The sequence below is a fragment of the Moschus berezovskii genome, chromosome 11 (assembly GCF_049115385.1).
Source record: "Moschus berezovskii isolate FMDL1 chromosome 11, NW_MosBer_1.0, whole genome shotgun sequence".
Taxonomy (NCBI): domain Eukaryota; kingdom Metazoa; phylum Chordata; class Mammalia; order Artiodactyla; family Moschidae; genus Moschus; species Moschus berezovskii.
The window spans coordinates 73,272,634-73,416,812 of NC_142470.1; positions in this window are offsets into that span (position 1 = coordinate 73,272,634).

Here is a 144,179-nt window from a genome sequence, read left to right on the forward strand (position 1 = left end):
AATCAATACAAATATTCTAATGTAAATAAGAGAAAAATAGGCTGAAAAGTAAACAGAAGAGCCACAGTGACACAGAGCAAGTTATTAGGAAGTGTAAACTCTGGGAGTTGGTGATGGACAGGGAGGCCTGGCGTGCTGTGATTCATGGGGTCACAAAGAGTCGGACACGACTAAGTGACTGAACTGAACTGAACTGAACTGAAATGTAATTGGAGTCTCAGAAGAAGAGTACCCAAAGGGGCAGAAAAACAAAAAATACCTGAGAAATTTGGGGTTAAAAATTCTCAAATTTGGTGGAAAACATTTCAACTTAGAAATGCATAAACTTCAATGAACCTCAAGCAGGATGAAAACAAAGGCATACACAGCATGGCTAGAAATATCATCATCAAGTTACTGAAAAGCAAAGATAAGAGAAACTCCTAAAACATCTATCAGAGAAGAAGGGCATGCTATAAAAGAGAGAAACTAAGACAAATTTTGAAAAAAAGCTGACTTTTTTTTCAAAAACAATGGAGGTCAAAATACAAGACAATGGGATTGTTGAAAGACCAAAGAAAAATATGTCAAGCCACAATTTTATTTCTAGAGATGATATCTTCAAGAATGAGGCCAAATGATTTAAAACATTGGGATAAGTGAAAGCTAAAAGATTTCAATGCCAAAAGATATGTACTATAAGAAATACTAAAGGTCTTCAGAGTGAAAGCAGATGTAAAATAAGATCTACTTGAAGGAATGAAGATCAGTGAACATAGAAAACACATGCTTAAATATAAATATATCACTGTATTTTTCTCATTTTGATTTCTTTGAAAAATAACAAAATTTTACTATGCCAGTTTTTAAAGTCCAACAGAACCTTTCTTTGCTGTTGATTGATATCTCTGCACAAAATAAAAGATGAACTACCTCAAGTTTCTGAAAAATAAGAAACAAGGTGAATTGAACAAGAAAGCTAAAACTTGAAGAGGCAGTGAGTACAGAGGTGAGTTATTCATTTAACTTTAGTTTTTTCTAAATATCTAATTGTGGCTTTGAACTGAGTCTAAGCACACTGACAGACCTTTGAAAGAAAAATCAGATAAAACTCCAACAGAAACCCTATTTTTCTGGCTCTTGCAGGAGTGTGTAATTTCCTCAGTTTTGTCTCATCACAACAAAAATTTGAAGCGATGGACATTAAAGCCCTCAGCGTGATACAGCTCTCAGACAGACTGTATCTCAGCTCTCAGACAGATCAGTGTTACAGCTCAGTTTTATTTAAATAAAGGAAAATACATCCTCAAGGCATGAGGGCATGCCCACCCAAAAGACGCAAAGAAACTAGAGTGGAGGGGGGAGAGAGCCCTGGCCCTTTGGCCTCCTCTTTTTATATGTTTTTCCCTCCCCCTGGGCCTGCCCTATGTAAATGGGGCCAGCCAGGAGTGCTGTTTGTTCTACCTGAGGTCCTCACTCCAGTCCTTGGACGTTCCTTTGTTCTATTTTCACAGGCTTTTCCTTTCCTTGTCTTTTAGCCACCACCATTCTGGACTCCTTTTTCCTATTTTAACTACCTAACATGGCCAAAGGAACCTCCTCTGATACAGAAAGTTAATGAGGGAGTATTTCCTCTGTTTATTTGATTTATACATTTTTTTCCCTCTTAGCTTTCACCCAAAGTGAAGCCCAAAGTTTTCAAAAAGATAATCTGAAAGACTTTAAAGACATGGAGTACAGAAAACTAAACTAAAAGAAAGCAGATTTAAGGAAATAATAAAGATGAGCAGAAATCAGTGAAATTGAAGTCATAAAAATAATATAGAAAATCTAGAAAATGAAAAGCTGGTTTTCTAAGTAGATGGTTGGGAAAAATAAGGTAGAAGAGGTAAACTATCAATATAAAGAATGAAGAAGCTCTAGATATTTTGAAAGTATAATAAGGAAATACAACAAAAAATGTATGCCTAGTTTTCTTAATAATAAATAACAAAGAAATCTCATAATAAAGTTTTTACTGTGAATGAGTGATAAATTTAGTAAAAATATGACATTTGGATAACCCAGCAATATTCATTTAAAGGCTAAAAGCAGCAGGGGGAAAATAAACCCAAATTTCATTGAAAGATGTTTTCAACTTTTGGAATAGTTTGTCTAATAGAATTTTCTACCATGGTATATTAACACAATAAACACTCTCCAACATAGTCATGATAGTCTTTGGAACTGCTGCATTTAAGAACTGGAATTTTGAATTTTATATAATTTAAGTGACTTAAATTATGTTTATCTTGCCGACTGAAAAATGTAGTCACACCTTGAAAGCAGAGAGTCTTATTTGGTAGGAATGTTTAGGACTTTGAGCCTGGGAGACAGTCTCTCAGTAGCTCTGAGAAAACTGCTCCAAGGAGGCAGGAGGGGAAGTCAGGCTATATACAAGTTTGCAACAAAGGGAGCAGACAATCTGAACACCAAAGATCAGGTATCAAATTAAGGAATTTAGCATTCTAAGCATGGGAAGATGCAAGCCTCTGCTGCTGCTAAGTCGCTTCACTTGTGTCCAACTCTGTGCGACCCCATAGACGGCAGCCCACCAGGCTCCTCTGTCCACGGGATTCTCTAGGCAAGAATACTGGAGTGGGTTGCCATTTCTTTCTCCATTCCTTGCTTTCACATTCACCTCAGCTATCCATCCAGAGCCAATCCTGTTTCCTTGCTCACCTTGCTGTTTGCATGCCTCCGGCTCCTCAGCAATCACCATGAGGAGAGGCAGCATCCTCTGGATCTCAGTTTTGGGAGCCCTCATTCACATTTGGGGGCCAGATATTTTCATTTCACAATCTTTCCCCATGGTCATAAGTTCAATGGTATTTTGGAGACATTTCATAACTATTTTTTTCTTTTTGGTCCCACAGTACTGGGAGGCTCATCCCATATCAGGTGAACCTCCTCTTTGATAAATCACTCCAGGTGTTAATTTCCATTGATAAATAACAAAAGATTCTCTGGGTCTTCTAACCTAATAGGATCCAGGAGATATTTCCTTTGTTGCCTCTTCCCATACCTAGAACCACACTATTACAATTATCCCACATTATAAATGTGATCTATTTCTTTAAGATGTTTAGCTCTCATTAATTTGGCCAGAGACCTGGTTATACAGCACATATTATAAAAGACAATGATCTTATAAAATAAACAGATTACAAGTAATACAGCTAATAACATGAGGAAATTTACAAACAGACCTGCAAGACCAAGGGGTGGAAAGGAAGTGGCAGTTTTAAATCTAAACTGCTGAGAATGTTCCCTCAGCCAAACTTTATAGATACTACTCCTTAATCATCTGAACAATCAACTTTAAATTATTCCAACCATTTGTTAACTAGTAAGTTTATATCAATATTGTAATACCCAGTTCATATCTAAGCTTTCAGTAAAGCGATGAGATCTCTAGTTTGTTTATGTCTGTGTATTAGATTTCAAAAGGTCATCAGTCTACAAGAACTTGAGAAAGCCCTGAAGATTTTCATGTGTTGGCTTGGCATTAACAATCGCACTGTCAAGTGTGGCCTTTAGAGAAAGTTTGACCTACTGGAAAACAGGCATTTCAGCTGGAGCCTTTGTGGAGGAATTCACTTGATGGGCAGTTTGAAGCAGGAAAAAAAAAATTCTCTGCCTAATTCTCAGAAAGATTCTTTACATGCCAAATTTCCACTTTCATTTAGAAAAAGAACAAAAGGAAAAAAGAAGTGAATATATTCATTCAGCAATTACAGTCATTATGCAAACTCATAAATTTAAAATCTTTAGAGCTTACCTCTTGGTGTAGTCTATTCTATTGTTCATCAATTTGAGGGTATTAAAAAAAATGAAAGCACTGGAATAGGAAAGAAAGACAACTTAAAATCCAAGTTTGCATTCTGAGTACTCCATTCATATTAAAAGTGAGATCAACAGTATTTGAAAACTTTGGCTTTGAAAAAAAATTATCTAAAATAGATGAGTGTTACTAGGAAATTCTTTGTAAAAAGCTGATAGTTTGATATACATTTTTTTCTTGTTTACTTCCATTTTGTTCCAAAAGAAAAATTTCTTTTTCTCTAAATTGAGTTTTATCTTTGTTCCATATTAAAAAGTCACAACCATATAATTTTATATTAAAAATTATTATTTTTTTCTACTTTTTCAGTATTTCTGAGATGGGAAGGAAGGGGGCAGGACAGTACTTTAAAATAGTGACATAGGATATCACAAAAACTAGCTGGAATCTACTAGGCTCAAGATGGTGAAAGATTTGACTTCAAGAAGACTTTGAGTTTCATTATACACTCATTGTAACTCATTAGCATGCAAAATGTCTCACCAACAGGCACCATGACAGTTCTGAGACTGACCATAAAAAGCCAAAAAGTGGGCAGTGGCCTAGTTCCTGAAAATCCCTACCCCTTCCCCAAAATAGTTGAAATAAACCTCCTACTTGTTAACCTATGAAATTATCCAGTCTATAAAAAATAACAACCTCGTATTGCCTCTGCTGTCTATGGAGCGTGTAGCTCCCTGAATAAATCCACTATCACTCTACTTTGGTTCCCTTTTAAATTTTGTCCTGTGCCAAGCCAAAGACCCTCACTTGGCAGCCTGTCCTGGGGACTTTCCAGAGTCCTGGGATGTGACTAATCTCTTGTGCCTCATTCTCTTGCAACATCTTTACTATGCTTATAAAACATAAAAATTTAATATACTGATAGGAGTAGATGCAACAGAGTAAAAGCAAGATGTTAAGATGAAAGTAAAAAATAATTAGCAACTCAAAAAATTATTCTGTAAAGTTGACTAAATAAATGAGAATAGAACTGGAATTGTGGGAACTTGCTATTGTTATTTTTTAATGTTGTGACTTTACGTTGTGTTTGATATTAATGAGAATAATGTAGTAGCAAGGGAAAGAACTACACTAAAGGAGAGATGAGAGGGAACAATGTCCTGGAGAAGAGAAGCAGAGATGAGGTCCAGAGCAAAAGGGAAGAATCTGGTCCTAGATTGTAGCATCAAAGAGCTTATTTACCTTAACAAAAAAGAAGGTAAACTATGTGGATTCAGTGCAGGTTGGCTATTGAGTTATACTGTGTGTGGGTAGGGAGGCTGTCAAAAAATCTTAAGAAAAATGTCATGTAGGGTTGACTAGCATTACAGGGCAGATTTCCAGGCATTTCATAGGATCATTTACTGTTTCCTTTCCATAACAATTAGCCAATTGAATGTGATTTTTCATGCTCATCCTTTTATGTCACTTTAAATAAAATCAAAGTCATTACATATCCTTCTGCCTGCATCACTTTGCTTCAGTTTACTCCATCTACTGCATTCTTTTCTCTAGTGTTCACATGGCCTACTGCCTCTTGGTCACTTCCTTTCTCAAGGACCTCCTTCTCAAAACTCTCTAACTGCCTCATAGGAAATAGCACCCTCCCTCCAAAGATTATTCTTTATCTCATTACCCTTATTTTTTTAATCTAAGCATTTATCACCTTCTGATATATTATTTGAGTATAAATTACTTTTGTAGTTCCTTTTTTTTATTTCCAGTCTTCTAACCTAAAATATAAGTTCTGTGAAGGAAAGGCTTTTATCTTTCATTCATTACTGTATCTTCCAAAGCTTAAACTTTACAGATAATAGACTCTCAATATTCCAGCTGAATTAATGCATTTTCTCTTAATATCCTTAAATTTCTCTATTACATAGCAAATCAATTATTTTGCAAACAAAACAGTTATTTTTATGTATCTGTTTTTATTTATATAAAGTATATTGCTGTATACTATACTGAGTGTTTCACATTCTTTATAAAAATGCATTGTGCAAAACATGCTTAATAGAAGCTTAAAATATCAATTGATGGATTATTGATGATATGCTAATTTTCTTTACCCTTCTTCTTACTAACTATGAAATATTTTTTTTAGAACTACCTTTGGCAAAGACTTTATGAGTCACTAGAATAAATAATGTGTTGTTACTGATTTTTATTTGTTCTTGGAACTTTTTGAAATTTTATTTGAATATCAATTCATGTATGTATGTGTATATATGTTTATTTTTATTTGGAAATAGTATATTCAGAGTTGCTGATAACTGATGATAAATTTTTATCTTTGCATGTAATATTAAGTAGTGTTTACTCTCCATGGGAAAAATAAATATAACACCACACATCAGCTAAAATATCCAGTTTAGTGACAGAATTCAAAAGATGTTTAATATGTACCATGCACTGAGAGGAAAGGGTTCAGTAAATGATCTGTAAATAACTGCTTATTAAATAAAGGGACAAAAGTAGTAGAGGGCTTAGTAGAAAAAAATCATATATAATTTTCTCATTCCAACTGATGTTGGCATACTTAGGTATTGTATTATTTTGTTGTTTAGTCACTGAGACATGTCTGACTGTTTGTGACCCCTGGACAGCAGCACGCCAGGCTTCCTTGTCCATCACCATCTCCCAGAGCTTGCTCAAATTTATGTCCATTGAGTCGGTGATGCCATCCAACCATTTTATCTTCTGTCATCCCCTTCTCCTGCTTTCCATGTTTCCCAGCTTCGGGGTCTTTTCCAGTGAGTCACGTGGCCAAATTATTAGAGCTTCAGCTTCAGCACCAGTCCTTCCAATGAATATTCAGGATTTATTTTCATTAGGATTGATTGGTTTTGATCTCCTTGCAGTCCAAGGGACTTTCAAGAGTCTTCTCCAACACCACAGTTCAAAAGCATTAATTCTCCAGTGCTCAACTTTCTTTATGGTGCTTTATCTATATATGACTACTGGAAAAATCGTAGCTTTGATTAGATGGAACTTTGTCAGCAAAGTAATGTCTCTGCTTTTTAATATGCTGTCTAGGTTGTGCATAGCTTTTCTTCCAAGGAGCAATAAAAAGCTTCTTTTAATTTCATGGCTGCAGTCACCAACTGCAGTGATTTGGGAGACCAAGAAAATAAAGTCTGCCACTATTTCCATTGTTTCCTCATCTATTTGCCATGAAGTGATGGAACTGGATGCCAAGATCTTCATTTTTTGAATGTTGAATTTTAAGCCAGCTTCTTCATTCTCCTCTTTCACTCTCACCAAGAAACTCTTCAGTCCCTCTTCTGTTTCTGCCATAAGTGTGGTATCATCTGCATATCTGAGGCTATTGATATTTCTCCTGGCAATCTTGATTCCAGCTTGTGCTTCATCCAGCTCAGCATTTACCACGCTGTACTCTGCATATAAGTTAAATAAGCAGTGTGACAATATACTGCCTTGACGTACTCCTTTCCCAGTTTGGAACCAGTCTGTTGTTTCATGTCTGGTTCTAACTTTTGCTTCTTGACCTGCATGCAGATTTCTCAGGAGGCAGGTAAGGTGTTCTGGTATTTCCATCTCTTGAAGACTTTTCCAGTTTGTTGTGATCCACACAGTCAAAGGCTTTGGCGTAATCAATGAAGAAGTGGTCAATGTTTTTCTGGAAATCTCTTGCTTTTATGATGATGCAACAGATGTTGGCAATTTGATCTATGGTTCCTCTGCCTTTGCTAAATCCAGGTTGAACATTTAGAAGTTTTTGTTTCATGTATTGTTGAAGCCTCACTTAGAGAATTTTGAGCATTATTTTACTAGCGTGTGGGATGAGTGCAATTATGCGGTAGTCTGAACACTCTTTGGCATTGCCTTTCTTTGTTTTAGGAATGAAAACTGACCTTTTCCCATTCTGTATCCACCACTGAATTTTCCAAATCTGCTGGCATATTGCGGAGAAGGCAATGGCAAGCCACTCCAGTACTATTGCCTAGAAAATCCCATGGATGGAGGAGCCTGGTAGGCTGCAGTCCGTGGGGTCGCTAAGGGTCGGACACGACTGAGCGACTTCACTTTCACTTTTCACTTTCACACATTGGAGAAGGAAATGGCAACCCACTCCAGTGTTCTTGCCTGGATAATCCCAGGGATGGGGGAGCCTGGTGGGCTTCTGTCTGGGGGGTCACACAGAGTCGGACACGACTGAAGTGACTTAGCAGCAGCAGCAGCAGCTGGCATATTGAGTGCAGAACTTTCACAACATCATCTTTTAGGATTTAAAATAGCTCAGGTGGAATTCCATCACCTCCACTAACTTTGTTCCTAGTGATGCTTCCTAAAGCCTATTTGACTTCACACTCCAGGATGTCTGGCTCTATGTGAGTCATCACACCATTGTGGTTATCTGGGTCATCATGATGTCTTTTTGTATAGTTCTTCTGTGTATTCTTGCCACCTCTTCTTAATATCTTCTTCTTCTGTTGGGTCTATACCATTTCTGTCCTTTATTGTACCCATCTTTGCATGAAATATTATTTTGGTAACTCTAGTTTTCTTGAAGATATCTCTATTCTTTCCCATCTATTTTTTCCCTCTATTTCTTTGCACTGATCACTGAGGAAGGCTTTCTCATCTCTCCTTGCTATTCTTTGGAAGTCTGTATTCAAACGGGTATATCTTTTCTTTTCTCCTTTGCCTTTAGCTTCGCTTAAGGGACATATTTTTTTGGTGTTAGTTCTAGAATGTCCTGTAGGTCTTCACAGAACCATTCAAGTTCAGTTTCTTCTGCATTAGTGGTTGGCACATAGACTTGGATTAAATTGGCTTGGGTTACTGTGATACTGAATGGTAAGCCTTGGAAATGATGAGAATTCATTCTGTCATTTTTGAAATTGCATCCAAGTACTGTATTTTGGACTTTTTTGTTGATGAAGAGGGCTACTCCATTTCTTCTACTCCACTTCTACTTTTAATACTCAAGTATTACATTAGAGCTTTCTTTGATTTAAATAGAGTTCACTGAGTTTCTATTTGTTGCTTTTCATGCAAGTAACTCTTTGTTGTTGTTATTTTAATATTATCTATACTTTTCAATTTTAAAGGTGGTTTATTTTTATTTTTAATTGTCTATGGTTAAATTATGTGTCACATTTTTTCCCCTATAATACCAGGTTAGAATGTATCTATACTTAAGCTTTAAGCTGAGGAATATTTTTCCTTTTGCAAGTTTGCAAAACATATCTTACTTATTCTTGTCAAGAACTGTGAGTCATAAGACACTTTATCTACAAGCTAACAAGTCAGGCTTCCCAGGTGGCGTCATGGTAAAGAGTCTGACTGCCAATGCAGGAGGAGTAAGAGTCCCACATTCAATCCCTAGGTCAGGAAGATCCCATGAGGAGGAAATGGCAACTCACTCCAGTGTTCTTGCCTGCAAAATTTCATGGAGAGAGGTGCCTGCTGGTTATATTCCATGGGATCATAAAGAGTTGGACATGACTGAGCACAAGCACACATGCAAAAGTTAGGCTGCAACTGTTTCTGACTCAAGAAACTCCTGAGTCAGAAATGAGGACAGAATATTACCCCCAGCAACTGCATGAGCCAGAAGAGCTCATGAAATTTTATGTTAGTTATCTGAGCCCTGAATCTCACAAGACAACAATAAAAGGGCTAGATGAAATCTGCCCATACAGTAGGCAGTAGGCTGTGTTACAGGAGAGGAAACTCAAGATTAAGAATCTAAAGCTTCTATAATGGCTAGCCATGCCTGCCTTTTGCTCTGAGAAGAGGCAACATCACTACTTTCAAAGACTCTAAGCAAATCTACCCTTTGCTCTGGAGAAATACTTTATTTCTAACTTTCGATATTGTACACTCTTCAACATCTTTGAAAAGGTCACTTGGAAAACTGTATAGTCAGTGCCTTTCTTCCAAAACCTGAAGATACACAAGAGATACACGGAGAATTGTCTCCCAACAGTTATTCTATCATGTTAGTCAATATTAACAAGTGTAGTCTGTGATTCTGCATATACTATGCTGGAATCTGCCTCCTGGACTGCTTTAGGTCAGGGGTGATGTGAAGTTTACAATTTGACCTACAAACTAAAATTCAAAGAAAGTTTAAAAGAAGTTTGTCTTCTGTCCATTGTGGCCACAATATTGTTTGTTTAGTTGTTTTATTTCTTTTTAAAAAAACAACTATATGTCCTTCTGCTGCCACAGGGTGTGAGGGTAGAATTTTCAGATACTTATATTAAAGAGTAAAATTGATGATTAATAAAATTGAACTTGCTTTTTCAAACTTATTTGAATTAAGTGAATGAATTTTTTGAGTCAGAAAGAATGTATTTCAGAATGTATTTATTCTTAAATTTGAATCATGAAACTGCTACTAAAATAACAATAGCTTAAGACAATGCATGCATATTAAAATATCGAATTGTTCATTAACTTTCCACATTTGAAAGGAAAATTCTGTGATCTGAGGCCACCAAGCACTAAATTATAGTACTGGTCTTTTCTTGCTGGTTGACATATTTATTTGTAATTTCCCCTGACAATTATTTATTTATTTTTGGCTGCTCAGCTGTGGAATTTTGATTCCACGACCGGATATTGAACCTGGTCCCTCAGCTGTGAGAGCACAGAATTCAAATCACTGGACCACCAAGGAATTCTCTCCTATGACAATTTGAGAATATAGAAGTAGTTTTGGGGGTCAGTTTGGCTGTTGTTATGTTCATTTGTAAAATTAGGGGTTTGAATAAATGTTTTTCAAGGGCTAATGAACTGTTTTGTGACTCTATTTTAAAAAAACAAATTCAACACAAATTTTGCATACATTTTATAAAATCTGCTACATATATATATGTGTGTGTGTATTACGTAAGATTAAGGTTGCTATGAAGCTCAGAGGAGAGTTCCACTTAGTGTGTAGCTTGATGCTGGATTTAATCATTAAATTAAATGATTATTGTCACCATCACTGAAGTAAAAATGGATAGTAATTCTTTAGCATCTGTTTTGTACCAGGCACATTGTTAATTTTTGGTTTATGTTTTATCTCTTTTATTTCTAACAGTCTCTTTTTAGGCAGGTAGTACATCATTTTTCAGAGAAAAAAAAAAAAAGTATGTAGCATACAGAGGTTAAGAAACTAAAGCATGTGCCTGTGTGCTAAATCACTTTAGTTGTGTCCAACTTTTTGTGATCCTTTGGACTGTAGCCCACCAGGCTCCCCTGTCCAAGGGATTCTCCAGGCATGAATACTGGAGTAGGAGGTTCAAATGTATATATAGTCAAATAACCAGAAAGAAACACAGTCTCTTGAAGGCATTACTTCAAACTCCTTTTTCTTTCCATTCAGGAGCAACAGTTGCATAGTGGTGGCCTCCAGATGGGTGGGAAAACATCCAACTTGACAACCTGACACACTTTTTCATAGCAATGACAGAAATAGTTAACGTTGATTAACAAATTTTTTCTGGCAAAATTGGGTATCTCAATGCCATACGGTAATTTTGTGATAGAATCTGGCAAAAATTTTATTTTCCAATTAATCTATGACAGGAATCCTGATTCACTAAAGTTCACTTGATGTCAATTATATTTTTAAAATACCTTCCAGCAGATTGAACCATGGCTGTGGTTCATTTTAAATAAAACTCACTCTAAATAAAGCCAAACATCGTAAGGCATAAATTAGAAAGTAATAAAATAGTTCATAAAAAAAGATTATTCACAGTATAAACCAATTTATTAAAGGGTAATCCTAAGTGGGTGGCACTAGTGGTAAAGGACCAGCCTGCAGTGCAGAGACATAAGAAATGTAGATTTCATTCCTGGGTTGGGAAGGTCCCCTGAGGTAGGATATGGCAATCCGTTCCAGTATTCTTGCCTGGAGAATCCCATGGACAGAGGAGCCTACAGTCCATAGGTTCGCAGACAGTTGGACATAACTGAAGCAACTTAGCATGCACACTAAATGTGCTTTATAGCAACCTTAATCTTACTTAATACACACACACATATATATATGTAACAGATTTTATAAAATGTATGCATAATTTGTGTTGAATTTGTTTTTTAAAATAGAGTCACAAAACAGTTCATTAGCCCTTGAAAAACATTTATTCAAACCCCTAATTTTACAAATGAACATAACAACAGCCAAACTGACCCCCAAAACTACTTCTATATTTTTATTCACTGTTTATGTCTGATATATCAAAAAATTTTTTTATCCCCTTACACTCCCTAACACCATACACAAAAATAAACTCAAAATGGATTAAAGATCTAAATGTAGGACCAGAAACTATAAAACTCCTAGAGGAGAATATAGCCAAAACACTCTCCGACATAAATCACAGCAGGATCCTCCATGACCCACCTCCCAGAATATTGGAAATAAAAGCAAAATTAAACAAATGGGACCTAATTAAAATTAAAAGCTTCTGCACAGCAAAGGAAACTATAAGCAAGGTGAAAAGACAGCCTTCAGAATGGGAGAAAATAATAGCAAATGAAGCAAATGACAAATAATTAATCTCAAAACTATACAAGCAACTCCTGCAGCTCAATTCCAGACAAATAAACAACCCAATCAAACAATGGGCCAAAGAACTAAACAGACATTTCTCCAAAGAAGACATAAAGATGGCTAACAAACACATGAAAAGATGCTCAGCATCACTCATAATCAGAGAAATGCAAATCAAAACCGCAATGAGGTACGATTTCACGCCAGTCAGAATGGCTGCTATCCAAAAGTCTACAAGCAATAAATGCTGGAGAAGGTGTGGAAAAAGAGAACCCTCTTACACTGTTGGTGGGAATGCAAACTAGTACAACCATTATGGAGAACAGTGTGGAGATTCCTTAAAAAACTGGAAATAGAACTGCCATACGACCCAGCAATCGCACTCCTGGGCATACACACCAAGGAAATCAGAATTGAAAGAGACACATGTACTCCAATGTTCATCGCAGCACTGTTTATAATAGCTAGGACATGGAAGCAACCTAGATGTCCATCTGCAGATGAATGGATAAGAAAGCTTTGGTACATATACACAATGGAGTATTACTCAGCAATTAAAAAGAATGCATTTGAATCAGTTTTAATGAGGTGGATGAAACTGGAGCCCATTATACAGAGTGAAGTAAGTCAGAAAGAAAAACACCAACACAGTATTCTAACGCATATATATGGAATTCAGAAAGATGATAATGATAAACCTGTATACGAGACAGCAAAAGAGACACAGATGTATAGAACAGTCTTTCGGACTCTGTGGGAGAGGGAGAGGGTGAGATGATTTGGGAGAATGGCATTGAAACATGTATATTATCATATGTGAAACGAATTGCCAGTCCAGGTTCAATGCATAATGCAGGATGCTTGGGGCTGATGCAATGGAATGACCCAGAGGGATGATATGGGGAGGGAGGGGGGAGGGGGGTTCAAGATGGGGGAAAAATTTTTTTATCCCCTTCAATGAGCAACTTGTCTAATATTTATATTGTTCTGTCAATTTTGCTGTTAATGTTTCCTATTTGCAACTTTTTGGACCACTATATTTTTATATCTGGTAAAAGCATATTTTTATTATAACAATATTATACCATTGCCATTTTCAGTCTATCAATTAGTATCTTTTAACAGGATGGTTTAGTCTAACTAAAATAATATTGATTTTCTGATTTTTAGAACATCCATTTTCTTGTTTTCATATCAGTTTTTGCACTCCTTTAAAGATATTTTAGATTGAATTTTTGATACCTTTTTTTAAATTAATTTGATATTATTCTTTTACTGATATAAATAAAATTGTTGACTTTCACATAAAATATCAAATTTGATTATTTTTAGAAATACAATTAAAATCTAGCATATCTACTTTATTTTATCTATAAATATGTTGGTTCTTTTGTTATAGCCTTGATTTCTTTGACTCTACATTGAAAATTGCATTATCAAAGTCTTTCTATGTTTTTAAACCAACAAATCTCCTTATGTAGCATTTTGAATCTATTTGGTTATGATTATATTAAAATTTATTTTCTTGCTCTTGCTGACAGTACTTCTTTCTATAGACCATTTAGCCCCCCCAGCATCCCCTAAACAGAGTCAAAGCTGGGAAGACATGTTTTCTTTCCGAATTCTTCTGACATATTATGAATATGAATCACTGACAGTCACTACTACTCAAGAATCTTTGCCTCCAATTTGGCTTCCCATTATCCTGTGCTTACAATCTTATTTTTTTAATGCATTTTTACTATTATATTATTTTTCCATACATATAGTCCATTAAACCTGAAACTTTAGGTGTATACACACAAGAACCCTGCTGTCCTTGTCACATATTTACTGCTCCTTGTTTTTTTCTTTCAAACCATTTCAGTGTTTCTATTACTCTAATGTTGATAAGAAATCATCTAGCATATTTAGAGTAACTCAAGTCCTGCATCCCAGCTCAGATGTTATTCTCTTTAATTATTTAATTAGTTTATAATGCAGCTTGTCAAATGAGGAAGAGCATTTTTTAAATCACTTATTCTAATTCTTTGAAAGAAAAGAGAAATCTCAAACCACTTTTCCTTATTCTTAGGTTGATGTTACTGGTGGATAAGAAAGCATCATTATACTTTTTGAAAGTATACCTCCATTTATTTGGAAATTCATCATGCTCTGCCTTGTGATACTATCTGCACAGTTTTACTAAGCCATAATTAACTTTGTTTATAATTTGGCTTAATAGTTCACCTTTATAGGATTTTCATTCTAACTGATAAATATACTGACAAAAGTGATGAGACTGCTATATCTTCTCATAACCACTAAGATTGTTCATCAAACATTTTGAATATCTAACAAGTACTTGTAATTAATTCACACAGTTTAATTTCATAATTTATACTTGAAGACTATATCATCTATAATTTTCTAAAATAAAATAAACCCAACCTATTCAATCTTCTCCACAGTATTTCTGTATTAATATTTCTGCTACTACTCTTACACTAGTTTTAATTTCTTCAAATATGTAGAGATTATAAGAGGACATCACACTTCAATAATTGTAGCAGCATTACAAATATAATAAAATGGCTGTCTCCTGGCTCTTGGCCATTGAATTTCTTTCATACATTACATAATTTTTTAACAATACAACAGCATGACTGATTGACAAGGTGTTTTACTCAGTAGATTACAATTTAATGATGTTCTTTTGTCAAATGGGTTATTTCCTATAATGGCATTATTTTCTTCTCTCACCATCCACCACACACACACACACACATATATATATACATATGCACACATTCACAAACATCAAATACAAATGTATGGCATACCAGTCTTTTGATGGGCACTCTGTGGTGCCCTATAAGTGGAAACATGTTTATTTTGAAAGAACAGGAAATAATTAAAGGATATATTATTTTGGAACTGAATCTAATACATAAGGAAATTATAACTGAGGAATCAATATATATTCCTGGATTCTAAGATATCTTAGGTCCATTCTAGATCTTCAGAATGAATTATAGTCTACAAGAAACTCGAGCATCTCTTATAATCAATAAAAGGTGTGTATGTACATATATACATAAATATATACAGTCAAAATTTCATTAATTGTCATGCATATGTACATATTATATGTGAAGTTTTAATTTGGCTTAAAATTAAATTGAAAGTTTAATTTAAATTTATTATGGTGAAATTGTCAACGACATTCCTCTTTTGATGTTCAAGAAGTTTTCAGGTAATTGTATGGCACTACCAATTGATTTCATACATCTTATTATTTCAACTAAAATATTATTGCTCTCCTATTATTTTTTATTTTAAATTTGTACAGTTTTTCAACCACCACCTCTATTCTGAGACTGCTGGTTGAGATTAATAAAAGGGACAAAGAATGAAATGTTAAAATAATACAAATGTAAAACAGTTTCCTGTAGAGTAAGAAAGAAATAATTTTGAAAAGTAACAGCAGTGTTTAACACCAGTGTTAAATAATGCAAATACATTAAGTAGTATGAGAAATAAGCACACATCATTTTATTTGGAATTTAGTAACCTTATCTGTAGTCATTTTCTGGGATAATGGACTTCCCTGGTGGCTTGGCTGGCAAAAAATTCCCCCTGCAATGTAGGAGACCTGGGTTTGATCCCTGGGTTAGGAAGATCCCCTGGAAGAAGGGAGAAGCTACCCACTCCAGTATTCTGGCCTGGAGAATTCCATTGAGTCACAGAGTCGGACACAACTGAGCAACTTTCACTCTGGAATAATAAGTAGAAAGTAGAATACCATGAGGTGGAACTAAATGAGAATTGACATAGGGTACTATGTCAGGCTTCCCTGGTAGCTTAGCTGGAAAAGAATCCACATGCAATGCAGGAGACCTTGGTTCGATTCGTGGGTGGGGAAGATCCCCTGGAGGAAGGTACCTCAACCCACTCCAGCATTCTTGCTTGGAGAATTCCCATGGACAGGGGAGTCTGGCTGGCTACAGACCATGGTGTCGCAAAGAGCCCGAATCAGACACGACTGAGCGACTAAGCACAGAGCAGCACAGAGTATTATGTCAGGGTATTTTGGCTAAAGAAAAAAAATTACCCTAGAGACAGCTGCTGCTGCTGCTAAGACACTTCAGTCGTGTCCGACTCTGTGCGACCCCATAGACAGCAGCCCACCAGGCTCCCCCGTCCCTGGGATTCTCCAGGCAAGAACACTGGAGTGGGTCGCCATTTCCTTCTCCAATGTGTGAAAGTGAAAAGTGAAAAGTGAAAGTGAAGTCGCTCAGTCGTGTCCGACCTTTAGCGACCCCACGGACTGCAGCCTACCAGGCTCCTCCATCCATGGGATTCTCCAGGCAAGAGTACTGGAGTGGGGTGCCACTGCCTTCTCCCTAGAGACAGCATAATCTGCTAAACTTTAAAAAAACAAACAAACTGTACTTATACACCTAAGAAAAAAATCCAGAGGGCAGAGGAAAAAAAAATACTGGAAAGAAATATTTAATGACACTCTATAAGCTTGTGAAAGGATTAGATTCCTAGAATATGCAGAGGAATTGTGAAGACAGAGAGCAAAATGTTACCCTCTTTGAAAAGCAGAAAAACTGTGCCATTGTAGACACACTTTTCAGATTGAATTGGAGAAATTTAAGGAAAACTAACCTGAAATCTTTCATAATTTTGTATATTAAAAAGAAATTTTATCACTAATAGTGAAGGGTACACATGTACAAGGTCCTTCCTACTAAAACACCTAGAAAACTGTATAAATAATTCCAAATACTGGACAATATATAGTACTATTTTGTGGTGTTGGGGAAAAAAGGAAACAAAGTGAGTCTTTATTTTAATCTGACCTTTAATGTGAGAAGCACTTTCTAGATATCTGATGAGGAAGGGCATCTCAGAGTAAAGAATGGCCCCATTGAATTTTGGAATGGTGATCAACGTTTAGTGCATCTGAGGAGGCTTGAAGTTGTAGAACAATGTTAGGAGTATACCAAGAACCCTAGAAATGTACAAAAGGGTCCCTTGAGCACTTGCTGAGTACTAAAATGTGCCATGTGAAACTCAATGAGAGTGGATGAAGAGTGACCAGGGAACTCTATGCTTGATTGGTGACCAAATTTCACAGAGTTGGAAGACTTCCCATTTTCCATCAACTAGACTGCAGAGTTGTTTATCACTACGGAAATTCAATTCAGACCAAAGGAAAACACCCTCTGTAGTGGAGCTTAACCCTAGAGTAAAGCCTTCCCTAAAACTGCCTTCACAGAGTTTGCAGACCTTAAAAACACACTAAATTTCATACTGCTTGACTGCCTGCCAGCATAAAGCTCAGCATTCTTAAAAATGAAGTCAGTAAAATCTAGATACATACCAAAATAAAATTCTAGATATCCAGCATCTTCAAAAAATTCACTCATATTTGAGGAAGCAGAAAAACGATCCATAGAAACAAGAAAATTTGTTCAATGAAACCAAGTCTCACAGTGATGATGGGGTTAACAAATATAATAGTAATTATAGCAAAATTCAGCTATTTAAGGCAATATGAACATGAAGAGAGAAATGTAAGACAAGAAAAACTAAAGAAGCATCTAGATAAAATAATATTTTAAATCTTAGGTAGCTAGTTTAAATTAAAAGCAGATTAGACAATTAGACACACTAGAAAAATTAAAAGTGTCAAGCAGCTTGATATCTGTATAAATGGGGGTCTCAAGATGATATGAGGAGTAGAAATATATTTGAAGACAAAATTACCAGGTGTTCTTCAAATTTGTGTGAAAACTATAAACCCAGAGATCCAAGATCTCAATGAGCCTCAATGAACATACATAAAGAAAAGCACAGAAAGACACAATAATGAAATAGATGAACATCATGATAAAAAGAAAATCACAAAAATATTGAATGGAAAATATATATCACATACAAAAATAAAAGAAATTTTGTACACCAGAAGACAATTGAAAAACACCTTTAAAGAAATTCAAGGGAAATAAAGCCAAAATATAATTCTATATGAAGTTAAAATGTGATTGAAAAATGAGGATGAAATAAAGACTTTTCAAAGAAAAACTGAGAAAGTTCATTACTATTAAGCTTATTTTACAAAAAATGTTAAAGAGAGATCTTAAAGTATGACACCAAGGAGAAAGGAGGATCTTCACGAAAGAATGGAGAACAAAAATAAATAAATATGTAGATAATTTTCATTTTAAAATAATTTCAAAAGATAATTGTCATTTAATGCAAAGTTGACTCACTGGAAAAGACTCTGATGCTGGGAAAGGTTGGGGGCGGGAGGAGAAGGGGACGACGGAGAATGAGATGGCTGGATGGCATCACCGACTCTGTGGACATGAGTTTGAGTGTACTCCGGGAGTTGGTGATGGACAGGGAGGCCTGGCGTGCGGTGATTCATGGGGTCGCGGAGAGTCGGACACGACTGAGCGACTGAACTGAACTGAACTGAATGAGTATATACCATGTACCTATCTATTATAAGTTTTCAGTTGCTCAGCTGTGTCCAACTCTTTGTGACACCATGAACCGCAGCATGCCAGGCCTTCCTGTCCATCACCAACTCCCAGAGTTCACCCAAACTCATGTCCATCGAGTCAGTGATGCCATCCAGCCATCTCATTCTCTGTCATCACCTTCTCCTCCTGCCCCCAATCCGTCCCAGCATCAGGGTCTTTTCCAATGAGTCAACTCTATGCATGAGGTGGGTAAAGTATTGGAGTTTCAGCCTCAGCATCAGTCCTTTCAAAGAACACCCAGGACTTATCTCCTTTAGGATAGACTGGTTGGATCTCCTTGCAGTCCAAGAGATGCTCAAGAGTTTTCTCCAACACCACAGTTCAAAAGCATCAATTCTTTGGCGATCAGCTTTCTTCACAGTCCAACTCTCACATCCATACGTGACCACTGGAAAACCCATAGCCTTGACTAGACGGACCTTTGTTGGCAAAGTAATGTCTCTGTTTTTTAATATACTATCTAGGTTGGTCATAACTTTCCTTCCAAGGAGTAAGAGTCTTTTAATAAGGCTGCAGTCAGCATCTGCAGTGATTTTGGAGCCCCACCCCCAAAAAAAAGTCAGCCACTGTTTCCCCATCTATTTGCCATGAAGTGATGGGACCAGATGCCATGGTCTTAGTTTTCTGAACGTTGAGCTTTAAGTCAACTTTTTCACTCTCCTCTTTCACATTCATCAAGAGGCTTTTTAGTTCCTCTTCACTTTCTGCCATAAAGGTCATCTGCATATCTGAGGTTATTGATATTTCTCCCGGTAGTGAACCCGTGAATCATAGCACGCCAGGCCTCCCTGTCCATCATCAACTCCCGGAGTTCACTCAAACTCATGTCCACAGAGTCAGTGATGCCATCCAGCCATCTCACTCTCGGTCGTCCCCTTCTCCTCCCACCCCAACCTTTCCCAGCATCAGAGTCTTTTCCAGTGAGTCAACTCGTCGCATGAGGTGCCAAAGTATTGCAGTTTCAGCTTTAGCATCAGTCCTTCCAATGAACACCCAGGATTGATCTCCCTGAATCTTGATTCTAGCTTGTGCTTCTTCCAGCCCAGCGTTCCTCATGATGTACTCTGCATATAAGTTAAATAAGCAGGGTGACAATATACAGCCTTGACATACTCCTTTCCCTATTTGGAACCAGTCTGTTATAGGTAGAGATACAATATATGATAATTATAGCATAACAGACAGGAAATGGGCAAATGCAGTACACTATAAATTTCTTCTATACATGAAGAAGAGATGTGTCTTAAGCTTCTTATATACATGAAGTTTAATACCATTTGAAAATAGACTGGAGAGGAGTTAAAGATGGAGACAAGGAGAGTGGATAAATATATACTTATGGCTAAGTCCCTTTGCTGTCCACCTGAAACTATCACAATGCTCTTGATTGGCTTTGCTCCACTATAAAATTAAAAGTTAAAACTATATATATATATATATATACACATACACTTTGATATACATACACACACACACACACATATATATATATAAAATAACCTGCTGCTGCTAAGTCACTTCAGTCGTATCCGACTCTGTGTGACACCATAGATGGAAGCCCACCAGGCTCCCCCATCCCTGGGATTCTCCAGGCAAGAACACTGGAGTGGGTTGCCATTTCCTTCTCCAATGTGTGAAAGTGAAAAGTGAAAAATGAAAGTGAAGTCGCTCAGTCGTGTCCGACCCTTAGCGACCCCACGGACTGCAGCCTACCAGGCTCCTCCATCCATGGGATTTTCCAGGCAAGAGTACTGGAGTGGCTTGCCATTGCCTTCTCCGATAAAATAACCTAATAGTTGACAAAAATAAATTCCTTAAATATACTCAATAAATTCAAAGGAATCAAAGAGGATGAACTGAAAAACAGAACAGATGGGAGAAAGAGAAACCAAACAGATTAGTTTTCTAGAGCTGTCATAACAAAGTATCACAACCTGGGTGGCTTAAACAACAGAAATTTACTTTCTCACAATTCTGGAGGCTGGAAGTCCAAGAAGGTGGTGCTGGTAGTACTGTTTTCTCCTGAGGCCTCTCTGGGCTTGGAAATGACTGCCTTTCTTGGTGTGTCCTCACCTGGCCTTTTCTCTATGCTGTGTGCTAAGCTGCTTCAATCGTATTTGACTCTGTGATCCTATAGACTGTAGCCCTCCAGTCTCCTCTGTCCATGGGGCTCCTCCAGGCAAGAATATTGGAATGCATTGCCATATCCTCCTCCAGGGGATATTCCCAACCCAGGGATCAAAACAGCACTCATCTTAAGTATCCTGCATTGACAGGTGGGTTCTTTACCACTAGTGCCACCTGGGAAGACCTTTCTCTATGTGCACACCCAACTAAAAACTGCCCCAAAATCTAAATAGATATTTCTCCAAATAAGGTATATAAACTGTCAAAAGTACTTGAAAAGATGCTCAGCATCATTAGCCTTCAATGAAATCAACACCACAGTTAAGATAACACTTCATACCCGGTAGTATAATTATGACCAGAAATTCAAATAATAACACATATTAGCAAGAATGTTGAGAAATCAGGTATGTCTTACACTGCTGGTAGAACATAATATGGTGTTGCTGCTTTAGAAAAATGTGTGATAATCCTCAAATGGTTAAACATAATGTTACTACACAATCCAGCAATTCCACTCTTACACATTTGTCCAAGATAATTGAGAAGATATGTCTTTACAAAACTTTTACACAGGTTGATAGCAGTTTAAAAAAAAAAAAAACAGCAAAAAGAGAGAACAAAGTAAATGTCCATCCACTGATAAATAAAATGTGGCATATCTTTGCAACTGAATATTATGTAGCAATAAAAAGAAATGAAGTACTGGCACATGCTACAAAATGGATGAATCTTGAAAATATTATGCTAAGTGTGTGACTTTCTTATGCTGCTGTAAAAAATTATTAAGAATTGGCTGGTTTAAAACTGCTGAAAATTTTCCCTTTAGGTCTCAAGGCCAGTAGTCCTAAATCAAGATGTTGTAAAGACTCGTTCTTCCTGGATACTCTGAGTGAGAATTCATACAATACCTATTTCCTACATTCTAGTGGCTGCCAAAGAATAGCAAGAAGAAATAAGAAAGCCTTCGTAAGTGATAAATGCAAATAAATAGAGGAAAGCAATAGAATGGGAAAGACTTTTGGAAAAGAGATGGGAAAGAGATCTCTTCAAGAAAATTAGAGATACCAAGGGAATATTTCATGCAAAGATGGGCATAATAAAGGGCAGAAACAGTGTGGACCTAACAGAAGCAGAAGATATTAAGATATTCTCTTGGTGGCAAGATTACACAGAAGTATACAAAAAAGATCTTGATGACCCAGATGACCAAGATGGTGTGATCACACCTAGAGCCAGACATTCTGGAGTGTGAAGTCAAGTGGGCCTTAGGAAGCATCACTAGGAACAAAGCTAGTGGAGGTGAAGGAATTCCAGTTGAGCTATTTCAAGTCCTAAAAGATGATGCTGTGAAAGTACTACACTCAATATGCCAGCAAATATGGAAAACTCAGCAGTGGCCACAGGACTGGAAAATATCAGCTTTTATTCCAATCCCAAAGAAATGCAACAACAAAGAATGTTCAAACTATCATACAATTGCCCTCATTTCACATGCTAGCAAAGTAATGCTCAAAATTCTCAAAGCTAGGCTTTACAAATATGTAAGCCGAGAACTTGCAGATGTTCAAGCTGGATTTAGAAAAGGCAGAGGTACCAGAGATCAAATTGCCAACATCCACTGGATCATCGAAAAAGCAAGAGAATTCCAGAAAAATGTCTACTTCTGTTTCATTGACCAAAGCCTTTGAATGTGTGGATCACAACAAACTGTGGAAAATTCGTAAAGAGATGGGAATACCAGACCACCTGATCTGCCTCCTGAGAAAGATTGAAGGCAGGAGTAGAAGGGGAAGACAGAGGATGAGATGGTTGGTGGCATCACTGACTCAAGGACATGAGTTTGAGCAGGTGCCAGGAGTTGGTAATGGACAAGGAAGCCTGGCACGCTGCAGTCCATGGAGTCTCAAAGAGTCAGACATGACTGACAGACTGAACTGAACTGAGTGGCTGCCATCAATTCTAGGTGCTTTTTAGCCTGTAGAAGCATCACTTCAATCTCTGCCTCTATGTTTATTTTCCTCTGATCTTTAATAAGGCACTTGTCATTATGGACTTAGGTTCCACCCTAATTGAGGCAATATCATCTTGAAAGCCTAAACATAATTACATATGCAATACATTTTTCCTTAAAATATATTTCCAGGCTCTGAATATACATATCTTTTGGGAAGCCACAATTCAACTTACTATATTAAGTTAAATAATCCAGTCTAAAAGACCAGATATTATATCATCCACATATAAGAAATGTCCAGAATATGCAAATCTATAGTGACAGAAAGTAGCTTAACCATTACCTAGGTCTGGAGGGTGATGGTACTTGGTGGAAGTAGTAAGAACTACCTCTTCTTTTGTGGTAATAAAATGTTATAATATGGATTGTTGTCATGCATGTACAACTCTGTGAATAGAATGAAGTCCACTGACTCCTATAGTTTAAATGGATGAATTGTGTCTTATGTGAGTCATAATAAGCTATTTTAACAAGTAAAGAAGAATAAAGATCCATAATAGATTATCTAAATTTCTATATCAAGAATCCAAAAAATGGAAAAATTAAACCTGAACTAGTAGAAGGAAGGAAATAATAAATATGAATATAGAAGTGAACAAAAAATACTTTTAAATAGAAAAAATCAATGATACTGAAAGCAGATTGCAATAGATGAATAAAATTGACAAAATTTGAATCAGATTAATAAGAATAAACAGAAGACACAATGACAAATATCAGCAATGAAAGAGGAGCTATCACCACAGATGATACAAAAATTACAGTATAATATATATACTATTATATAAATAATATTATGAAGAACTATAAATTGTAAATCTTACAGGGTGTATACAACTTCTTTAAAAAACAGTTACTAAAATCATTTATGAAAGAGTATCTGAATAGTTCTATATCTATTAAAGAAATAAAATCCATGGTTAAAAACACTCTCATAAAGAAAACAGGGGCTGGTGTCTTTCCTAAAAAATGACATCTGTTAAAGAAGAAATAATACCAACTTGTGCAAACTCTTCCAGGGAAGAGGAGGAGCAAGTACTTCCCAGTGCATTTTCTGAAATACTCTGATATTGAATCAGACAAGGATTGCACAAGAAAACAAATCTACAGATAATTATTACTCCTGAACACAGACAAAAAGCCTTCATTAACTCACTAGTGAATAATATATTGAAAGTTAATTAATCACAATGGAGTGGGGTTCCTTTCAGTACTGAATTTCAGTAATTATAAACATTCAAAAAGCAAACAATGCAAATCACTATATTAATTGAATAAAGAAGAAAATTTACAAGATGAGCCAAGTATAGGCAGAAAAAAATTCAATAATGTTAATATCCATTCATGCCACATCTCAGGAGTTTATAAATACCATGGAACATTCGAAATCTGACAGCAGTGGAATATGACTGAGAGAGCCTAGAACTGGGGAAGCTGCAGTGAAGCTCTTTAGTATCTCACTGGTTGCTGTTTTGACCAATATTAGAATCATATGGAGAGCTATTAAAACTTTGAATTAACTTCAGTTCAGTTCAGTTCGGAAGCTCAGTCGTGTCTGACTCTTTGCGACCCCATGGACTGCAGCACACTAGGCTTCCCTGTCCATCACCAACATCCAGAGCTTACTCAAACTCATGTCCATTGAGTTGGTGATGCCATTCAAGCATCTCATTATCTGTTATCTCCTTCTTCCACTTTCAATCTTTCCCATCATCAAGGTCTTTTCAAATGAATCAGCTCTTCGCATCAGGTGGCCAAAGTATTGGAGGCTCAGCTTCAGCATCAGTCCTTCCAAAGAATATTCAGGACTGATTTCCTTGAGGATGGACTCGTTGAATCTCCTTACAATCCAAGGGACTCTCAAGAGTTTTCTCCAACACCACAGTTCAAAAGTATCAATTCTTTGGCGCTCAGCTTTCTTTATAGTCCAACTCTCACATCCATTCATGACTATTGGAAAAAACATAACTTTGACTAGATGGACCTTCGTTGGCAAAGTAATGTCTCTGCTTTTTAATATGCTGTCTAGGTTGGTCATAGCTTTTCTTCCAAGGAGCAAGAGTCTTTTAATTTCATGGCTGCTGTCACCATCTGCAGTGATTTTGGAGCCCCCAAATTTAAAGTTACCATTGTTTCCCCAACTATTTGCCATGAAGTGATGGGCCGGATGTCATGATCTTAGTTTTCTGAATGGAGAGTTATGCTAGATTTTCACTCTCCTCTTTTACTTTCATCAAGAAGCTCTTTGTTTCTTCTTCATTTTCGGCCATAAGTGTGGTGTCATCTTCATATCTGAGGTTATTGATATTTCTCCCAGAAATCTTGATTCCAGCTTGTGCTTCATCCAGTTCAGTATTTCTCATGATGTACTCTGCATATAAGTTAAATAAGCAGGGTGACTGTATACAGGCTTCATGTACTCCTTCCCTGATTTGGAACCAGTTTTTTCCATGTTTAGTTCTAACTACTATTTCTTGACCTGATACAGATTTCTCAGGAGGAGGGTCAGGTGGTCTGGTATTCCTATCTCTTTAAGAATGTGCCACAGTTTGAGTGATCCACACAGTCAAAGGCTTTAGGGTAGTCAATTAAGCAGAAGTAGATGTATTTTCTGCAATTCTCTTGCTTGTTCTATGATCCAATGGTTGTTGGCAATTTGATCTCTGGCTCCTCTGCCTTTCCTAAATCCAGCTTGAACATCTGGAATTTCACAGTTCATGTACTGTTGAAACCTGGCTTGAAGAATTTTGAGCATTACTTTGCTAGCGTGTGAAATGAGTGCAATTTTGCAGTAGTTTGAGCGTTTTTGGCATTGCCTTTCTTTGAATTGACTTAACTCCTAAAATTAAATCTGAAACTTTGGGCTTGGGCAATTACATTATTGAACCTCCTCTATGTAATTCTTACCTGTAGTTATGAAGGATAACCCTAGTACTGATTTCTCTGTATATAATACAGAAGTCAATATCATGTATACACTTAATTATCACAAATGCAATCCACTATAATATGGATGGGCTAAAACTAAAAATTTAACCGAGAGTCAAAGCCAAATTATTCAACATGATTTTTCAGTCACTGAAAAGGTATTTATCAGAGAAGCTCAGTAAGCTGTCTTCAGTAAGCAATGTGCTGTGCTGTGCTTAGTGGCTCAGTTGTTTCTGACTCTTTGAGACCCCATGGATTGTAGCCCACCATGCTTCTATGTCCATAGGGATTCTCCAGGTTAGAACACTGGAGTGGATTGCCATGCCCTGCTCCAGGAGATGTTCCCAACCCAGGAATTGAATTGGGGTCTCCTGCATTGCCGGAGAAGGCAATGGCACCCCACTCCAGTACTCCTGCCTGGAAAATCCCATGGATGGAGGAGCCTGGTAGGCTAGTAGTCCATGGGGTCGCTAAGAGTTGGACATGACTCAGTGTCTTCACTTTCATGCACTGGAGAAGGAAATGGCAAGCCACTCCCGTGTTCTTGCCTGGAGAATCCCAGGGATGGCAGAGCCTGATGGGCTGCTGTCTATGGGGTCACACAGAGTCGACACGACTGAAGCGATTTAGCAGTAGCAGCAGCAGCAGCATTGCAGGTTAAATTCTTTACCAGCTGAGCTACCGGTGAAGTTCCTCAACACACGATTCTTTTAGGTTAACCTGTCTCAGAAAGGGATTACTCAGGTGCAAGACCTCTGACTTTACATGCATTAACTTAGAGAGACAACAGTTAATAAGTGTAGTGAGATGTGAAATTAGTCTCACTAATGTTATTCTCTGCATTTAAATGGGTATGTCTTTCCTTTTCTCCTTTGCTTTTCACTTCTCTTCTTTTCATAGCTATTTGTAAGGCTTCCTCAGACAGCCATTTTGCTTTTTTGTATTTCTTTTTCTGGGGTATGGTCTTGATTCCTGTCTCCTGTACAATGTCTTGAACCTCTGTCCATAGCTCATCAGGCACTCTATCTATCAGATCTAGTCCCTTAAATCTGTTTCTCACTTCCACTGTATAGTCATAAGGGATTTGATTTAGGTCATACCTGAATGGTCAAGTGGTTTTCCCCACTTTCTTCAATTTCAGTCTGAACTTGGCAATAAGGAGTTCATGATCTGAGCCACAGTCAGCTCCTGGTCTTGTTTTTGCTGACTGTATAGAGCTTCTCCATTTTTGTCTGCAAAGAATATAATCAATCTGATTTCAGTGTCGACCATCTGGTGATGTCCATGTGTAGAGTCTTCTCTTGTGTTGTTGGAAGAGGGTGTTTGCTATGACCAGTGCATTCTCTTGGTAAAACTCTATTAGCCTTTGCCCTGCTTCATTCTGTACTCCAAGACCAAATTTGACTGTTACTCCAGGTGTTTCTTAACTTCCTACTTTTGCATTTCAGTCCCCTATAATGAAAAGGACATCTTTTTTGGGTGTTAGTTCTAGGTCTTGTAGGTCTTCACAGAACTGTTCAACATCAGCTTCTTCAGTGTTACTGGTCAGGGCATAGACTTGGATTACTGTGATATTGAATGGTTTGCCTTGGAAATGAACAGAGATCATTCTGTCATTTTTGAGATTGCATCCACATACTGCATTTTGGACTCTTGTTGACCATGATGGCTACTCCATTTCTTCTAAGGGATTCCTGCCCACAGTAGTAGATATAATGGTCATCTGAGTTAAATTCACCCATTCCAGTCCATTTTAGTTCACTGATTCCTAGAATGTTGATGGTCACACTTATCATCTCCTGTTTGACCACTTCCAATTTGTCTTGATTCATGGACCTAACATTCCAGGTTCCTATGCAATATTGCTCTTTCCAGCATTGAACCCTGCTTCCATCACCAGTCCCATTCACAACTGGGTGTTGTTTTTGCTTTGGTTCCATCCCTTCATTCTTTCTGGAGTTATTTCTCCAACAATCTCCAGTAGCATATCGGGCACCTACCTACCTGGGGAGTTCACCTTACAGTGTCCTATCTTTTGCCTTTTCATACTGTTCATGGGGTTCACAAGGCAAGAATACTGAAGTGGTTTGCCATTCCCTTTTCCAGTGGACCACATTCTGTCAGACCTCTCCACAATGACCCGGCCATCTTGGGTGGCCCCACATGGCATGGCTTAGTTTCATTGAGTTAGACAAGGCCGTGGTCTGTGTGATCAGAATGGCTAGTTGTCTGTGATTGTAGTTTCAGTCTATTTGTCCTCTGATCCCCTTTCTCAGTGCCTACATCTTACTTGGATTTCTCTTACCTTGGACGTGGGATATCTCTTCACGGCTGCTCCAGCAAAGCGCAGCCACTGCTCCTTACCTTCGATGCAGGGTAGCTCCCCTTGGCCGCCACCCCCGCCCTCGGGCACAGGGCAGCTCCGCTCGGCATTTAAATGCAGTTTCAAAGAAAAGCAAGGAGAGGTAAGAAAGCATTCCTCGTGATCAATGCAAAGACATAGAGGAAAACATTAGAATGGGAAAGACCAGAGAGCTCTTCAAGAAAATTAGAGATACCAAGGGAACATTTCATGCAAAGATGTGCTCAATAAAGGACAGAAATGGTAGGCACCTAAAAGAAGTAGAAGATATTAAGAAGAGGTGGCAAGAATACACAGAAGAATTGTAAAAAAAAGATCTTTATGACCCAGATAATCACAATGGTGTGATACTCACCTAGAACCAGACATCCTGGAATGTGAAGTCAAGTGGGCCTTAGGAAGCATCACCATGAACAAAACTAGTGGAGGTGATGGAATTCCAGTTGAGCTATTTCAAATTCTGAAAGATGATGCCGTGAAAGCACTGCACTCAATATGCCAGCACATTTGGAAAACTCAGCAATGGCCACAGGACTGGAAATGGTCAGTTTTCATTCCAATCCCAAGGAAAGACAATGCCAAAGAATGCTCAAACTACTGCAGAATTTCACTCATCTCACACGCTAGTAAAGTAATGCTTGAAATTCTCCAAGCCAGGCTTCAGCAATATGTCAACCGTGAACTTCCAGATATTCAAGCTGGTTTTAGAAAAGTCAGAGGAACCAGAGATCAAATTGCCAACATTTGCTAGATTATCAAAAAAGCAAGAGAGTTCCAGAAAAACATCTATTTCTGCTTCATTGACTATGCCAAAGCCTTTGACTGTGTGGATCACTATAAACGGTGGAAAATCCTTCAAGAGATGGGAATACCAGACCACCTGACCTGCCTCCTGAGAAACCTGTACGCAGGTCAGGAAGCAACAGTTAGAACTGGACATGGAACAACAGACTGGTTCCAAATAGGAAAAGGAGTACATCACGGTTTTATATTGTCACCCTGCTTATTTAACTTATATGCAGAGTGCATTATAAGAAACACTGGGCTGGATGAAGCACAAGCTGGAATCAAGATTTCTGGGAGAAATATCAATAACCTCAGATATGCAGATGACACCACCCTTATGGGAGGAAGTGAAGAAGAACTAAATAGCCTCTTGATGAAAGTGAAAGAAGAGAGTGAAAATGTTGACCTAAAGCTCAACATTCAGAAAACTAAGATCATGGCATCTGGTCCCATCACTTCATGGCAAATAGATGGGGAAACACAGACACGGTCACTGACTTTATTTTTCTGGATTCCAAAATCACTGCAGATGGTGACTGCAGCCATGAAATTAAAAGATGCTTGCTCCTTGGAAGGAAAGTTATAACCAACCTAGACAGCATATTAAAAAGCAGAGACATTACTTTGCCAACAAAAGTCCATCTAGTCAAGGCTATAGTTTTTCCAGTGGTCACGTATGGATGTGAGAGTTGGACTACAAATAAGATTGAGTGCCAATGAATTGATGCTTTCAAACTGTGGTGATGGAGAAGATTCTTGAGAGTTCCTTGGACTGCAAGGAGATCCAACCAGTCCATCCTAAAGGGGATCAGTCCTGGGTGTTCACTGGAGGGACTGATGTTGAAGATGAAACTCCAATACTTTGGCCACCTGATGTGAAGAACTGACTCATTTGAAAAGATCCTAATGCTGGAAAAGATTGAGGGCAGGAGAAGAAGGGGATTACAGAGGATGAGATGGTTGGATGGCATCACTGACTCGATGGACCTGAGTTTGGGTGGACTCCAGGGGTTGGTGATGGACAGGGAGGCCCGGCATGCTGCAGTTCATGGGGTCGCAAAGAGTGAGACACAACTGAGTGACTGAACTGAACTGAACTGAATGCTATTCTGGTATTTGGTTCTCCAGATAAGGCCTAAACACTATTACTACTACTATCACATAGTTTCTTTAGTTTCAGTGACATTTTATAGAATCTAAGTTTCTATATTAGTTGCATGTGTGATAAGTCTCTTACTGTGAGAGTGCTAAGTTGCTTCAGTCGTGTCTGAATCTTTATAACCCTATGGACTGTAACCCGCCAGGCTCCTCTCTCCATGGGATTCTCCAGGAAAGAATACTTTAGTGGGTGGCTATTTCCTCCTCCAGAGGACCTTTCCCCCAGGTCTCCTACATCTCCTGCATTAGTAGGTGGGTTGGTTCTTTACCACCAGTGCCACTTGGGAAGCCCCTAAGTTGCTTCAGTTATGTCCAACTTTTGAGACCATTTGGACTGTATGTAGCTTGACAGGTTCCTCTGTCCATGGGATTTTCCAGTCAAGAATACTGGAGTGCGTTTCCCTGACCTCCTCCAGTAAATCTTTCTGGCCCAGGAATCAAACTTGTGTCTCTCAAGTCTCCTCCATTGGCAAGCACATTCTTTACCACCAGTGCTACCTGGGAAGCCCTTCTATATTAGTTAGAATAGATTGATTTGTCCTGTGGCAAAAAATCGCTCTAAAATCTCTATGAACTAATGTTAACAACAGTTTCTTATTCCTAGAAAGCCTGCTGAATATCTACATGATTTTCTAACATAACCATCCTCTATATGTACACAGAATGATATTGAAATCCCTAGGGTGCCATCATCCTATTAATGAACTATTTCATATCCATGGCCTATGAATTTGTTATGGCAGAGAACTGTGCATGGAATTTCTGTTCCCTCAACGCACAAGTGGCCCATATTCATTCTGTTTATTGTCCATTAAGCAGTAGTACACACAAGGCTTCCCTCCATCACAAGGAATAAGAGAAAAAAAGACATTGTCTGATACTAAAAATTTCTTCCTCAGTAAGTATAGATTGTTTATTTCCAGGTTTCTAATTCACCTGTTAGTTAATATTTTCTTTGTAATTGGGGATTTCTCTAATAATCAGTCTGTGCTGAATTTATGTAATTTCATTTATCTGATGTTAAAGCTCTCTGTTTTCCAAATAAAATATCCATTTGATTATTGCTTCAAATAAAATGAATATTCAGTATTAAAACACTGATTCTGAGGTCATATTAATGTATGTTACAAGATGAAATGGAATAATCCACAGAATAAACTAGTTACCATATCCTCCTTCACACACATTCAAGCCCAGATCTATGATAGACTATGATACTGTGAATCACTGGCCAATTATATGATTAATTTCCAGATTCTGGTCACTAGTTCCTTCTTTTTCCTAAGGTATTCAACCCAAATACTCATAAACCTTGTGGAAAGGCTCTGCTGGTTATCAACACTGAAAATTTTAACTTACTTTTTCATGGTGGTAAGTGTGAAATACAGAATTTAAATTATTTCTTTTTTTTTTTTTTCATTTACTAGGTGAATTTATTTACTTATTTTTTACTTTACATTATTGTATTGGTTGTGCCATACTTTGACATCAGTCTGCCCCGGGTGTACATGTGTTCCCCACCTTGAACCCCCCTCCCAACTCCCTCCCCATCCCATCCCTCTGGTTCATCCCAGTACACCAGCCCCAAGCATCCTATATCATGCATTGAACCTGGACTAAAGATTCGTTTTACATATGATAATATACATGTTTCAATGCCATTCTCCCAAATCATCCCACCCTCATACTCTCCCACAGAGTCCAAAAGACTGCTCTATACATCTGTGTCTCTTTTGCTGTCTCATATACAGGGTTATCGTTACCATCTTTCTAAATTCCATATATATGTTTTAGTATACTGTACTGGTGTTTTCTTTCTGGCTTACTTCACTCTGTATAATAGGCTCCAGTTTCATCCACCTCATTAGAACTGATTCAAATGTATTCTTTTTAATGGCTGAGTAATACTCCATTGTGTATATGTACCACAGCTTTCTCATCCATTGGTCTGCAAATGTACATCTAGGTTGCTTCCACGTCCTGGCTATTATAAACAGTGCTGCAATGAACATTGGAGTACATGTGTCTCTTTCAATTCTGGTTTCCTCGGTGTGTATGCCCAGGAGTGCGATTGCTGGGTTGTATGGCAGTTCTATTTCCAGTTTTTTAAGGAATCTTAAAAAAGTTAGATTGTTTTAAAGAAATACTAATCATTTCTAATTTCTGTGGCCTTAGCAAATACCATCATTTAAAGCTTTGTAGTGTTTATATGCAATGTCTATTGTACAATAAAATTTACTTAAGTACCAAAAGATAATACCACTTGACCAAAAATTAAGCTAAAAAATAAACACAAACATACTCATTGATAGTAGTTAGATGACAAAAAAGTAATGTCATAAAAATAGAAACTGAAGATGTAGAAAACAGATTAAAACATAGACAACTGTACCAGAGATTTTGAATTTATATAAAACACAGTCCATGGAATTGAAAAATGCAACTTATGAAATTAAGAAATCATTATATGGATTTAAATAGTATGTTAGACACAGCAAAAGACAGGGTTAGTAAACTGAAAGACATATCAGTGGATAATTCCTAAACTGAAGCAAAATAGGTAAAAGAAAATATATAAAAGACAACTAGGGATAGAGAAATAAACTATTATAGCTATAACTGCAATTTGAGAAAGAAGAAGAAAAGGAAGACATTGTGCATCAACCATATTTGAAGAAATAATACTAGCAAAATAAATACACCGGTTAATGGATTCAGAAAGCTATAGAAACCCTAACCATAAGCAAATGAAAACCCTACAGAAAGGCACAGTGTAGCAAAACTATTGGAAACAAAACAAAGGCATACTCAAAACTTTCTTAAAAAGAAAAAAAAAAATTGCCCTCCAAGAATAATCAAAAGGCTTACAGCCAAAAATTACAGAATTCAGAAAACAGTGGATGAAGACCTCTGTAAAAATGAAATAATTGCCAACTTAGAATTTTATACTGAAACATTAGCCTTGTGAAATGAATAAAAACTTATTCAGATCACAACTAAAACAAACAGAGATTTCCCTGGTGGCTCAGTGGTAAAGAATCTGTCTGCTAATAGAGACACAGGTTTGATCCCTGATCGGGGAAGATCCTGCATGCCTCAGAGCAGCTAAGCCTGTATGCCTCTGCTATTGAGCCTGTGCCCTAGAGCCTGGGAGCCATAACTACTGAGTCCACGCGCCACAACTACTGAAGCCTGCACGCTCTAGAGCTCACGTTCAACAACAAGAGGAACCACCACAATGAGCAACACTTGTACTGCAACTACAGTAGCCCCACTTGCTGCAACTATAGAAAAGCCCACATAGCAACAAAATCCAGTACAGCCAAAAGTGGATAAGTAAAAATTAAAAAAACAAAACTAAACAAATAAACAAATAAAATCCTGAGAGGATGCATCAGCAGCAGACCTTCACTAATAGATATACAGAGAGAGTTTACTCAGACAAAAGGAATATAAACACAGAAATGGAGGAAAGAATGAAACCAATGGATAGAACAAATATGAGTTAACATAAGGAAAGACTATCATAAACATGATAATTATAATGCTTATGGATAAAATCAGTTCAGTTCAGTCGCTCAGTCTTGTCCGACTCTCCGCGACCCCATGAATCACTGCATGTCCATCAAGTCTGTGATGCCATCCAGCCATCTCATTCTCTGTCATCCCCTTCTTCTCCTGTCCCCAATCCTTCCCAGCATCAGACTCTTTTCCAGTGAGTCAACTCGTCACATGAGGTGGCCAAAGTATTGGAGTTTCAGCTTTAGCATCAGTCCTTCCAATGAACACCCAGGATTGATCTCCTTTAGAATGGAGTGGTTGGATCTCCTTGCAGTCCAAGGGACTCTCAAGAGTCTTCTCCAGCACCACAGTTCAAAAGCATCAATTCTTCGGCAATCAGCTTTCTTCACAGTCCAACTCTCACATCCATACATGACCACTGGAAAAACCATAGCCTTGACTAGACAGACCTTTGTTGGCAAAGTATGTTAACTATGCAAACTGTGGTAAAAAGTAACTGGAATAGTGTTCCAAGTTTTTAGTATTTTCAGAGACATTTTAAAACTATTAAATTGTATATGATTTTAGTCTCTAAAATATTAAAAGATTTAACTGCTTAATGAATATTGATGTAAAATTGTAAAAGAAAAATGGGATAACAATATTGCTGTCATTGTTTGGTCGCTAAGTCGTGTCTGACTATTTGTGACCCCATGGACTGTAGCCCACCAGGCTCCTCTGTCCATGGGATTTCTCAGGCAAGAACACTGGAATGGGTTGCTTTTCTTCTTCAGGGAATCTTTCCAACTCAGGGATTGAACCCACAATCCTGCATCTCCTGCACTGACAGTTGCGTTCTTTACCACTGAGCCATCAGATAACCCTTAACAATGTATACTTAATTAATCCATAAAAAAGCATAGAGGATAAACACTGTAGGTATAAATTAAAATGCATATGAAAGTGAAAGTACTCAGTCTTGTCCAACTCTTTGCGACCCAGGGGTCAAACCCAAGTCTTCCGCATTGTAGGTGGATTCTTTACCAGCTGAAACACCACACAGAAGCCCAAGAATACTCATGGTTAGCCTATCCCTTCTCCAACAGATCTTCCTGACCCAGGAATTGAACGGGTGGGTCTCCCACATTGCAGGCAGATTCTTTATTGGCTGAGCTACCAGGGAAGCCCAAATACATATATTTTTACATATATTATTTTTGTGAACTGGATTTTAAAAAAAGTGCATGCTGTTTCTCAAATTCATTTTAAATATGAGTATGCCAAATGTAAATGTTTGAAAATGAAGTTTTTGTAAAATTTACTATGAAAACATGGAAGCAACCTAGATGTCCATCTGCAGACAAATGGATAAGAAAGTTGTGGTACATATACACAATGGAGTATTACTCAGCAATTAAAAAGAATACATTTGAATCAGTTCTAATGAGGTGGATGAAACTGGAACCTATTATACAGAGAGAAGTAAGCCAGAAAGAAAAACACCAATACAGTATACTAAAACATATATATGGAATTTAGAAAGATGATAACGATAACCCTGTATGCTGCTGCTGCTGCTGCTAAGTCGCTTCAGTCGTGTCCGACTCTGTGCAACCCCATAGATGGCAGCCCACCAGGCTCCCCGTCCCTGGCATTCTCCAGGCAAGAACACTGGAGTGGGTTGCCATTTCCCTCTCCAATGTGTGAAAGTGAAAGTGAAGTTGCTCAGTCCTGTGTGACTTAGCGACCCCATGGACTGCAGCCTACCAGGCTCCTCTGTCCATGGGATTTTCTAGGCAAGAGTACTGGAGTGGCTTGCCATTGCCTTCTCTGACGAGACAGCAAAAGAGACACAGATGTATACAACAGTCTTTTGGACTCTGTGGGAGAGGGCGAGGGTGGGATGATTTGGGAGGATAGCATTGAAACATGTATATTATCATATGTGAAATGAATCACCAGTCCAGGTTCAATGAATGATACAGGATGCTTGGGGCTGGTGTATTGGCATGAACCAGAGGGATGGGATGGGGAGGCAGGTGGGAGGGGGGTTCAAGATGGGGAACACATGTACACCCGGAGCAGATTCATGTCAATGTATGGCAAAACCAATACAATAATGTAAAGTAATTAGCCTCCAATTAAAATAAATACATTAAAAAAAAAAAAAGAAAACAGTGATCAAAGAAAATTGGTACAACAATACTAACATCAGATAACATAGATATTAATGTCAGAACTACTAGAGATATACATGGATATTTCATAATAATAAGAGGTCAAGCATTCAGGTAAATATGGTGATGATTATAAACATGTGTCTCAGCTAGTATAATAGAGATAATCAATATTTGACATAAATAAATGAAATTTAAAAAGTAGTCACATCTATGATCATTGTGAGAAGTATTAAATCACATATCCTACAAACCTTATACAAGCAAGCAAAAAAGAAATAAGGGTAGAGAAAATATAAAGAGCATAATTAAAACTATGTATTAACAGCCATGTAAAAAAATCTATCAAAGAGAGACAGAAGTATGTTTATTTCATAAGTAAATACATATTTTATATATGTTTTGGATCATAAAGTATATCTAAACAAAATCAATGGTTGAGATTGCAAAGTATATTTAAACAGAATTTAGAATATTTTCTGACTGTAGAAAAAAAGTAACAAAAATGATAATTAGAAAGTCTCCAATTGTTGGAAATTAAGCAACATACTTTCAAACAACTCATGGGTCAAAGAAAAAATTACAATAGAAAATAGAATAATTTTAAACAGAAAGAAAATGAAGACACAGCACATAAACCTTTGTGGAAAATAGTGAAAACAAAGCCTACAGGGGAATTTATAGCCTTAAGTACATATATTAGAAGAGAATAAAAACTGAAAAACAATGATCTCACATCTATTCCAAGATACTTGGAAATGTAGAGCAAAGCATTCAAAGTAAATAAAAGAAAATAAGAAAAGAGAACTTAATGAAAGATAAAAATATATAGAATACATTAACACAAGAGGTGGTTCTTTGAAAACGTGGATGATTTTAATAAAATGCTAGCAAGACCTACCAAGGAAAAAAGGAAAAATTTACAAGTTACCAAATTGAGATAAAAAGTCATATCACTTTGGACCCTCAGTTCAGTTCAGTTCAGTTCAGCCGCTCAGTCATGTCCGACTCTTTGCGACCCCATGAATCACAGCACGCCAGGCCTCCCTGTCCATCACCAACTCCCGGAGTTCACTCAAACTCATGTCCATCGAGTCGGTGATGCCATCCAGCCATCTCACTCTCTGTCGTCCCCGTTTCCTCCCGCCCCCAATCCCTCCCAGCATCAGAGTCTTTTCCAGTGAGTCAACTCATCGCATGAGGTGGCTACAGTATTGGAGTTTCAGCTTTAGCATCAGTCCTTCCAATGAAAACGCAGGATTGATCTCCTCCTTGCAGTCCAAGGGACTCTCAAGAGTCTTCTCCAGCACCACAGTTCAAAAGCATCAATTCTTCAATGATCAGCTCTCAGTCTAATGATTTTAAAGTTCTCAATTTAGAATTTAATGGACTCATCAGGACTGCTTCTCAGGACCATCCAGATTCTATTTCACACTTTGGCAAAGTCGTCTCTGCTTTTCAGAATATTCCAGCTAAAAACCGGTGCCTTCCATTTCACACAGACTTAGAATCTATTGTCTTGAGAGAGAAATTGACACTATGTTTGAATCCCTTCATGTTTCAAATGTTGCATCTTTAGCCCAGGGGTCAGTGAACTGTATAGTCCAAGAACCTAGTCTGTCATACTGATTTTTTTACAGTTTATGAGCTAAGAATGGTACTTACATTTTAAATGATTGGAAAAATACAAAGAAGAACAATATTTCATGAAATGTGAAATCATACAAAATCAAAATTTCAATGCCCATAGTGTATTGTAACAAAGACACATCAATTCATATGTATTATCTACTGTTACTTTGTCTTCAATGGAAGAATTGAGTATTTGACATAGAGAAAATATTTACCCTCTAGCCTTTGACAGAAAAAAAAATGACCTACTACTTTATAAAATCTGCAAAAGTCCTAAAATTTCTGTGTTCTCGAGTGATGGCCCTCTATTCAGGCAAAGCTCAGATTGTCATTGAAAGGCTACAGGAAAAAAATTCAGCTTCAGATTATAAATGTATAAATATTTCTCTCAATCGAAAATCTTTATCTCTAAAGTGCTTTTCGCTTCAAACATGCTCTGATTTCTTTATGTTTTTACACACATATATAAATACATATATACATTTTTTTTTCTTTTATATACCTTTTGATTTTTATCTGGTGTTTCTTGACAAAGTAATCATATATACCAAACTCCTCTGTTCCATTTGCAGATGGAAAACAAGCATTAATTTTTAAGTGCTGGGTTACTGACATTTCATTCTGCTAATTATAAGAGATATTCAGGAGAAAATAAAGATAAAAGTTGAAAATATGTGGGTCATTGGAGAGTTTTTGTTATGAAATGAGCCAGCAAATCTCCCAATTCCTTATTTTGCCGATTAATAAATTATGGCTTAGAGAGAAGTGTGAGCAGTTTGTCAGGATCTACTTTTAGATTACCTCTGGATTTTGGAAACTTTACTCTGTTGCTTCTCTGTACTCTGTGTGACTTTCACTGTACATGCACATATGTGCATCTAAGTTTAGTTAAAGTGGTAGGCTGAGTCTGAGTGTGTGTTTGTGTTTATATGTGTATACACGCACCTTTCAAGACCTGTGTATATTTGTGTTGCTGTCACAATTAATAATGCCCTGACATTTAAAGTTATTGTAACTTATCTTTCAACTCTTTGTCCTGTGTTCTTCCCAAGAGGGTTAAAGAGAAAAATGCTAACAGATTCCTAATGCCAGTGTCATTGCACACTAATTCTTTATTCAAGGCACCAGTTAAGTAAAAATTTACATTTTATTCATCACAAAGAAGTATCAGTTCAGGTGAGTCTCTCAGTCATGTCCGACTCTTTGCAACCCCATGAACCACAGCACGCCAGGCCTCCCTGTCCATCACCAACTCCCGGAGTTTACCCAAACTCATGTCCATCGAGTCAGTGATGCCATCCAACCTATCTCATCCTCTGTCGTCCCCGTCTCCTCCTGCCCTCAATCTTTCCCAGGATCAGGGTCTTTTCCAATGAGTCAGCTCTTCGCATGAGGTGGCCAAAGTATTGGAGTTTCAGCTTCAACATCAGTCCTTCCAATGAACACCCAGGACTGATCTCCTTTAGGATGGACTGGTTGGATTTTCCTTGCTGTCCAAGGGATTCTCAGGAGTTTTCTCTAGCTCCACAGTTTGAAAGCATCAATTCTTTGTTGCGCAGCCTTCTTTATGGTTCACCTCTCTCATCTGTACATGACTACAGGAAAAATCATAGCTTTGACTAGATGGACTTTTGCTGGCCAAGTGAGGCCTCTGCTTTTTAATGTGCTGTCTATGTTTGTCATAGCTTTTCTTCCAAGGAGCAAGCATCTTTTAATTTCGTGGCTGCAGTCACCATTGGCAGTGATTTTGGAGCCCAAGAAAATAAAATCTGTCACTGTTCCCCATCTATTTGCCGTGAAGTGATGGGACTGGATACCATTCTTTTAGTTTTTTTGAAGGCTGAATTTTAAGCCAGCTTTTTTACTGTCCTCTTTCAACCCCATCAAGAGGCTGCTTAGTTCCTCTTTGCTTTCTGCACAGAGTGGAATCATCTGCATATTTGAGGTTGTTGATGTTTCTCCAGGCTAGAAATTAGCATAATAGTTACCCTTGTGGTTATGCTTGGAGAGAGAACAACTGATGATTCTCTATAATTTGCCACTTCCATTTATTGACTTATACTGTTATTGACACATTGATATTTGATATTGATATCTGGATTAAAAAAACAAATTATATGTCAGGTAGTTAAAAAGGAAAAAGGAGTCTAAAATGGCGGTGGCTAAAAGACAAAGGTGGGAAAAGCCCGAGAAAATAAAAAAGGAAGGTCTGCAGACTAGAGTAAGGACCTTAGGTAAAACAAATAGCTCTCCTGGCTAGCCCAATTTACACAGGGCAGGCTTGGGGGGAGGAGACAAATGTATAAAAGGAGGAAGCCTAGAAGGATTGGGGCATCTCTTCTATTCGTTCTTTTGGGTCCTCCAGCCGTCAGGTCTCAAGGATGTATTTTCCTTTGCTTGCCAATAAAATGGAGCTATAACACTGGTTTGTCTGTCACTTCAAGTTTTTGCTGCTGGCAAGACAGAACCGAGGAAATTATGCACTCCCCCTACACTGTATAACAGAAAGTTTTGAGTTGATTAAAATAACTTATTTCTTTAATTTCTATATACATTTGGGGAGTCTTGATGTGTCCAGTATTAGGAGAAAAAGTATCAAACATCCTTGTTATTACTGGTTTTCCTGGAACTGGAAGAGACAGGAGAAATGAGGCAGGATGCAAATCTGATTCAAGAAAGTCCTCAAAATTAATATATAATACACATACAAGACAGATATAAATTTGGAACAAAAGTGAATTCTTTAATTTGTTTGAAATGTAGCTAATTATTGCCCACAGTCATGCTTTAAATATTAATCAAATTTTCTGTTACTATGCTTTTTTGGTAAATGACATAATAGCCAGTTGATCAGGCACACAAAAAAACAGTCATTGAAAGACTGATTGAATCAATGAATAGATTCAAAATTATGAAAGAAAAGATAAATATAAATTACTGAAAGGCAAATGAAGGAATAGCAGGCAGCAAAGAAACACTTTCTGGTTTTGAATCTTGTGAACATATTTTAAATGGCTGAGTGGACTTCCCTGCTGGTTCAGTGGTAAGGAATCTGCCTGCCAAAGCAAGAGACATGGGTTCAATTCCTGGTTCAGGAGGGTTGCTAAACCCGTGCACCACAACTATTGAGACTATCTTCTAGAGCCTGGGAACCACAACAATTGACCCCATGCACCACAACTACTAAAGCCCTTGCAGCCTAGAGCCCATGCTCTGCAAGAGAAGCCACCACAATGAGAAACCCCTGCATTGCAACAAAGAGTAGCCCCTGTTGGCTGAAACTAGAGAAAGCCTACACAGAAGACCCAGCACAGCCAAAAATAAATAAAATTATAAATGACTGAGTGATGAATGTATCATTCAGAAGAGGCTAGATATGTTGCAATCAAGAATGATTATCAAATTTTAGTAGCATAAAACAATAGAGCTTTAGACCTAACTTATGCTCTCTACCCAACATGTGCCTGCTGAGAATTTACTATTTCAGATGGATGAAGGTGTTCCTTTTGCACGGTTCCATGATCACCATGAAACAGGAACAACAAAGCTGCAGGATGCAGTACTTGCTGTTAAATGCTTCAGTCCAAAATTTTGTCCAAATCTATAATAGCTTGTCTAAGACTAGTCACATGGTCCCACTTAACTATAAGGGGCAGAAATGTACAACTATCTGTATGTCAGGGAAAGAGGGGAACTGTATAACAGAGAGACTGGTAATGTCTGCCATGTTGGGGAATTTTCTAAATCAGGAAAGATATGGTACAACCAAAGGCTAAGAACTAGTTATTCAAAGTAGACAACAAACAAGCATAAAAAAACTGCCTGACATATATCCAGGCAAGATCACATGGGCTATGATAGTTTGAGAAGCTGCCACTTACTACTTAGGAGGCTAATGGATTTGAATTTGACATAATGAGTCAAAGTTGTAACAGAAAACGGAGTAACAGAAAATGGATCATTAAAAACAGTGAAACAAGAGGATAAAAGCAGCAACCATTGCTATATATTTATTAGACGCTTGATAATTCTGGCATTTTTGCTTTGGGTAACTGAAGACAACAGACTTAGAGTAAAAAGAGCCAACATTTGGTCTTGGGCTTATAATTTTGTTGAGTAAATGGAAAAAAATAACAATACTACACAGGAGAAAACCTAGTCCTTTTCATGCAGGAAGATATCCAGAACTTGATGACTCATTTGATTTTTACAGGAAAAGGACAGAATCAGAAACACAGTTCAAGGTTATATATTTCAGGGATTTAGAGAAAGAGTATTCACATGTTTATACTTGAGTATAAATGAGACAACACATACAATTAATTTTTTAAACAAATCAAAGCAATTGAACACTTTCACCATCAGTGAAAATCATATCAAAGTAGAAATAAGACAAAGAGAACTTCTCTATCTGCCTTTGAATAGCAATGTGAAATTAAGAGTGAGATAATTTACTATTCATGGAAGCTATTCTGCTTTGAAATTTACTCATACACTCAGATATGTTGGAAAGGTAAAGCACTTTGTAATATGGTCTTTAAAATGCACAGTGTGACTAGCATAGTTTAAACATAACGTTTAGTTGCAATATCACCCCAAATTATCCTAGCAGGGAGAATCAAGGCAAACCACCAATTTTGACTCCACATGTTTCCCAGATACAGAAAAAATGGATAAATTGGCGTCTTTTGTGCTCTCCTTGCTGCATGGAATTTATGAGCAGTGAAATTATGTGGATGAAGATTTCAGCTCACAGAGAGGCTTCTAGAGGAAAGCAGCAGGAGTTAGCAACTCACAGGGCAACCTGGACTGCAAATGGAACCTAGCAGTCATCATGCTGAAGAGGGTGGGTAGAGATTAGAAGGTAGGAGGTAGTTATTTTAAGCAGCAAACTCCAAGTGTCTGAACTCCCCTGAGGGAAAGAGAAAGCCTATCAATAGTGGGCATTGTAGGAAAGATTAATTTGGCTTTTCAAACAGTTGTTTCTCAAAAGGTTATGAAAAGATTTCAAAGACTTAATAAGGAGTTATTTTACAGTTTTCTACCATTGTAATTGTATGATCTTCAACAAATCACTTAATCTCTCTATGACTCAGATTCTTTCTCTACAAAATGGAGATAATGTCTAAGGATCAGAAAATAAGTCAGCAGATCACAGGAGGTCTCTCCTCACTTTAGGAGGTATAGTCCTATGATTCACAAGGGCTTTATCTAGCAGTGTACAAAGGTCAATAACTGTAATGAGTCTTCTTTATAATTCTGTAACCTTTAAAATAGTTGCCACCTAACTTCTACTTGTATGTTTAATACTATTTCTGATTTTCAGCTAGACCTGCTCTGTCTTGTGGATAATTGAAGACATTCTTGATCAGTAATGGCTAGGAATTAAGTACCTATCTCTTACAGTGTTATGAGAAATGAATGGATTAATGGATTAAACTTCTTAACCTACTGCTTGACATATAGTAACTATTCAGTATTAGTGTTGGTGGGTGTACTGATGGTCACCATTGAAACGGTCATTATGTTAATGTTGTCAACCTTTTTGCTGATCCACTCCAACATAATACACTAATTCTCTGATGCCAGTAATAGGTGCCACTAATTTCTTAATACCAAGCTCTTACTGTGCATTATTTTTCTATATCCTGCTTCTCTTTCTTTTCCTTGGTCTCATTTCTTGTGCTTGATCTAAATTTGACTCACCAGTTCTTCCAGGAACAAAAAACCCATGCAAGAGTTCTAGGGAGTGTGGTATGTTTGGAATCTTGATGTTTGCTTTGGACTTCTTAATGCTTGTGATCACATGAACTTCCACTGGCTTGAGTTTATAACCCCATGTTCTACTGTACCCTCTGTTGCCTCCAGGGAACCATCAATCTCACTACACCTGAAGCTGCTAATACATCATACTTTATCCCTAATTTTTGAAAAATAGAAAAGTCAGAATACCACTTTTTACATGACTGATGTTGGAGGGTATGGGTTTTAGTAATGTTAGGGGAAGCACACTGAAACTGCCCACCCTGGCCAGGCACCATAGTAACTATTTGCATGAGTTGTTTTATGACAGGAGGTCCAGGTAAGGAACACAGAACTAATAAGCCACCCCCAACTGGGAGAGTTCTGGAAAGGTCAAAAGGTGACACTATGTGTCCAACCACCTCCCAGAATCCTTCTTGCTGGCATCCATCTTGGCTGAACAAGGCATGTACCACCAGGAAGTACTCTGAGTCAGAACAATTGGCTACAGACCACCCAGAAATGAATCCCATCACCATAAAACCTGAGACTGCAAGTCACAAAGCAGAGCAGTTCTCCTGGGTTCCCTTACCCTACTGCTCTCCACTTGGGTGCCGTTTCCCAATAAAATCTCTTGCTTTGCCAGCATATATGTCTCCTCGGACAATTCATTTCCGTGTATTAGACAAGAACCCACTTTCGGGACCTGGAAGGGGTCCCCTTTCCTGCAACAGTAAGAGATAAATGAACTTACTAACACAGGATCTCAGAATTAGGCAAGACCAGACGGGGACAGCTGCCTCTGGAGGAAATTAGATTGAAGAGGAAAACTGTGGGGCTGAGCCCTGGGCGTCCCAAAAGTGTCAGTAGAGAAAAATTAGAAGTGATCTTATGGGGAAATGTCCTTCCTTGAGGAAACTAGAAGTGGCTCTCTCATGACTGCCTTGTTCTTTTCTCTGTGAAGGGTGATCTCTAAATCTTGGACACATTTGGATTATGGGATAGCAGTAAGAGAGTAATGTAATCCCTCTATAAAACCTATACTTTTTTTTATGGAGTTCTATACAGGGTAAATGGAATACAAGTTTGTGTTCATAATATAAACTTAGCAAACATAATATTTGATGTTAATTAAAAATAGACTCTGGAGAGAGATACTGAAAGAGCAACATTCTTCCTTAAAACAAAATAAAAATATATTAAAAAAAATAAGCTTATATGAGTTTGTATGTAAATACAGGAGATAAAGAAAATAATTTTTTGAGTAATGGGCGTTAATTTACCAGTTGTCATATTTCTTTATGTTATGATCCTCTCCTTTAAAATATGTGACCCAGGGTATCATTTCTGTTGCTTATTTGTCACAATGTCATATCCTCTAAGAACTTCTCTTTTTCATTGTATAAGATAGTGCTCCTGGTCATCATCAAGTACTTTCAGGATATGAATTCATTAAAATATTTTAATAAGGATGAAAAATATTCTATTTTGAAGTGTGTCCTAAGGGTTCCACAGGGACTGGTAGCAAACAATAAATTAACAGAAAAAAGGAACTTAACATAATACTAAGCAGTAAAACAATGCAAATAAGTTACATTGGTTTCATCTCTGATAATATGAGTTAGAAAAATAAAATAAGTAATCTGACAGGTCTTGCTTTTTCTTTCTTCTGTTAAAATATTGTGGTGGTGGTGTGCGTGTCTCATTTGGAGAAGGTGAAGGTGAACTCTGTTCCTGCAACTATATTCTTTTGTGCACATTTACTATCATTACCAATGTTTCAGAGAGGTTTCAGAGGCATACAGGACTCTTGCTGACTTTTAGCAATAATAATATGTATCCTTCACTGGGCACTTGCCTTGAGAAAAAAATGTGTTAAGCAGCTTGCATTTAATCTTTCAGCTCTACTATTACTTAAGTACTATTATTATCCTCCCTTTATCAAAAATAACTTAAAAATAAGCTTAAAAAATTTATGTAACTTTTCAAGCACGACACCATTAGAGTCAAAGACAGTATTTTAAACTCTTGTTTGTTTGGCTCCTTAGCCATCCCATATGACAGTGGATTCCAAATTATTCACTAGGGCATAAGCAAATAGATACACTAAGGAATGGATAGAAAATGTTGAGAAACACACTTTTAAATTTCTCTCATCCTTTAAGTTTTCTATTTTTGAATACGTTTTAGAAAACAAATGACATATTAGTAAAGTAATATATATATAGACATTTATACATAATTTAGCATGTTAGTTCAATTTTTGCTATATTTTTATTTTATTGATATGGATACATGATCAATGATACTTGGAGAGTGGCTCTAACTAACCAGTTGTATTTGCAGAAGTAACAAAATAAGTGTTTGAGGTTTACCGTACCTCTTTCTGGTTATTCACTTTCTGACATCCTCACTTCCTTAATCTCTAGGCAGCCAGTATCCTCGTGCTATGTGCCAGACATCAAGCATCTGTTAATGACTTTGGTCTCCCATAATAGACTCCTTTCAAGTTTAGGTTTTCCCCTCTTGCACTATTTCCTCCAACTCAGTCATCAAGCTTGCCCTTCCCTCAATGCTGCTGCTTGAATCTCAGTGGAAAACAAATGATTCATCAATGTGATGACACAGATTGCTGACCAGTAGTGACTTGACTTCTTTAGGATATCTATATTTAAAGTGAGGTCTTTTGCATCAAATAAAACTCTTAGAATGAAGAGCAGAGGGAAAACTCATTCTTTATACTTATTTTGTTACTTAAAGATACAGATCATCAACTGCTTAGAATATGTAAAGGACTTTAGAAATGTGTGTTTTTGAGAGGTGTTTTCACTTTGTAACACTGGCGAAATTATATAAAACACACATTTTTAACACATGACATTAAATTTATTTTTTCTTTAAACTAGGGGTAATCCTGGATGCTGTTCTCCTTCATATTCATCTTTTCCTGAATGACTACTTTTTGTATTTTGCATGTGAAATTTCATAATTTCTGTGTGAAAATACAGTAGCATATTTAATATTAAAAAATTCAAACTTGTCAAAGACTCAATGAAGAACATTCTTAGCCATATATTTTTCATGACAGTAATTAGCATCCAATCTTTAAGGGTCTTAGAAAAAAGACCTACAATCTCTTTGAAATAGCAGTACTACATCAGTTTATATTAGTTGTGAAAATAATCCTTGGGCTGAAAAAAATAAAAACTAGATATTTGATATATTTTGGCTCCTGTGAATCCTCTTTACTTATAAACTCACCTCTCTGGAGGGATACTGAATATAATACACAGGTGAAGGCAGAATTTTTCTACCTTGTCTACGGAGAAAGAGACCAGAAGAAAACAATGGACACTATAAAAAAGGGGTTATTAAGAATGTGAGTGAATCTAGTTTGACTTGGTAGGAATACTAAATCACTTGCAAATTTTGATTTCAATGTAATTTTATTTATTTTGTTTATGAAAAATGAACATATTCACTGCCATGCTTTCAGATGGTATCAGTGTTATTGCACTGATTCATCTCAGCAAGCACTTTATCCTAGCACTCCAGATTAAACACAGCAGGCTCAAAGAATTGACAAAACATTCCCACATGAGGCTTTCCTCAATTCCAAATCTATGGTATGTCAGAAAGTTAGACTACAGTGTCAAGCACAGAAATTAACACTTAGTCTTGCGATGAAACAACACAGATGTTGAGATGCTGAATACTGTGCATTAAGTAAACATAATGAATATGTGGTAAATTACACTAGAAACCTATTTCAAAATTCAATTGCTGTATCAGGGTATCTTTGTATCAAATTATGAACTACATTAATTTTGTAGGTACATTCAACCTACTTACTCTTTTCTCTGCTTCTTCAAAAAGATCAAACAACTTAAAAGCATAGAAAAGTTTCTTCTGACATATCCATAACTTCAGTACTTTGAAACTTAAAACATTGACATTTGTCAATTAATTTCATGCCTTAGAAGAGGTAGACGGATTTTAACTAACTGCAGTTCTTTACAGAATAATTCTGCCTTTTTGATATAGCATCATTTATCATTAAAATAACAGTTTGCATGTGTGAATCTGTATATATTATATACTTTGGTCTACTCTTTGATAAATCGGAATTGAAAATAAATCAATCTGTAGCCAGTCTCCCTAGCAAAAATGGAGTTTTGTGCATTTATTTATTGAATGAGAGGTTAATTATCTCCACTTTTATGTGCTTGCAATTTATTAAATTCTATGTTGAGCACATTTGTCATCACATTCAGTTCAGTTCAGTTCAGTCGCTCAGTCGTGTCCGACTCTCCGCGACCCCATGAATCACAGCACGCCAGGCCTCCCTGTCCATCACCAACTCCCGGAGTTCACTCAAACTCATGTCCACAGAGTCGGTGATGGCATCCAGCCATCTCATTCTCCGTCGTCCCCTTCTCCTCCCGCCCCCAACCTTTCCCAGCATCAGAGTCTTTTCCAGTGAGTCAACTCGTCGCATGAGGTGGCCAATGTATTGCAGTTTCAGCTTTAGCATCAGTCCCTCCAATGAACATCCAGGATTGATCTCCTTTAGAATGGACTGGTTGGATCTCCTTGCAGAATAAGGGACTCTCAAGAGTCTTCTCCAACACCACAGTTCAAAAGCATTGATTCTTCGGTGATCAGCTTTCTTCACAGTCCAACTCTCACATCCATACATGACCACGGGAAAAACCATTGCCTTGACTAGACGGACCTTGGTTGGCAAAGTAATGTCTCTGCTTTTTAATATACTATCAAGGTTGGTCATAACTTTCCTTCCAAGGAAAAAGTTTGCAGCAAACAAGATAATAGTATAAAGTAATGTGTCATCACTATTATCTTGTTTGCTGCAAACTTTTTCCTGCCTCTAAAAAATATTACATACACAAAAAACAAAAGAAACAAATAAAAAATATTACATGCAAAAAAAGAGTGATTTATTGATGCGTTGGTGCAGGTTACATCAATAAAAAACAAATTTGAAAATACAAAAATGTATTAGAATTATAGCAAAGAATCAACGATAATGGAAATCATCAGTAATTGTTAAAATGAACATGACTTTTTACATATATATTGTTTATTTATTCAATTTACATGTGAAGTTTTATAAAACTAGAAATTATATAAGGGGATAAAGAAAGTACAAGCAAAACTATAAATTCAAAACATCAGTTATTCTATAATTTTGATTTTGAAATAAACCCATGAATCCATTTCATACAGACTCATATTTAAATGTTATGACAGAGTGGTTAAGAAGTTTTTCACAAATGAAAATCAAATCATTAAAATGTATTTTCTCAAAGTAAGAAACAGTTTGATTTACAGTAGACATTTTAGGATGAGTTTTCTTTTTGTGGTCTTCTGCCTTTGGGAAAAAAATGGAATACCTGTGACTGATTCATGCTGGTTAATGTAAGGCAAAAACCATCACAATATTGTAAAGCAATTATCCTCCAATTAAAATAAATTGATTAATTACAAATAATCTAAAAAACCTTTCTTCAGTCCCTTATAAAAATCAGTGTCTATCAATAAGGCAAGCCTGGCACATTATCTCCATGGGAGGTAATAATATATTTACTTTTATAAACCTCGTCAAAGGTAAGGTGTAGCGGCTGCCCTCTGCTGGAGCAACCGTGAAGAGATACCCCACGTCCAAGGAAAGAGAAACCCAAATAAAAGGGTAGGTATTGCGAGGGGGCATCAGAGGGCAGAAACATTGAAATCATAATCACAGAAAACTAGTCGATCTGATCACACGGACCACAGCCCTGTGTAACTCAATGAAACTAAGCCATGCCGTGTGGGGCCACCCAAGACGGGCGGGTCACAGTGGAGAGGTCTGACAGAATGTGGTCCGTGGGAGAAGGGAATGGCAAACCACTTCAGTATACTTGCCTTGAGAACCCCATGAACAGTATCAAAGGGCAAAATGATAGGATACTGAATGAAGAATTCCCCAGGTCGCTAGGTTCCCAGTATGCTGCTGGAGATCAGTGAAGAAATAACTCCAGAAAGAATGAAGGGATGGAGCCAAAGCAAAACCAATACCCAGTTGTGGATGTGACTGGTGATAGAAGCAAGGTCCGATGCTGTAAAGAGCAATATTGCATAGGAACCTGGAATGTTAGGTCCATGAATCAAGGCAAATTGTAAGTGGTCAAACAGGAGATGGCAAGAGTGACCATCAACATTCCAGGAATCAGCAAACTAAGATGGACTGGAATGGGTGAATTTAACTCAGATGACCATTATATCTACTACTGTGGGCAGGAATCCCTTAGAAGAAATGAAGTAGCCATCATGGTCAACAAAAGAGTCTGAAATGCAGTACTTGGATGCAATCTTAAAAATGACAGAATGATTTCTGTCTGTTTCCAAGGCAAACCATTCAGTATTACAGTAACCCAAGCCTATGCCCCAACTAGTAACGCTGAAGAAGCCAAAGTTGAACAGTTCTATGAAGACCTACAAGACCTTTTAGAACTAACACCCAAAAAAGATGTCCTTTTCATTATAGGGGACTTGAATGCAAAAGTAGGAAGTCAAGAAACACCTGGAGTAACAGGCAAATTTGGCCTTGAAGCATGGAGGAAGGGGACAAGGGCTAATAGAGTTTTGCCGAGAGAATGCACTGGTCATAGCAAACACCGTCTTCCAACAACACAAGAGAAGACTCTACACATGGACATCACCAGATGGTCAACACCGAAATCAGATTGATTATATTCTTTGCAGCCAAAGATGGAGAAGCTCTATACAGTTAGCAAAAACAAGACCAGGAGCTGACTGTGGCTCAGATCATGAACTCCTTATTGCCAAATTCTGACTGAAATTGAAGAAAGTAGGGAAAACCACTAGACCATTCAGATATGACCTCAATCAAATCCCTTATGATTACACAGTGGAAGTAAGAAATAGATTTAAGGGACTAGATCTGATAGATAGAGTGCCTTATGAACTCTGGACGGAGGTTCAAGACATTGTACAGGAGACAGGGACCAAGACCTTCCCCATGGAAAAGAAATGCAAAAAAGCAAAATGGCTGTCTGAGGATGCTTTACAAATAGCCATGAATAGAAGAGAAGCAAAAAGCAAACGAGAAAAGGAAAGATATAAGCATCTGAATGCAGAGTTCCAAAGAATAGCAAGGAGAGATAAGAAAGCCTTCCTCAGTGATTAATGCAAAGAAATAGAGGAAAACAACAGACTAGGAAAAACAAGAGATCACTTCAAGAAAATAAGAGATACCAAGGGAACATTTCATGCAAAGACGGGTTTGATAAAGGACGGAAATGGTGTGGACCTTACAGAAGCAGAAGATATTAAGAAGAGGTGGAAAGAATACACAGAAGAACTGTACAAAGAAGATCTTCATGACCACGATAATCATGATGGCGTGATCACTCACCTAGAGCCAGACATCTTGGAATGTGAAGTCAAGTGGGCCTTAGAAAGCATCACTATGAACAAAGCTAGTGGAGGTGATGGAATTACAGTTGAGCTATTTCAAATCCTGAAAGATGATGCTGTGAAAGTGCTGCACTCAATATGCCAGCAAATTTGGAAAACTCAACAGTGGCCACAGGACTGGAAAAGGTCAGTCTTCATTCCAATCCCGAAGAAAGGCAATGACAAAGAATGCTCAAACTACTGCGCAATTGCACCCATCTCTCACGCAAGTAAAGTCATGCTCAAAATTCTCTAAGCCAGGCTTCAGCAATATGTGAACCGTTAAATTCCAGATGTTCAAGCAGGTTTTAGAAAAGGCAGAGGCACCAGAGATCAAATTGCCAACATCTGCTGGATCATGGAGAAAGCAAGAGAGTTCCAGAAAAACATTTATTTCTGCTTCATTGACTATGCCAAGCCTTTGACTGTGTGGATCACAATAAACTGTGGAAAATGCTGAAAGAGATGGGAATCCCAGACCACCTGACCTGCCTCTTGAGAAACCTGTATGCAGGTCAGGAAGCAACAGTTAGAACTGGACATGGAACAACAGACTGGTTCCAAATAGGAAAAGGTGTACGTCAAGGTTGTATATTGTCACCGTGCTTATTTAACTTCTATGCAGAGTACATCATGAGGAACGCTGGGCTGGAAGAAGCACAAGCTGGAATCAAGATTGCTGGGAGAAATATCAATAACCTCAGATGTGCAGATGACACCACCCTTATGGCAGAAAGTGAAGAGGAACTTAAAAGCCTCTTGATGAATGTGAAAGAAGAGAGTGAAAAGGCTGGCTTGAAGCTCAACATTCAGAAAACAAAGATCATGGCATCTGGTCCCATCACTTCATGGGAAATAGATGGGGAAACAGTGGAAACCGTGTCAGACTTTATTTTTTGGGCTCCAAAATCACTGTGGATGCTGATTGCAGCCATGAAATTAAAAGACGCTTACTCCTTGGAAGGAAAGTTATGACCAACCTAGATAGCATATTAAAAAGCAGAGACATTACTTTGCCAACCAAGGTCCATCTAGTCAAGGCTATGGTTTTTCCAGTAGTTATGTATGGATGTGAGAGTTGGACTGTGAAGAAAGCTGATCGCCGAAGAATTGATGCTTTTGAACTGTGGTGTTGGAGAAAACTCTTGAGAGTCCCTTGGACTGAAAGGAGATCCAACCAGTCCATTCTAAAGGAGATCGATTCTGGTTGTTCATTGGAAGGACTGATGCTAAAGCTGAAACTCCAATACTTTGGCCACCTCATGCGACGAGTTGACTCACTGGAAAAGAGTCTGATTCTGGGAAGGATTGGGGGCGGGAAGAGAAGTTGACGACAGAGAATGAGATGGCTGGATGGCATCACCGACTCTGTGGACATGGGTTTGAGTGAACTCCGGGAGTTGGTGATGGACAGGGAGGCCTGGCGTGCTGTGATTTCTGGGGTTGAAAAGAGTCATGACTGAGCAACTGAACTGAACTGAAAGAACACACTGATCTTTTGTGAATTTAAATCAGTTTACTTAAAAATGATAGTTTCTTTATAATTAGTGAATGAATATTGATACATTATCATTAAATAAATCCATGCTTGATTCAGGTTTCCTTCAGTTTTACTTAATGCTCTTTTTCTGACATTTATGTTTAGCTGTCATGTTTCTTTAGACTCCTCAAGGCTTTCACAGTTTCTCACTTTTGTTTTTGATCACCTTGACTGTTTTGAGAAGTACTGGTCAGACATTCTATATAATGACCCTCTATTTGAATTTGTCTGATGTTTTCCCCATAAACAGACTGAGGTTACCAGTTTCTGAGAGGAAGGTCAAAATGACAAAGTGCCAGGGTCATATTAAGATGATATACTGAGTGGGCTTCCCAGGTGTCACTCATGATATAGAACCCACCTGTCAATACAGGTAGACATAAAAAACACAGTTTCATCCCTCGGTCTGGAATATTCCCTGGAGGAAGGCGAGGCAAGTCACTCCAGTATTTTTGCCTAGAGCAGGCTACAGTGCACAGGGTCACAACGAGTTGGACATGACTGCAGCAACTTAGGATGCGTGCAAGTGTGCATAAATGATTTTCACTGCTAATGTTGACCGTGACCATCTTATGAAGCAATGCTACTCGTATGTCTCCATCATATGGTTACTCTCTTTTTATTCCCCTTCCCATGTATGCATGTGTTCTATACTATATTCTTCAGAAGGAGGTTGCAATGACTAGAACATCTTTAAGGACTGGGAAGTCATACTCTTCTTCCTTTAAGTTACAGTAGTTTCAGAAATTATTTGGAATATGGTATATTTGTCTCTTCTCTCAGATTTATTTATTTATTCAATTAATGGTTTATATCAATATGGAATCATGGATATTTGTTTTATGCCTTGTCATACAATCCAAATACTCCAGTACTATTTTATTTATTGTTCTTTCAAGTTTTTCTGGTTTTGTCCATTGAAAATTCTTTCAGATAGCTCCAGTGTCCTTTTGACTTTCACTCATTGATGTGTTTTATTATTACTTTTGAGCATTTTCTTACTTTCTAACACTGCAATATCTTTGACACTTATACATTAGTATCTCTATCTTAGAATCAATTATTTCTCCAAGAAATTGATTTCTTTAATTGGAGAATGGTTGTAAAAATCAAACACTGGATGCTAGATGTCTTTGCTTTTGCTGGGATTTCACTGCTGTCAGTCCATTTTCACAGACAAAGTAAGGAAATACATGTGTGTGTACTAGCCCCTGAATATACATATATATTCATAAGGATTTTTATATGCAACTACCTGTATATAAGAAGCCTTTTGATAAAGGTGAAAAAGGAGAGTGAAAAAGCTGGTTAAAACTCAACATTCAAAAAACAAAGATCATGGTATATGGTCCAACTATTTCATGGGAAACAGTTTGGGAATAAGTGGAAACAGTGACAGATTTTATTTTCTTGGGCTCCAAAATCACTGTGAACAGTTAACAATGACTGCATCCACAAAATTAAAAGACACTTACTCCTTAGAAGAAAAGTTATGACCAACCTAGACAGCATATTAAAAAGCAGAGACATCACTTTGCCAACAAAGGTCTGTATAGTCAAGGCTACGGTTTTTCCAGTGGTCACGTATGGATGTGAGATAGGACTGTAAAGAAAGCAGAGTGCTGAAGAATCGATGTTTTCAAATTGTGGTTCTGGAGAAGACTCTTGAGAGTCCCTTGGATTACAAGGAGATCAACACAATCAATCCTAAAGGAAATCAACCCCGAATATGCATGGAAAGGGCTGATGCTGAAGCTCTAATACCCTGGCTACCTGATGTGAAGAGCTGACTCATTGGAAAAGACCCTGATGCTAGAAAAGACTGAGGCCAAGAGGAGAAGGGATGACAGAGGATGAGATGGTTGGATGGCATTATCAACTCAGTGGACACAAGATCGAGCAAGTTCTGGGAGATAGTATAGGACAGGGAAGCCTGAGAGCTGCAGGCCATGGGTCAACAAAGAGTCAGACACGACTGAGCAACTGAACAACAATAAATAGGAATTTCTACTAATGTATAAAGTAATCCATTCATATATGATCATTCTTCCCTCTTCCCTTTATTTATTTGTAAGTTCTCATTTGGACAATTAGTAAACTGGCTCCCAGCCATCCGCCATCTATTGATAGTTACTTGTTTGAACTCCAGTATGCATATACAGCAGGATAAAAATTGCTAACCCATTTCCCATTGAAAAAACTTCATCAACTAAAGAACAGTATTTGTGTGCAATTCCTTTCACATTTAGTTTCACAGATCCCACTCATCTGCAGTCATTTAGGTCAGTACCTTCTCTCCGCATTCCCTTCAATAAAGTTGTTTCATATATTTGTTATACAGTTACATTGCTTTGTCACACTCTGAGTTTTTTCTGGGATTTATCCAACCTCCTCAATATTTTTTACTGCATTTATTAAAAGCTTACTTTGTAAAGTTCTTTGAATTTTGACAAATGGACAATGTCATATAATACCATTGTAATGCCATACAGAATGGTTTCATCATACTGAAACTTTTTTATATATTATAAATATTTTACCACACTGAAAAATTCATTCTGTCTTCCATATTCACATTTCATGACCTTGATTTGAATGCTCAACATCACTGATCCTTTTTATTCTATAGTTTTGGCTTTTCTAGAATGTCATATAATTGAAAACATATGTACCATTTGCAGACTGACTTCTGTCACCTAGCAATATGCATTTCAGATTCATTCATGTCATTTTGAGGCTTGATAGCTCAATTTCTTTGCTGATGAAAAGAACTGTCCATTGTATGGCTATACCACAGTTTTTTGGGTTTTTTTGTTTGTTTTTTAATTCATTCACCTGCTAAAGGACATTTGGCTCCTTCTAGGTTTGGCTACTGTGAATGAGGCAGCTGTAAGTATAAGTTACAGGGTTTAGGTGTACATAAGTTTTAAGTTCAGTTCAGGGGCTCAGACGTGTCCGACTCTTTGCAACGCCATGAATCACAGCACGCCAGGCCTCCCTGTCCATCACCAACTCCCGGAGTTCACTCAAACTCACCTCCATCGAGTCGGTGATGCCATCCAGCCATCTCATTCTCTGTCATCCCCTTATCCTCCCGCCCTCAATCCTGCCCAGCATCAGAGTCTTTTCCAGTGAGTCAACTCTTCTCATGAGTTGGCCAAAATATTGGAGTTTCAACTTCAGCATCATTCCTTCCAATGAACACCCAGGACTGATCTCCTTTAGAATGGACTGGTTGCATCTCCTTGCAGTCCAAGGGACTCTCAAGAGTCTTCTCCAGCACCACAGTTCAAAAGCATCAATTCTTCAGCGATCAGCTTTCTTCACAGTCCAACTCTCACATCCATACATGACCACTGGAAAAACCACAGCTTTGACTAGATGGACCTTTGTTGGCAAAGTAATGTCTCTGCTTTTTAATATGCTATCTAGGTTCATCATAACTTTCCTTCCAAGGAGTAACCGTCTTTTAATTTCATGGCTGCATTCAGCATCCACAGTGATTTTGGAGCCCCCCAAAAATAAAGTCTGACACTGTTTCCACTGTTTCCCCATATAATTCCCATGAAGTGATGGGATCAGATGCCATGATCTTAGTTTTCTGAATGATAAGCTTCAAGCCAACATTTTCACTCTCCTCTTTCACTTTCATCAAGAGACTTTTGAGTTCCTCTTCACTTTCTGCCATAAGGGTGGTGCCATCTGCATATATGAGGTGATTGATATTTCTCCCGGCAATCTTGATTCCAGCTCGTGTTTCTTCCAGCCCAGCATTCCTCATGATGTACTCTGCATATAAGTTAAATAAGCAGGGTGACAATATACAACCTTGACGTACTCCTTTTCCTATTTGGAACCAGTCTGTTGTTCCATGTCCAATTCTAACTGTTGCTTCCTGACTAGCATACAGGTTTCTCAAGAGGCAGGTCAGGTGGTCTGGGATTCCCATCTCTTTCAGCATTTTCCACAGTTTATTGTGATCCATACAGTCAAAGGCTTTGGCATAGTCAATGAAGCAGAAATAGATGTTTTTCTGGAACTCTCTTGCTTTCTCCATGATCCAGTGGATGTTGGCAATTTGTTCTCTGGTTTCTCTGCCTTTTCTAAAACCTGCTTGAACATCTGGAAGTTCACAGTTCACGTATTGCTGAAGCGTGGCTTGGAGAATTTTGAGCATGACTTTACTAGTGTGTGAGATGAGTGCAATTGTGTGGTAGTTTAAGCATTCTTTGGTATTGCCTTTCTTTGGGATTGGGATGAAGACTGACCTTTACCAGTCCTGTGGCCATTGCTGAGTTTTCCAAATTTGCTGGCATATTGAGTGCAGCACTTTCACAGCATCATCTTTCAGGATTTGAAATAGCTCAGTCGGAGTTCCATCACCTCCACTAGCTTTTTTTGTAGTGATGCTCTCTAAGGCCCACTTGACTTCACATTCCAAGATGTCTGGCTCCAGGTGAGTGATCTCCCCATCGTGATTATCTTTTCAGTTCAGTTCAGTTCAGTTCAGTCACTCAGTTGTGTCTGACTCTTTGCGACCCCATGAATCACAGCACGCCAGGCTTCCCTGTCCATCACCAACTCCCGGAGTTCACTCAAACGCATGTCCATTGAGTCGGTGATGCCATCCAGCCATCTCATTCTCTGTCGTCCCCTTCTCCTCCCACCCCCAATCCTTCCTAGCATCAGACTCTTTTCCAGTGAGTCAACTCTTCACATGAGGTGGCCAAAGTATTGGAATTTCAGCTTCAGCATCAGTCCTTCCAATGAACACCCAGAATTGATCTCCGTTAGAATGAACTGGTTGGATTATCTTTAGAACCGTTCAAATACCCAGTACTGTGATTGCTGCATCACGTAGTAAGATTATGTTTGTAAGAAACTTTCAAACCCTCTTCCAGAGTGGCCATATATTTTGTATTCCAATCAAGATTGAAGAAGAATTTTTCTTGTTTCACAACCTCACCATCAACTTCTACCATCAGTTTTTTTGTATTTTAACCATTCTAATAGGTATGTAATGGGATCTTGTTTTAACTTGATACTTTCTAATTATAAACAATGTTGAGCTTCATTTGTCATATGGTTATTTATCATTCTTCATATCTTGTTTGATGAGGTGTCTGTTCAGATATTTTCCATTAAAAAAACAGATTGTCTATTTTTTTACTGTTGCTTTTACATTTCTTTGGTTAGTTTGGATAACAGTCCACAATCTGATCTGTGTTTGGCAAAGTTGTTTTTCCAGTCTCTTAACAGTGTCTTTTGAAGAGGATTTTATTTTAGTGAAGCTCAACAGTTTTTTTTTTTTTTTCTTCATAGATTATGCTTTTGTCTTTCACCTACAACTTACTGAGATACCATTCCATACATGCACTATGGAGCCATGATAATAATATTAGAAAAAAATTAAAAAATGATAAATGAAAAATGGTGTTGCCACTTTGAAAATAGTTTGCCCATCCCTTGAAAAATTATACATGGAATTTCATATGACCTGGCAATTTTACTTCTAAGTATAAATTCAAAAGAACTGCAAATAGGTATTGAAGCAAATTCTTGTACATGAATGCTTATAGTAGCGCTGTTCACAATATCCATTAACAGATGAACTAATAAAAAAAGTGTCATATTTATAGAATAAAATATTATTCAGTAAAAATAGAATGAAGTTCAAATATATGCTTCAACATAGATGATTGTTGAAAACATGCTAAGTGAAAGAAGCCAACTATGAAAGATCACATATTGCATAATTCCATTCATATGAAATATCCCAAATAGGTAAATCAATAGAAAGCTAAAGCAAATGAGTGGTTGTGGGTGAATGGGGAGTGACAGCTTAACCAGTACAGGGTTTCCTTTTGATAGAGATGATAATTGTACAACATTGTGAATGTACTAAATGCTTCTAAACTGTACACTTTAAAGTGGTTAATTTTATGTCATGCAAATTTTGTCTCAAAAGAAAAAAAAAAAACCTGACAGGAAGAAGAAAAAATCTCATTGCCAAATCCAAGGTCACTTAGTTATGCTCTTATGTTCTCTTCTAGAAATTTTATAGCTTTATCTATTTTTGTTTAGTGTTTTAAACAAAAACATATTTTAAAACAACAATAAATGTTCAAATCTAAATATATTTTAGAGCATATTTTCTTGGTTACCTAATAACTGACTAGTTTTGTACATTCTTTTTTAAACAACTTAACGCAATTAGAATTTAGCAAAATATATTTTTATATATTAATTTTACTTTTCTAGATTCTTCATTTATTGTAATATATCCATGTTTGTTTGTATAATAAATTATTTCTAAAGTTTTTAAATAAAAGGTAAGTTTGCAGGGCAATGTATGGAATAAAACAGGAAACATTATTTTATGGTGTCTATTATAAATTAAAATGTATAGAAATAAAAGTTTTTTAATTGCCGTAATGAAAGGTAAGCTTAACTAGTGTGTTAATTAAAAATATTTACATCTCCTTATATCTCCCTAATCATTGAGTTTGTATTATAAACGTACAAAATTAAAATTATAATAAATTACAAATAAAATTTTATTATTGAACCAATTCAAAATGATATTTTTTCCAGTTTTACTGTCCTCTTTGAAATAGAAAGAACATTATAAAAGTGCAAAGCATGTTCAGAGAGATGAAACCAGAATTTACATTTTATTTTTCATTAGGAACCTGAAAACTAATATTAGGAGGCTGGAGATACCCTCAGCTGTGGTATTAGTAAAGTCATTGTGACTTAATTTTTATATTTATTTTCCTTCAGTCCCATTTTCACCTGTAAAATAAATCTCTGAATCATCTAAAGTGTTATATTTTGTTTGTATTGCACAACTAAGTTCATTAAATTTAGAAAAGGAAATTACTAAGTAAAAGTTATTCTAAGCAAAGAGCATGAAAGCATTAGTAATATCATCAGAGTGATCTTCTTTTTTGCACTCTAGCTAGAACTGGCAGCCCTTCCTTAGAAGGAGCTAACTAGGTAATTAGATAACTTATATTTTCCATTGAATATTTTATATGATATTGGGATATTTGGGGTATTCGTATATTTGATTTAATATCTGCCATTTTTTTTTTCAGAAGCCATGAAGATATTAACTTAGTTAATTGTAAGAATATGTTTTGAGTAATATAAGAAAGATACGTGGTTCTAAAGAGGGCTGTTTCATCATTTACAGGGGACAAAATATTTGGAAGAAAAGAAGATGAATTTACTAAGAATGCATATGAATGGCCACAGTAGCTTCAACAACAGGAGTAAGTATATCCAGCATATCTGAAATCCTTAGAAATAAAGATTTCAGAATACCTTAGATTTTTCAGACATTTTCTATACAGAGTTGTGAATACCTTTCTGGTATGTTGGGCTTAATGATCTCACATAGCTCTTTGGCACATACTATTCTCGAAACAAATCATATACCATGACCTATGGTTAACCTCAGCTTTGCCTGCTTCTTGCCCCAATCTCCCTCTTTCTATCTTTTGTTTAATCTATGATCACTTTCTCACTTGGGTACTACATCGTTCTGAAAATACTAAAGCTGTTTTCTTGCTAAGATCTGAATAGGGAATACACAATCTTTTAGAAGGTAGTCACTCTGATCTGACAAAAAGAGTAAGTTGTTCTCCTGTGTTATCCCCTATACTGTTTCCTGGCAGAGTTACCACATATCTATCAGAAGCTCATGAGAGGACTTAATTAAAATGTGATCAAATCCATAATGTTCAAATCTTATTTTGAACAACATTCATTTCTGTTCCTAATACATGCCCAATTCTTGATCCAAATTCTTAACAAATGTTGAGATCTGAGAAAGCCAATAGATATCACTCTTCTTCTGCTTCCTGATAATAGAGAGATGAAGTCACAGAAAAAGATCATTTTCCTGATGAAAAGTTTCCACCCCCACCATCACATATGGTGAGATTGGCTTGACTTGGTTGGATCTAGTGTGATGGCTTCAGTTTGGGCACTTGGGCATTTCTTAGGCTATAAGACCTCATGACAATGCAATAATACAGACTGATTTCTCACAAGGCAGCATAAGGCAAAATGTTCAGAAGTAGCAATGACTATAAGTAAACTTAAAGTAATCCAGATACCTAAAGTTAGGAGTGGTTACTAGCTTCACATTTGAGTTGATTACCCACCTACCCAGCTCAAATTTACTGAATAAGTAGAATGGAGAAAAAGAAAGATTGTATACCACACAACCCTAACATCAAATTTAAAGTGAGTCACCTCCCTTGTTGAATAAATTAAGTACATGATCGTGACTCTGGATCTCACCCTTTGACATGTATAAGCAATAATGAACTAAGTGTTGCATGCGTCTAATAGACGAAAGAGGTACAGATTTTTACAAGCCAGGCATCTGTAGCAGGTTTGTCAGTGGAATCCACTTCCTTTTTCTAATACAACTGCACATGTTTCTGGCAGGCAGCTTGAATTTGTGCCACTCAACCTCAGTGATTTCATTTGCTTGGCTCTAGATTCTGGCATGTCTGTGCATAAATTGTTAACTTTATTAGAGCTATAAAAAGCCTGAGTGTTAACATCAAGCATGCAGATGCAGTTATCCCTTAGCCAAGCACACTTCCTGGACCACCACAATAGTGCAGCTGCAACCATTGTGAGCCATTAGCAGTGACATTCTGTAAATCTTAATCTGTTAACCAGTGGCACTGTCCTAAGCTGATACAAGGTAAACATTTGCAATTTCAATTAGCTAGTGGGTAGATCTCTATACTCTATTTTTTCCATTAGAGGCTAAGAGATGTATTTGAAGTCAAAGTATATACAAAAATTGGTAACATGTAATTGCTAATTTAGTATTAAATTGGTGACTTTTTTAATAGCTTGTGTGTTTTGATTTCTCAAAGTGTTTTACTTGAAAAATGGAGAATTATTTTGAAGTCAGAACTTTTTACTGATTTATTTTTATTTATTATTATTATTTTTAATAAATAGTAAAAATAATAAAAACTATTTATTTTTTATTTTTACTAATTATAACGATAGGAAAGTTTGTTATCCTTGAAGGGAAAATCTGTGGATTCTATCTTTTTGGTTCCTGAAAAGTCATTCACATTTCTTCAGATCATTCTGTGGAACAGTGCCATGAAGAATAGAACCAGTAAAGATATGGTAAATTAATATCAACTATAAATACTATAAGGTATCAGTGTCAGACTTTGATAAGTAAAGGAGCAATAAGCCAAAAATGATCATGATCCTAATTTATTTCAAATGTTTACTAGAACACTGGTGTTGACTGAAAAAGATCTTGGTTTGAGGCAATACACCTTCACAAATGTTGAAGACATTAACACAGAGACATTTAATATATTAATTGAATATCATAAAGATTAGGGCATCCTTCCTCAAACTATTTATTACTTTTTAACCTGGTATGTGTTATTTATGTACTATGCCCAAGGATTACAATGGTAGACAAAATATATGGTATCTGACCTCCCTCATGGAACTTGTATTCAGTCTTATTGTTTACCATGGTTACTAAAAAAACTTTGTAATTTACAGAATGCCATTTTTCTAAATATGATTATAATCATAACTCTCTAAATCAGTAAGGTTTATTTATTTTTAAGTTTTCTACTACTGCTAAGGGTTTCCCCAGTGGCTCAACTGGTACAGATTTGCTGCTGTAATAAATTACACAAATTTGTGACACTTAAGAGCACACACTAATCTTATAGTTCTGTAGGTCTGAAGACCTAAAATCAAATTTTCTACAAGCTATGCTCCTTTTTTGTTTCCCAAATTATAATTTTATTTACAAGTTAATTCAATTGGATTTTTTTAAATTAATTATTTATTTTTTTATTGGAGGCTAATTATTTTACAATATTATATTGGTTGGTTTTGCCATACATTGACATGAATCCGCTCCGGGTGTACATGAGTTCCCCCTCCTGAACCCCCCTCCCACCTCCCTCCTCCCATTATCCTCCCTCTCCTTTTTCACCCTCAGTGGAAGAATACATTTCCTTTCCTTTTCCAGTTTCTAGATAAATCCTACATTCCTTATTCCTTGGCTTGTTAATTTCCTCCATTTTCAAAGTCTGGATTCAGTTCAGTTCAGTTCAGTCACTCAGTCGTGTCTAACTCTTCGTGATCCCATGGACTGCAGCACACGGGGCTTCCCTGTCCAACACCAACTCCCAGAGCCTACTCAAACTCATGTCCATCACGTTGGTGATGCCATCCAACCATCTGTCTTCCCCTTCTCTTCCCACATTCAATCTTTCCCAGCATCAGGTTTTTTTCCATTGAGTCAGTTCTTCACATCAGGTGGCCAATGTATTGGAGTTTCAGCTTCATCATCAGTCCCTCCAATGAATTTTCAGGACTGATCTCTTTTAGGATGGACTGGTTGGATCTCCTTGCAGTCCAAGGGACTCTCAAAAGTCTTCTCCAACACCACAGTTCAAAAGCATCAATTATCTCTTTCTCACCGCTCTCTTTCTTTCTCACCTCAGCTTCTATTGCCACATCTTTTCTAACTTTGTTCCTCTTGTGTTCATGTATAAGACCTTTGTGATTACACTGGTTTATTGACTAGAAGACGAGTCTGCTGATCTCAAAATCCTTAACTTAGTCATAACTGGGGTGGCTCAGAGGTAAACAATCCACCTGCAGGAGACCCGGGTTCAATCCCTGGGCCGGGAAGATTCCTTGGAGGAGAAAATGGCAATCCACTCCAGTATTTTTGCTTGGAAAATTGCATGGACAGAGGAGCCTGATGGGCTATAGCCCATAGGGTTGCAAAGAGTCGGCCATTACTGAAGTGATTTAGTCATCCAGTCACAACTGGAAAGTCTCTTTTCCAATGAAAGGCAACATATTTTAAGGTTCCAGGGGTAGGAATGTAGTCATCATCAAGGAGCTACTATTTTGCCTATCACAGACTCTCTACATCAGGGAGGCTCATTTATTTGTAAGTTGAATATCTATTATATATTAATACAACATGTGGATAAAAAGTCAAATTATCTAAATATTTTTCTTCAGTATCTTACAGCCTTACAGATTTTGGAATAAACTGGATAATGGAATAAAGTTTAATTTTTTTTTCTTGCAAGTTGGCTGATGCATCTATATTTATGTACATTTATCTTCATGAAACTTTATAACTTTTGTACTGAAATGGTAAGAAAATCATTTATATCTACCAACCTTAGTTTTTAATTTTCACAATACATTAAAATGATGTCTTAATGAGCCATTTATCTGCTTTCTAATCTGGCTAATTTTTTTCTAGATAGTTGAATAAAAATATGTGCTTAATCACTCAGTCATGTCTGACTCTTTGAGACACCATGGACTGTAGCCCACCAGATCCTCTGTTCATGGTGATTCTCCAGGCAAGAATACTAGAGTGGGTTGACATGCCCTCCTCCAGGGGATCTTCCTAACCCAAGGATTGAACCCAGGTTTCCTGCATTGTAGGTGGATTCTTTACCTTTGAGCCAGGGAATTGAACTACATTAATGCAGCCATGAAATTAAAAGGAGCTTACTCCTTGGAAGGAAAGTTATGACCAACCTAGATAGCATATTAAGAAGCAGAGACATTACTTTGCCAACAAAGGTCCATCTAGACAAGGCTATGGTTTTTCCAGTGGTCACCTATGGATGTGAGAGTTGGACTATGAAGAAAGCTGATCACCGAAGAGTTGATACTTTTGAACTATGGTGTTGGAGAAGACTCTTGAAAGTCCCTTGGACTGCAAGGAGATCCAACCAGTCCATTCTAAAGGAGATCAGTCCTGGGTGTTCATTGGAAGGACTGATGCTAAAGCTGAAACTCCAATACTTTGGCCACCTCATGTGAAGAGTTGACTCACTGGAAAAGACTCTGATGCTGAGAGGGATTGGGGGTGGGAGGAGAAGGGGACGACAGAGAATGAGATGGCTGGATGGCATCACCGACTCGATGGACGAGTTCACTTTGAGTGAACTCCAGGAGTTGGTGATGGACAGAGAGGCCTGGCGTGTTGTGATTCATGGGGTCTCAAAGAGTCGGACATGACTGAGCGACTGAACTGAACTGAATTTCATTAAGACTAGAGAAATTAAGTTAACTACTTTAGTTTTCTCTACCTGTGATGGTTAACTTTCTGTTTCAAGTTGGATGGGTTATAGTGTCCAGACATTTGGTTAAATATGTACATGTTTCTTTGAGAATTTTTGGAGATTTACATTTAAATTGATGGACTTTTGGTAAAGCAGATTGCCTGCTATATGCAAATGGACCTCTATTAAAAGAAAGCCAAACAACTGAAGGCTTGAGAAGAACTAAAGGCTGACCTCCTATGAGAGAGAGGCATTTCTGCAGCAGACTGCATCTGGATTTGAGCTGTACATTTTTTCTGAGTCGCAAGCTTGTTAGCCTCCCTTATTAGATTTTTATTTTGCCAAGCATCCACAATTGTGTGAGCCAACTCTTTAGAATAAATCTCTTTCTACATATATACACATCCTATTGGTTTTAGTCTTTGGAGAACTCTAACATATTGGTTTTAGAAAAGGCAGCGGCACCAGAGATCAAATTGCCAACATCCACTGGATCATTGAGAAAGCAAGAGAGTTCCAGAAAAACATCTATTTCTGCTTCATTGACTATGCCAAAACCTTGGACTGTGTGGATCACAATAAACTGTGGAACATTCTTCAAATAATGGGAATACCAGACCACCTGACCTGCCTCTTGAGAAACCTGTATGCAGGTCAGGAAGCAACAGTCAGAACTGTACATGGAACAACCGACTGGTTCCAAATAGGAAAAGGAGTACGTCAAGGCTGTATATTGTCACCTTGCTTATTTAACTTATATGCAGAATACAACATGAGGAACGCTGGGCTGGAAGAAGCACAAGCTGGAATCAAGATTGCTGGGAGAAATAGCAATAATCTCAGATATGCAGATGACATCACCCTTATGGCAGAAAGTGAAGAGGAACTCAAAAGCCTCTTGATGAAAGTGAAAGAGGAGAGTGAAAAGGCTGGCTTGAAGCTCAACATTCAGAAAACGAAGATCATGGCATCTGGTCCCATCACTTCATGGGAAATAGATGGAAAAACAATGGAAACAGTGTCAGACTTTATTTTTTGGGGCTCCAAAATCACTGCAGATGCTGAATGCAGCCATGAAATTAAAAGACGGTTACTCCTTGGAAGGAAAGTTATGACCAACCTAGATAGTATATTAAAAAGCAGAGACATTACTTTGCCAACAAAGGTCCATCTAGTCAAGGCTATGGTTTTTCCAGTGTTCATGTATGGATGTGAGAGTTGGACTGTGAACAAAGCTTATCGCCGAAGAATTGATGCTGTTGAACTGTGGTGCTGGAGAAGACTCTTGAGAGTCCCTTGGACTTCAAGGAGATCCAACCAGTCCATTCTAAAGGAGATCAGTCCTGGGTGTTCATTGGAAGGACTGATGCTAAAGCTGAAACTGCAATACTTTGGCCACCTCATGTGAAGAGTTGACTCACTGGAAAAGACTGTGATGCTGGGAGGGATTGGGGACAGGAGGAGAAGGGGACGACAGAGAATGAGATGGCTGGATGGCAGCACCAACTCGATGGAGGTGAGTTTGAGTGAACTCCGGGAGTTGGTGATGGACAGGGAGGCCTGGCGTGCTGTGATTCATTGGGTTGCAAAGAGTTGGACACGACAGAGCGACTGAACTGAACTGAACTGAAGATTAAAGTTATCTGCAGTTTGTGGTAAGCAGTTTAAATTATTAAACAACATATTAGAGTTATATGTTATTAGTTATCTATTGTTTTATAATTAACATGCCAAAACATATCAATAAACATTACTGTCACACATACATACATATGACATGCATTACTGTCATACAACCTGTTCTGTGGGTTAAGAATCTGGCAGCAGCTTAGCTGACTGATTCTCATTTAGACTCTTTCATAAAACTGCAACCAGGTGTTATGTGTCAAGTCTGTACTCATATGGGGTTTGACTGACTGGAGGTTCAGATTCTAAGTTCACTCATATGGTGACTGGCTAGAAGCTTCAGTCTATTGCTGCTTGGGCCTTAGTACATAAGTACTCAACATTCAGCGGTTGGCTTCTCTCAGGGCATTTTGTCTAAGACATAGAAAGCACAACTATACTACCTAATATGGCCTAGTATTCTAGTCACATACTGTCACCATTGACTAGTTATTCATTAAAAATCGCCATTCCATACTCAAAAAGTGGGAAAGACATGAGGGCGTAAATATCTAAATGGTAGGGATCATTGGAACCATCCTGAATGCTGGCTACTGATATTTTCAGAGGAGTAAAGGGCTTTGAAATGCTTAATACCTATGCCCTGTGGTTTAAACAATAATGAACGGGAGCTGGAAAACTACGTCTTGGCAGTCAAATCCATTCCAAAACTTACTTTTTATGGCCTTTTACCTAAGAATGTTTTTTCACATTGTTCAGTTCAGTTCAGTTCAGTCACTCAGTCGTGTCTGACTCTTTGCGACCCCATGAATCACAGCACACCAGGCCTCCCTGTCCATCACCAACTCCCGGAGTTCACTCAAACTCATGTCCATCGAGTCAGTGATGCCATCCAGCCATCTCATTCTCTGTCGTCCCCTTCTTCTCCCGCCCCCAATCCTTCCCAGCATCAGAGTCTTTTCCAGTGAGTCAACTGGTCACATGAGGTGCCCAAAGTGGCGGTTTATAAAAAAGAAAATCTGATAGCAACCATATGAGGTTACAAAAGCTGAAAACATTTACTATCTGATTCTTTATAGAAAACTCTGTGAATCCTTGGTTGTCAGAAACAATATTTGAGATGATATCAGTATCATCACAATTATATGAAATAAGAAAATATGAATTTGGTAACTATATTATCTTAGGACTACACTTTTGTTTTCATTTATATAAGCCAGCAATAATCATTTGTAATTACTGTTGGTTTTCTGTTGTTTTTAAAATATTTTTATAATATCAACTGACATTAATAATCAGACACTACTGACAACTCAAAAATGAAACCATTTTCTTTTAGGAAGCCCTTGGTATCAAATTCACATTAAATTTCCTTATTTTCTCAGCAAAGCCAACTCTAGAGTGGAATAAGCACAAAAGAGCCATAAATGATACTGCTCTCAATGTTTCAGTATTCCTTATATATAGTTTAATCCTTCCCCCTGGCTTCTACCAATCTTGTTTGGGGGCTACTATGGTCACAGAGTCTTCTTGTGTTTGTTTCTCAGAATAACCATTATTCTGTGGTATCAGTACTGCAGAAACCAAGTTTTACTCCAAAGATGTTTATTCCTATTGTTCCGAGGTTCAACTATATGAAATATTTGTCCACTGTATGGAAATATAAAGTCAAAACATATTTATTAAAAGCTGTATGTTAAATAATATTTTATTTATTGTGTGTCACTAAAAAATAAAAAAGGCTCACGGTAAAATTAACAGGCCGGTGGGGGAACCTACCTTTGCAAATGTTAACTTAACTAACAAAACAAGCAAGAATGAATAACGTACTATGTCAGTTCTACAGAGAAGAAAGGTATAGAAAACATGTCCAGTAAAATCTCCTACCTTTTCAAAGTAGGCCACTGTGTGATATTTGAGTTTATGGTCATGTAGAATTTGTTCAATTACATGAATATTGGACTTATTTTTCAGACAGAAGTAGAGGGATATAAAAGATTCCCCAGGTGATGTAGTGGTAAAGAATCATCTTCCCAATGCAGGAGATGCAAGAGATGTGGGTTTGATCCCGGAGTTGGGAAGATCCCCTGGAGTAGGAAATGGCAACCCACTCCACTTTCTTGCCTAGAAAATTCCATGGGCAGAGGTGCCTATAGCCTGCTACAGTTCATGGGGTTGCAAAGAGTCATACATGACTGAGCATGCACACAGTCACAGGGAAATAAAAGCTCAGTATTTGATTTTGCGTTATTCACCATTAATAACTTTTTTTTTTAGCACCAACAGCTCTGGATGACTAAGAATTTAACTATCCCAAACCTATTTCCAGAGAGCACTTGGAATTATTCATAACATAAAAATTAAAGATAAGAGCCACTGCTGTGATGATACCATGAATATCTTCATCATCCTTAAACAGCTGTCCAGCTAACATAATGTAACTGAACTGGTGAGAAATTAAACCCCTAATTGTTGCAGATGCTATGAATGAAGCCATGAGACACTATCAGACAGAATGAAACAAATTATTATTTAAAAATGATTTTGTGTGTGTGCTCAATTTCTTATTTTTTATTCCTACAAACAGTGGTAATGCTGCCTATGTTGAATCATTTCCTAAAACAATAAATGAAACACTATTCAGGCTTTTAAAAATTGTTTTTCTTTTTTTATGTAAGCTAATTTATTTGGTTTCTCAAGGTAGAGTTCCTCTGTATATTTGATGTATATGCTTTAATGAAACTGAATATTAGAAAAGAGCAAGGAAGTTTCTGGAAATAAAACTTTTTTTCCAATCCCTTCCAAAATTTAGCTAACCTTCATTCCCACTTTATCAAAGCAATTATCTGATACATGTCAAAGTTAAATTGGTATAAGTATAAATGTATATTTTCAGGTCTGCCTGAAATTTCTATCTGATTTGAACACTGGAAATGCTTCTTTAAAAGGTAGATTTATTTGTGGTCTTCTTACTAGAAAATCTAATGTCATACATTTATTTCAGGCAGGAAGAATTTTCTGAAAAGAACACTGAAGAACTAAAGGCATGATGAAGTATTCAGTTCTAAAAGTTCCCAGACAATTTGAAAATGTCAGGACACACATTATTCCATTTATATTAAATAACTTGTCAGCCCAGCACATTTGTGAAAAATAATGGTGCTTATTTGTTTGGTATTTCCATTGTGTCTTCATTTAACTCAAAATGGCCCTCCTCCACCCAGAGCATACATTAAAAAAATTCTTTAAAACCATGTAGTATCTTCTAGTCATGTAACAACATCATTAATATTTAAATTCTAAGAAAGCTAGTGATGTTATCCTTACTATAGACTGAATGGCTGTGTTCTTCCAAAATTCATACACTGAAACTTAATGCCCAATGTGATGTTATTATTAGTGAAACCTTCAGAGGTGACTTAGTCATGAGGGTGGTGCCCATATGAATGGGATTAGTGCCCTTTTTTATGAGACCCCAGACAGCTCCATCACCCCTTTTCCACTTGAAGATATAGCAAAAAGACTGATGTCTATGAACCAGGTAGCAGTTTCTCACCAGACACAAACCTTCTGGCACCTTAATCTTGGATTTGCCAGCCTCCCAGACTGTAAGAAATTAATTTCAGTTGTTTATATGTTACCTAGTCTTGGAATTGTTGTCTATAAGCAGCTTGAATGGACTAAAAGAGCGTTATAACAGAAAAACTAGTCAAAATGTAGAATATGAATAGAAAGTAATATCACAAAAAAGAGTATTGAACTAAAGAGAAAATAGCCTTCATATGACACATACAGTCTAGCTATGGTACTGAGAACGTACACATACTATTTATATTAAAAATATTTAATCTAATTCACCTAATAACCTTTTACAATAATACACATTGTTTCAGCTGAACCTGTGGGCATAATTTTCTTTTTGATTTTAATTGGAGTATAGTTGCTTTACAGTGTGGTATTAGTTTCTGCTGTACAACAAAGTGAGTCAGCTATATGTATTCATATATCCCCTCCCTCTTTGACCTCCCTCACACTCCATCCCCATTTAACCACCAATCTAGGTCATAGTAGAGCACCAAGCTGAGCTTTCTGCACTATAAGGCAGGTTCCTACTAGCTATCTGTTTTACAAATGTAGTGCACATTTGTCAATCCCAATCTCCCAGTTTGTCCCATTCCCCCTTTCCTCCCTAGGTGTCCAAATTTTGTTCTCTACATCTGCTTTGCAAATAGGTTCATCTGTACTACTTTTCTAGATTCCACACATAAGCATTGTTTTTATCTTTTTGACTCACTTTATTCTGTATAAAGATTCTAGGTCTATCGAAGTGTCTAAAAATGATCCAATATTATTCATTTTTATGACCGAGTAATATTCCACTGTGTGTATGTATATATACATGTATATACACACAGTGTATGTGTGTATGTATATATGCACAGTGTATACAGACTTGATAGAAATTTCAGGCAGACCTGAAAATATACATTTATACATGTATACACATGTGTATATATATATATATATATGTATATATATCTTCTTTATCTATTCATCTGCCAATAGACATTTAGATTGATTCCATGTCCTGGTTATTGTAAATAGTGGGGTTCATGTGTCTTTTCACATTATGGTTCTCTCAGGGTATATACCCAGTAGTGGGATTTCTGGGTCATACGGTAGTTCTATTTTTAGTTTATTAAGGAACCGCCATAAGGTTCTTCATAGTGGCTATATCAATTTACATTCCATTTTTGGCTAAGGTGTCTTGAAAATTAACCTTAAGACATCATATTAGGTAGACACTGTATAAGAAACAGAAAATGTTCTTTAAGATATGGTACCTGACTTGTCAAGCTGAAATCACGAGTAAACTGAAGAGAATAGAAAGAAGTCAAAATAAAAGCCAAAATATAAGGCCAGCATATAAAGGTGAAAGGAGTTAGATCTGTGATATTCCTGAGAATTGAGGTTAAAATTAACGAGGATATAAGGAAAGAAACTAGATATTCAGCAACATATGTGAATCATAAACCATGAATAAAACATGGATAGACAATATTCTGAAATATCCTCCAGGTAAAAATTCAGTCAATGGAGTCACAAATAGTCGGAAACGACTTAGCCACTCAAGAACAACAACAAAAATTCACCATATGAAAATGAGTAAAATATAGTCATTAGACTTTTAAGAACACAGCTATATTCACAAATAAGGGCTGTCTTAGTCCCTTTGGGCTACTTCTAAAAGATATGGGAATACTAGACCACCTGACCTGCCTCTTGAGAAATCAGTACACAGGTCAGGAAGCAACACTTAGAACTGGACATGAAACAACAGACTGTTTCCAAACATGAAAAGGAGTATGTCAAGGCTGTATATCATCACCATGCTTATTTAACTTCTATGCAGAGTACAACATGAGAAATGCTGGGCTGGATGAAACACAAGCTGGAATCAAGATTGCCGGGAGAAATATCAATAACCTCAGATATGCAGATGATAACACCCTTATGGCAGAAAGCAAAGAAGAACCAAAAAACCTCTTGATGAAAGTGAAAGAGGAGAGTGAAAAAGTTGGCTTGAAGGTCAGCATTCAGAAAACGAATATCATGGCATCTGGTCCCATCACTTCATGGCAAATAGATGGGAAAAAATGGAAACAGTGGATGACTTTGTATTTTGGGGCTCCAAAATTACTGCAGATGGTGATTGCAGCCATGAAATTAAAAGACTACTCCTTGGAAGAAGAGCTATGACCAACCTTGATAGTATATTAAAAAGTAGAGACATTACATTGTCAACAGATGTCCATTTAGTCAAGGCTATGGTTTTTCCCGTGGTCATGTATGGATGTGAGAGTTGGACTGTGAAGAACGTTGATTGCCGAAGAATTTATGCTTTTGAACTATGGTGTTGGAGAAGACTCTTGAGAGTCCCTTGGACTGCATGGAGATCCAACCAGCCCTTCCTAAAGGAGATCAGTCCTGGGTGTTCGCTGGAAGGACTGATGTTGAAGCTGAAACTCCAATACTTTGGCCACCTGATGTGAAGAGCTTACTCATTTGAAAAGACCCTGATGCTGGGAAAAACTGAGGGCAGGAGGAGAAGGGGAAGACAAAGGATGAGATGGTTGGATGGTATCACCAACTCAATGGACATGGGTTTGGGTGAACTCTGGAGTTGATGATGGACAGGGAGGCCTGGCGTGCTGAAGTTCATGGGATCAAAAAGAGTTAGACATGACTTAGCAACTGAACTGAACTGAATTAGCATTTATAAAGCTTCTATCTGCCAGGGATCACTTTTGTGTTTATTAATTCATTAATAAAGTACTTCATGTGGAATACAGTCAACATTATAGTTTAAATTTAGGGAAAATAAGGAGAGAATTATCTGAGGTTTACTTGTAAAAATACTAGTAAAAATATTGACCCACTGCTGAAATTAATCAAGAAAAAACAGAAGGTGCAAATACATACTAGTAAGATAAAAATAGAAAATATAACATTTAGTGCTTATATTAAAAGTTACACATATATAAAATATAAAATTTAGATCAAAATACCCATGCATTTTGTAAATGGTCAAGATGACGCTATCTTAGAATACAATTATGGCTTCATTTTGCAAGTTATATTAAGATAATTCATACAATATTACATTATAGAGAACATACTATATGATCATTTTAAGAGAAACTACAATACTCTTTGATAAAAACTGCTTATATTCATATTATAAGCACTTAGCAAACTAGCCATAGAAAGGAATATTCTCAATATGGTAAGAGATACCTATAAAAATCTGCAAAAAACATTAAAATCAATGATAAAATATGAGGTAATTTGTTAAAATCAAAGAATGATAACAGTATGTCTATGTTCATCTAATCATCAAGTAAGACAATTTCAAGCAATACAAATTAATAAGGGGATGAAAGCATGGGTATTTTTTAATGTTCTTGATGCAAATTTTCCATAGGACATGTTTTGTATTTTGTAAAACGTTATATTATTTTGTAAAACGTTATATTGGAGAAGGAAATGGCAACCCACTCCAGTGTTCTTGCCTGGAGAATCCCAGGGAAGGGGGAGCCTGGTGGGCTTCCGTCTATGGGGTCACACAGAGTCGGACACGACTGAAGTGACTTAGCAGCAGTAGCAGCAGCAAAACGTTATATAGTGGCACCACATATATCTCTTTTCTTGAAATATGCTATTTTTATTAATGATATATTTTTGGAATACATTCACATTGATAGGTTACTTTCTATTATTATATATTTTACTTATAGTTAGTATTATATGATATCTCCTTAGAAAAACTCCCAACTGGTCCTTCAGATCCATTATTAGAATTAGAAAGAGAGTTATTAACGTGACTAGAAGCTAAATAGCAATAAAAAATATCAAATATTAAGGTACTATTTATACAAACAACAGAGTTTCCCTGGTGGCTCAGATAGTAAAGAATCTGCTTGCAAGGACAGAGACCTGGGTTCGATCTCTGGATCAGGAAGATTCCCTGGAGAAGGGAATGGCTACCCACTCCAGTATTTTTGCCTAGGAAATCCCATGGACACAGAAGCCTGATGTGCTACATACAGCCCATGGGGTTGCAAAGTCTCAGGCACACTGATCATCTAACACACATACAAATGATACAAAGTAATCAATAAACCCAATGAAAAATATGCACATCTTTTATAGAGAGAACTGCAAAACATTAGTAAAGTTCTAAATGAACTATGCAATTCACTTAGCAAATTGTAAATAGTTCTACTTATTTTTTGCAAGAAAGCAGCTCTGATAGTCAAGTTGATAATACTAAAATGATAATGATATATAACTGTTTGCCACTAAAGTCATGTTAAAAGTATTAGAAGACAAACTAACTCTACATGAAATATTTACAATATATATGATAAAATGGATCAATATTAGGAATATATAAACTGATCAAATATATTGATTTAAAAAAGGAATTCAACAAAAGTCTGGGTAAAACATAAGCATATGCATGTAACAGAAGAGAAAGCTCGAATAATAACAACAAGAAAACATCAAGAGATTTCAAATCTCTCTAGTGATCATGGCAAGGAAAGAAAAAACACAATTATATATAACTTTCACTAAATTGTAATAAATTGGAAATCAGGAAGATCTATAAAATGGTTGCATGAATAGTGTCACAAAGACTTTGGAGGCAATATGGCAATTTCTGTAAAATTGCAGATGTGCAGACCATAAACCCCAACAGTTTTACAACCTGTCTTGTATATGAATACACTTTGTTGATTTCATTATAACTGCAAAAACCTGAAAACAGTAAAAAAATCTCACTAAGAGGAAAATAGACAAATAAATTGATACATAAGTTAGCTATATATTTTATTTATAACCTGCATTATATACTATACAATTGCATATAAAATATATTGCATAGTATAACATATACATTACTATATAATAATAATCTTAAGGGGTATATTAGTATGCATGTTTTTATAAACATTATAATATATACACATATATCTACATAGAATTTGACATATTAGTGGGAAAGAATGAAATAAAGATAACCGTGACAATCTGCATTAAACTGACAAATAATTCACTGACCAATAATAACATTAAAGAAATATAGATACATGAATAATGCTATTGTGGACATTTTGTGCATGTCGATGAAATCTACTGGTATGCATTTTTATTGGATATTTAAGTAGAACGGGAATTACTGAATCTTATAATACAATTACTGCTTTGCATTTTTACAGAAAAAAATTGCATGTTTTCCAAAATAAATGTACCTATTTTCATTCTCCACATTAATATATAAGAATTTCATTTTCCCCCATCCTTGCTAATTTTGGGTTCAATCCCTGGGTTGAAAAGATCCCCTGGAGAAAGGAATGGCAACCCATTCCAGTATGTTTGCTTGGAGAATCCTATGGACAGAGGAACCTGGCAGGCTATAGTCCATGGGGTCACAAAGAGTCAAACATGACTGACTAACACTTGCTAATTTAGCATTTGGTATTCTCAGTTTTATAAAATGTAACCAAACTTACTATCTGTAATATGGTCATAATCATGTATTTTCTGTTATCTTGACTATTACTGGGCCCATCTAATGATCCCCAAAATGCTGCTTTTATTTCTTTCAGTTTTGAACCTTAGAAACTGAAACTCACACTATTTCCTTCTCCTGTGTCCATGAAGAGTCTGAATAAATAACCTAATCTCTGTTTACTATTTGTTCACATCATTATTACCATAATAATTTAATTCAAGAATACAGCACCCCACTCCAGTACTCTTGCCTGGAAAATCCCAGGGACAGAGGAGCCTGGTAGGCTGCAGTCCATGGGGTCGCTCAGTCAGTCAGACACGACTGAGCGACTTCACTCTGACTTTTCACTTTCATGCATTGGAGAAGGAAATGGCAACCCACTTCATTGTTCTTGCCTGGAGAATCCCAGGGACAGGGGAGCCTGGTGAGCTGCCGTCTATGGGGTCACACAGAGTCGGACACGACCGAAGTGACTTAGCACAGAAGACAACACATATAAAAATCATCATATTCCTGATAGCTAACTTATTCTCCATAAAACTGTCTTCATTCAAAATTATTTTGTGGTTTTCTGTGATCTTTCACAATAGAGACTCAGTATTCTAATTCCCTTTCTCAGTAAAATTTCTCACCCTATTGGAAGCTCCCAACAAAGGAAAAAAATCTATCCTGTATATTTTATTTTGGATTTCTTTCTTCATAATGCTTTAAATGTATTCAAGGACCAGGTCTGGCATATCTGCAGGCTGATTTAACAAGTAAATCCATATGCCTTATTAGCTGTTTTTGAGTTCATGGAAATGAGTTGACATTTAATGAGTAAATATCGATTCTGTGGCACTGAAACATCTGCCAATTGCTTCCTCAGGCTCTATTATTGTTGAAACTTACCCCTTTGGTTTTACTTTGTGTCTCTAAAGTTTTCTTTAGATCAATAATAAAATTGTATTCTTTCTTAAACCTTGCCTAAGGTCTTGAAAAACAGACATGGTCTTTTAAAAAAAAGATGTCTTCATTCTTTTACACTTCAACTTTTGCTCTGGTTATTACTGAAACAGTCTGGGCTTTTAAAAGTGATTCATTTTCTTAAATGCTTAAGAAAAAAAAATAATAAAGACAAAACAATTTTCTCCTCTCCAAAGTGGGTGTGTGTTAAGTCACTCAGTCGTGTCTGACTCTTTGCAACCCCATGGACTGTAGACCGCCAGGCTCCTCTGTTTATGGGATTCTCCAGGCAAAATTACTGGAGTGGGTTGCCATTCCCTTCTTCAGGGGATCTTCCCAACCCAGGGATTGAACCCAGGTCTCTGGCATTGTAGGCAAATTCTTTACTGACTGAGCCACCAGGGAAGCCCTAACATAAGTCAACTGAAATCTTTTGAGTACTTTTACTTGAAAAGCCATTTGCACTCTTTTTAATTCTCTAATTAATCCTATTGGAAAAGTATTTTTATTTGTATTTCCTAGTTTCACACGTTGGAGAAGGAAATGGCAACCCACTCCAGTGTTCTTGCCTGGAGAATCCCAGGGATGGGGGAGCCTGGTGGGCTTCCGTCTGTGGGGTCACACAGAGTCGGACACGACTGAAGTGACTTAGCAGCAGCAGCAGCAGCAGTGGGAAACTGTAACTGGGCAATATTAAAATAAATTGGTCTCATAAACACTGAGTAGTGGAATTTAGAAATTGATTAATTATGTGTTTTTTTAATCAGGTTTTCATTCTGGGACTGTTAGGATATTAGAAGTAGCAGAACTGCTTCCCACCCCTCCACCCCACAATGGATCCTGTATGTTTCACATAGTGTTTGAAACCTAGTAAATATCTGATAAATTTATTTTTTAGTCAAATAAATGAGATAAATAATGTCAAATGCTTTAAAATCTGGCAGCATCACACAAGATGAATGTGAATAAAGAGGCAGGATGCATAATTAGATCTCCATGGTAGTATTTTGAGTATGAAAGTGTTAAGAATCTTAACCAAGGTCACTTCAGTGGGAATGGAAAAGAAAGGACATAAATAAATTATAAGACTGGCAGTAATATAGGATTTCTGTGTGGTTTATACCTCACTGAGGAAAATAACAAAACTGAACTAGTAGTTGTTTGATGCACTGATTACATTGCAATTATTTTGCCATCTTTATTATATGCTGTCATTGTACTATACATAACATTTTATTCATCACATCTTTACTTTGAACTTCCCAAAGACTCACTTTTTGGCTAGCTCTCACTGTGGAGTAGTTTTGTTGGTAGTGTGGATACAAATTTTTCAAAATAATTTACATGGCTACAAAGTCAAGTGTACATAAAATTGAGATATGGCTCTATTTAAGTCATGTTAATATTTCCCTGGCTAACATAAAGCTCAGACCTTCAAGGAGCACATTTATTTATTTCACTTTGTATTTCTTGGACACAGTGTGTTATTTGCAGAATAACTACAATTGTTTAAGTGAAGTAATATTTTGGCTCTTTAGGGATATTTTTCAAAGACCGCTAACTGATGCAAAACTTGAGCATCTAATATGAGTTAAAGGAAACAATTTCCCTAATATCTGAGGCAGTCTGCATGGGAATGCATCTTTCGCAGTAGGCAGTGTGTTGAACACCATAAAAGCTGGATATTATTTACTCTGAAATCTTTGAGGGAACACTATATGTCACCTCACTGCTTTTTAATAGACTTAAACATAGGACTTAGGAGTGTGAGAACAAGAATTGCAATGATTTCTCATACATTCAGAATTTGTAACCATGAATATCACATTTAAGATAGACACTGCTTTTTACCCCTCGGATCAGTAAAGAAATATAAATAAATCCACTTTATGTCATACTGTATAGTGTGTTGTCACAAATATTAGAATTTTTATACTTGAAAATTAGATTGGCTATTGTTTTGTTGTAGAGACGAAGTTAAATTTCAAAAAACATATGTTCTCTGGTGTCCACTCCTTATGACAGGAAATGGTGTCTTTAAATTTCCCAAATCTTAGTAACAATGGAAACTAATATATTTTGGAAATAAGTCAATTTTGTAAAAGAAAAATCTGAGGTAAGTAAGCTATTTGAATAACATCATAACTTTCTTTAAGTTATATAGTTTTCAAAAGTGACTCGAAAACATAATATGCAAACTATGGTTAGCTATTGACTTGGGAATAACTTACTTTGCAATTTCTTTTCTTATTCTTAATTAGACATTGGAGAAGAAACTTTCCAGTATTTACTTTAACTCTCCCTCTTTCTTTAGGTTAGTGATTCTGAAACTTTCCCGTGTATGAGAATCACTAAGGGAGCTTATAAAAATTCCAATACCCAGACCTCACCTCATGTGAATTAAGTGAAAATGTATGGAAATGAGACATAAGAATAGTAGTTTTTTTTCTTAGATGGTTCCAATATAAGATTTTTAACCAATGCTCTATATTCTGACAGAGAAGGCAATGGCAACCCACTCCAGTTCTTTTACCAATCATATGGGCGGAGGAGCCTGGTAGGTTGCAGTCCATGGGGTCACTAAGAGTCGGACACGACTGAGCGTCTTCACTTTCATTTTTCACTTTCATGCATTGCAGAAGGAAATGGCAACCCACTCCAGTATTCTTGCCTGGAGATACCCAGGGACAGGGGAGCCTGGTGGGCTGCCGTCTATGGGGTCTCACAGAGTTGGACACAACTGAAGTGACTTAGCAGCAGCAGCAGCAGCTAGATTCTGAATTTCCTCTTTCTCAGGTGAACTGTGTTGTATGCGAATATCAAATGCTTGGTATAAAATTAAATGTCTAATTTCCATATTCAAGTAAAGTGTCAAAAGCTCTGAACCTTTTCTCCAGCTGCTCTTGCTCTCACATTCTTCATCTGCTTCATCCTAAGGCAGACTTCTTGATATGAATTTTTCACTCTTAAGGCAGATGAGATAAGACACATAGTCCACCTTTCTTTAACAGAAAATTATCTGTGTGTTGGATTTCAATTACACTTTTCAGGAACTGATTCTATCTAAATAAATAAATGAAATAATTAGCAACTAATGCTGACTTGAGGCTGGTAAACTTAATTATAAACGCATTTAATTTCAAACATGTAGCAACTGAAATAAATGGCAGATATTCACCACCCTTAAAATATCTATAGATCAAACACCAGATTACTGATAACACTACTTTCTGTGAATACACACTTTTGTGCTCAGACTTTGAATGAAAATGCAAGCCGTTAAAAAGATACACGTGGAGTGAATGTCATATATGCTAATTCCATTTTTAACCTTTTATTTTATGGGCAAACATACACAAGTGAATTTAATAGTAGAAATAACAAAATCTGCTCATAATTAAACATTTCCTAAGTGCCCGACTGTGGACTCAAGGGCTTCACATTTATCAACACATTTAAGTTTAAGAGACAATAATTATATCCATATTATAGGTGAAAAAAGTGATATTTACAGACTTTAAATAGCTTGTCTCTAAGTTCTTCGGCAGATCTAGAATCTAAATTTGATTGTATATAATTAAAAAAGTTCTTCTATGTAATCACCATCCTATACTAACCATTAAATAAGATTGCCAACTTACCATGAAAAAGAGTTTATGAGTATAAATTGGGGTTAATGCAAGAGGTGGAAAAATTATAAGATTTGTAATGTTCTCTGCATTTTATATCTTTTTCTTTCTGGTGCATAAATCCATTTATTAAACATGTAATAAGCATCTACTCATAGGTACACAGTTCAATTATAAGAAAACAGGGATGACATATAGGGCCTACCATCAAGGAGTTTAAAGTTGTGAGGGATATGAAAATTTGAAACAGCAACTTTTGATTTATGGATTGTTTGGTGTAAGGTAAAAAGAAATGCAATCCAGATTGCATAACTGACATACCTTGAACAGTTAAAGAGTCACCTAGTTCATTAGGACCTGGTAGAAGAGGAAAACATGGAGAAGGCAATGGCAACCCAGTCCAGTACTCTTGGCTGGAAACTCCCATGGACAGAGGAGCCTGGAAGACTGCAGCCCATGGGGTTGCTAAGGGTCGGACACGACTGAGCGGCTTCACTTTCACTTTTCACTCTCATCCATCGGAGAAGGAAAAGGCAACCCACTCCAGTGTTCTTGCCTGGAGAATCCCAGGGACGGGGAGCTTGGTGGGCTACCATCTATGGGGTCACACAGAGTCGGACACGACTGAAGTGACTTAGCTGCAGCAGCAGCAGAAGAGGAAAACATGTGTACAATTTGTTGTTGTTCAGTCACTAAGTTGTGTCTGACTCTCCGTGACCCAAAGAACTGCAGCTTGCTAGGATTCCCTGTCCTACACTATCTCCTGGAGTTTGTTCAAACTTATGTTCATCAAGTCCGTGACGCCATCTAACCATCTCATCCTTTGTTGCCCTCTTCTTTTGCCTTCAATCTTTCCCAGCATCAGGGTCATTTACAATGGGTTGGCTCTTTGCATCAGGTGGCCAAAGTATTGGAGCTTCAGCATCAGTCCTTCTAATGAACAGTTAGGGTAGATTTCCTTTAGGACTGACTGGTTTGATCTCTTTGCAGTCCAAGGGACTCTCAAGAGTCTTGTCAAGCACCACAGTTCTAAAGCATCAGTTCCTTGGTGCTCAGCCTTCTTAATGGTCTAACTGTCACATGCATACATGACTACTGTATAAAATATAGTTTTGACTATGCAGATCTTTGTCAGCAAAGTGATGTGTTTGCTTTATAATATGCTGTCTAGGTTTGTCAGAGTGTTCTTCCTAGGAGCAAGCATCTTTTAATTTCCTGGCTACAGTCACCATTGCAGTGATTTTGAAAGTCAAGAAAACAAAATCTATCACTGGTTTCACTTTTCCCCCATCTATTTGCCAGGAAGTAATGTGACTGGATGCCATGATCTTAGTTTTTTGAATGTTGAGTTTTAAGTCAGCTTTTCACTTTCCCCTTTTGCTTTCATCAAGAGGCTCTTTAGTTCCTCTACACTTTCTGCCATTAGAGTGGTATCATAGGCATTTCTGAGATTGTTGATATTTCTCCAGACAGTCTGGATTCCAGCTTATGCTTCATTCAGCCCAGTATTGCACATGATGTACACTGCATATTAGTTAAATAAACAGGGTGACAATATACAGCCTTGACATACTGCTTTCCCGATTTGGACCCAGTCTGCTTTTCTATATCTGATTCTAGCTGTTACTTCTTGACCTGAATACAGGTTTCTCAGGAGGCAGGTGAGGTTTTCTGATATTCCCATCTCTTTAATAATTTTCCATAGTTTCTTGTTATCTACACTGGATAGTGTATTAAAAAGCAGAGACATTACTTTGCCAACCAAGGTCCATCTAGTCAAGGCTATGGTTTTTCCAGTGGTCATGTATGGATGTGAGAGTTGGACTGTGAAGAAAGCTGATCGCCGAAGAATTGATGCTTTTGAACTGTGCTGCTGGAGAAGACTCTTGAGGGTCCCTTGGACTACAAGAAGATCTAACCAGTCCATTCTAAAGGAGATCAACCCTGAGTGTTCATTGGAAGGACTGATGCTAAAGCTGAAACTCCAATACTTTGGCCACCTCATGTGAAGAGTTGACTCACTGGAAAAGACTCTGATCCTGGGAGGGATTGGGGGCGGGAGGAGATGGGGACGACAGAGAATGAGATGGCTGGATGGCATCACCGACTCGATGGACATGAGTTTGAGTGAACTCCGGGAGTTGGTGATGGACAGGGAGGCCTGGTGTGCTGTGATTCATGGTGTCGCAAAGAGTTGGACATGACTGAGCGACTGAACTGAACTGAGGTTGGTCATAACTTTCCTTCCAAGGAGTAAGCATCTTTTAATTTCATGGCTGCAATCAGCATCCACAGTTATTTTGGAGCCCCCAAAAATAAAGTCTGACACTGTTTCCACTGTTTCCCCATCTTACTGCCTTCTTTATGGTTAGTTGAGTTTTCTGTAGTAACACATGCCTGCTGTTGCCACCCTCTAGTAAATTTTTCATCTCACATACAGTATTTCACAATTCTTGAATTCCTGTTCAGTTTTATATTTTACAATTGCTATATCTCTTGGTATTCTCACTTAGTTCATGTATTATTTTCAAGAATTTCTTTAGATCTTTGTGTTTTCCTTTCATTCTGAATGTATTTAAGACAGCTGTTTTGTAAGTCCATCTCTATTAAGTACAGTACATGTATCTCTTCAAGAACTGATTCTGGAGATTTGTTTTTTTCCTTTGAATGGGCTATGTGTTCCCCTCTATTTTGGCCTTTTGGTAAAAATTAGACATTTTGAAAAAACAGCCACCTTTCCCAGTCTTTTGCAGACTGACATAGAAGATGCACTTTTTAACAGACTCCTAAACTTTGAGATCAGCCTTGGGTAAAAGCTTAAGGTCTTCTCAGATTTTCTGAGCACAGGTCTTATTCAGACCTGAGTGTGTGATTTCTTTATGTATTCATTTATTGTTTATTTCTCCATGCTGATTTTAATTTCTTAATTTCCTAAAGAGTTTCATGCCAGCTTCTTCTCAGGGCCTAGATGTTCTATTGTATTACTTTTCCCATAATCTCTCACTCCCTGGTGTTGATCACCCTGCCATCCTCCTACAGCTTTCTATACACCTCTGTGTCCACCAATATCTTTTGCAGTCTCGGCCTGAAATTCCAATTATACCTCTATTCACTGTCTGACTTCCAGTCAACTAAGACAGAAATGAGCACTGAGATGAGTTCACAGACAAAATATTTTAAACAAATTACACTCTGTTCCTTTATTTCTGAGGGAGGCAACTTGGAATTAGACTACTTCAATCAGACAACTGTATGTCACACTGAGGAAGAAATAAGGCAAGTGTAAATAAAAATCCAATGTAGTTTTCTACAAATTGAATGTGGATTTTTCTTCCAATTTGTTTTTAGTCTAGTCGATTTTCTGATTATTTTTCTTCCACTTTCATTAAAATATAAGTGACATATAGTACTATATGAATTTCAGGTTCACAACATGACTAGACTTACATACATCATGAAATGATTGCTGCAATAAGTTTAGTGTATATTCATCATCTCACAGATACAGAAATAAAGAAATAGAAAAAAAATGTTTCCTTGTGTTGAGAACTCAGGATTTACTCTACCAACTTTTATTTGTAAGACATAGTGGTGTTAATTATATTTATCATGTTACATACCAAAAATCATCTCTAGTACCTATTTATCATATAATTGAAACTTTGTATCTTTTGACTATTTTTCTGCAATTTAACTCGTCCCCACCAAATCCTGTCTCTGATAACCACAAATATGATCTCTTTTTCAATGAGTCTGTATCTTTAAGTGTAATTGACCTACAACACTATGTTACTTCAGCATGGTGATTCTATATTTCTGAAAATTACAAAATGATCAATGTGTTAAGCTGAGTTAACATCTGTTAAAAGGCAAAAATATTACATGAGTGAGTGAAAGTTGGTCAGTTATATCTGACTCTGTGTGATCCCATACAGTCTGTGGAATTCTCTAGGCCAGAATACTAGAGTGGATAGCCTTTCCCTTCTCCAGGGGATCTTCCCTACCCAGAAATCAAACCCAGGTCTCCCACATTGCAGGCGGATTCTTTACCAACTGAGCCACAGGGAAGCCCAGATATTGACTATTCCATGCAAACTACATTTCATATATGTGGCTCTTTTATTTTGTAACTGGAACTTTGTACCACTTAATATTCCACACAAATTTCCTTACTTCTTACACTTCCCTCTCCTCTGGAAAACATCTCTTTATCATCTATATACATAATTTGGTTTCTATTTTGTTATACTTGTTCATTTAGTTTGTTTTTTAGAGTTCACATATAAGTGAAATAATATGCTATTTATCTTTCTCTGACATATTTCACTTAGCATAATACCCTCTAGGTCCATCCATGTCATTGCAAATTGCAAAATTTTATTAGCCTTTGTGGCTGAGTGATATTCCATTGTATATAAATACCACCTCTTTATCTATTCATGTACTGATGGGCACTTAGGCTGCTTCCATATCTTGCTGCTGCTGCTGCTAAGTCACTTCAGTTGTGTCCGACTCTGCGTGACCCCATAGACGGAAGCCCACCAGGCTCCCCTGTCCCTGGGATTCTCCAAGCAAGAACACTGGAGTGGGTTGCCATTTCCTTCTCCAATGTGAGAAGATGGAAAGTGAAAAGTGAAAGTGAAGTCGCTCAGTCATGTCCGACCCTTAGTGACCCCATGGACTGCAGCCTACCAGGCTCCTCCATCCATGGGATTTTCTAGGCAAATACTGAAGTGGCTTGCCATTGTTGTAAATAATGTTGCAATGGATATTGACATGCATATATCACTTCTGGTGTGTGTTGTTTTTAATTTCTAATTTTTTTATAACCAGGAATCAAACTACTGGGTCATATGTAGTTCTATTTTTAAATTTTTGAGTAATCTGCATGTAGCTTTCCATATTGGCTGCACCAAATTTCATTCTTACCAACAGTGCATGAGAGTTCTCCTTCCTCCACATCCTTGCCAACACTTCTTGTGTGTTGTCTTTTTGATAATAGCCACTCTGACAGGTGTTCATATCTCATTGTAGTTTTGACTTGCATTTCCAAATGATGAGTGATATTTAGCTTCTTTCCATGTGCCATCTGTGTGTCTTCTTTTTAAAAAAAATGCCTATTCAGATTTCTGTTCATTTTTAATTGGTTTGTTCATTTTTTGATACTTAATTCTGTGAGTTCTTTGTATATTTTGGAATGCTAACACCGTATTGGACATATCATTTGCAAAATATCTTCTCTGATTCTGTAAGTGACCTTCTAATTTTGTTGATAGTTTAATCTTTGTACAAAGGTTTTTATGTTTCACATAGCCCCATTTGTTTATTTTTGCTTTTGTTTCTCTTGCCTGAAGAGACATAACAAGAAATTATTACTAAGATCAATATCCAAGAGCATACCGCCATGTTTTCTAAAATTTTTATAGTTTCAGGTCTTATATTTAAGTCTTTAATTCATTTTGAATTAATTTGCAGGCATGGTATGTGTGAGTAGTCCCGTTTTATTCTCTTACCTGTAGTTTCCACTTTTCAGGTACCTTTTCTATAGACACTATTGTTTTCTCACTGTATATTCTTGTCTCCTCGTAGATAATTGTCCACTTTAACATTGATTCAGTTCTGGGTTCTCTATGCTATTGATTTATGTCTCTGTTTTTGTTCAGTGCCACACTGCTTTTTAATTTTTTTTCTTAAATGTTGATATGTTGTGCTTTTATTTTTATTCAGTGAGATTTTTTTTTCTTGCATTGTGACATATGAGATCTTAGCTCCCCATCCAAAGCTTGAACCTACACCCCTGTAGAGGAAGTGTGCCCAATCACTGGACTGCCAGGAAAATTTCCAGTACCATACAGTTTTGATGACTGTAGCTTTGTAGTATAGTCTGAAATCATGAAGTACAATACCTCCAGCTTTTTTTTTTTTCCCTTTTTTCTCAAGATTGCTCTGGCTATTTGGGATCCTTTGTGTGTCTATGCTGCTAAGTCACTTCAGTCATGTCCGACTCTGTGTGACCCCATAGACGGCAGCCCACCAGGCTCCCCCATCCCTGGGATTCTCCAGGCAAGAACACTGGAGTGGGTTGCCATTTCCTTCTCCTTGTGTGTCTATACTAATTTTTAAATTATTTCTTCCAATTCTTTTAAAATCTGCCATTTCTGTTTGATAAGGATTGCACTGAATCTGTACATGTCTTGGGCTACTTGTTCACTTTAGCAATATTAATTCTTCCAGTTTTAGAGTACAGAATATCATTCCATCTATTTTTGTTGTCTTCAGTTTCTTTCATCAATGTGTCTTATTGACTTCTGAATACATGCCATTTATCTCCTTAGATTTATTCCTAGATTTTTTTCTTTTTGATATGACTGTAAACAGGGTTGTTTTCCTAATTCCTCTTTATGCTATTTTATTGTTAATGTATAGATATGCAGTGTATTTTGTATATTCATTTTTGTATCATGCAAATTTACTAAATTCATTAATGAGTTCTACTAGTTTTTGGTAGCATTTTTTCCCCCATTTTTATATATAGTAGCTTGTCATCTGCAAACTGTGGCAGTATTACTTCTTCATTTCCAATTTGCATCCAATTATTTCTTTTTCTTTTTTTACTGCTGTGGCTAAGATTTCAATACTATGTTGGATAAAAGTGATGAGAATGGGTGTCATATTTTTGACCCTGATCTTAGATAAAATGCTTTTAGCTTCTCACCATTGATAATAAGGTCAGATATGGGCTTATCATATGTGGCCTTTATTATGTTGTCTTTATACAAATTCTATTGATAGTTTTTATCATACATGGATTTTGAATTGTATCAAAAGCTCTTCTCCATCTATAGATAATAATTTTTTTATTCTTCAAATTGATTAATATGGCTTATCATATTGCTTGATTAGTGAACACTGAGTCATCCTTTTTTCCCTAGGATAAATCCCATTGATCAGAGTGTATGATCCTTTTAATATGGTATTGAATTATTTTGCTAATTTTGTTGAGGATTTTTGCATCTATATTCATCAGAGATATTGACTGTAATTTTATTTTTGCATGGTATCTTTGTCTGGCTTTTTGTATCAAGGTAATAATGCCTTTCTTGTAGAATGAGTTTGGAAGTATTCCTTCTTCTGCAATTTTTTGAAACAGTTTATGCAGTGTAGGTGTTAACCCTTCTCTAAATGTTCGGTAAATTTCACCTGTGAAGTCATCTGGTCCTAGATTTTTGGTAGTTTTTTTACTGATTCAATTTCTTTACTGGTAATTGGTCTATTCATATTTTCTGTTTGTTCCTGGTTCAATCTGGGGAGAGTGTACGTTCTATAACTTTCCCCCTTTACTCTAGGATGTCTATTGGCATATATATTTTCTTAGTAATCTCATAATCTTTTGTATTTTTGCAATATTTGTTGTAACTTCTCCTATTCATTATTTTATTGATGTAGGTCCTCTCTCTTGTTTTCTTGACTAGTAATGGCTAAGTAATGTGAAGTGAAGTGAGAGTCATTCAGTTGTGTCTGACTCTTTGTGACCCCATGGACTTTACAGTCAATGGAATTCTCCAGGCCAGAATACTGCAGTGGGTAGCCATTTCCTTCTCCAGGGGATCTTCCTAATCCAGGGATCAAATCCAGGTCTCCAGCATTGCAGGAGAATTCTTTACCAGCTGAGCTACCAGGGATGCAGCATGGCTAAATGTTAATCAAATGTTTATCAATTTTGTTCATCTTTTCAAGGAATCAGGTCTTAGTTTCTTTTGATCTTTTCTATTCTTCTTTCAATTTCTATTCATTCATTTTTGCTCTGGTATTTATGATTTATTTCCTTCTACTACATTTTGGTTTTGCTTATCCCTCTTTTTCTAGTTCCTTTATGTGTATTATTAGGTTGTTTATTTGGATTTTTTTTTCCCCTGAGGTGAGTTTGTATCACAGAACTGTCCCTTTAGAACAGACTTTGCTGCATCACATAGATATTGGATGATTATGTATTTGTTTTCAATTGTTTCCACGTATTTTAATATTTATTTATTTATTTGACTGCACTGTGTCTCAGTTGTGGCACACAGGATCTTCACTGTGTCATGAAGGATCTTTTGATGTGGTGCACAGATGCTCTAGTTGTGGTGCATGGGTTCCAGAGTGTGTGAGCTTAAGTAGTTGTGGCATGCATTGTTAGCTGCTCTGTGGCATGTGGGATCTTAGTTCCCTGACCAGAGATCAAACCCACAACCCCTGTATTGCAAGGCAGATTCTTAACTGAACCACCAGGGAAGTCCCTTCTATGTACTTTTTAAATTTCCTCTTTGATCTCACCAATGATCCTCTGGTTATTTAGAGACATATTTGTTTTTAGCCTGCATGTGTCTGTGTTTTTGTTTTTGGTTTTTTCTCTTGTAGTTGATTTTTACTCTTATAGCACTGAGGTCAGAAAAGATGCTGATATGATTTCAATTTTATTGAATTTACTGAGATTTGTTTTATGGCCTAAATAAGGCCTGTATCCTAAAGAATATTCTATGTGCACTTGAAAATAATGTGCATTCTGCTACTTTTGGATGGAATGTTCTCTATATAGCTATATATTTAGGTGCATCTTGTCTAATGTTATATAAGGCTGCTGCTGCTGCTGCTGCTAAGTCACTTCAGTCGTGTCCAACTCTGTGTGACCCCATAGATGGAAGTCCACCAGGCTCCCCAATCCCTGGGATTCTCCAGGCAAGAACACTGGAGTGGGATGCCATTTGTGGTTCCTTATTCTTTTTCTGTCTGGATGATCTACTGATGTAAGTGGGGTGTTAAAGTCTCACACTATTATTGTGTTACTGTCAATTTCTCTGTTTATATTTGTTAATATTAAATTTATGCATTTAGGTCCTCCTGTGTTGTGTGCATAATATTGTCTCGTCATCTTTAATTTTTGTCATTTTAATTGCAATATGTCTTGGTATAATTCACTTTCAGTTCAGTTCAGTCGCTCAGTCGTGTCTGACTCTTTGCGACCCCATGAATCACAGCACGCCAGGCCTCCCTGTCCATCATCAACTCCCGGAGTTCACTCAAACTCATGTCCATCGAGTCGGTGATGCCATCCAGCCATCTCATTCTCTGTCATCCCCGTCTCCTCCCGCCTCCAATCCTTCCCAGCATCAGAGTCTTTTCCAATGAGTCAACTCGTCGCATGAGGTGGCCAAAGTATTGGAGTTTCCGCTTTAGCATCAGTCCTTCCAACGAACACCCAGGATTGATCTCCTTTAGAATGGACAGGTTGGATCTCCTTGCAGTCCAAGGGACTTTAGGTTGATTCTATTTGGAACTTTCCATGCTTCCTGCAGGGATTCCGAGGTGGCTCAAGTGGTAAAGAATTCACCTTCCAATTCAGGAGACACAGGACACAGTTTTGATTCCTTGGCCAGAAAGATCCCCTGGAAAAGGGATTGGTAACTCATTTCAGAATTCTTGCCTGGAGAAATCCTATGGACAGAGTAGGTTAGTGGGTTATAGTCCAAGGGCAAAGAGTTGGACATGACTCAGCAACTAAGCACACACAGATGCTTCCTGAACCTAGATTTGTTTTCTTTTCCAGGTTAAGGATGTCTTCATCTATTAAGTCTTCAAATATGTCTTCTGCCCCTTTCTCCTTCTCCTCTCCTTCTGGGGCTTCTATAATGCAAAAATTAGTATGTTTGATGTTGTTGCAGAGATCTCTTAAACTGCCTTCATTTCATTCTTCATTATATTCAGCTTCAGTAAATTCTATTACTGTGCCTTTCAGCTCAGTTATTCATTTCTCTGTATTATCTAAACCACTGTTTGAGTCTGTCTAATATATTTTTATTTTGGTTACTGCATTATTCATCTCTATTTGGTTTTAATTGTCTAATTCTTTGTTTAAAACTTCTAACTTTTCATTCTATTAATCCAGTCTCTTTCCAAATTCTTTTCACACTTCTTTAGGATTATTATCTTGAGGTCAGTATTTGGTAGATTGTATATCTATACTTAGGTCTTCTTCTGGGATTTTATCTTGTTCTGTGTTTGGAATACTCCGTGTTGCCTCATTTTGCTAAAACTGATGTTTTTAATCTCTATTCAATTAGGTAGCTGTCTACAGTTCTAGAACTTGGAGAAGCTGCCTTTTGTGGGAGATATCCTATGAGTCCCAATATCACACTGTCTCAGGGTATTCATGCGTTAGGGACTGCCCACTAGTAAGGTTGTTGTCTCGAGGCTAGTACTAGCCTACTAGTGGGCAGAGCCAGGTCACAGGGTCTCTGACTACAGGGCCTTGGGATTTCTGTCATAGGCCCTTTGGTGAACAGGACCAGGTGCCAGGATGGCTGTGCACTTAAAGGGTCTTAATGGCAACCACTTGCTAATGGCTGGGGATATGTCCCCACCAAGGTAGTTACTAGGCATGAGTTGTGCCAGTACAAGAGTCCCTACTCTGGTGGATGAGGTTGGCTTTCTGCATTAATGAGACAGAAAAAGAATCCCAAAGTAGTCTTTGCCAACATTATTGTCATCATGGTAGAATGAGCTCTCCGAAACGACTTTGTCCATGTCTGTGATCCCATAGTGAGTTACAGTTGCCTTCTACTTCTTCAGGACGTCCTTAAAAATCAGATTACTATTTCTGCTTTCATTCTTGAAGCCTGTGAGATTTTGTGTTTGTCCTTTAAGGTTGGTGTCTATACTTCCTACACTCCTCTCTCTCTTGAAAGTAAACACACTGGCATTCAAAGTCATGCTTTGTTGTAATTCATCTTCCTAGTGCAGGACCTCTGGACTGGAGCATCCAACGTGAGACTCAGACCCCTTACACCATGGGGAGAACATCTATAGTTGTAATTATCCTCCTGTTTGTGGGTCAACACCCTGAGGATACAGGTCTAGACTACCATATCTCCAAATTCATATCTTTTTGTGGTTCTTTATATTTTTAGTTATAGAAGATTATTTCTTCTACTCTTTCAGTCTTTTCTCATTAATAGCTGCTCTGTAAATAGTTTTAATTTTGTTCTCATGGGAGAAGGCAAGTTCAGTGTTTTCCTACTCTGCCATCTTGGCCACTCTCAAATGTGGTTTTTCTTATTGGAGTATTTGCTTGAATAGTATATATCTTTTGTCTGCAGAGGACCTGTGAAGTTACTTTATTTATCAGTAGTTGTTTGCTTGATATTTTTGTGGAAGAACAAAGACTTGAGACTTCTTAGTCCTTTGTCTTGTTGACATCCAAGAAAATATACATTTTGAACTCACATAAATAATTAGTATGAGAACTGAGTAAGATTCTTAGAATCCCTTTTCCCCCATTCTCATTAAAATATAATAAAATTTCCAAAAAATAAACTGCCCTTGGTATCAATACAAGGAATATCCTTTAAGTATCCAATTTGAGTATCTTTTATTTCAAGAACATACTCTTGTAAATAATAGTCTTGCTCTAATTTTATAGCAAATATCATAATCATATCTTGAGATAAACAGATGCAAGTTGTTAGAAAATAAATAAATCTCACTTTATGCATAGATGAGTGAATAAATATTTGGACTTCTGCACCAATTATCTATTACCCCCAAACCAGTGACTATGTATATACAGCATTTATTTATCCATTAGTCTGAATGCTTGCAATTTAGACTCTGATCATCTGGTCAGCATTTCTGGCTTGGCTGTTCTTACTCACATACAGTGGTCTCTAATATTGTAAACTCACACAGTTAGGTGTTGACTGATTTTGGTTGATCTTGGCTGGGACTACTTTTATGTTTTGACTAGACTCCATATATCTTTCATCTTTCAGCAGATTAGTCTGGGTGTACTCTCATGATAATGGCAAATGTTCAAGGGAGCAAAACTCAGCACATAAGTTAATATCCATTGGATAAAGCAAATCACACAGTTGAATCCATGACCAAAATTGATAAGGCAGACCACCCTAACCTTACAGGTAAGAGAATATGAGGTTATATCATAAAACTGATGCATGCAGGAGGATGATAAACTGAGAACATCATTGTAATTACTAACCATATGAGAAGAAGATATTTGTCTAATCATTTTGTTGTTCAGTTGTCCAGTCATGTCTGACTCTGCGATCCCATGGACCACAGCAGGTCAGGCCTCCCTGCACCTCATGATCTCCTGAAGTTTGCCCAAATTCATGTCCATTGCATTAGTGATGCTATCCAGCCATCTCATCCTCTGATGTCATCTTCTCCTTCTACCCTCAATCTTTTCTAGCATCAGAGACTTTTCCAATGAGCCAGTTGTTTGCATCAGATGAACAAAATACTGGACCGTGAGCTTTAGCATCAGTCCTTCCAGTGAGTATTCAGGGTTGATTTGCTTTAAGATTGACTGGTTTGATCTCCTTGCTGTCCAAGGGACTTTCAGTAGTCTTCTCCAGCACCACAGTTCGAAGGCATCAATTCTTTGGTGCTCTGCCTTCTCTATGGTCCAGGTCTCACAGTGGAACGTGAACACTGGGAAGACCATAGCCTTGACTATTTGGACCTTTGTCAGCAGAGGAATGTCTCTGCTTTTCAACACACTGTATATGTTTGTCACAGCTTTCCTGCAAAGAAGCAATCATCCTCTGAATTCATGGCTTCAGTCACCATCCACAGTGATTTTAGAGTCCAAGAAGAGTAAATCTATCACTACTTCCACCTTTTCCCCTTCTATTTGCCATGAAGTAATGGGGCTGGATGCCATGATTTTAGTTTTTTTTTTTTTTTTTAGTTTTAAGCCGTCTTTTTCACTCCTCTCTTACTCTCATCAAGAGGCTCTTTAGTTCCTCTTTGCTTTCTGCCACTAGTGTGGTATCATCTGCATATCCGAGGTTGTTGATGTTTCTCCTACCTATCTTGATTCCAACTTGTAACTCATCCAGCCTGGCACTTCTCATAATGTGCTCAGAGTATAGGTTAAACAAACAGGGTGACAACAGACAGGCCTGTTGCACTCATTTCTCAGTCCTGAACCAGTCAGTTGTACCATGCAGGATTCTAACTGTTGCTTCTTGACCTGCACACAGGTTTCTCAGGAGACGGATACTATGGTCTGGTATTTCCATCTCTTTAAGATCTTTCCAAAGAGTATTATGATCTCACACTGTCAAAGGCTTTAGCGTGGTCAATGAAACAGTGGTAGATATTTTTCTGGAATTCCCTTGCGTTCTCTATGATCCAATGAATGTTGGTAATTCGATCTCTTGTTCCTATGCCTTTCTAAACCCAGCTTGAACATCTGGAAGTTCTTGGTTTGCATAATGGTGAAGCCTAGCATGCAAGATTTTACGCATGACCTTACTAGCATGGGATATGAGTGCAATGTCCAATGGTTTGAACATTCTATAGTACTGCCCTTCTTGGGAATTTGGATGAGGATTGACCTTTTCCAGTCCTGTGGCTACTGATGGGTCTTCCATATTTACTGACATATTGAGTGCACCACTTTGATAACATCATCCTTTGGGGTTTTTAATATCTCTGCTGGAATTCCATTGCATTCACTAGCTTTGACAGCAGAGCTTTAATTATAAGCCACCTCAAAAATGAATTATTAAACTTTTCAACCATTGAAGCACTTCTGGTATATTTCCTGGTTGTATTTAGGTAATCTAATTAGTTTTAATATCCTTAACTGGAAGTAATAAAGTTTAACTTCCCATTCTCTTGGTCCTTTAGGACATTAAAGCAGTAATTAGTTTGGCTGGATGGCATCACCGACTCGATGGACACGAGTTTGAGTGAACTCCGGGAGTTGGTGATGAACAGGGAGGCCTGGAGTGCTGTGATTTATGGGGTCACAAAGAGCTGGACACGATTGAGAGACTGAACTGAATATAGAGTTAAGTAATAATTTGATTTCAAAGCAGTATAATATTAAGTATGTTTCAACAATTTGTCCTTTACCTACATAGTTCTCTTCAAGTTTTAGTTTGGTAATGCATTGTTGATTTTTATTATTTGCTTCATATTAACTTGTATACCCAGTGAACTTGAATGCATGACATTTCTCCATCTTACTTCCTGACTTAGTGACTAACTCTAATACTTTCATCATTCATGTCCAGGCACTGACTGCCATACTATGTGGATATGGTGCTTAACCTTGGAAGTGTGATCACTGAGATAACTACTCCATTAAGGAAAATCTGAATTTTATATCTCCTGAAGATGTTATATATTAGAGAATAGCAATGCGGTTGAGACTAGTAAATTATGGATGCCTGATCAATAGAAAATAAACAGTTATTTATTCTGCATATTTTCTCTGCCAACACTGTACCATATATTGTAAGAACAAACTTATATAACATAATTGAATTGTAAAGCTAAAGTAAAATTTATATTTCTCTTTTATTGGCAGACCTTATTTTCTCCTTCAAAGACAATGGTAAGCAAAAAGTAGAGAGGCTTATTGAATTCTCAACTCATTCATTTTCCTTTTACTCAGTTTTTCCTATCCCAACACTTGAAGCATTTAGCAAAACAAAAGTATAAATAGAATGCAGTTCAAAACAACACTGAATCTGTTGTTGTAGATAAGAAGCTGAGCAGTAGAGAAATGATTAAGTCACCAAAATTATGAGGGCTATTTACTAATAGAGTTGGAAATCAACAGTAAGACATCTAACTCCTGTTTGTTTATTGAGGAATGCTAAGAAGTACATTCATGCTTTTTTTTTTTTTTTCAATTGAAGGATAATTGCTTTACAGAATTTTTGTTGTTTTCTGTCAAACCTCAACATGAATCAGCCATAGGTATACATGGATGTATTTGAAATTCTCTCCCATCATTTGAACCTCCCTTCCATCTCCCTCCCCATTCCACCCCTCTAAGTTGGTACAGAACCCCTGTTTGAGTTTCCTGAGCCATACAACAAATTCGCGTTGGCTATCTATTTCACATATGGTAATGTAAGTTTCTTCACAGTCCAACTCTCACATCCATACATGACCACGGGAAAAACCATAGCCTTGACTAGATGGACCTTTGTTGGCAAAGTAATGTCTCTGCTTTTTAATATATTATCAAGGTTGGTCATAACTTTCCTTCCAAGGAGTAAGCGTCTTTTAATTTCATGGCTGCAATCAGCAACTGCAGTGATTTTGGAGCCCCCAAAAATAAAGTCTGACACTGTTTCCACTGTTTTTCCATCTATTTCCCATGAAGTGATGGGACCAGATGCCATGATCTTCGTTTTCTGAATGTTGAGCTTCAAGCCAACCTTTTCACTCTTCTCTTTCACTTTCATCAAGAGGCTTTTGAGTTCCTCTTCACTTTCTGCCATAAGGGTAGTGTAATCAGCATATCTGAGATTATTGATATTTCTCCCAGCAATCTGTACTGCAAGGAGATCCAACCAGTCCATTCTAAGGGAGATCGATCCTGGGTGTTCATTGGAAGGACTGATGCTAAAGCTGAAACTGCAATACTTTGGCCACCTCATGCGACGAGTTGACTCACTGGAAAAGACTCTGATACTGGGAAAGGTTGGGGGCGGGAGGAGAAGGGGGTGACCGAGAATGAGATGGCTGGATGGCATCACCGACTCTGTGGACATGAGTTTGAGTGAACTCTGGGATTTGGTGATGGACAGGGAGGCCTGGCGTGCTGTGATTCATGGGGTCACGGAGAGTCGGACACGACTGAGCGACTGAACTGAACTGAACTGAATGTAAGTTTCCATGTTACTCTTTCCATACATCTCACCCTCTCCTCCCCTCTCCCCATGTCCGTAAGTCTATTCTCTGTTTCTCCATTGCTGCCCTGTAAATAAATTCTTCAGTAACAGTTTTCTAGATTTTGTATATATGCATTAGAATATGATATTTATCTTTCTCTTTCTGACTTACTTCACTCTGTATAATAGATTCTAGGCTCATCCACCTCATTAGAACTGACTCAAATGTGTTCCTTTTTATGACTAAATAATATTCAATTATGTATACGTACCAAAACTTCTTTATCTATTCATCTGTTGATGGACGTTTAGGCTGCTTCCATGTTCTAGCTATTGTAAATAGTGCTGCAATGAACAGTGGGATACATGTGTCTTTTTCAATTTTTGTTTCCTCCGGGTATATGTCTAGGAGTGGGATTGATGTGTCATACGGTGGTTTTCTTCATAGTTTAAGGAATCTCCATACCATTTTCCATAGTGGCTGTATCAATTTACATGCCCACCAACAGCACAAAAGCATTCCCTTATCTCCACAACCTCTCCAGCATTTATTGTTTATAGACTTTTTGATGAGGGCCATTATGACTGGTGTGAAGTGATATCTCACTGTGGTTTTGATTTTGATTTCTCTAATAATGACCAATGTTGAGCATCTTTTCATACGTTTGTTAGCCATCTGTATGTCTTCTTTGAAGAAATGTCTGTTTAGGTCTTTTTCCCATTTTCTGATTGGGTTGTTTGTTTTTCTGGCATTGAGTTGTATGAGCTGCTTGTATATTTTGGAAATTAATCCTTTGTCAGTTGTTTCATCTGATATTATTTTCTCCCATTCTGAGGGATGTCTTTTCACCTTGCTTGTAATTTCCTTTGCTGTGTAAAAGCTTTTAATTTTAATCAGGTCCCACTTTACTTTTGTTTTCATTTCCATTACTCTAGGAGGTGGGTCATAGAGGATCTTTCTTTGATTCACGTCATCGAGTGTTCTGCCTATGTTTTCCTCTAAGAGTATTATAGTTTCTGGTCTTACATGTAGGTCTTTATTCCATTTTGAGTTCATCTTTGTGTTGCTGTTAGGAAGTGTTCTAATTTCTTTCTTTTAAATGTAGCTGTCCAGTTTTCCCAACACCATTTATTGAAGAGGCAGTCTTTGCCCCATTGTATATTCTTGTCTCCTTTGTCAAAAATAAAGTACCCATAGGTGCATGGGTATATTTATGGGCTTTCTATCTTTTTTCATTTATGTATTTCATGCATTTATGTATTTATATATTTCATTCATGTCTGTATTTCTGTTTTTGTGTCAGCTCCATACTGTCTTAATGACAGTAGCTTTGTAGTACAATCTGAAGTCAGGAAGGTCTATTCCTCCAGCTCCCATTCTTCTTTCTAAAGACTGCTTTGGCTATTTGACATCTTTTGTATTTCTATAGGACTGTGAAATTTTTTGTCCTAGTTCTGTAAAAAATGCCATTGGTAATTTGATAGGGATCACATTGAATCTGTAGATTGCATGTTAGTATAGTCATTTTCACAATACTAATTCTTCCTACCCAGGAACATGGAATATCTCTCCATCTGTTTACGTCATCTTTGATTTCTTTCAACAGTGTCTTATAATTTTGTGTATGGTTCTTTTGTCTCCTTAGGTAAGTTTATTCCTAGATATTTAATTCTTTTTGTTGCAATGATGAATGGGATTTATTCCTTAATTTCTCTTTCTGATTTTTCATTGTAAGCACATAGAAATGCAAATGATTTCTGTGTAATGATTTTGTATCCTGAAACTTTGTTAAATTTACTGATTAGCTCTAGTAATTTTCTGATACTATTTTTAGGGTTTTCTATGTACTGTATCAGATGGTCAACACCAAAATCAGATTGATTATATTCTTTGCAGCCAAAGATGGAGAAGCTGTATACAGTTAGCAAAAACAAGACCAGGAGCTGACTGTGGCTCAGATCATGAACTCCTTATTGCTAAATTCAGACTTAAATTGAAGAAAGTAGGGAAAACCATTAGACCATTCAGATATGACCTAAATCAAATCCCTTATGAGTATACAGTGGAAGTAAGAAATAGATTTAAGGGTCTAGATCTGATAGATAGAGTGCCTGATGAACTCTGGACAGAGGTTTATGACATTGTACAGGAGACAGGGACCAAGACCATCCCCATGGAAAAGAAATGCAAAAAAGCAAAATGGCTGTCTGAGGAGGCCTTACAAATAGCTGTGAAAAGAAGAGAAACGAAAAGCAAAGGAGGAAAGGAAACATATAAGCATCTGAATGCAGAGTTCCAAAGAATAGGAAGGAGAGATAAGAAAATCTTCCTCAGTGATCAATGCAAAGAAATAGAGGAAAACAACAGAGTAGGAAAAACAAGAGATCTTTTCAAGAAAATTAAAGCTATCAAGGGAACATTTCATGCAAAGATGGGCTCGATAAAGGACAGAAATGGTATGGACCTAACAGAAGCAGAAGATATTAAGAAGAGGTGGAAAGAATACACAGAAGAACTGTACAAAAAAAGATATTCACGACGAAAATAACCATGATGGCATGATCACTCACCTGGAACCAGACATCTTGGAATGTGAAGTCAAGTGGGCCTTAGAGAGCATCACTATGAACAAATGGAGATGATGGAATTCCAATTGAGCTATTTCAAATCCTGAAAGATGATGCTGTGAAAGTGCTACACTCAATATGCCAGCAAATTTGGAAAATTCAGCAATGGCCTCAGGACTGGAAAAGGTCAGTCTTCATTCCAATCCCAAAGAAAGGCAATGCCAAAGAATGTTCAAACTACCGCACAATTGCACTCATCTCACACGCTAGTAAAGTCATGCTCAAAATTCTCCAAGCCAGGCTTCAGCAATATGTGAACCGTGAACTCCCAGATGTTCAAGCAGGTTTTAGAAAAGGCAGAGGCACCAGAGATCAAATTGCCAACATCCGCTGGATCATGGAGAAAGCAAGAGAGTTCCAGAAAAACATCTATTTCTGCTTCATTGACTATGCCAAAGCCTTTGACTGTGTGGATCACAATAAACTGTGGAACATTCTGAAAGAGATGGGAATCCCAGACCACCTGACCTGCCTCTTGAGAAACCTGTATGCAGGTCAGGAAGCAACAGTTAGAACTGGACATGGAACAACAGACTGGTTCCAAATAGGAAAAGGAGTACGTCAAGGCTGTATATTGTCACCCTGCTTATTTAACTTATATGCAGAGTACGTCATGAGGAACGCTGGGTCGGAAGAAGCACAAGCTGGAATCAAGATTGCTGGGAGAAATATCAATAACCTCAGATATGCAGATGACACTACCCTTATGGCAGAAATTGAAGAGGAACTCAAAGGCCTCTTGATGAAAGTGAAAGAGAAGAGTGAAAAGGTTGGCTTGAAGCTCAACATTCAGAAAACAAAGATCATGGCATCTGGTCCCATCACTTCATGGCAAATAGATGGGGAAACAGTGGAAACAGTGTCATACTTCATTTTTGGGGGCTCCAAAATCACTGCAGATGCTGATTGCAGCCAGGAAATTAAAAGACGCTTGCTCCTTGGAAGGAAAGTTATGACCAGCCTAGATAGCATATTAAAAAGCAGAGACATTACTTTGCCAACAAAGGTCCGTCTAGTCAAGGCTATAATTTTTCCCGTGGTCATGTATGGATGTGAGAGTTGGACTGTGAAGAAATCTGATCGCCAAAGAATTGATGCTTTTGAATTGTGGTGCTGGAGAAGACTCTTGAGAGTCCCTTGGACTACAAGGAAATCCAACCAGTCCATTCTAAAAGAGATCAGTTCTGAGTGTTCATTGGAAGGACTGATGCTGAAGCTGAAACTCCAATACTTTGGCCACCTCATGCAACGAGTTGACTCACTGGAAAAGAGTCTAATGTTAGGAGGGATTGGGGGTAGGAGGAGACAGGGACGACAGAGAATGAGATGGCTGGATGGCATCACCGACTCGATGGACATGAGTTTGAGTGAACTCCGGGAGTTGGTGATGGACAGGGAGGCCTGGAGTGCTGTGGTTTATGGGGTCGCAAAGAGTCGGACACGACTGAGCGACTGAACTGAACTGAACTGATGTACTGTATCACATCTTCTGCAAACAGTGAGAGCTTTATTTCTCTTTTCTGATCTGGATTCCTTTTTTTATTTCTCTGATTGCTGTAGCTAGGACTTCCAAAACTATGTTGAATAATAGTGGTGAAACTGCATACCTTTGTCTTGTTCCTCATCTTAGGGGGAATGCTTTCAGTTTTTCACCATTGAGAATAATGTTTGCTGTAGGCTTATCATATATGGCCTTTACTATGTTGAAGTAGATTCCTTCTATGCCTATTTTTTGAAGAGTTTTAATCATAAACAGGTGCTGAATTTTGTCAAAGGCTTTTTCTGCATCTATTGAGATGATCATACGGTTTTTATCTTTCAATTTGTTCATCAGTGATATTGGCCTGTAGTTTTCTTCTTTTGTGTTCTTTGGTTTTGGTATCAGAATAATTCTGGCCTCTTAGAATGAGTTTGGAAGTGTTCCTTCCTCTTCAATTTTTTTGAAAGAGTTTTAGAAGGATAGGCATTAGATCTTCTCTAAATGTTTGATAGAATTCTCCTGTGAATCCATCTGGTCCTGGGCTTTTGTTTTTTGGGAGATTTTTGATCACAGCTTCAATTTCAGTGATTGTAACTTGGTTGTTTACAATTTCTGTTTCTTCCTGGTTCAGTCTTGGAAGATTGAATTTTTCTAAGAATCTGTCCATTTCTTCCAGGTTATCCATTTTATTGCCATATAGTTGTTCATAATAGTCTTACAACCCTTTGTATTTCTCCATTGTCTGCTGCAACCTCTCCTTTTTCATTTCTAATTTCGTTGATTTGATTCTTCTCTCTTTTTTCCTTGAGTCTGGCTAAAGGTTTGTCAAGTTTGTTTTGTCAACTTTGTTTATCTTCTCAAATAACCAGTTTTTAGTTTTATTAAGCTTTACAACTGTTTCTTTCATCTATTTCTGCTCAGATATTTATGATTTCTTTCCTTTTGCTACTGTTGCTGTTTTTTTTTTTTTTCTTCTTTTTCCAGTTGCTCTAAGTACAAAGTTAAGTTGTCTAATTTGATGTTTTTCTGGTTTCTTGAGGTAGGATTGTATTGCTATAAACGTCCCTCTTAGAACTGCTTTTGCTGCATCCCATAGGTTTTGAGTTGTCATGCTTTAATTGTCATTTGCTTCTAGAAATTTTTAGATTTCTCTGATTTCTGCAGTAACCTGTTGGTTATTTAGAAACGTGTTGTTTAACCTCCATGTGGTTGTGTTTCTTACAGTTTTTTCTTGCAATTGATATTTAGTCTCATAGCATTGTGGTCAGAGAAGATACTTAATATGATTCCAATTTTCTTAAATTTACTGAGGTTTGATTTGTGATCCAAGATGTGGTTTCTCCTGGAGAATGTTCTATGTGCACTTGAGAAGAAGGTGTATTCTTCTGCATTTGGATGGAATGTCCTGAAGATATCAGTGAGATCCATCTCATCTAATGTATCATTTAAGACTTGTGTTTCCTTATTAATTTTCTGTTTTGATGATCTGTCCATTGGTGTGAGTGGGGTGTTAAAGTCTCCTACTATTACTGTGTTACTGTCAATTTCTCCTGTTATGTATGTTCAGTTCAGTTCAGTTCAGTTCAGTCACTCAGTAATGTCCAACTCTTTGCGATCCCATCAATCACAGCACACCAGGCCTCCCTGTCCATCACCAATTCCCAGAGTTCACTCAAACTCATGTCCATCGAGTCGGTAATGCCATCCAGCCATCTCATTCTCTGTCATCCCCTTCTCCTCCCGCCCCCAATCCCTCCCAGGATCAGAGTCTTTTCCAGTGAGTCAACTCTTTGCATGAGGTGGCCAAAGTATTGGAGTTTTAGCTTCAGCATCAGGCCTTCCAATAAACATCCAGGACTGATCTCTGTTAGTGTTTGTTTTATGTTTTGAGGTGCTCATATGTTGGGCGCATGGATATTTAAATTTGTCATGTCTTCCTCTTGGATTGATCCCTTGATCATTACGTAGTGTCCTTTCCTTATCTCTTGTAATATTCTTTATTTTAACGTTTATTTTGTATATTCAATAACTGCAATATACCCATTTTTTCAAATGCACATGGTATGTTCACCAACTTATACCATGTTCTAGGCCACCGAATAAGTGTCCATAAATTTTCAAAGATAGAAATCACACTGTGTTCTCTGACTACAATCTGATTTAATTAGCAGTCAATAAAAGCAGAGACATTACTTTGCCAACCAAGGTCCGTCTAGTCAAGGCAATGGTTTTTCCCGTGGTCATGTATGGATGTGAGAGTTGGACTGTGAAGAAGGCTGATCGCCGAAGAATCGATGCTTTTGAACTGTGGTGTTGGAGAAGACTCTTGAGAGTCCCTTATATTGCAAGGAGATCCAATCAGTCCATTCTAAAGGAGATCAGTCCTGGATGTTCATTGGAGGGACTGATGCTAAAGCTGAAACTGCAATACTTTGGCCACCTCATGCGACGAGTTGACTCACTGGAAAAGACTCTGATGCTGGGAAAGGTTGGGGGCGGGAGGAGAAGGGGACGACCGAGAATGAGATGGCTGGATGGCATCACCGACTCTGTGGACATGAGTTTGAGTGTACTCCGGGAGTTGGTGATGGACAGGGAGGCCTGGCGTGCTGTGATTCATGGGGTCGCGGAGAGTCTGACACGACTGAGCGACTGAACTGAACTGAACTGAACAACATATCTGGGGCATCACTGGAGTGGTAAAGAATCTACCTGCCAACATAGGAGACACAGGTTCAATCCCTGAGTTGGGAAGATCCCCTGGAGAAGGAAATGGCAACCCACTCCAGTATTCTTGCCTGGGAAATCCCATTGGCAGAGGAGCTTGGTGTACTACAGTCAATGAGGTTGCAAGAGTCAGACATGACTTAGTGACTAAACAACATTTTGTCTGATATGAGGCGTTCTATTCCATCTTTCTTTTCCTTTCCATTTCCATGGAGTATATTTTTCCATCCTCTTACTTTCAGTCTATGTGTGTCTTGAGGTACGAATTGGGTTTCTTGCAGACAGAAGATATATCGGTCTTGTTTCTTTAATCCATTCAGCCAATCTGTGTCTTTTGATTGGAGAATTTAATCCACTTACATTTATGGTAACCCACTCCAGTATTCTTTCCTGGAGAATCCCATGGACGGAGAAGCCTGGTAGGCTACAGTCCACGGGGTCGCAAAGAGTCGGACACGACTGAGCGACTGAACGGAATGGAACGGAACGGACATTTAAAGTAATTATTGAAATATATGTTCCTATTGCCATTTTCTTAATTGTTTGGGGTTGAATTTGTAGATCTTTTTCTTCTCCCGCATTTCTTGATTATATACATCCCTTTAACATTTGTTGTAAAGCTGTTTTGGTGGTACTGAATTCTCTTAAATTTGCTTGTCTAAAAAGTTTTTTATTTTTCCATAAATTTTGAATGAGATCCTTGCTGAGTACAGTAATCTTGGTTGTATATTTTTTCCCTTTTAGTACTTTAAATATATCCTGTCATTCTCTCCTGGTCTGCCGAGTTTCTGCTGAAAGATCAGCTGTTAAATGTATGGGGTTTCCCTTGTATGTTACTTTTTGCTTTTCCATAGCTGCTTTTAATATTCTTTCTTTGTGCTTAGTCTTTGTTAGTTTGATTAGTATGTGTCTTGGCATGTTTCTCCTTGGGTTTATCCTGTATGGGACTCTGTGTATCTTGGACTTGACTATTTCCTTTTCCATGTTGGGGAAATTTTCAACTATAATCTCTTCAAAAATGTTCTCATATCCTTTCTTTTTCTCTGCTTCTTCTGGGACCCCTATAATTTGAATGTTGGTGTGATTGATATTTTCCCAGTGGTCTCTGAGACTATCCTCAATTCTTTTCTTTTTTTTTCCTTTTTTACTTTATTCTGCTCTTCAGAAGTTATTTCCACCATTTTATCTTCCAGTTAACTGATTCATTCTTCTGCTTCAGATATTCTGTTATAGATTCCTTCCAGAGTATCTTTAATTTCAGTAATTGTGTTGTTTGTCTCTGCATGTTTATTCTTTAATTCTTTTTGGTCTTTTTTAATTGATTCTTGCATTTTCTCCATTCTGTTTCCAAGGGTTTTGATCATCTTTACTATCATTATTCTGAATTATTTTTCAGGTAGTTTGCCTATTTCCTCTTCATTTATTTGTACTTCTATGTTTCTAGTTTGTTCCTTCATTTATGTAGTATTTCTCTGCCTTTACATTATTTTTTGCAACTTATTGTGTTTGAGGTCTCCTTTTCCCAGGTTCCAGGTTGAATTTTTTCTTTCTTTTGGTTTCTGCCCTCCTAAGGTTGGTCCAGTGGTTTGTGTAAACTTCATATAGGGTGATTTGTGCTGAGCTTTTTTGTTTGTTTGTTTTTCCTCTGATGAGTAAGGCTGAGTGAGGTGGTAATCCTGTTTGCTGATGATTGGGTTTGTATTTTTGTTTGTTGTTTAGATGAGGTGTCCTGCACAGGGTGCTACTGGTGGTTGGATGATGCTGGATCTTGTATTCAAGTGGTTTCATTTGTGTGAGTTCTCATTATTTGATATTCCCTAGGGCTAATTCTCTGGGAGTCTAGGGTCTTGGAGTCAGTGTTCCCACTCCAAAGGCTCAGGGCTTGATCTCTGTTCAGGAACAAAGATTCCACAAGTGGTTTGTAATGGCATTAAGTGAGACCTAAACACATACCCTGGAAAAGGCAATGGCACCCCACTCCAGTACTCTTGCCTGGAAAATCCCATGGATGGAGGAGCCTGGTAGGCTGCAATCCAGGGGGTCGCTAAGAGTCAGACATGACTGAGCGACTACACTTCCACTTTTCACTTTCACGCATTGGAGAAGGAAATGACAACCCACTCCAGTGTTCTTGCCTGGAGAATCCCAGGGATGGGGGAGCCTGGTGGGCTTCCATCTATGGGGTCGCACAGAGTTGGACACGACTGAAGCAATTTAGCAGCAGCAGCAGCAGCAGCAGCAGCAAACACATACCCCAAAATGAGAAACCAAAGATGAACCCCAGACAAACGGCATTTACAAAATCAGGCAAATAATAATTAAAATAATGGAATAGACACATATATATGTATATCCATAAGCAAAATCAAAACAGTCCAAGAAAAATAAAATACAATAGATTGACCTGGAGAACAAAGAAAACCAAAAATTATATTTACCAGTTAAGAACAAAACTAACTAAAGCACAAACTGGAAAACAAAAGTAAAGCAAGGTGCCAAGTGGGGGATAAAGCAAAGAAAACAAAACTAACAAATACGTTGAGAGGAAAGGAAAGAAAGAAAGAACAGATATGCAAAGTTAAATAGAAGTAGGTAAATATTAAAGATTAACTGCAAGGGGAAAATAATAGTAGGAAAAACAAATAAATGTAGAAAAAAATAATAGGTTTAAAAAATTAAAATTGAAAAAGAGAAAAGAATAATAAAAAAAGGAAGAAGAAAGAAAGAAAAAAACAACAAAAAAAGTAAAACCACACAACTGCAAAAGTGGAATGTAGAGGGAGAGGTTTATAACAACAATAAAAAATGTGACTGAGAAAAATAAAATAAAAGCTCAAAAGTTTAATTAGATTTCACAGTGCCAATGAAACTGACAACTGCAATGGGGGGATGGGGGGGGCTGGAAGAAAAATATCCAAAAGAATCTACAGAACAAGTCAAAACAGGAATAATAAATGTTTTCTTGAGTCACTGTGGTCGGAGTCCTTTCCCTTGCTGGAAGTCATAGTCCACCGCAACTCCCTAGGATACACTCCAACACTGTGCTGGTCTCTGGACCTGCTGAGGGGGCAACTCAGATTCTAATCTGGTCCTACTCCTGTGCGTTCTTGTCTTCAATGTCCACAGATATTAGATCTAGTGTGTTTTCTTTTGTGGGAGCTCTCAACGTTCTTTTATGTATTCCATAGACACAGAGTCTGCCTAGTTGATTGTGTGGATTTAATCTTCAGCTTGTACAGCTGGTGGCAAGGTTTTGGGTCTTCTTCCTTAGCCACACTGCACCTGGGTTTCAATCGTGGATTTATTTCCACCTCTTCATGTGTTTAGACCACTGTGGTTTGCTCCTGAGGCTGCCCTGGAGGACTTCGGTTGCCCCAGTGAGGGCCAGGTGACGAGGTGGTTCAGCTGCTTGGGTCACAGGGCTTCTGGCAGCACTAGGTACTCAGGGGAGTTGGTGGCTAGGGCAGCTGGAAAAATAGTGCTCTGGAAGGGTATGGCAACCAGTACTGGCCAATACACCAGTATTCTTCCTAGAGAACTCCTCTGATAGAGAAGCCAGGCAGGCCACAGTCCACAGGGTCACAAAGAGTTGGACATGACCAAAGAGATCCTGCATGCTTAGACACAAGACTCTTTTTGCCTGTGGCAACTCTGCCCCAGTGAAAGCTGAGCGTGAAGGTGGCATAGCTACTTCGCTTGTGGGGATCCTGGCAGAGCCAAGTGTGCAGGGACACAGACTATCTGCTTCAGGAGTAATGGTCCTCTCAGAGTCTTTTTTCAATCCTCTTATAGCTGGCACTCAAAAGGCCTCTTTGGCCAGTCTTTCTCCGTAGCTCCGCCCATTCAGGCACTTAGACGGCTCCCTTGCTTGGGGTCCTTCTCTGTTATCTGGCACATCAGGCACATAGATGGGACCCCTGACTGGGTCCTACTCTGTAGATCAGTGCATCAGGCTCTTTAAGGAGCATCCTGGGTAGGGTGCCATTCTGTATATCAGTGTGTCAGGCATTTGATGGGCCAGTCTCTATTGTTCAGTTGCTGTTGCTGGCATGTGGGGAGAGCCTATGGTGATGGCTCCACGCCTTATACCTGACTAAGCAGTATCGCTTTGCCTCCATGGCTGCCTGGCTTTCTTTCACAGGCATTTCCCACCATAATCTCCTTCTTCACATCCCCTTGATCCATCTCCACAGTCAACAGAAGCCCTCGCCCTTGGATTACTCCACAATCCCTAAATTCCAGCTCCCATCTGCTATGCCTTCTAGGCGGCCTGCGTCCCTGTCCAGGGTATATATGGCTGAGACAAGGACTGTCTGATTCTCATTCCATTTAGGCTGCCACAGATCAGGTGTTTCACTCAGCTTTAAATATTTCTCCTCTGACTCAGACAATTGCCCCGATGTGGGGATTGGACCCCTGCTTCAGTTCCCCCACCTGCCACTGGTAGGTCCATTTCAACTAACACTCCTGTTTTTTCCCCTAGTTCTTTCATCCTACCAAGTTTTGCTCGGTTCCATATATTCATTTCCACTGGTCAGGTACTCCTGTCTACTCTCAGCTGGTGTTCTGCATGAAATTCTGTGTCTGAAGCTATATTCCTGATGTATCCATGGAGAAATGTACTCCACGTCCACCTATTCCTCTGCCATATTCTGTGTTTTGTTCTATGGTAGCAATCGTCATTCCTTAAAATCTTATTTTCTAAGAGCTAATGGCTATGAGTTTGGAGAAACTGAAATTATAAGAGTGTGTGAGTGCAAACTAGAGTCAGAGAATTTCAGTTTTCAGAATTTTCTATTGATTTTTTCCTATGCAAATTCTCCCTTAGCTTTGAGAATTTTAGTTGGCTGATGTCATTCTGGCTGACATACATTTTACACTGCTTCTGCTGCTGCTGCTAAGTCGCTTCAGTCGTGTCCGACTCTGTGCGACCCCATAGATGGCAGCCCACCAAGCTCCCCCGTCCCTGGGATTCTCCAGGCAAGAACACTGGAGTGGGTTGCCATTTCCTTCTCCAGTGCATGAACGTGAAAAGTGAAAGTGAAGTCGCTTAGTCGTGTCCGACTCTTAGCGACCCCATGGACTGTAGCCCACCAGGCTCCTCCATCCATGGGATTTTCCAGGCAAGAGTACTGGAGTGGGGTGCCATTGCCTTCTCCACATTTTCCTCTAGAAACTGCCAACTCTATACTTCATTGCTGACACAGTTGAATAAAAGGGAAAATGGAAAAGTACTATCCTCTTTGCACTTGTCATTTCTAATTTGCATTGCAAATAAATTTTAATTACTTTTAGTAGCTTTGTTTTACTTTAATTCTGATATTTGAAATTCTGAAAATCAGCAGTGAGAGATAGACAAGCTTTGAACTTGGTTACATTTTTAGAGGCTGAAATTACCTAAATTTTCTCTTTTTTTACAGCAAATTTGTTATCACAAAGAATGGTTGTTTATCAAAGGATGTTCTAAATAAGAGAATATAAGACTAGTCTTAAATTCAGCAAAACCTTCAAGTTTAGATGACTATGTTATCAGTAAACTTATGAGGAGGTAAATTATGATACCAGGTTAAGCTGACAAGTTATGAATTAAGTGACTAAAAATATATTCTCATAGAATATTGCATTTATTATACATTATTGAAAAAATCAATGATAAAGTCAGCCAAACAAGAAGTAAAACAAAGTAAGGAAGCCTTTGTAAATGAATGATTCTAAGAGGCAAAACAACTTGCTTGGACTTAGAACTGAGTTTAGCAATTTAGAGATCTATGTTTGCACAGAAGAATATCTGTAAAACGAAAATAGTATAAACTCACATAATCAAGATGTAAGGGCAGGAGAGAAAGAACTGTGTGCAAATCTCTTTGTCATTAAAAGCAGAATATCTATCGTTTCTAATTATGTTAAAATAGTTCCTAAAATACTCTAATCCTTGGTTATTTTCAATTTTCCTAAATTAAGTAAGTTTTGTTCTTAAGAATTGAAGATAACTTGCTAAGTTATTCTCAATACACCAGTCCTTTCAATTCACTCTTTAATTTTTTTTTAAATTCAAGACAATATTAACTTAATATACTCTTATGCTACATACTGAGAGTGATACTTTTCCAATCTCGATTTATTTTTTGAGCTGTAAATAAATTGATAAGAGAGATATCAATAGAGTTCTGAAATGAAGCATGCCACATATTACAATTGCATTATTTCAGTAATAGTTAGTTTAGGGCCCATTTTTTCTTTACTTTTTTTCCCCTGTAGCTTTACATTTTAAATAAACGTCATGAAGTATTTTATGAACATAATTAAAGAACACTCCTACATAACTTAATTTCCTTTGGCTAGAGAAAATCTCAAGCTAATCAAACTTCATGAAGGCACAGTCATCCAGACTACCAAGTCTACTCAAGGCTTGGGACATAAACTTCAAGAAATTAGGGTACAGTTGCAAGGTTAAAAGGAAGAGTCCACAATAAATGATCCTTACTTGTGACATTAACTGTAAATTCACTGGGGGTGTACATGAGCTTGCCCAAAATTACATTCAGCTTGAAGATATTTTTTTCAGGACATATTTTCCTCCTGGAATTGATGTGTGACAATATGCCTGACAATATACCTGGAATTTCATAAATCTAATGTGTCCAGTTTTTATTGGAGCTTCACTACATAAGCATGATGACTTATTGCCCAAAAGGTTGAACTTCAGATCAATTAATAACATGTGACCTGATGACCCTACCCTAAAGCACATGGTTGTTTTTTCTGACATAGCCTCTCCCACTTTAAGACTGTCATGTATATTCAACCTTCACCCTAAATCACACTGCTACTATATGATGACCCTAAAGATTGCCAGGCAAATAAAGATTACCTCCAAAGAGATGAAGGAAAAACTAGGTCTCCATTTGGAAATGGTCAAATTATTTCCTGCACAGATGCATCACTATATCTCCTACTTGATGCATCACTTCAATAATTTACTTTTCCAGGGTTCCCCTGGGTGGCTCAGTGGTAAAGAATCCACTTGCTAATGCAGGAGACATGGGTTTGATCCTTGTCCTGGGAAGATCACACATGCCATGGAACAACTAAGCCCATGCACCTCAGCTATTGAGCCTGTGCTTTAGAGCCCTGGAACTGCAACTACTGAAACCCGCATACCTTAGAGATCTTATGTTCTGCAACAGGAGAAGCCAAAACTATTAGAAGCCTGCACACCTCAATTAGAGAGTAACACCCACTCACCTCAACTAGAGAAGAGCCCGTGCAGCAACAAAGACCCAGCACAGCCAAAAATAAATAAATTTTAAAAAAATTTAAAAATTTACTTCTCCCAAGAGTTATATATACATACTATCTCCAATTATCCATCTCCCTTTGATTCATAAAATCTAGCTTGTCTTTCTTTGCCATCACTATCATTAACATCATTCCAATCATATATACTAAACAGGTAATGCAGGCCTAAGAGTAATTTACAAATGGTTAACTCAATAATACCAATTTCCTAATGACCTATACATTATTATTACACCATTTTACAGATGAAGAAACAAAGAGAGAAAGAAGTTTAATTATATTCATTACATCACACAGCTGCTAGATGACAGAGTTAGGATTCAAACTCCTAAAGTCTGAGATTGGTACATATTGCTCTACATAACAGCTACCCATATCAACAAACAAAATAAAGCAACATTCAAAACTCAATAACATACATGGTGCTAAATCCAATATAGACTTTTCATTTCTCATTTTAGGTGTCCTTCTACAACATTTGGTATGAGTGCGTAAGAACATATGCTCACACACACACACACACACACAGACACCTTCTGAGGCTTTGAACTCAAATACTTGGGTTTTACTCTTTATTCTACCACACACTAAATGAATTGTGGAAAATTCCATAACCTTTAATATTTGTCATGCTGAACTTTTGTGAGAAGGAAGTAAAAGATAACTAATGGAAACATCCATTCTATATGTTATTTATATTCCAAATCTTCCATCATGTTTCAGTTTCACTTTCCATACCAGAGCCCAAGCTACAATTATCTCTCATATGACTTCCTTTAAATGCCTCTTATTGTACTCCTGCTGCTCCTGTGTGACTCTTTCCAAAAAATCAATATCTCTTTAAAATGATTACATATAAAATGAAAAACTTACCATGTTACCACTCTCTTTAAGTACCCTCTTTAAGTATTTTCTTTGGCAATGATAGAAACATACCTTATCCTTAACATGGTCCACAAATCTCTATCCTCTTCATACATAGTTACCTTCTGAGCTTGGGATATCCTTTATTTTTTCTAGAACCCTGACATATTGACCATCATTAAGATATCTGGAAGCAGCAAGGTCTCTCCAGTATAATGACTTTCACTCTGTGTGTGATACACACTGTCTCCATTTATCTTCACAATTATAATGCCTATTCACTATTCAGATCTCACTCTTAATAGGTTAGTATTTATTTCTTCATGAATATAAAATACTATATATATAAATGATATACACCATACATATAATATGTATTATATATTACATAGTATATATTTTATACAAACAATTACAAAACATAATTAATTATAAATAATTCTTCCTAGACTAGGCTTTTTCTGAGTGCAGAAAACAATGTCAATCTTCTTTATGTTTTTCTTGTAATAACTACCAAATTGTAGGTGACTAACAAATGGCTGTTAAATAAATAAACGAATGATTTGCAAAATAGATGACACAATATTCTTCATTCAGTCTTGGCCCCAATAAGAAAAACAAATTAAAAAATATGAGTATCTCATATCATATTAATGAGGAGATGGGAATGGCAGCTAATGAATCAGAACATATATAAAAATTCATTAAATCCAAATATCTGATTTAGGATCTTAGCACCTTTCTCTAAGTAGAAATATTTATTGGCTATATTTTACAATTATTTTGAGACAAAATCTGGTATAATAAAGACAAAAAGCAGATTACAGCAAGAATGGACTCAATTTTTTTTTTAACTCTCTGCTATTTCTGTTCTATTTCATTCTTTACTTTCTGACTGAAAGCTGTCATGTAGTTAAGTCACTGCAATACCCAATGGAAGCACAAAGAATTGTTTATTAGTTTTTTCTGTTAAGTAGAAGTTTACACTGTTTTCAATGTTTGGAACAATTGGGATGGTTTAATTGTAAGGATGAAATATACACATTTGAGATGAAATAAAAACACTCAAAATATTTTTCTTCATTCCTTAATATTTTAGTCTGATTTATATTTTTATCTCATTTCTTATTTTCAAGGACCTCATGGGAATGAAGTAAATACCTACTACCTACATAAAGATAAGCTTTTCCACGTCATTTCTACTATTAATAGATTGTTACTAAAAAATACTAGGTGTATTTATTTAAAAAAAAAAACACAGGACTTGGTATCTAATTTGATCATGAGATTCTTAAGTTAATGCAGTATGTATACTCACTATTATAAAGCATTAAAGTCAGTGCATCTATGCAAAAAATGCTAGAGTAAGCAATGTTTTTTTAAAAAACTAAAAACATATGGGTAGAAGTTGGGGCAAATTTACATCTGGGTCTAACCTTACAGGATTGTCAATTTAATCATTTATATACCCTTAGCAATATCACTAAGAGTCACAGGTCCCTTAATATATTGATAAGCTAGCATATTAATTAATATATAGATGCTTGAAGAATGACACAATAATTCCATCAAACTAGCCAGGAAAAATAGCTGTTGAATTCCCTCCCCAAATTTATATGTTTCTAATTTGACTAATAAAATACTGGGGAAGAGCTCAAATTCACATTACAGAATGGGCTATACACAGTTTATTAGCAGGCTAGTTCACTTTCCCTGATGAATTAAATAGGATTATTTCTAAGCCAAATTTATTCTCCTTTCTATTATTTTCGGGTGATTTTTTTCTTCTGTTCCTATAGTCAACATCTGTATTTTCAGAAGCCAGTTACCCATTTCCATTCTTTCTGGATAGCAGTACTGTGACTTTATTTAGAGTTCTATCCCAGCCTCATGAAGCCTATGCACTGCTAGAGAAGCTGCCCTATCCCCAGATACTTCATTCAGTCTTTCATCACAATCGATCACTAGCTACAAATATGAAAACATGAATGAGTACGTAATAACACAGACTAAGGAACAGTTTAAAGCTAATGTAGAGGAACAGGATGGCGGAGGAATAGGATGGCGAGACCACTATCTCCCCCACAAATTCATCAAAAGAACATTTGAACATGGAGTAAAGTCCACAAAACAACTTCTGAATGCTGGCAGAGGACATCAGGCACCCAGAAAAGCAGCCCATTGTCTTCGAAAGGAGGTAGGAAAAAACATAAAAGATAAAAAGAGAGACAAAAGAGGTAAGGACGGAGCTCCGTCCCGGGAAGGGTGGCTTTAAAAAGAGAAAAGTTTCCAAACACCAGGAAACACTCTCACTGGCTAGTCTGTGGCGAGCCTTGGAACCTCACAGGGCCACATAACCAGGAGGAAAAAAGAAAGAAATAATTAAAACCCACAGATTACCTGCCAAATGGTAACTCCCAGCGGAGAAGCAGCGCAGACGCCTGCATATGCCATTAACAAGTGGGGGCTGGGCAGGGAGGAGCCAGCTGAACTAATTAGAGAGAGGACTGGGCTTGAATGCCACGAGAACAATCTGAGAGATCTAATAGGGAATAGCAGAGAAGACTGGGATAGCTTCCCCACGAAAAGGTGGAAAGCTCTAACCTAAGATTCCGCTAGCCCCGCTCACAGAATAAAGGGCTGAGCAGAGCGAGCAGGCTGCAGTCGGCCCATCCCCCATCCCCCACTGAGACAGGCAGGGAGGGCAGCCAGAGCCGGAGGGGGCAATCGCGGCCCCAGAAAGGCATCCGATAAAAACTGCAGGCAGGCTTGTTGCTAATCAAGACTTCTTGGACTCGGGCCGGTCGATATCAGCCTGAGAAGATGTGCCAGTTGTACGCCCAGAAAACCAAGTGGCAGGGACTGGGGAGACAATAAGTCGCAGCCACCGCACTCGCCGAACACCTGGTCACCTGAGCTGCTCGGACCGGGAAAGGCACAAAACGCAGGCCCAACCAAATCTGCGCCTTTGTGGAGTACCCGAGAAACTGAACTTGAGCCACTCAGACCTGGGACGTGCACACAACCCAGCGCCGGCCTTGGACAGTTCCCGGCAGAGCAACCTAGAGCCTGTACAGTGTAGACTGGGACAGCACACGCACTGTGAGCGGGGGCAAACCCAGTGTGGCCGAGACACTGAGCGCACTCCCCACAGATGCCAGAGATATTTGTCTGCAGCATTCCTCCCTTCCCAGAACAGGACTGAACAACTGAGCCTTTAAAAAGTGTCCACCTGCCCCCTAGTATCAGGTCGGAAATTAGACACTGAAGAGACCAGCAAACAGAAGCTAAAACAGAGGGAACCACCTTGGAAATGACAGATAGAGAAGTCTAGAGACTACTCCAAGAATAAGACGAAAAACCAGAGGCAAGAGGCTTAAGCCCGAATCCTGAGAACACCAGAGAACTCCTGACTCCAGGGAACATTAATCCTTAGGAGCTCATCAAACGCCTCCATACCTACACTAAAACCAAGCACCACCCAAGGGTCAACAAGTTCCAGAGCAAGACATACCACGCAAATTCTCCAGCAACACAGGAAAGTAGCCCTGAGTTTCAATATACAGGCTGCCCAAAGTCACTCCAAACCCACTGACATCTCATAACTCATTACTGGACACTACACTGCACTCCAGAGAGAAGAAATCCAGCTCCACCCACCAGAACACCGACACAAGCTTCCCTAATCAGGGAACCTTGACAAGTCACCTGTCCAACCCCACACACAGCGAGGAAACTACATAATAAAGAGAACTCCACAAATGGCCAGAAGAGGGAAAGGCCACCCCAAGCAAAGCAATATAAGCAAGATGAAGAGGCAGAGAAATACCCAACAAGTAAAGGAACAAGATAAATGCCCACCAACACAAACAAAAGAGGAAGATATAGGGAATCTACCTGATAAAGAATTTCAAATTTTGATGGTGAAAATGATTCAAAATCTTGAAAGCAAAATGGAGTTACAGATAAATAACCTGGAGAAAAGGATTGAGAAGATGGAAGAAAGGTTTAATAAGGACTTAGAGGAAATAAAAGAGTCAATATGCAATGAATAATGCAATAGATGAGATCAGAAACACCTTGAAGGGAACAAACGGTAGAATAACAGAGGCAGAAGACAGGATAAGCGAGCTAGAAGATAGAATTGTAGAAATAAATGAAACAGAGAGGAAAAAAGAAAAACGAATTAAAAGAAATGAGGACAATATTAGAGACCTCTGGGACAATGTTAAACGCTCCAACATTCGAATCATAGGAGTCCCAGAAGAAGAAGACAAAAAGAAAGACCATGAGAGAATACTTGAGGAGATAATAGTTGAAAACTTCCCTAAAATAGGGAAAGAAATAATCACCCAAGTCCAAGAAACCCAGAGAGTCCCCAACAGGATAAACCCAAGGCGAAATACTCCAAGACACGTATTAATCAAATTAACAAAGATCAAACACAAAGAACAAATATTAAAAGCAGCAAGGGAAAAGCAGCAAATAACACACAAGGGGATTCCCATAAGGATAACAGCTGATCTTTCAACAGAAACTCTTCAGGCCAGGAGGGAATGGCAAGACATACTTAAAGTGATGAAAGAAAATAACCTACAGCCCAGATTACTGTACCCAGCAAGGATCTCATTCAAATATGAAGGAGGAATCAAAAGCTTTACAGACAAGCAAAAGCTGAGGGAATTCAGCATCACCAAACCAGCTCTTCAACAAATGCTAAAGGAGCTTCTCTAGACAGGAAACACAGAAAGGGTGTATAAACTCGAACCCAAAGCAATAAAGAAAATGGCAACGGGATCATACTTATCAATCATTACCTTAAACGTAAATGGGTTGAATGCCCCAACCAAAAGACAAAGGTTGGCTGCATGGATACAAAAACAAAAACCCCATATATGTTGTCTACAAGAGACCCACCTCAAAACCAGGGACACATACAGACTAAAGGGAAGGGCTGCAAAAAGATATTCCATGCAAATAGAGACCAAAAGAAAGCAGGGGTAGCAATACTCATATCAGATAAAATAGACTTTAAAACAAAGGCTGTGAAAAGAAACAAAGAAGGAAACTACATAATGATCAAAGGATCAATCCAAGAAGAAGATATAACAATTCTAAATATTTATGCACCCAACATAGGAGCACCGCAATATGTAAGACAATTACTAACAAGTATGAAAGGGGAAATTAACAACAATGCAATAATAGTGGGAGATTTTAATACCCCACTTAAATCTATGGATAGATCAACTAAACAGAAAGCTAACAAGGAAACACAAACTTTAAATGATACAATAGACCAGTTAGACCTAATAGATATCTATAGTACATTTCACCCCAAAACAATGAATTTCACATTTTTCTCAAGTGCACATGGAACCTTTTCCAGGATAGATCACATCGTGGGCCATAAATCTAGCCTTGGTAAATTCAAAAAATTGAAATCATTCCAAGCATCTTTTCTGACCACAATGCAGTAAGGTTAGATCTCAATTAGGTTAGATCTCAATTACGGGAGAAAAACCATTAAAAATGCCAACATATGGATGCTGAACAACACACTGCTAAATAATGAACAAATCATAGAAGAAATAAAAAGGGAAATCAAAATATGCATAGAAATAAATGAAAACACAACAACACAAAACCTCTGGGACACTGTAAAGAAAGTGCTAAGGGGGAAGTTCATAACAATACAGGCACACCTCAAGCAACAAGAAAAAAGTCAACTAAATAACCTAACCCTACATCTAAAGAAACTAGAAAAGGAAGAAATGAAGAACCCCAGGGTTAGTAGAAGGAAAGAAATCGTAAAAATTAGGGCAGACATAAATGCAAAAGAAACAAAAGAGACCATAGCAAAAATCAACAAAGCCAAAAGCTGGTTCTATGAAAAGGTAAATAAAATTGACAAACCACTAGCCAGACTCATCAAGAAACAAAGGGAAAAGAACCAAATCAATAAAATTAGAAATGAAAATGGAGAGATCACAACTGACAACACAGAAATACAAAGGATTATTAGAGAATACTATCAGCAATTCAGTTCAGTTCAGTTCATTTCAGTTGCTCAGTCGTGTCCGACTCTCCGCGACCCCATGAATCACAGCACGCCAGGCCTCCGTGTCCATCACCAACTCCCGGAGTTCACTGAAACTCATGTCCATCGAGTCGGTGATGCCATCCAGCCATCTCATTCTCGGTCGTCCCCTTCTCCTCCCGCCCCAACCTTTCCCAGCATCAGAGTCTTTTCCAGTGAGTCAGCTCGTCGCATGAGGTGGCCAAAGTATTGGAGTTTCAGCTTTAGCATCAGTCCTTCCAATGAACATCCAGGATTGATCTCCTTTAGAATGGACTGGTTAGATCTCCCTGCAGTACAAGGGACTCTCAAGAGTCTTCTCCAACACCAGAGTTCAAAAGCATCAATTCTATGGCGATCAGCTTTCTTCACAGTCCAACTCTTACATCCATACATGACCACGGGAAAAACCATAGCCTTGACTAGACGGACCTTGGTTGGCAAAGTAATGTCTCTGCTTTTTAATATACTATCAAGGTTGGTCATAACTTTCCTTCCAAGGAGAAAGTTTTTCTTTTAATTTCATGGCTGCAATTAGCAACTGCAGTGATTTTGGAGCCCCCAAAACTGTTTCCACTGTTTTTCCATCTATTTCCCATGAAGTGATGGGACCAGATGCCATGATCTTCGTTTTCTGAATGTTGAGCTTCAAGCCAACCTTTTCACTCTCCTCTTTCACTTTCATCAAGAGGCTTTTGAGTTCCTCTTCACTTTCTGCCATAAGGGTAGTGTCATCTGCATATCTGAGGTTATTGATATTTCTCCCAGCAATCTTGATTCCAGCTTGTGCTTCTTCCAGCCCAGAGTTCCTCATGATGTACTCTGTAAATAAGTTAAATAAGCAAGGTGACAATATACAGCCTTGATGTACTCCTTTTCCTATTTGGAACCAGTCTGTTGTTCCATGTCCAGTTCTGACTGTTGCTTCCTGACCTGCATACAGGTTTCTCAAGAGGCAGGTCAGATGGTCTGGTATTCCTGTCTCTTGAAGAATTTTCCATAGTTTATTGTGATCCACACAGTCAAAGGCTTTGGCATAGTCAATGAAGCAGAAATAGATGTTTTTCTGGAACTCTCTTGCTTTTTCCATGATCCAGAGCATGTTGGCAATTTGATCTCTGATTCCTCTGCCTTTTCTAAAACCTGCTTGAACATCTGGGAGTTTGCGGTTCACATACTGCTGAAGCCTGATTTGGAGAATTTTGAGCATGACTTTACTAGCGTGTGAGATGAGTGCAATTGTGCGGTAGTTTGAGCATTCTTTGGCATTGCCTTTCTTTGGGATTGGAATGAAGACTGACCTTTTCCAGTCCTGTGGCCACTGCTGAGTTTTCCAAATTTGCTGACATATTGAGTGCAGCACTTTCACAGCATCATCTTTCAAGCTTTGAAAGAGCTCAACTGGAATTCCATCACCTCCACTAGCTTTGTTCGTAGTGATGCTTTCTAAGGCCCACTTGACTTCACATTCCATGATGTCTGGCTCTAGGTCAGTGATCACATTATCGTGACTATCTTGGTCGTGAAGATATTTTTTGTACAGTTCTTCTGGGTATTCTTGCCACCTCTTCATAATATCTTCTGCTTCTGTTAGATCCATACCATTTCTGTCCTTTATCGAGCCCATCTTTGCATGAAATGCTCCCTTGGAATCTCTAATTTTCTTGAAGAGATCTCTTGTTTTTCCTATTCTGTTGTTTTCCTCTATTTCTTTGCATTGATATCTGAGGAAGGCTTTTTTATTTCTCCCTGCTATTCTTTGAAACTCTGCATTCAGATGCTTATATCTTTCCTTTTCGCTTCTCTTCTTTTCACAGCTATTTGTAAGGCCTCCTCAGACAGCCATTTTGCTTTTTTGCATTTCTTTTCCATGGGGATGGTCGTGGTCCCTGTCTCCTGTAGAATGTCACGAACCTCCGTCCAGAGTTCATCAGGCACTCTATCTATCAGATCTAGTCCCTTAAATTTATTTCTCACTTCCACTGTATACTCATAAGGGATTTGATTTAGGTCATATCTGAATGGTTTAGTGGTTTTCCCTACTTTCTTCAATTTAAGTCTGAATTTGGCAATAAGGAGTTCATGATCTGAGCCACAGTCAGCTCCTGGTCTTGTTTTTGCTAACTGTATACAGCTTCTCCATCTTTGGCTGCAAAGAATATAATCAATCTGATTTCAGTGTTGACCATCTGCTGATGTCCAAGTGTAGAGTCTTCTCTTATGTTGTTGGAAGAGGGTTTTTGCTATGACCAGTGCGTTCTCTTGACAAAACTCTATTAGCCTTTGCCCTGCTTCATTCCGTGCTCCAAGGCCAAATTTGCCTGTAACTCCAGGTGTTTCTTGACTTCCTACTTTTGCATTCCAGTCCCCTATAATGAAAAGGACATCTTTTATGGGTGTTAGTTCTAAAAGGTCTTGTAGGTCTTTACAGAACTGTTCAACTTCAGCTTCTTCAGTGTTACTGGTTGGGGCATAGGCTTGGATTATTGTAATACTGAATGGTTTGCCTTGGAAACAGAAATCATTCTGTCATTTTTAAGATTGCATCCAAGTACTGCATTTCGGAATCTTCTAAGGGATTCCTGCCCACAGTAATAGATATAATGGTCATCTGAGTTAAATTCACCCATTCCAGTCCATTTTAGTTTACTGATTTCTCAAATGTCTGCGTTCGCTCTTGCCATCTCCTGTTTGACCACTGCCAATTTGCCTTGATTCATGGACCTAACATTCCAGGTTCCTATGCAATATTGCTTTTTACAGCACCAGACCTTGCTTCTATCACCAGTGACATCCACAACTGGGTACTGGTTTTGCTTTTGCTCCATCCCTTTATTCCTTCTAGAGTTATTTCTCCACTGAGCTCCAGTAGCATACTGAGCACCTACCGACCTGGGGAATTCCTCATTCAGTATGGAATCATTTTGCCCTTTGATACTGTTCATGGGGTTCTCAAGGCAAGTATACGGAAGTGGTTTGCCATTCCCTTATCCAGTGGACCACATTCACCTGTGATCCATGTGATCAGATCGACTAGTTTCCTGTGATCATGATTTCAGTGTGTCTGCCCTCTGATGCCCCCTCGCAATACCTATCGTCTTATTTGGGTTTCTCTTACCTTGGGCGTGGGATATCTCTTCACATCTGCTCCAAGAAAGCACAGCCGCTGCACCTTACCTTGGATGAGGGGTATCTCCTCAAGGCCACCCCTCCTGACCTTAATCGTGGAGTAGCTCTTTTGGCCCTCCTGCGCCAGCACAGCCATCGACTATTGGACGTGGGGCAGCTCCTCTCGTTCACCAGCCCTGGTCTCAGGCCTGGGGTAGCTCCTCTCAGCCGCGTTTCTTTGCGTGGTCGGTTGTGCCAGGGCCAGCATCTCTCGCATCTGCGCCACTGGGGCCGGCGTCTCTCACGTCAGCACAATTATATGGCAATAAAATGAATAACGTGGAAGAAATGGACAAATTCCTAGAAACGTACAACTTTCCAAAACTGAACCAGGAAGAAATAGAAAATCTTATCAGACCCATCACAAGCACGGAACTAGAGGCTGTAATCAGAAATCTTCCAGCAAACAAAAGCCCAGGTCCAGACGGCTTCACAGCTGAATTCTACCACAAATTTAGAGAAGAGCTAACACCTATTCTACTCAAACTCTTCCAGAAAATTGCTGAGGAAGGGAAACTTCCAAACTCATTCTATGAGGCCACCATCACACTAATCCCAAAACCTGGTAAAGAACCCACAAAAAAAGAAAACTACAGGCCAATATCACTGATGAACACAGATGCAAAAATCCTGAACAAAATTCTAGCAAACAGAATCCAACAACACATTAAGAAGATCATGCATCATGACCAAGTGGGCTTTATCCCAGGAATACAAGGATTCTTCAATATCCACAAATCAATCAACGTAATACACCACATTAACAAACTGAAAAATAAAAATCATATGATTATCTCAATAGATGCAGAGAAAGCCTTCAACAAAATTCAACATCCATTTATGATAAAAACCCTCCAGAAAGTGGGAATAGAAGGGACATACCTCAACATAATAAAAGCTATATATGACAAACCCACACCAAACATTATCCTCAACCGTTAAAAACTGAAAGCATTTCCCCTAAAGTCAGGAACAAGACAAGGGTGCCCACTCTCACCACTACTATTCAACATGGTTCTGGAAGTTTTGGCTACAGCAATCAGAGCAGGAAAAGACATAAAAGAATACAAACTGGAAAAGAAGAAGTAAAACTTTCATTGTTCGCTGATGACATGATCCTCTACACAGAAAACCCTAAAGACTCTACCAGAAAACTACTAGAGCTAATCAATGAATACAGTAAAGTTGCAGGATATAAAACCAACACAGAGAAATCCCTTGCATTCCTATACACTACTAATGAGAAAATAGAAAGAGAAATTAAGAAAACTATTCCATTCCTGTTGCAACGAAAAGAATTAAATACTTAGGAATATATCTACCTAAGGAAACAAAAGACTTATACATAGAAAACTATAAAACACTAGTGAAAGTAATCAAAGAGGACACTAATAGATGGAGAAATATACCATGTTTGTGGATTGGAAGAATAAATATTGTAAAAATGAGTATACTACCCAGAGTAATTTTTACATTCAATGCAATCCCTTTCAAGCTACCAACGATATTTTTCACAGAACTAGAACAAATAATCTCACAATTTGTATGGAAATACAAAAAACCTCGAATAGCCAAAGCAATCTTGAGGAAAAAAAATGGAACTGGGGGAATTAACCTGCCAGACTTCAGGCTCTACTACAAAGCCACAGTCATCAAGACAGTATGGTACTGGCATAAAGATAGAAATATAGATCAATGGAACAAAATAGAAAGTCCAGACATAAATCCATGCACCTATGTACACCTTATCTTTGACAAAGGAGGCAAGTATATAAAATGGAGAAAAGACAGTCTTTTTAACAAGTTGTGCTTAGAAAACTGGTCAGCCACTTGTAAAAGAATGAAACTAGAACACTTCCTAACACCATACACCAAAATAAACTCAAAATGGATTAAAGACCAGAAACTATAAAACTAGAGGAGAACGTAGGCAAAACACTCTCTGACATAAATCACAGCAGGATCCTCCAACACCCACCTCCAAGAATATTGGAAATAAAAGCAAAAATAAACAAATGCGACCTAATTAAATTCAAAAACTTCTGCACAGCAAAGGAAACTATAAGCAAGGTGAAAAGACAGTCTTCAGAATGGGAGAAAATAATAGCAAATGAAGCAACTGATAAAGGATTAATCTCCAAAATATACAAGCAGCTCCTGCAGCTCAATTCCAGAAAAATAAATGACCCAATCAAAAAATGGGCCAAAGAACTAAACAGACATTTCTCCAAAGAAGACATAAAGATGGCTAACAAACACATGAAAAAATGCTCAACATCCCTCATAATCAGAAAAATGCAAATCAAAACCACAATGAGATACCATTTCACACCAGTCAGAATGGCTGCTATCCAAATGTCTACATGCAATAAATGCTGGAGAGGGTGTGGAAAGAAGGGAACCCTCTTACACTATTGGAGGGAATGCAAACTAGTACAGCCACTATTGAGAACAGTGTGGAGATTCCTCAAAAAACTGGAAATAGAACTGCCATATGATCCAGCAATCGCATTCCTGGGCATACACACCGAGGAAACCAGAATTGAAAGAGACACATGTACTCCAATGTTCATCGCAGCACTGTTTATAATAGCCAGGACATGGAAGTAACCTAGATGGCCATCTGCAGACGAATGGATAAGAAAGCTTTGTACATATACACAATCTAGTATTACTCAACCATTAAAAAGAATGCATTTGAACCAGTTCTAATGAGGTGGATGAAACTAGAGCCTATTATACAGAGTGAAGTAAGCCAGAAAGAAAATCACCAATACAATATACTAACGCATATATATGGAATTTAGAAAGATGCAAATGATAACCCTGTATACGAGACAGCAAAAGAGACACAGATGTATAGAACAGTCTTTGGGACTCTGTGGGAGAGGGTGAGGGTGGGATGGTTTGGGAGAATGGCATTGAAACATGTATATTATCATATGTGTAATGAATCGCCAGTTCAGGGTCGATGCATGTTACAGGATGCTCGGGGCTGGTATGCGGGGATGACCCAGAGGGAGGATAAGGGGAGGAGGGAGGTGGGAGTGGGGTTTGGGAGGGGGAACTCATGTATACCCGGGGTGGATTCATGCCAGTGTATGGCAAAACCAACCAATATAATATTGTAAAATAATTAGCCTCCAATAAAAATAAAAAAAAATAAAGTAAAAATTCATCAAAAAAAATAAAATAAAATAGGGACAAGAATAGCATAAAATAAAAAACAAATAAAGCTAATGCAAGTTAGCTTTAATTGTATAGTTTGCAAGCTAAGTACAATATAAAAATGATTACCAATATTGCACATGTTTAAGAGTAGCAAGTTGTTAAAGAGTAGAAACTAAACCTACATTCCTTAATTCTAAAATGAAATATGTAAAATATAAATATTAACTTTAATTCTATAGGTTAATATGAATTTATATAAATATATGATAATGATGGCAATTAGCTGTAACTGAATTATTCTCATTAGAGGACAAAACAGGTTTGCTCATCACTATGCTGGCTCTAAGCTTTCAGAATTTAATGAATGTTAAAATATTAAAATCTTATCCAATTTACCATGGAGCCATAATTTACAAGAATAAATGCATAATAATCCTTTGGACTTCAGGGGTAATTAACAGGCAATATTCTCACAGAGGATGATGATAATTCATTCTCAATTAGCCCAGCTTGATTTAAATCATTGATTTTACCTTGTTTAATAATAATTTAGTAATAATGAAATTAATATCTCCTATTTTTGGATAAATTGTTAATGAACCCGTGATTAATTTTAACTTTAAACATGAATGCTTGTAAATGTCTTCTTGCAAATTTTCTGAGACTGATTTATCCTTTCAATTATTGCTAACTTTATAGAAAAAGTGTGATTTCCTTGAAAATGTTGAGACTCTAGCCATTAAATTTTATCCTAGTTCTGCTTTCAAGATATCTCCAAATGTTCCAAGATCAGGTTTGCAAATGCCTGACTCTTCCAAAATTATAACAATATTCATTTTCAGGGATTTGAAAAAGATATTAGTAGAATTAGCTAGGACTTCCCAGGTGATGATAGTGGTAAAGAACCCACCTGCCAATTCAGGAGACATAAGAGATATGGGGTTTGACTCCTGAATTGGGAAAAACAACATTCCCTCCTGGAGGAGGGAATGACAACTGTCTCCAGCATTCTTGCCTGGAGAAGCCTAGACAAGGGAGCCTGGAGGGCTACAGCCCATTGGGTCACAAAGAGTCAGATATGACTGAAGCAACTTAGCATGTACACATGCAAAGTTAGATATTTGCTATGATTTGCCATTAAAAAAAAATAGTTTACAAATTTTTTCAAATTATAGTCTACATTTCAGAAGAAATGTATTGCAATCCTTATTAATTACAAAGATATTTCCCTGATTCTGCTAAAACGGACTTATGAAATGATTTTTATATTTAATAATTTTAGCAAATGAGGAAAATTTATCAAAGGTGGCAACATCTAATGAGATCAGACTCATTCCAAATACATTATGGATTGTAATATGATGTTTTCTTTTGTCCATGGGTTAAGTACATATTTAGAAAACATAGCTATAATGTATGTTAGAAATACCAAGGGAACATCTCATGCAAAGATGGGCTCAATAAAGGACAGAAACGGAATGAACCTAACAGAAGCAGAAGATATTAAGAAGAGGTGGTAAAAATACACGAAAGAACTATACAAAAAAGATCTTCATAACCCAGATAATAACAAAGGTGTGATCACTCCCACTCACCTAGAGTGGGACATTCTGGAATGTGAAATCAGGTGGGCCTTAGGAAGAATCACGACGAACAAAGCTAGTGGAGGCGATGGAATTCCAGTTGAGCTATGTCAAATTCTAAAAGGTGATGCTGTGAAAGTGCTGTACTCAATATGTCAGCAAATTTGGAAAACTCAGCAGTGGCCACAAGACTGGAAAAGGTCAGTCTTCACTCCAATCCCAAAGAAACATAATGCCAAAGAATGCTCAAACTACCACAAAATTGCACTCATCTCACATGCTAGTAAAGTAATGCTCAAAATTCTCCAAGCCAGGCTTCAGCAATATGTGAACTGTGAAATTCCAATGTTCAAGCTGGTGTCTCTGGAACAGAGATCAAATGGCCAACATCCTCTGGATGATCAAAAAAGCAAGAGAGTTCCAGAAAAACATCTATTTCTGCTTTATTCACTATGCCAAAACCTTTGACTGTGTGGATCACAACAAACTGTGGAACATTCTAAAAGAGATGAGAATACCAAACCACCTGACCTTCCTCTTGAGAAACCTTTATACAGGTCAGGAAGCAACAGTTAGAATTGGACATGGAACAACAGACTGGTTCCAAATAGGAAAAGGAGTATGTCAAGGCTGTATATTGTCACCCTGCTTATTTAACTTATATGCAGAGTACATCATGAGAAACCCTGGGCTGGAGGAAGCACAAGCTGGAATCAAGATTGCCGGGAGAAATATCAATCACCTCAGATATGCAGATGACACCACCCTTATGGCAGAAAGTGAAGAACTAAAGAGCCTTTTGATGAAACTGAAAGAAGAGAGTGAAAAAGTTGGCTTAAAGCTCAACATTCAGAAAACTAAGATCATGGCATCCCCACCCATCACTTCATGGCAAATAGATGGGGAAACAGTGGAAACAGTGGCTGACTTTATTTTTCTGGGCTCCAAAATCTCTGCGGATGGTGATTGCAGCCATGAAATTAAAAGACACTTGCTCCTTGGAAGGAAAGTTATGACCAACTTAGACAGCATATTAAAAAGCAGAGACAATACTTTGCTACCAAAGGTCCGTCTAGTCAAGGATATGGTTTTTCCAGTGGTCATGTACAGATATGAGGGTTGGACTATAAAGAAAGCTGAGCGCCAAAGAATTGATGCTCTTGAATTGTGGTGCTGGAGATGACTCTTGAGAGTCCCCTGGACTGCAAGGAGATCCAACCAGTTCATCCTAAAGGAGATCAGTCCTGGATGTTCATTGGAGGGAAAGATGTTGAAGCTGAAACTCCAATACTTTGGCCACCTGATGTGGAGAGCTGACTCATTTGAACAGACCCTGATGCTGGGAAAGTCTGAAGGCAGGAGGAGAAGGGGATGACAGAGGATGAGACTGTTGGATGGCATCACCGACACAATGGACATGGATTTGGGTGGACTCCAGGAGTTGGTGATGGACAAGGAGGCCTGGCGTACTGCGGTTCATGGGGTCTCAAAGAGTCGGAAACGACTGAGCGACTGAATTGAACTGTGTGCTTACTGTGCACCAGTGAGGTGACTTTCCTTGGGTTCCATATTTTCTTCTGAGTTGAAGCTGAGGAAAATGCTATTACAGTCCTGTATCCCATTGGAACAACCTCTTATGGTTCTTCAGGTCTGATAAGCAACATCATCTCCAGAATAAACTTTAGCCACAGAATCATTGTGCTTACTTGATGATTTTGAGAGTCTCACAACTCCAATTCTTCATTAAAAAATGGTATTGCCTATGGAAATATATAAAGAGAACAGCAAAAGAAGAAAATATGAAAACCCACAGTGCTGATATTTTTCTCCACTTGGAAGCCAGTATCAATATAGAGGAAGGAAAGATCACTGCTAAACATCACAGAAAATTCGAGTTTGTCTCCTACTTCTTTCATCAAATTCTTCTGTCTTCTGTGAAAATTTAACTCTCAGGATATCAGTATTTTTTTTTAAGAAGGAGAGGAAGAAGGTGAGCAAAGAGATCTGAATTTCTCAACTAAAAGCATGCATCACATTTTGAAATTAAATAAAATGCAAGAGTTAAAACTTCATCACAAACCTACTGAATTCTAAGTTTTGTGACTGGAACCAAATAACTGCATATTCAAAGTACACAACTGCTAATTCTGCACGTCTGTGAAGCAGATGAATCCTTAGTGTTCTTAGTTCTGATATTTCTTCATTTCTCTGATTTTATGAATTTTAATTAATAGAGTAGAATTATACATAGATACTAACTAAAAGAAGAGAAGAGGAGGCAGTCAACTCCATAACAGACACTTTGCTAGATGCTACAGATAAATAAGTGAAATATTAGAAACAAAGAAAAGCATTTTATTTCAAATACTTCAGTCTATTTAGGTTAATGTTAACAAATGTTAACAATCACAGAAGAAATAGTTAAAATGAGAGGTGAGGCATAGAGAATTAGAAGATGGTGACATATTGTATATTAAGGAGTTCAGGAATGCTGTTATAAAGGAGTAGGTGGGATTTGTTTCAGGCAAAAATAGAAAGATACACTTTCGGTACAAGAAAGTCTTGGCACAAGCAAAAATCATAAAGTGATTGGAAACTTTAAAAAATTATAAACTTGAAAAATATGCGTCTTTGGATATTTTATTTTTTTATTTTTTTTCAAGATTTATCTATCATAAAATATCATCTTGAGTCAAATTATAACAGGGGAATTGAGATTTCATTTTCTGATGGGGACACATGTACACCTGTGGCTGATTCATGTCAATGAATGGCAAAAACCACCACAATATTGTAATTAGGCTCCAATTAAAATAAATAAATAAAGTTTTTTATAAAGAAAATGAGCCAACATACTGCTTGATGCTTGTTAAATTCTCTCAAATTCTGGATTCTCTAGCTCTTAAAAAAATAGTTTCATTTTCAATCCTTTCCCCAGTGAAGCATAAAATGACTGAATAATAAAATGGCAAAAGATAGTCTAGTTTCCTGTTTCTGTGGCTGATCAAGTTGAGAGAGTGCATTTAGTCAGTGATATTCAAGGCAGTTTGTGAGTAAGATACATATGCTAAACACACTAACTGCCCCCACGTTTGGTTTTTTTTTGGGGGAGCGTGGGTTGCTTATTTTAATTACAGGATCATTACTTTACAATACTATGATGGTTTTTGATATTTCAAGTGATTTTAACATCTATCTTTAAAGTTCAGTTCAGTTCATTTGCTCAGTCACATCCGACTTTTTGCGACCCCATGGACTGCAGCATGCCAGGCTTCCCTGTCTACACCAACTCCCGGAGCTTGTTCAAACTCATGTCCATCAAGTCGGTGATGCCATCCAAACATCTCAACCTCTGTCGTCCCCTTCTCCTCCTGCCTTCAATCTTTCCCACCATCAGAGTCTTTTCAAATGAGTCAGTTCTTCGTATCAAGTGGCCAAATTATTGGAGCTTCAGCTTTAGCATCAGTCCTTCCTAAGAATATTCAGGACTGATTTCCTTTAGGATTGACAGGTTTGATTTCCTTGCTGCCCAAGGGACTTTCAAGAGTCTCCAACAACACAATTCAAAACATCAATTCTTTGGTGCTCAGCTTTCTTTAGAGTCCAACTCTTACATCCGTACTTGACTACTGGAAAAACCATAGCTTTGACTATATGGAACTTTATCAGTAAAGTAATGTATCTGCTTTTTTCTTCCAAGGTGCACAACAAACTGTAGAAAATTCTGAAAGAGATGGGAATACCAGACCACCTTACCTGACTCCTGAGAAATATGTATGCAGGTCAAGAAGCAAAAGTTAGAACTGGACATGGGATAACAGACTGGTTTCAAATTGAGAAAGGAGTACATCAGTGCAATATATTGTCACCCTGCTTATTTAACTTCTATGCAGAGTACATCATGTGAAATGCCAGGTTGGATGAAGTGCAAGCTGAAATCAAGATTGCCAGGAGAAATATCAATAACCTCATATATGCAGATGACACCACACTTTTGGAAGAAACTGAAGAGGAACTAAAGAGCCTCTTGATGAAAATGAAAGAGGAGAGTGAAAAATCTGGCTTAAAAACTAAGATCATGGCATCGGGTCTCATCACTTCATGGCAAATAGAGAAACAATGGAAACAGTGAGATACTTTATTTTCTTGGGCTCTGAAATCACTGAAGATGGTGAATTTAGCCATGAAATTAAAAGGCACTTGCTCCTTGGAAGAAAAGCTATGACAAACTTAGACAGCATATTAAAAAGTAGAGACATTACTTTACCAACAAAGGTCTATATAGTAAAAACTACGGTTTTTCCAGTAGTCGTGTATGAATGGGAGAGTTGGACCATAAAGAAAGCTGAGCACTGAAGAACTGATGCTTTTGAACTGTGGTATTGGAGAAGATTTTTGAGTGTCCCTTGAACTGTAAGGAAATCCACCAGTCAATCCTAAAGGAAATCAGTCCTGAATATTCTTTGGAAGGACTGATGCTGAAGCTTAAACCAATAATTTGGCCACTTGATGCAAAAAACTGACTCACTGGAAAATACCCTGATGCTAGGAAAGACTGAAGGCAGGATGAATAAGGGATGAGAGAGGAAAAAAGCAGGATGCTTTTATGGCATCACCGACTCAATGGACATGTGTTAAAGCAAGCTCTGGCAGTTGGTGATGAGCAGGGATGCCTGGCATGCTGCAGTCCATGGGGTTGCAAATTTGACATGACTGAGCAACTGAACTGAACTAGATAAAAACATAAAGATGTTAAAACTAAGGGAATTCATAGACGTTAGATTTTAATAATCAACTTAGAAATATGGTAGCCAAAATATTTAGCGACTCATACACTCATATTTACATAATTTACTAATTTTTCTCCTGACTTACTCATTTTATTGTGCATGTTATTTACATAAATGTCATTATAGTCAATATTCACTCTATATAAAGAAAAATATCTTTGATGAATTATTAAATGAAGTATTTCAAGCACATTTGATAGTGTATATCTCACAATAGATATGAAAGTGTCTTACTAACAGCATGAAGGAAATATAATATTAATAAGTTGTATTCCAAAACTAAAGCATATAAATGATAAAAATATTCCCTATAAAGAAAAGCAAAAACATTGAATCTATTTTCTTTGATTAAGGTAAATACCAACAAAATGTAATACAATGAAGATTCATAACACAGCAGCAAATGTTGAGGTTGATAAATTAATCCATTTAGCTAACGTGTGCTTAGATCACACTGAGGTTCATATTCATTCATAGTTTTTAATGGGCTTCCCTTGTGGTTCAGCTTGTAAAGAATCTGCCTGTAATGCATGAGACCTGGTTTCAATCCCTGGGTTGCAAAGTACCCCTGGAGAAGGGAAAGTCTACCCACTCCAGTATTCTGGCCTGGAGAATTCTACAGACTATTACAGTCCATGGGGTCGCAAAGAGCTGGACATGACTGAGCGACTTTCACTTTTACTTTCATAGTTTTTAATAAATTCAAGATAAACTATAACTTGGAGGAGTATTTTCTATATTTGTGTGAAATCTTTGCAAAAGAAGATTTTTGTTGCATTCAGAAATCAAGAGAAATAAATAACAAAATTCACTCTATCAAAATGGACATATATGAAGCTATAATCTTCAATACTGGACTCTGTACCATTAGTCTCTTTTTATATTTTCTGTGTTAATGGCTAAAATACTCCTGCTACATTCATGAACTTAGAGAGTAGGAGGTGTCTTTCATGTTGGCTGCATGATTTTGATTTTGCTTCATATAAGTCTAGGGCTTCCCTAGTGGCTCAGACAGTAAAGAATATGCTTGTAATAAGGGAGACCTGGGTTTGATCTCTGAGTTGGGAAAATCCCCTGGAGAAGGGAATGGCTACCCATTCCAGTATTCTTGCCTGAAGAATTCCATGGCCAGAGGAGCCTGGTGGACTACAAGCATCTGGAAGAGTTGGACAGACTGAGCAACTAACACTTTCAGTTTTATTTTTTTTTTCATTTAAGTCTTTTGGAAGATTTAAAATAATTTCATTTGCAAACAAATTTCAGGACAAGAACTATGTTTTCAATTATTCAGTCATGTCCCTAACCCTATTTCCCATGGTTACCATTATCTATGAACTTGACAGTAGATGATTACAAGGTGCAGTGTTCATAGCAATGAGGGGAGAATTCTGAACTGCCAATAGGCCCCGTGAGTGAGTTCTTAAGTCACAATCTAAGGAAGGGAATGGCTACCCACTCCAGTATTCTTGCCTGGAGAATTTCTTGGATGGAGGAGCTTGGTGGGTGTCAGTCCAAGGGAATGCCAAGAGTCCAACACTGAGTAGCAGTCATTTTCACTTTTTTTCTTCTTTACTGCTGAGCCATTGGGAAAACCCAATATGCCCCTTGGTGGTGATCTAGTCACTAAGTTGTGTCCAACTCTTGTGATCCCATGGACTGTAGCCTGCCAGGTTCCTCTGTCCATGGGATTCTACAGGCAAGAACACTGGAGTGGGTCCATTTCCTTCTCCAGGGGATCTGCCCAATCCAGGAATTGAATCCAGGTCTCCCACATTGCAGGCAGATTCTTTACTGAGTTATGAGGGAACTAAAAAAAAAAAAAGGATCTGAAATCAAATACTAAAACCCATAGTTTCATTGAATTTTAATGATCCAGGGTCTATGGTATCAAAATATTCTAGAAACATAAATAATGTCTTGGTGGTATTCATTTGCCCTCTCAGTTCTGAAATCCTTCACTGCAACTACTGGTAATGCATTTCAGCAAACTCACACTGTCGTGAATTCATCTATTATTTTCATACTTTTATTGGACACCTACTATGTGCCATCAGTTCAGTTCAGTCACTCAGTTGCGTCCGACTCTTTGCGACCCCATGAATCACAGCATGCCAGGCCTCCCTGTCCATCACCAACTCCCAGAGTTCACTCAGACTCATGTCCACAGAGTCGGTGATGCCATCCAGCCATATCATTCTCGGTCGTCCCCTTCTCCTCCCGCCCCCAACCTTTCCCAGCATCAGAGTCTTTTCCAGTGAGTCAACTCGTCGCATGAGGTGGCCAAAGTATTGCAGTTTCAGCTTAGCATCATTCCTTCCAATGAACACCCAGGATTGATCTCCTTTAGAATGGACTGGTTGGATCTCCTTGCAGTCCAAGGGACTCTCAAGAGTCTTCTCCAACACCACAGTTCAAAAGCATCAATTCTTCGGCGATCAGCTTTCTTCACAGCCCAACTCTCACATCCATACATGACCACGGGAAAAATCATAGCCTTGACTGGACAGACCTTTGTTCCATACTCTACTCTAATTAGTGAGTATACAATGTTGAAGCAAACGGAGATGGATGACCTCTGCCTTTGTTAATAAAGTGCTATTAAGGAAAAGTAATGGTGCTGTGAGCTATCAAAGAGAATAATTACCTAAGTGGTGGAAAGCAAGGAGGATATTTGCTTAGATTGAATATCAGTGAGGGACACTAAGGAAAGAGGTAATGTTAAAACCTAGATGCAAAGGAAAGGTAATAATTTTCTAGGGAGACAATCAACTAAGAGGGACAGCGTAAATAGAGTCTCATGGATAGAAAACAATTTAGAATGATTTAGGAACTGAAATTTCACATGATTTCTTAAAGATAATGAAAAGGCACGAAAATGAAAACAAGATTAGGTTGAAGTGATTCACAGGAACTGGTCATATAGGGCATTTTTAAACCACAATTTTCATAGCATGAGAGCTTTTAAAAGTACTTAGGAGAAATATTCAATCTATATTTTTAAAAGATCACTCCTGTATGAAAAACCATTAAGAGGGGGAGTAGAAGGGAGAGTAGAGTGTTTACTTAGGGAGAGAACTGCAGCGGCAGTGGTGAGAGATGATAACATGTTTAATGGTGCTGAATTCAAGGTCTAGGGAAGGGGTAGAATTTTGGAAGTAGACTTCAGTCAGACACGTTGGTAGCACACTGCATTTTGGTAATGTTGGCTGTAAAGAGGAAGTGACCCAAGTTGCCGCCTGAGTAAGACAGTGGAGCTTTTGAAGAATGAAGGAGGAGAAAGATTTGGTAAGTAAGATTAAGCATTCAGCTTTGGTTATATTAAATTTGAAATTTGTGTCAGACATCTCAGGAGAGACAGAACAAAATCTGTTGCTTATGTAAGACTTGATCTGAGAAGATAATTTTAGTCCAAAAGTAGAAATTTTCTAATTTCAGATTTCTAGAAGTGCTCAAATGTAAATAGTGTTTAAAGTTATATATATATATAGTAAATACTTACTTTATAAAACTTCCTGTGTTCGATGTTCTTAGAATCATTAGGGAGAAAAACATGTTCACATAGGAAGTTAATATCAGCCTAACAGAACTAATTTTAGCACATTATAGATTTCTGGTTTCTTGTTAGGACTACACTTCAAATAACAAGAAGTTCTACTACTGTCGCCTAAAAAAAGAGGCTTTATTGTCCTATACCACAAAAAGTTAGGTATCAGAAAATTCAAAGCTAATATTATAACTGAATACATCATCAAGGTACATTACTTTCCAACTTATCATACATCAGTTATGTAAATCTATTCAACTCAGTGTTATCAAATGGTCATTGGAGGCAATGTCTGCATTTCTTTCTATAATTAATTGGAAAGACTAGTTTTACAAGACCATTCTTAGCTGTACGGAGCCTGAAGTACTAAGTATGCTTAACTGAGACTTGGCTAAATAGGTTTTTTACTCATAAAGACAAAAGAGGGATTCTATTATTGAGTAGATAAGTAGCAGTCACTAATATTGGTATAGTGTATGATGTAATACTTTTAAAATTCGAGGATCATGATTTGACTTTATTGAACTGAACTAACAGTCATTTCCAAAACACTATATTTTTCTTTTCTTTTTTCTTTCATTTTACTAATACTGAGTCATTATGTTGTATAACTGAAATTAATATAATGTGGTTTTTAAAACTTTATTTTGTATTGGAGTATAGGCAATTAACAAACAATGTTGTGAGAGTTTCAGGTAGACAGAAGAATAATTCAGCCATACACATACGTGTATCCATTCTCCCCAAACTCCCCTCCCATTCAGGCTGCCACATAACATTGAGCAGAGTTCCATATGCTATACAGTAGCTCCTTGTTGGTTATTTTCTCTGCTTATACTTTTCATTTTGTAATGAACTGGAATATTCATGAACTTAATATGTAAGAATATATTATATTAATAGAATGCTGCTGCTATTGTATAACAAACTAAAATATATATACCATAACACTAGCAAGAGTTTATATACATTTCATAACTGTGATATTATCTTAAAAAGTAGAAAATATCTAAATCTCTACCAATGATAAAATAAATGTATATCAATGCACAGTATAATATGAAATAATTTAAATGTCTAAGACACATCTAAATATATAGACTTAGAAAAACACAAAACAAGATTTATGTGAAAAGTGTAAGCCACAGATAATTATGGAAATCAGGGTCAGCTAAACTTTTCTTTAAAGCACCAAATAGTAAATGTTATAGACTTTACAGTCTATAGTTAGTAGAGTTAGTTGCAACTACTCAACCCTGTCCTTGGACCATGGAAGCAGCAATAGACAATATACGAACAAAATGGGATGATTGTTTACCAATAAAACTTTATTTCTAAAAACTGGATTGGCTCATAGGTGATGTTTTGCCAACTTCCAATGTAGGGGCTTCCCTGGTGACACTGTAGAGGATGATTCAACAAGAAAAATCTACTTAAAAAAATGGAAACAATAGGTATAATTACTGATGAAAGATACATTTAGTGAAGGTAAAAAGAAAGGTGGAGAGAAGAAATTTGGTTTTCTTTTTCAAAGAAGAATTAAAGGAATTCAGAAGAAAGAGACTTAAGATCAAGGAAACTAAAATTTTCACTTACTTTATATAAAATTAAAAGATGAAATGTAATTTTACTTAAGCATTGATACTTTACAAATAAAAATAATTTTTTAAAAAGGAACATTTTGAAACTATATTTATGGCTTTACTTGAAATTAAGTGACATAATAATATCAGCTGTTTTGCAATGCTTTCATTTGGACTGTAAGATGAGATCTTCCAGGTTCAAGAACTGATAACTAATAAAAAGATTCTGATTTTTTTTTTAGTTTTTCAACCCACAGTTATTATATTTATAGTTTATGTATAGCACTTGCATAAGAATATATTACCCATGTTCTAGAGTAAACACAGCTTACAATTTAAGTTGAAAGACACAAGATGAATGATAAAAAATATATTATTAGATACAATGGAATTAAGATGAGAATGAACTATGCATTTCTACTTAATACTAAGGGACATCAGTCCACCAGCAATCTCACACTTTGCTCAGTTACCAATATGAGACCTCTGTGTGCCCCCGTCTACTACTCTTGTCTCTGGGACCTAATTCCTTTAATTCCAAATTGATTACTAGAATCCATCTTCACATTGTATTATAAACCCCATATTATATTGTCCCTTTACTGCATCCTTTGAATACTCACAAATTCAAATCAAAACAAATTGTTTTTAGTGACCATTATTTTCCCTATTCAAATGGATTTATTAAATATTTTTATTAGACATTTTTATTAAATATTTACTCTGTGCCAAACATTTTGCTAAATACTTTATATGCATTTCTTGATTTCAGCTCCACCAAAACCTTGTGATATAGACTCACTTATTCCACTATTGTAGGCAGAAAATCTAGAGTTTAGATACATTAAATATCTTGCCCAAGGACACATAGCTAGAAAGTAAGATAAATTTGAACCAAGCACAGTGGGATTCCAAAATACATTCTCTTTGTTGCCCATAATTTCCTGCCTCATACTGACACTGGCTTGGAAAAAAAAAAATCATTCAATTCTATAATATATGGTTAAACATATCTAATGGGCTTCCCTGGTGGCTCAGAGGTTAAAGCATCTGCCTTCAGTGCGGGAGACCCGGGTTCGATACCCTGGAGAAGGAAACGGTAACCCACTCCAGTATTCTTGCCTGGAGAATCCCATGGACGGAGAAGCCTGGTAGGCTACAGTCCACGGGGTCACAAAGAGTCGGACACGACTGAGCGACAGAACGGTACAGAACGGAAACATATCTGATTGTTTCAAGCAGGTCTTTCCCTGTCTCCTTCATCTCCACTTTCATGCTAAGACATCAGTGTCTCTATTTTATAGAGAAAATAAGGAAGGTCAGGTGGAATTTCCTTATACTATCTGCTTACCCCCATGTAAACATCTTATTGTCATCAGCATGTAATTTCACTCCTTTTTATATTGTCTTAATAGAAGATATATCTATTTCCTCAAGTTAAATTCTTCCATCTCAATTTAGGATTCAAAATCCTTCTAACTTCCAAAGAAATTTCCACAAAAGTTAGATGCTTTTTGACTTTTTCATTACTTGTTCTCATCTCAGGCATGGGACTAGTGAAATAGTCTTGGATTAAAATTTTATCCTTGTAAAATAGGGTCTCAACATCTACAAGCCTAGCATAAATGAGGAATAGGTAGAACACAGCAGACCTCTCTGAAGAGGCATGCCATTCCCATTGAATGCCATTTAACAAAGTCAATGTATTTTTGGCTTATCATCAAAATTCACTTACAGGGAAGTTCACTGCGGATCTTTTGCTAAAGGTGGTATTTGCAAAGGGAGATGCAGAACCAACAACCATTTTGTAAAACTTTAAGATTAAATTTGTAGTTTTGTTAATGATTCTTCTTGCTCTCCTCTGTTTTAATTTTTTTGCCTGGAGACTTATTTCTCCATTATAAAGGCTCTTTTTTTACTATGTTATGGCACACAAGCCACCATTTAGCCTTTACATTATTTGGCTGGTTGAATGACTAGAAGCTATTTCTTAGTTTTGAAGAAAAATATGAAATAAATCTATTTCTGAGCATTTCCTAGGGGAAATATGGCCATGAAGCATATTGATAAACTTGGGAACTCAGTCCCTTTTTATTTGGATCTTTGATAAATATCTTCTCTAGAGATAGGTCCTTTCAATATCACTGCTGCTGCTGCTGCTAAGTCACTTCAGTCGTGTCCGACTCTGTGTGACCCCATAGACGGAAGCCCACCAGGCTCCCCCGTCCCTGGGATTCTCCAGGCAAGAACATTGGAGTGGGTTGCCATTTCCTTCTCCTACATTTCAGTAATTATGATACAAGTTAATAAAGTTCTTCATATAAATTAACCATACTTGTTTTATTTTCTCACATACTTTAATAATGATTTAGTCAGACTTGTATAAATACCAAAAATCTGTATAAAATATCATTTCCAGTGCCAAAATATAATTAATCACATGGTATGAAGGTTTGTGGGTAAAGATTTCTGTATCTTATTTAGATAACTAGGGAGAAGCTTCTTATTGAATTACTAAAGCAAGGAAGGGACATTATAAAATTCTGTTTTAAACATTATAAACATATTTCATTTCACATTTTGTACATCAGTTAATCTTTCAAGACTCTCCTTAAATCTAATTTCCCCCATGATCATACCTTCATAGGTATGTCCAGCCAGAAATAATTTTTTCCTTGTTTTGTTACATTGTGATTAGTACCTCTTATAATAGTCTGCCTGTTTAAACTTTGTACTTCCATTAATAACCAGGATGTTTGGCATTGTGTAAAGACAGCTGTGGATCCCATACAATGTCTATTACAGTGTTATATTTGTGCTGCTGCTGCTGCTAAGTTGCTTCAGTCATGTCCAACTCTGTGCGACCCCACAGACAGCAGTCCACCAGGCTCCCCTGTCCCTGGGATTCTCCAGGCAAGAACACTGGAGTGGGTTGACATTTCCTTCTCCAAATTATATATTTGTTATATTTGTAGTAAATACTAAAAAACCAATGATGATCACAGATTAAAATATGTTGTGTATATAAGCCTGATATTTAGGTGTTGAGAAGCAATTATTCTACTTTACTCTTTGAGTCCCTGTCAGTTGATAAATTCAATCACAGAGTGAAAAAACTCTAATTAAAGGAGTGACTTTGGCAGAAGAATGAATTAAGGAGGTCACCCCTGGGGTGTATTTTGTTTGAAACTGAAAAATTTTTTTACAGACATCTAGTTATGACCAACCTAGATAGTATATTAAAAAGCAGAGACATTACTTTGCCAACAAAGGTCCGTCTAGTTAAGGCTATGGTTTTTCCACTGGTCATGTATGGATGTGAGTATTGGACTGTGAAGAAAGCTGATCGCCGAAAAATTGATGCTTTTGAACTGTGGTGCTGGAGAAGACTCTTGAGAGTCCCTTGGACTGCAAGGAGATCCAACCAGTTCATCCTAAAGGAGATCAATCCTGGGTGTTCATTGGAAGGACTGATGCTAAAGCTGAAACTCCAATACTTTGGCCACCTCATGCGAAGAGTTGACTCACTGGAAAAGACTCTGATGCTGGGAAAGGTTGGGGGCAGGAGGAGAAGAGCACAACAGAGAATGAGATGGCTGGATGGCATCACCGACTCGATGGACATGAGTTTGAGTGAACTCCGGGAGTTGGTGATGGACAGGGAGGCCTGGTGTGCTGTGATTCAAGGGGTCGCAGAGAGTTGGACATGACTGAGTGACTGAACTGAACTGAACTGAAATTTTCAGTTGTTTCAATAATAAGGAAGCTTTTAACAAAATAAGTATACATGATTTGCAAATAATTTACATTGTTACAATAAACTGATAGAGCTCAGCAAGAGATGGAACAAAAATATTTAGAAATCTCATTATCAGCTGGCATTGGAGTATGTCTAAGTTCTAAGGAGAATCACGCTTATACAGCTTCAAGCACCAGAATATGGGTATTTCTTCTGACCTAAATTAACTTTCAGACGTAAAATGTTTATAAAATGACTACTTTCTAGAGGTTAAAAGGTATAAATGTCATGGTAATATGAGGGTGTATTTTCTGAATCCTGGCTAATAGATTTCAAAATGAAATATGGGTTTATAGGTATCACAGAAGATACTGCATAAAGAATATTGCTTTTTTTCTCTGAAAATCATTTTCCTTTTCTTCGATATGATAGAGTTGAACAAGGAATGACTGTGAAACTAAATGTTCTGCATGTAACTAACCAGACATCTAGTTCTGCTTCTAACCAGATGTCACCATATGTTTAAGTTCTGAATGACAGGGCACCAATATGAAAAGATGGGTTTCACTTCATGTTATTAAAAATTAGCAACATGTTACCACATGTTATGTAAGAATAACGTGGACCAACTACTCCTTTTAGTCTTTCCTGACACTCTAGATGCAGTTTTTATGTGAAAAGTTAGAATAGTCATTCAGTTCAGTTCAGTTCAGTCGCTCAGTCGTGTCTGACTCTTTGCGACCCCATGAATCACAGCACGCCAGGCCTCCCTGTCCATCACCAACTCCCGGAGTACACTCAAACTCATGTCCACAGAGTCAGTGATGCCATCCAGACATCTCATTCTCTGTCGTCCCCGTCTCCTCCTACCCCCAATCCCTCCCAGCATCAGACTCTTTTCCAGTGAGTCAACTCATCGCATGAGGTGGCCAAAATATTGGAGTTTCAGTTTTAGCATCAGTCCTTCCAATGAACACCCAGGATTGATCTCCTTTAGAATGGACTCGTTGGATCTCCTTGCAGTCCAAGGGACTCTCAAGAGTCTTCTCCAGCACCACAGTTCAAAAGCATCAATTCTTCGGTGATCAGCTTTCTTCACAGTCCAACTCTCACATCCATACATGACCACGGGAAAAAACATAGCCTTGACTAGACAGACATTTGTTGGCAAAATAATGTCTCTGCTTTTTAATATGCTATCTAGGTTGGTCATAACTTTCCTTCCAAGGAGAAAGCGTCTTTTAATTTCATGGCTGCCATCAGCATCTGCAGTGATTTTCGAGCCCAAGAAAATAAAGTCTGACACTGTTTCCACTGTTTTCCCATCTATTTCCCATGAAGTGATGGGACCAGATGCCATGATCTTTCTTTTCTGAATGTTGAGCTTCAAGCCAACCTTTTCACTCTCTTCTTTCACTTTCATCAAGAGGCTTTTTAGTTCCTCTTCACTTTCTGCCATAAGGGTGGTGTCATTTGCATATCTGAGGTTATTGATATTTCTCCCAGCAATCTTGATTCCAGTTTGTGCTTCTTGGAAGACAACAATTCAGAATAGTAACAAATCCTTACCAGCCTGGACAACATATCTCTGTATTCAATTAAATTAATAAGGATGTAATATATACTTTAAATTAGCATGGTAGGTAATTGTGGATAGAGAACTGATGACAAAGCATGAAAATATAGTATTGGAAGGGAAAAAAAGTGGAACTCTACCTTACATCACACACACACACACACACATACTACTTAAATATAAGATTGACAGTTATAATAAGCAAATATGGAGGATACTTAGTTTTGAATTTCAGAAAAGAACTTTTAGTATAGATATGTCCCAAATTATCTGGAATATATTTATACTAAAAAGTTATCTGTTGTATCTCTGAAATCAAATATAACAGGACATCTGACATTTTATCCAGACACTGTACTTAAATGCTAAAAGAAAAATTGTGAGAGTGACATCAAGATCATAGCAGCATAAGCCATCTATCACCCCTGTTTTCTTTTATATATTCTTTCAACAAGAAAAATTTGTGATCTATTCATAAACAAAAGTAGCTTTGTGGGAGCCACAATCACCTCTGAGGCATCTAGCATCATACATCATGGGACTAGGAAGAAGTCTCGTCTACTCATGAATCAAGGCAGACAGACCTCAGTCCTGGCAGCAGACCTGTAAGTGACCCCTGGACAGAGCTAATCTGTTTTGGCCACAGTCTGAAAGACCCTGCAAAAAATTGCCTTAGACAGTTACCTGTGGGTGAGAGAGGCTTTGCGGAAGTACAAGTTTCCAGCTGAGAATTTCCAGCACACCACTGGATCACTGTGGAAATCAATACCGAGGTTTCTCAAAAAAAGTCTTGAACTGCCACTATATGCACTAGCAATCCCACATCTGAGTATATATCTAAAGGAAATGAAAACAGAATCCCAAAGAGGTATATGCACTCCCATGTTAACTGCAGCCTTATTCACAACACCCAAGTTAGAAAAACAACTGTCCCTCAGTGGATGAAGGATAAAGATTATGTGAAGAAGATGTAACAGATATCCATATATATATATAATATATACATATATATTATATATAATAATATATTTATATAAATATAATATTATACTACTATAATATATTATAAATTGTATTATTATAATATATATTTATATACATATATGTATAATGAGATATTATTCATCTATATAAAAAAAGTCTGTCATTTAACTTGTGGTAACATGGACAGTCCTTGAGGGCATTATATTAAGTGAAATGAGTCAGAAAGATTAAGATATACATTGAATAATATCATTTACGAATATTATCTTAAAAAATACAAAAAATATATTGTCACCCTGCTTATTTAACTCATGTGCAGAGTATATCATTGAATTGGATGAAGCACAAGCTGGAATCAAGATTGCCGGGATAAATATCAATAACCTCAGATATGCAGACGACACTATCTTTATAGAAGAAAGTGAAGAAGAACTAAAGAGTTTCTTATGAAAGTGAAAGAAGAGAGTGAAAAAGCTGGCTTGAAACTCAACATTCAAAAAACTAAGATCATGGCATCGGGTCGCATCACCTCATGCCAAATAGATGGGGAAACGATAGAAAGAGTGACAGACTTTATTTTCTTGGGCTCAAAAATCACTGCAAATGGTGGCTGCAGCCATGAAATTAAAAGATGCTTGCTCCTTGGAAGAGAAGCTATGACCAACCTGGACAGCATATTAAAAAGCAGAGACATTACTTTGCCAACAAAGGTCCGTCTAGTCAAAGGTATGGTTTTTCCAGTAGTCATATATGGATGTGAGAGTTTGACTTTAAAGAAAGCTGAGCACCGAATAATTGATACTTTTGAACTGTGGTGCTGGAGAAGACTTTTGAGAGTCCCTTGGACTGCAAGGAGATCAAACCTTCCAATCCTAAAGGAAATCAGTCCTGAATATTCATTGGAAGGACTAATGCTGAAGCTGAAGCTCTAATACTTTGGCCACCTGATGCAAAGCACTGTCTCATTGGAAAATACCCTGATGCTGGGAAAGAATGAAGGCAGGAGGAGAAGGGGATGGCAGTCGATGAGATGGTTGGATGGTATCACCGACTAGATGGACATGATTTTGAGCAAGCTCTGGGAGTTTTTAGTGGACAGGGAAGACTGGCATGCTGCAGTCTATGGGGTCATTAAGAGTCAGACACAACTGAGCAGTTGAACTGAATTGAACTGACCTTAAAAAAAAGTAAAATTCATAGAAACAGAGGATAGAATCATGGTTCCCAGTGACTGGCAGTTGAGGGAATTAGGGAGTTTTGGTCAAAAGGTAAAAACTTCCAGATAAAAAGTGAATAAGTCCTAAGGATCTTATTTATACTCTATTACATTCTTGAATGTTGCTAAGAGAGTAGATTTTAAATATTCTTCCCATAAAAAAGAAACGGTGATTATGTGATGTGATGGAGATGTTAGTTAATGCTACGAGGTAATCTCTTTGCACAATATAGTTACATCAAGTCAACATGTTTTATATCTAAAATTTAACACAATGTTTGTTATATGCTAATTATATCTCAGTAAAGTCTGTGAAAAAAGAAAATATTAAGACACAGGAAAACACATGATATCTCTCTGAATGAAAACTTGAAAAAAATGTCTTAAACCACATATAAAAGCTAATCTATAAAAATTGATAAATTTGAATAATTTAAAAATAAGAATTATTTTTAAATATATATTAAAATATATATATTTAAAATATATATTTAAAAATAAGAATTATTGAATAATAACACAACATAGAGTGGGGAAAAGTTAGAAAGTAGAAGAGGATCTTTTCAACATATATAAATTACAACCTACTTTAAGGAAAGTAATAAGGACAGAAAATAAAAATTTACAAAATACACAGGCATTTCATTAAAGGGAGGATATATAAAGCTAATAAGCAGGAGATTTAAGTTCAAACATAATCAAGAAAATCAACATAAAAAGTAAAAAAATTACATTCTATCTTGATTGACAAAAAAAGAATTCTAAAACTACTAAATGCTAGGGAAAGTGTGAAGCTCTAGGCTTTTTAAATAACTACTGATTTCAGCAATCTGAGAAAAATATAGTTTCTCCGCGTTTTTGTTGTTGTTGTTGTTGTTATTTTTTAAAATAGCTATTGTGATTGAGCTTGTATTTTTTCACACATTTAAGGGTTGATTTTATATAGATATAGATATATACACATGCAGATACAGACACACAAATATATAATTAAAAAAATTATCTGTTCATGTCTTTTCTTATTTTTCCATTGTCTGCTAGTACTTTCTGTTTCACTTTTGTTCATATGAAATCATACGTTTACGCACTGATCTCTAGCATGACTACTATTCTTTAAAATCAGGTTTTGTACAGATCTTTCTTTACAGAAATTCCTTTCTCTTTGTTACCAATTAAAATGTCAATAATCAACTCTTTAAAATTATGCATTCAAATATCACATAACTATGGTGCTCTGAAAAACAGACAAAAGCATCAAACATTCATCTGCTTTTTCCCCAACATGTTCAAATTTGATTGATATCTTTAAGACGGGGAAACAGTGGAAACAGTGTCAGACTTTATTTTTTTGGGCTCCAAAATCACTGCAGATGCTGATTGCAGCCAAAAAATTAAAAGACGCTTACTCCTTGGAAGGAAAGTTATGACAAGCCTAGATAGCATATTAAAAAGCAGAGAAATTACTTTACAAACCAAGGTCTGTCTAGTCAAGGTTATGGTTTTTCCCGTGGTCATGTATGGATATAAGAGTTGGACTGTGAAGAAACCTGATCACCAAATAATTGATGCTTTTGAACTGTGGTGCTGGAGAAGACTCTTGAGAGTCCCTTGGACTGCAAGGAGATCCAACCAGTCCATTCTAAAGGAGATCAATCCTGGGTGTTCATTGGAAGGACTGATGCTGAAGCTGAAACTCCAATACTTTGGCCACCTCATGTGATGAGTTGACTCACTGGAAAAGAGTCTGATGCTAGGAGGGATTGGGGGTAGGAGGAGACGGGGACGACAGAGAATGAGATGGCTGGATGGCATCACCGACTCGATGGACATGAGTTTGAGTGAACTCCGGGAGTTGGTGATGGACAGGGAGGCCTGGCGTGCTGTGATTCATGGGGTCGCAAAGAGTCGGACACGACTGAGTGGCTGAACTGAACTGAACTGAACTGAATGCCATTTTTAACAGTATCATCTTTTAAGATTTGAAATAGCTCTGCTGGAATTCCATCACTTCCACTAGCTTTGTTCATAGTGACTCTTCCCAAGGAAGCATTCCAGGATATATGGCTCTGGGTGATCATGCCATTTTGGATATCTGGGTCATGAAGGTCTTTGTTGTATAGTTCTTCTCTGTATGCCTGCTACCTCTTTTTATCTTCTACTTCTGTTGGTCATAGTCGCTCAGTCATGTCCAACTCTTTGCGATCCCGTGGACCTAACCAGGCTCCTCTATGCATGGGATTCTCCAAGTAAGAAGACTGGAGTGGGCTGCCAATTCCTTCTCCATGTGCTTCTG